Below are 124,969 nucleotides of genomic sequence, written 5' to 3'. Positions count from 1 at the left end.
GGGCTCAGTCTGCTCTTTGACTACACAGCACCAGAGAAGTAAACCAGAGCCGCCAGCTCCTGCCCATCCAGGCATCACCAGAGCTCAAGTCCTCTCTGAGGATCCCCAGTCAAGGCTCCTGGAGAGCCAGCCACCCCTTCCCCACACACACACGCACATTTCACCTGCAGCTGCCTTCCAAAAGCAGAAACAATTCCACGTTGGAAGCCAGGGGTCAGGCCTGGGGGCGTAACTTTGGTTCCTGCACACAGCACCCATGTGTGAGGGGGCCAGAATAAAACTGGGGTGGGCTGTTTGGTGGTGACCGTAACATGACCTGCAGCAAAGTGTGCTTTAACTAGTCCGGCACTTCTGAGCAGCCCTGTCTTTCTCAGCTCAATTCTTGTCCCTCAGAGAAACTGTCCCTTATGTGCAAACTTGTGGGCAAAGCACTGGGCGAATTACCTGCCCAGATGGAAGTGCACACGCTGCACTTTTCGGGCACAGTCCCCCCGTTCTAGACAGAAAGGATCCCTTTGTGTCAAAAGAGGGCGAAGCAGGGATTAACGTCCATTTCTCAGCAACTACTTGACAGTCACTTACGGGATATTTAGGCTGGCAAGAAGCTGAGATGCAGACCTAACCGTACAGACACTGTAGGTCACTTTTCGGTCTAAGTTTTCCTGCATTTCTTTTCCCTTTGAAGTTCCTCCAATTCTGTTGCTTCACCCACAGACCAAGGAGGGTGATAAAAAGAGGAAAAAGACTGGCATATCATATAGTTTTTAAAGAATATGATGACTGAGAATATAAAGAAAGTCCTAAAAAAATATGAAGAATAGGAAATCATCAAATTTTACAAGGCTTTGCCAAGGACAGCTTTAGTTCTGTGTACTGTATCCACATGGATAAATAACACACTCAAGTCTGGATACAGCTGCACATCTTTATATAGCAACATCCTATGAACGCCCATGCAAAAAAAATTACAAAATTAAATAGAAGCTGCATAGTGAAAGGCTCCACAGATAGGAGGTGCCGGGAATACAGCTGCACTAGCCACCCTATGTGTACCTCTTCCACACGAGCACTTGGCAGGCCAAATGAGGCAGAGGCCAAACACAAAAAAATGACCTCTGGTCAACAATAGGCACACATGAGGCAAAAGGGTTGTCACAATGAACCACAGTATGCTGAGAGCTCCTCACTTCTGCATGTTTGACTTTGCATCCTAAACCAGCTCTCTGCTGGCTTAGAATTCTTTCTGAGGGATTTCCTAATTTTTCAAAACAGGGAAGTCGGGAATGAAACCAAGTTCTGCCATATACCCCAGCGTCAGTTCCCACCACATGTACTCACTAGCGTTTGGGCTTTCAGTGCTGGGGGGCACACTGAGCTCCGAGCACGGCTAGCAAGGCTGTGGCAAGGCACTGCTGTGGCTTTGTCTTATCCCTAACCTGCCTTCCAGGTTCCAAGACTTCAGCTGGGTCAGACTTCAGAAACCCTAGATAGCTATAGATGCAGCTAAATGGCATCAGGCAGGGGCAGCACACTCAGTCTTTGCCTGTATGCCTGCAAGACAGTGCCTCCTCCTGCAAACAGATCCCACCTCTTAACTCCTTATAAGCCAAAACAGAGTGAGCACAGGATAAGAGCAGTAATCATCAAGAGAGTACCGGGATATGGGGAAAAAGACACGGGAGTGAGTGGAGTCATGCTTTTGCTAGTCCAGGGCACAAAACAGAAAAGCACCTCCCCGAAACTGTCTGAAAACCTGCTTCCCCCTCAGTGCGCGCACAGGAGGACGGCGATCCAGTCTCATAGAAGGAACAAGAATGTTTTCATGAGCTCCTCAGTTCTGAGTTCAGGATTCTGTCTTGACATATTACAGCCCACAGGCTGAACTCGTCCATTGTAGTCAACCAGGTAGTTAGCAGAGCCAATTCACTGCAGACCCCCTTACATCCCACCTACGGTTTTCCTGAAGCAGTCTTTGTGGATGCCCCTTGTTTACCACTGACTACATAAAGCTGCAGTCAGGAAAGAGAGATGGGGTCAGAGAGGGCAGGCAAGGCGCGGGGACCTTGCTATCTCTCCTAGGTTTACCAGAAGTTACACATTTTTTCATACCTTTCTCAAAAGCCCTTGATTCTGAAATCAGAAGAATAGAGGTTCTTAAAAAATGGCTTCAAACCCTTAATGATTGCCGAGAAAAGCTGGAAAACATGGGTTGGATGGAACCCACAAGGTGAAGAGACAACTGCCCGTCCCAAAACCTTACCGTGCAATCATTTTTGTATCTTGAACAGAATCCTTATCAGGAGCTGAGGCAATTCTCCAAAGCTGGCGAATGAGCCTGCCACACGTAATCCCAGGCAAAGGGCGCACACGCTCTCTCCCCCTTTCCCTCCACTCAGGCTCAGAAACACTGTTCGCCGCCTTTCACTTCCCCTTACGCTGGCTTTATTCTATACTTCAGGCAGAAGTCAGACAGCGCAAGGACCAACAAGCACAACCTTTAGAGTGGTCTTTCCCAGTGAGGACTAGATGTGGTCTTTCCCAGTGAGAACCACCATCACAGCTTGGGGAGCCGGCGTGGTATTTTTCCCAAGCCTGAGGTAGAGACCTTCTGTCTGGCCTATTGCAAAAATTACCCATGCAGCTTGCTAGTATCAGAAGATGGTAGAACACCACTAAGAAATGTCTGGATATGACAGCAACTAGCAATGGCTACAGGAGAAAGATGCTGCATGGAATGATTCAAGAGGCTTCTGTAGAAGAAAAAAGGGAGGAAGTTAATCCTGTATTGATTCAACTCCGCAGAGCACTCAGAGATCAGATTTGACGCTGTTTCTGCAACAACTGTGCCTGCTTCCCATGAGCAGTTTAAAACACAAGAGAGCGTGAGCACAAGATTGCTGCAGCCACTGCTGTCTACGTAGGCCCTGTTGCAGGGAAAGACACGGAGCCACCCCGGTCAGCTGAATTCTCCCTCGCTCCAGCCCTGTTTCCGCAGCAGGCCCTGGCTGCCCGAGCACAGCCTGCTCCCGCGATCGTTGAGCGGCCAGATCGTTGCCAACGAGACCACATGGAGACCCACGGTCCTAGCTTGGCATCTGCTTGGCTGAACTACATCCTCCAGCCGACACTTCCCAGGACTTCTCCCTAGGAGATCAAAGCAGCAATCTGGAGGGTTGCAATGGCTGCAGAGCAATTCCACAATGTGTCACTGCCGTCCAGGAGCAGGAAGTCACCTTAGCTTGTTTCAGTTGAAAGCTAGTTACAAATAGCACTGAGCACCCTGGCACTAGCACTGGGACAAGAATTGACCACAACTTAACGTAGCACAAATCTGGTGTCTGGGAAGTAGGATGGGTGACTGCCAGAGGACCTTTCCAACCTCACTCATTCGGCAATTCTGTGGTACACAAAGGGACAGCACATACTCACACAGAATCTCCAGACTGGAGGAAAGGTGATAAAGGAGAAGAAAAAACTGTGACTGATACAGATAACATACAAAATAATAATAATAAAAATTTCATTATTTCACACAAAAGAAGAATCAGAGGCAGCATATTTAAAAGAACTAAAACACCCCATATTCTTTCTACTCAACATAAAAATTAACTGTCGAATTCACTGCTATGGGATGTTGTGAACGCCAAGCCACACAGGAGTTTGATAAATTTGGGAAGGATAGGTCCATCACAGACTACTGAACATGATTGTTTGGGCCCAGTCTCCTTCTCTGGATGCCCTGAAAGCACAGTGTGATGAGAATGCTGGGAAGGGATGCTAAAGGGAAGGTGAGATGCAGAGAACTTTTCAAAAGACTGTTCCTGGCCATAGCATTTATCCTAAAACACCCTCCCTGTTGCCCTATGCATTACTGCATGACTGATCATGACTGGAAAACCACTAGCCACATGAATTGCAAAATATCCCTACCCCTGCCTGCCCACAAAACAGAGCAGAGGAGTGTCTAGCAAGACTCCAGGCAGCCCCAGGTTCAGGCTCCATCTGTAAGTCAGAGGGATCATTGATCTAATACCCTTTAGGTACACCCTGAAGGGTACCGTAAGCATCATCTGCCATCCCCGTGAAAGGAGGCTGCACTTGAGCGGATTAACTACTTTTACTGCCATAAATGTTTGTCCGTTCAAACTCATTTTCCTCACCACCTTCTCCACAGTAATATTGTATTCTTCAGACCCTAACTACATGTCGTGGCTCAGCCCCAGCCCCAGCTCAGCACAACGCAGCCGCTCGCTCACTCCCCCTGCCCCGGTGGGATGGGGGAGAGAATTGGAGGAGTGAGAGTGAGAAACACTCCTGGGCTGAGATAAGAACAGGTTAATAATTGACATAAAGTAAAATAGCAATGATAATAATAACAATATAATAATGATAATAATAATAACAATATCCAAAGCAAGTGATGCCCAATGCAATTGCTCCCCACCCGCCGACCGATGCCCAGCCAGTCCCCGAGCAGCGATCGCTGCTCCCCGGCCAACCCCCCCAGTTTCTATACTGCCCATGACGCCGTATGGTATGGAATGGCCCTTGGGGCAGTTGGGATCAACTGTTCTGGCTGTGCCCCCTCCCAGCTCCTTGTGCCCCTGGCAGAGCCTGGGAAGCTGAAAAGTCCTTGACTGGCATAAGCAGTGCTGAGCAACAACTAAACCATCAGCGTGTTATCGGCATTCTTCTCATCCTAAATCCAAACCACAGCACTGTGCCTGCTACTAGGGAGAAAATTAACTCTCTCCCAGCCGAAACCAGGACACTACAGCAGTGAACTGCAGCTGTACATACACACTGTCAGAGCCTCCAGACAGTGCTACCCCGTAACATCACAGTTCTCTTTCTTCCTTCCTCCTGCACCAACCTTTGCTGCTTGGACTCACGGAGCCCTATGCAGTATTTGTGATGAAGGTTCTTGAGGACAGTGGTCATGTTTCCTAGCAGACCAAAGTGCCTGTCTCACAGCTGGATAGACAGATGATCAAGGGTGTTGGCGATGACCTCTAAAGATACTGTTTTTTCAGCGTTTTCCTTTGTCCCCAACCATCACCTGCTGACCCCTCGCTGTATATGCCCAGGCAGCTCTGATCACTTTGAGGACCAACTTCTGCTGTTTGCTTTGGTGTCAAGAGCATGCTCACTAACACAATCAAAGGAGGACAAGGACATTCCTAAAGCAACCACAGTCTTGCCTACTTCAGACTGCTGAAGATTTTTATCAGAAGGGAACACAAAGCAACTTGAACCTGCTGCTCTGGAGAACAGCTCCTCCCAGCAGAACTGACTGAAGCCCCGATTCAGGAAATCTGCTGTCCAGTAACAACTCAGTTCTTCCTATGTGCCACCCTTTTCCCTTTCCCCTCAAAATACCAGGGAGGATTTAATCCCTATTGAACTCTAGGTCCAGAGCATTTGAAGTTATATTTAGCTCTTTAACTTGAGGGGGAGTGGCATGCTTACTAAATGGTCTTTGGAGTCAGCGGTGGTTGGTTTTGAAACATGTCTTGAATTCTGACAGTATGATTTAAAAGTCTGAGTTAACTGGAATTAGGCATCTCTGTCCTGTGCAGGGGCTTCCACTCATGATGTTCTAAGTTATGAAGCATTTGGCCTGTGATTGGTATCAAGCTTTTATGTGCTGTAGGTGTATGGTTGGTAGAAGGGGACCCTAGAGATCTGCTGTAGATGAAGAGAAACTCATCTTCTTCACCATTCGTGGTACTTCAGCAAGGACTCAGGACAGATCAAGGGGGAAATGGACTTAGTATTTTTACTTAACTCACCGCATTGTTTTTTTGTCCAACAGTGATTTTTCTCTTCTTTGGAGAAGTTGCTTGGGAAATACCTGGAACAGTAGATGTATCATATCTTGTTGCTGCTTGTTCCTATTGGATAAAATGGGGAAACGGAGGATGACAAAATTTCAGCAGACTTCCTCCTTTTGTTGTTGAAAAGCACCATATGCATATACTAGCCAACATGTAGCAGAAAAGAAACTTTTCAAGAACCTTATTTAATTATTTGGCACACAGCACCACATTTATCACCTTTTTTTTCCCTTGAAAACAGATTATTTGTACTATGACAATTCTCTGGTACCTCAATCACAGGCTGGCATTCTAACACGTGACACAAATGACAAACATACAGAGTCCCTGTTCCGAAGAGTTCAAAGGGTAAAGTATTTGTCAAGGGAGAACAAATAGATACTGACAGGGAAACCCTTAGGAAAATAATCACACAAATGCACAAGGCCATTATGTGCCGATTCCACGTACAGAGCTGCCCTCCAGAATAGAACCTCCTATAAGGAAGGAAGCACAGAAACAAATTCCTGACTCTGTCTGCAAGGTACTGCAGCTGTTTTAAGAGATTAAACGTGTAGCTGGAATCCTGCCCTGCTCCAGGTGATGATCAATGTTTGGTGAAGTTGCTGAGATTCTCTGTGTTAGGGGCAAAAGGCTTTTACATTCAAAGCGCAACTTCAGGCAGCTATTTTTAGGTAGAGTATTCTGGCTGACAATCTGTGAAGATAAAAGATGCTGCAGGCCCCACCTTAGCTGCTGTAAACTTCGCCTGCCTCAGCCTATCTGCATTCCTCTACTACTGCAGCGATAGGATCTCAGCAAGGAGCCCTCTCCTGAGTTGGGAACCTAATTAAGATGGTTCTGTTCTTTTTAGCATTTTCTTAATTATCTCACTGATGAGTTTTCAGAAGTGTCACAGCCCTTTAAGATCACTCTTCTTTCAGTTAGCCTCTTTTAAAAGCACACCACTAGTCTCCCAGGCAGCACTTTGGATGTTGCTGTGGCTTGCATTCAAACCCTTCCCCGCGTATTGAGAGTTGGTAACAGACATTTTGGTCCGCGTATCCACTAAGTTAGAGCAAACCTGGCAGTGGGGAATGGAACAACTCTCACCACGCCCAGAGGCTGATACCTGGCCGTGGTGATGCAGAGCCTGCAGCAGCAGCTGCTCACACCGTGCCATGGGGTACTGAAGGTTCTCGCACTTCAAGACAGTCTGACTTCAACCCTGTTCTAGCTTGGCAACTCTCAAAAAATAACCCCAACAAAAAGCCCTCCCCTATTCAGTCATTCTCTAAGAGGAAATGGGCTCAAGCTGTGCCAGGGGAGGTTTAGGCTGGAAATTAGGAAAAATTTCTTCATGGAAAGGGTGGTCAAGCGTTGGAACAGGCTGCCCAGAGAGGTGGTGGAGTCCCCATCCCTGGAAGCATTCAAAAAACGGGCAGAGGTGGCACTTGGGGACATGGTTTAGTCTAGTCTACCCTTGATTGGTTTAGTGTGGACTTGGTAGTGTAGGTTAATGGTTGGACTGGATGATCTTAAAGGTCTTTTCCAACCTCAATAATTCTATGACTCTATGATTCTAATGCTAGGGTTTGATAGTTTGTATGACAAGATTCTAAAAAAGAGGTCACCTTGTTCATGGCTCCTAAATGTGGTTATCATCAAGTTAGCCCACACAAACAGGTTTTTGTTTTTTTTTTTAAGCAAGCAGAGGCTATTAACAATGCAGCCTATTTGATCAAATAATGCTTTTTATAAACATTCCTTAAGTAGCAGTTACTGTTTATCAGCTCATTAACTCTAGAATCACGTTTCCAGGATCTTGTTTCCATAAACACTTACCTTTGTTCCTTGGCCCACAAAGCTAGAAAGCTGTTATAAATCGTTCCTATCTAGACATTTGCTTTTTCTTAAAATAGTTTCAACTACCTTAAGAACTGAGAAATGCACAAGAAGTTTAATTATCATTAGCATTGGCCCTGCTCACCCCTAGCTTGACAGCTTGTGATTAAGCATTGCAAAGATCTCAAGCAATTATTTGAAAAGCATTTCATATCAGCATGTGTAACCATGATTTGGTGCGAGGGCATCAGATAAAGACTGTGAATTGCCCTACTTGTCAGTTTATGGTACAAGCATTTTACTAGAACATAACTGTATGCTGTTATTTCATGGAAGTGATTTGCCATGACCATTTCAAATTCTAGTTATCTAAAGCAGCAGAATTACACTCTAGTCTAATCACTCAGCACATTAATTCTGAAAATCAAAGCCATTTTGAATTGCTGGAGGACATGCAACTGTTCTCAATTGGTATTTTGCTTTTAAAACCCGTAAGAGATGTTTCTGAAAATTGGTAATAAATAAAAGCTGACTCCAACAGTATCTTTGTTAGGTAACAATTCAAGCCAAGCACATTTTAATGGTCAAATCGAATCTGCTAAATTCATTGTAAACAGAAAATAACAAGCAAAACCCGAAAGACCCCAAACCACAATTAAGCATGGAAAAACCAGGGCACACTGGGGTGGCACCCACCACCTCGTACCTGTACTACTGGACAGTGCCAACGCTTTCTTTAATGAACGACTTAAAAAAATTAAACGTAAGCTATGAGCAACTGAACACAGCTTTCTGGCCCAGCACGGTTCATTCAGTCCCCAGCGCTGACTACGGGGAAGTAATACATGTACGTGCAAACACCCAGGACGCGTATCTGCTGAGATCCTGATGACTCTTACCTGTAACGCTGCTGATGTACTCACTGTAATTAACAAGTGATTAAAGTAGTGAAAACCTTAATCACAGGTCACCCTCTCTCTCCTTTGTGCTTGAATAACCTAAAAACTGTTGCGAGAATAAATGAAGGAATCACCCAGGAGCGCCCCGTACGATTAACTTCTATCTGTACCTTGACGTGTTTGATCGGAAAATTCAGGTGTCTCAATAAAACAACTATAATGAGTCCAAGGAAAAATGTATCAGCTTGAAGGAAGATGCAGCATCATCCTCACCTTACATAAACCATCTTACTGAGCACTGGAGATACGAAAAGCACGTCAAACTTAATTTTACTAGTTCTCAGGGTCCTTTTCATTTATTTACCGTGACACACAAACACAGTTTGCTTACTTGAAGACATACTTGTGACAGCACATCTGCAGGAAAGCCTTTGGAAGACTCCTGCCGCCCCCTGCCCCACTCCCCCGCCTCCTGCTCCCCGGAGCAGCCGGAACACTGGGCAGCCCGCCTGGCACTGCCGAGGGAGGCCGAGCGAGCGGGCATTGCCAGAACGCCTACCAAGGGAAACTTCAGCAGCGATCACACGCTCGCTGGAACTTTGCTTCCATCTAGCGTCTTGGCCCTTGCGAGCTCGCGGAGAACAACTCTGCACAGGCCAGAGCGAGCGGGGCAGCACCATAAAGCTCGCGACTAACCCAATTCTGCCTTCAAGCTGCAGGGTAAGCTTTGCTGGGTGAAATTCCTAGTTCTCCTATCCAAAGTGCTAATGATACAGGTGAGAGAGCAACTGAAGAGGGGGAGAGGGGAAGCTTCAAACGCACATTGCATTCTTCTAAGTGCACAAGTCAAAACTCGCAAGCGATTGTACGAAGAGAAGCTGACCAAAGCCAGCTAACGCACTCTGCTTTAACACGGACAGAGATCTCGCAAGTACATTCCATGTACCGCCTCTCGTCCAGATCAAAAGGCCAACAGGGAATCAGATTCCTAGGACCAAGGATCAGCGACACAGTTCACCACTCAAATGGAAGAAAAAAAATCCACACGCACAACTGACATCCAAAATGGCTCAACATAATTTATTTTTTATGTTAAAATGTACAGAGTTCTTTTGAAAGTACTTGCTAGAAAGGGGAAAAAAAAGTGATATTACATACAAGGAAAGGAAGGGAGACCATCCAGCCAGGAGCATATGACATGGAGAATTACAAAGGCATCTAGGCACCCCTTCCCCTTAGCTTACAAGTCACCATGAACAAAGTACAAAGAGGTTACAAAACAGGAAAAGCAAATATAAACAGACAGGAATAGACTCAGCTTCATTTGTACATGCGGCTTTTAGAGGCATCTGGAGCTCCTATTCACACACTCTAGAGATCTCTTTAAAGAGAATTTTTATCTTTCTTAAAATAGTTTTTAATATTCTACAACAAAGATAAAAAATTTTAAAGATGGAATGAAATGAAAAAGCTCTTATTTTTAAAAGGCATCAAAGTCACTAACAGTGAGATTTTTTTTAATTTCTTTTAGAAGATTACCCAAGTTATCTTGCTAAAAATACATTTTTTTTTTTTTTTTAAACAGAAGTGAAAAAATGGTAGGTACCAATATTACTGCGTTGGATAATTTCTTTTTATATATAGAAAAGAACATTTTTTTTCTACAATAGTTCTACAGTCACAAAGGCTTGTGGAAAAGGGAGCTGCCCAATTGATAAAAAAAACATACAAAACCAAACCAAACGTAATGGCAAACAAACTAAATTCACGGCCCTCATCTCAACAGCTTCTCCTCCTGTCGCAGACCCCTCCCCGCCCCGCCCGCGCCCGCCCAGCACCCAGGAAGCAGTGACACAGCTGAAGATCTAGGAAGGAGAGGGCAGCACAGTGCGCTTTCTACATGGGTTATTTGGAACTGGAATAGTATATACAGAGAAATGGGGTCCTACACAGCCTTGTACATGCTCGAAACTAAACAGAAATAAAAAGTGGAAGTCCTTTGAATCCTGCCTTTCACGGTTAGCAGTTATTGGAGTCAAGTCCATTTTAGTGCATCTGAAGAAACCCCAACTTTCTTTTAGACTCTTTTGGTTTAAAAACAAAAGAAATTAGTCTTATTAATGTGTGTGTATTTCTACTTCATATACATTAAAAAAACCCTTTACATTAAAGGGTGTCCCTTTTTGTATCGGGTGACATGCCAGCAGTGTAGCCAAAAAGAATGTAAATTGGATTATGCTGTAATAAACAGCAAAATCCTGCCGCCTTGCATCCTACTACGGCGTTCGGACTGTTTCACTCCTATAAAACAGGCCGATTCCCTTCTTTTCCCACACTAGATCAAAAGTGTGGCTATTCCTATAAAATGGATCTCGAACACAGTGGGAGAATGAGGGAAAACATCACTGACTCCCCGAGAGCGGCACATTCAGCAACTTCCTACCCCACACCAGGAACGGAAGAGTTGACAAGGACACCACAGGGCTCTCGTTGAGTCACTCACGTACACTTTATCTTCCAAGGTTACCTAAGTAAAGAGATTAAGGGGCAGACCACTGGGAACAGCTGCTTTTGAGCTCAGCCTGACCCGAAGGCTCAGAACCAAGACCCTCAGCATTTCCAAGTACGCACTAAAGCAGAGTTTGGGATCTCAGAGTTGCGGCTGGCTTGCAGTTCACCAGAAGAGCCTGCTACCATTTTCTTGTCCTACCAGACCACTGACCACCCCATCCTCCTCACGACTGCCTAAGGGATACAAACAGTTCTCTCTTGAGATGCTTCCAGTAGTTCAGTGACAGAACATGTGTGCATGCATGCACACGCGCGTGCACATGCATGTCTGGGTGGTGAATGGGATTATTTTAAAATTACATTATATTTTCAGCATGAAACATACAATTTCAATTAACTCATCTACAAAAACACCAATGTGAATAGTTTATTGTTTACACGTAACTCCAAATTTTACTGAGGGCGAGGGAGTCAGGGAAAATTAAAGATTAAAAATTTTTCCTGACTTGCAGAAATAAAGAGCTTCATTTATCCTCTGTGTCCCCTTCCAAGTCTCCCAGTAAGTGCCTCCTGCTAGAAGTAGGAAATGCTAGGTGGGGTTTAGAGGGAAGGGTTGTTATTCTTTGAGATGTCAAACATTTTGCATGACTGCAGCACTAGAAACTGCATACAGAGGGGCACAGGGGAAGGAGAAGGACATACATTTGTAAAAAAAAAAAAAATTTAGAAAGATGATTTCACTGTTACACATATTCTGTCCACATTGTCAGCAAAGTAAGGCTCTTTTTAAATTATGAAAAGATTTTGTGCATGTTTTCCCCTCTAAAAAACATCTGTAAATGATTTTAGCTGTAAAATGTTTCAGGATTGTGAAGAAAACAAAAACACAAAAAAAAATCCAAAAAATAAAGACCAGGCTTCCTAAAAAATAAAATAAACCAAAGAAAATCCCTCTAAATCTACAGCAATATTTTAACTGGAAAAAGGTCCATTTCTCTGGTTCGTCAGTATAAAAGGTTCCTTTATTTATATATATTTCAGTTTTTAGGATGCAAGTTCATCTTGCTCATCTTCTCATGTATGGTCCATTAAGAGACTGCTTGGGGACCCCAGCAGCGTTCATGTAGCTGTGATGGGAGGGGCCAGTGTACATCATGTTTCCATGAGGATTTGGCTGCATAGGCTGCTGGGTATAGGCCTGGCTCCCCATCATTCCCATCTGCATCTGCATAGGATACTGTGCTGTCTGGTTCATGTAGGCAGGGTTACTATGGTAACTGCTGTTCATCATAGGCTGTGTCATTCTGTAGCTGTTCATGGCATTCAGGGTGTTCATATTCATGGAATTAACATTGTAAGGGGTGGTTGGCATTAGGTTGACTCCCATGTTCATGCCCCGCTGAACAGCTAACGTACGAGGACCAGCCTGCATGGCAACTGCGGGTGGGCTGCGGCCGTAGAGCTGCTGCTGGTGTGCAGTTGCAGAGGGCAGCGGTGCTGATTTAGAGCGAATGGAAATATGCCCCTTGACCGGCATTTGCCCCTGCAACCTCTGTGTATGCGGAATACCGATATTGGTAGCAGACATATTACACTGAAGCAGAGGTGACGTGAGGTTCATGGTGGTGGACGCCAGGTTTGGCGGGGGTGTCATAGTGGCTTGTGCTTGTGCTGTGCCTGCTAACGGATGAGAGGGAGCTAGCTGAGCCAATCCTGTGTTAGACAGAGAAACGCTGGTTGCATAGGAAGTCACAGCAGGAGAATGGCTATAAGGCATGGCATGAGGGTCCATAATGGTGTTTGTCAGCTGCTGCAACTTGGCTAAACTGAATGTGGCTGATGGTTGTGAATAGCTCCCAGCACCAAAATCCCCTGGAATCCTCTCATAGATGCTTATGTTACCAGTGCTTCCCGATTCAGGTATTTCCATGATCATAGGTGCTGGGGTGAAGCTGTTGTTCATGCTACACTGAGACAGTGGAGGTTGCTGCTGGGGTGGAGGTGGGGGCTGTGGCTGCTGTGACTGAGGCTGTTGCTGTTGGGGCTGCGTTGTTGGTTGCTGGTTACTTGGAGGCCTTTCTACGACACAGCTCTGAGGTGACTTGATATTGCAGTTTGCTGCAGGCTGGACAGTGTTTTGCTGCATCATGCTGCAACTGCTGCCAATGTTTGCCATTTGCTGAGTGACCACACAACTGTTCTGAGTGAGGCTGCTAGAAGAGGACAGTCCTCCATATGAACAGCTGCTCTGGGAAGAGTTATTTCCACAAATGCTGCCTCCCATAGTGGAGTCGTAGCTGCTGGGGTTTTCATAATTCTCTGTAGTGCTCTCAATGCTGCCAAGGTCACTGAAGCCACTATCCACCACCTGCTGAGAGTGGTCCGATACTGAAGGCACATCCATCATGGGGCTGGTCTCCATGTTCTGCATAGAGGGTGCGGACAGGGATCCTTGTTCAGGACTTATCTGGGTGTAACTGCTCTCCAGAGCAGGTACATTTGGGCTGCTGACAGAACGTACAGACTGGCTAGGGTGGGACTGAACAGAGGATATTGGACTGTTGTGTTCTGAGGCCTGGCAATCTTCAACCATTGATATCTGAGGATCCTCCTCAGTCTGGGTGTAACTCTGCAAAGTCTGACAAGCTGCAAGAGTTTCTTCACAGTCCTGGTAAGCTACATCATGCTCATTGCTTTCCTCCTGTGTCAAGGACTGGACTGCTTGAACAGTTTCAAGATCTAGTTCACTATGAGGAATCTCTTCCTCTTCCTTTAATTCAATTAACCCTTCTTTATTACTTTGCTCTTCTTCATGATCATCTTCAGACCCAGGGACATGCTCTGAGCCCACCGATGTCTCATTGGAAGCCTGCTCTTCCTCAGAATCTGCCTCTGCTTCATCTTTTTCTTTTGCATCTTCTCTACTACTTGGTATGCTTGTTTCTAAAAAACATTCTTGCACCTGAGGCTCCTCCTTCACCCCTTCTCTAACAGGCTGTTCCTCCAATTCTTTTTTCTTCACAGACTCCAGATGACCGTCATCTTCGTCATCAGCATCATGATCTTCATTTTGATTTGTCACTACTGCAACTTCTTCTTCTTCCTCATGGTCATGCTCAGCTTCATCTAGTTCTTGCTGTTCTTCTTCTGATTGCCTTTGCTCTTCCAAAACCCGTGGCTTCTCCTCTACATCCTCTTCTATCTCAGGCTCTTTTACTTCTGGCACTGGACTGCTGTTGCTGTCCACAGGAGAAACTGCTCTTACTTCACTGCTGGCTATATCTTCCTCCTCTCCCTCTCCTACCTCTTCTGCTTCCATATTCACATCTTCCTCTTTCCTTTCCTCAGTAAGAGGCAGCTCTTCTTTCTGCTCAACACTTTCTTCTTTATCTGAAATTTTGGGCTTACGCCCTGGTTTTGAATTAGCTACCACTGCATCAACTCCTTCATCCTCAACTGATGGTGGCACCTTTTCCCGGTTCAGTTTAAAACCTGGTTTTCGACCAGGTCTTTTCTTCCAGTGGACTGGTTTTCGGCTTTTCCCTTTTGGCCATCCCTTCTTCTTTTTCATGGGTGTAGAAGTATCTGGTTCGAGTGAAGAATCCTTTGCTTCACATTTTCTCAGCATAGATAATGGTTTCAAAGTTGGGTTACCTGAAAACACAAATTGAAAGATACTGTTCAAACATCTTTTGTTTGACCTGAGCATTCACGGAAGCTTTCCCAAGCATTCCCATCATGTTTATCAACTTTGCGTTTCAATACTAGCTTAGAGATTTATTGCAAAGGGTAACAAAAAGGACCGAGGTCTACTCATTAGCAATCATGTTGCACATTACATTTTCAGAGAACACCAATGCTTTCAAGATTTTGCATGGCCAAAGCTCTGAGCCTTTAATACACAATTCAAATTAAACACTAGGCTATACGATAAAGTCCTGGAAAGACTCACCACCCTTTACAAATTTTATTTATACGATATGTTCACAAGTGAAAATGTTCCAGTGTAGGGGAAGACATGAAGTTGCAACAAAAGCACGTTTCCATTTAGATCTGTATTTTGTACATCTGCTGAAGAAAGGAATTATTTCCACTTTTTTCATGGCTTATGCTTTTAAATGCCAATAGAAATACACAGATTACTGAATTTGGCTAGATTTGTTTGTCCTTTTTTTTTTTTTTTTGTTTTAAATCTGAGAAATCATTAAAAAGAAGCTGAATTTCTCTCTCATCTGACTTCTATTTGATGAAAGTTTTGCATTTCAGTGACTTTCCAAACACTAGAATAGGTTTGGAGATTATACAGCCAGAAAGGAATGTGGTCATTTACTGAGAACTTACTGAATACTCTAAGGCATTACCTGAATTAATTTTGTTTTGAACCCGTTAATTAGGATAGTCAGTGACATTTTACAAAACTGTTGGTAAACTGCTGCAACAGTTAATCATTGACACTAGTTGATATTCACACTTTACTGTCTGAATTTCTGTCTTCAGACACTGAATTTACTTAATCTGCTTTTGTATTAGTTTTCCTTTTATCGGCTAGGCAGAAAATCTCTCTTACCAAATAACAGTGCTCACCGAAGTAATTTGTAAATTTATCAAATCACTCTTTTGCCTCTGCTTTCTTTGAATCTATCATTATAGAACATTTGTTCTAGTGTGTTAATCAGCCCATGACTGTTCTTTGAACTATTCCAGTTTATCAATACTCTTATCAAGTGTGAATAACTGAGTAAAGATGGTTGTAGTAGTTTCACCAAAGCTAAATAAAGAGATGACAGAATGTCTCTACTCCACTGGAGATTCCCCTGTTCATATATTTAAGGATCATCTGAACCTCTTTGGCTTTGAGCTAGAAAACCATGCTAGTTACTGGACATGACCTTCAAATACTCTCTCATAGACTTTGTCAGTGAATTGCCCTTCACTTCATTTACCAAATGCCCTCTTCTTCTGTCAGCTGCTACATTATTTTTTCATCTATCCATAAAACAGCAGTACAGACAGACACACGACCCAGACCAATCTCCCTTAGAATAGAGTAGTTCTGTTGAGAGTGATCTACAACGATCATCTAGTCCAACTGCTTTGCACCCCACTAACAACAAAGCTGCTTAATTACTCCTTGTTTGCAGCTTGATTTATTTAATATGTATTAGCTTGATTCTGTAACATTTCAGCTTAAGCAAATGGCTTTGATTAAATCAAATACCTCTCAAAACACTAAGTAGGTAACATCAATTGCCCTTATTAACCAAGTTGTAGTCTTGTAAAAATATATCATTGTCTGACAAATACATTTTTCACATACCTGTGTACATTTGTATTGAGCAAATAACCCTCCTTGGACTTTCTATTGCGTAATAAGCCACTCATCCTATTATTTAAATCAGGATGAATGTCACACTGATGGGCCTGTAATTAGGTTGGTCATCCCACTATATGGATATAAGATCAATTTCCTTCCAATATTCAGAGTACATTTATTCACATTTCTGCCCTTCCTACCATCTTAAAAAATTTTATTGATTTCACACTATAAGTTTCCCAAGAAGAGCTGTTTTAAGTCCACAGTTATGCAATGAAGGTAAAACTAAATAATGTGCTCATAGCAGTTCACAAACACTTCTTAAAACCTAATCATAGGTCAGCTGAGTTACTCTTGCCCCTCGCTCAGACAGGCATTTCCTCTAAATACCTCTGATGAGAAGCATTCTGAAAAACTTCTGGGTATTAAAAAATGAATTTAAAACAAATACTGAATTCAAAATTCAACAACTCCTTGAAGTCATCCATAAAACAAATATTTAGAATGTGAATAAAGGAAAGAAAGGATCTGCCACAGTCAGCATATCATTGGGCAGGAAGAAGGAAACACTACTTCTGTAGTATTTGTTCAAGCATTAACACTTAAGCCCTTAAAAAAAAAATCCACCTCTAAAAAAAAAAATATATATATTTAAAATAGCTATTTCTCTTCCCCTTCTTTCACATTTCCTATCTACTACAGAGGATTATATTTACCACCTCTTAGGTAAAGACCCTTTGCTTTTATCTGTACTGTCATGGATTTAATACTTTTAGGAATACAAAAAAATCCTCTAAATGGCCTTATGATGGCATGCTCCCCTTATAATAATGTAATATTAAAGGTGTCCAGTCTGGTCTCCCCAGTACAAGACAGACATGGAGCTACTGGAGAGAGCCCAGCAAAGGGCCACTAAGATGCCTAAGAATCTGGAGCGTCTCTCTGATGAGGAAAGGCTGAGAGCTGGGACTAAAGAGAAGGGTCGGAGAGGGATCTCATCAATGTGTACAAATATCTTAGAGGAGGGTGTAAAGAAGGTGGAGCCAGGCTTTTTTCAGCAGTGCCCAGTGCCAGGACCAGAAGCAATGGGCACAAACTGAAACACAGGAGGTTCCATCTGAGCATCAGGAAACACTACTTTACTGTGACAGAGCACTGGAACAGGCTGCCCAGAGAGGTTGTGGAGTCTCCCTCCTTGGAGATATTCAAAAGCCATCTGGACATGGTCCTGAGCAACTGGCTCTTGGTGGCCTTGCTTAAGCAGTGGGTCTGGACAAGAAGACCTCCAGAGGTCCTTTCCAACCCCAAGAGACTGTGATCCTATAATTTTTACCATATGCACTTGACACCGTCTTCACAAAAGAACATGGATTTGATGACCACTCAAGGTTTCACGTGCATCATGTTTTAGGATACTGAGAAACATACGTACATGCTCATTCAGTTGCACGTAGTTAAACATCAGTGTGCACGCAAGCTTGAACAGAAGATCCTTACAGTATTCGCATTCACAGTAAAACTTACAGGTAGAACTAGGAAAAGCAAAATAATACAGCCCAGCCTACTACAGAGCTCCATCTTCCCCCATGCAACACCAATTAAGTTGCACAGAATTGGCAGAATATAGAGACAATCTTTATTTGTTTTCTACACCACAGAACACACTCTGTCTTCCAGAATTCCTAACCCTTATTAAATACTGGCCTCAAATCACCACACCACACTGTCCATTCTCACTGGAGCTCTGACAGCAATCAGAACCAATTCAAATTCTCATCAGACACCAAATTTAAGAGACTGCAGTGTTACATTTCAGGGAAATCATAAAACACTTTCAATGCATCGCCTCAGCTAGAGATTAAGTTCTCAGGGAAAAAACATCTAACCCAAATGACCCTTAGTCAGAAAGTTTAAAAAAACCAAACAAACAAAAAGGAAATTACAAGCAGCTTTCTGTAGTGATGGGAAAACTTTGAAAAAATCTAAGCTTCCGATAAACATTCCTAACTCATAGTTATGATTAAAATAGTCTAAATCTGAACTATTAATGACTGCAATACTACCCTTCTGAATTGTCATAAGGCAGTGCTGCCCCATTCCACCCAGCTTAATTTTTTTATAAAAAAAAAAGGCCAGCTGTTTATGATGACTGATTATCCCTGTGGGCTACCATGTTTAGGTAACTGAAAGTACACTGTATTTTCTCTAAGATCATTCCAGTTTTACTATGTATATGTAAAGGCACCTGCATTAAAGGCATAAGGAGCCAACACATACTGGTTGCTGTCAGGAGCAGCAATACCCTAAAACAGCATGCTTACTACTTTATTACTTCAGAGGTTCTGACAAATTTGCATAAGTTTAGAAAAAAAAACAACAGAAGTGACACAAAGGAACGGAAAGCACTAAATTACAAGTGGAGAGCAAGAACGTAAAGTATGTATAAAGTAGGTGAGCAAGAAATTTATCATTGCAGTATATAACAGGTGTGAGTTAAAACAGTGGCTTTCCAAATACCATTTTTGATCCCTGGGCCCTCTGTGGACTATTTGCAGTCTGTGAAAGATCGTTAAGAATCACTGATGTATTTTACAAAGCAATATATGCGTGTGGAATCTCTAAAGGGATGTGCATTTCCACCAGAAAATATTCAGAAGAGCACAAATGAAAAAGACTGAAAACCCCTCATCTAACAGATCTTCTCCCAACTCTATAGGTGCTGGAGCACCATAAAAATATCTTTAATGCATAATCTGATCACAATAGAATTAAAACAATGGTATAAGCTGACTGTGCATATATTCCCACTAAGCAATCTTAATGCTGCATCAACACGTTTTTGTAATAAATTTACCTAGTTATATGCTGCTATAAGGATTTAAGGGTAACTGATGCTAAATGAATAGTATACATGGGTATAATCATATTGATGCTTTCAGTATTTAAGTCCTTTTAAAGAAAAATTCTCCTCTGCTAACCACAGGCTAGTTGAAAGCCATAAATTAATGAGTTCGGTCCAGTAATGACTTTTTATTGTGGGATAACGGCACCATACTTCTCTTTCACACAGTTCGTTGTTTTTATTTGGCTGACTGCCTTGCGCTATGTAGACCATCAACAGAACAGAACGTAGAGCAGTCATAATGAAGACTACTAATGGAGCGTCTGAATGACAGATGTTTCTTCTGAATTGTCAGCATGCTCTAAGTTCCAACCAAATAATTTTATTTTATGAACTGAAGGTTCAGAGAACTTCAAGGAGATATGACATGCAGGACATGCAATGTGATGAAGAACAGGATCTCAAAAGAGACAATTTATTATTTCTCTTTGTTACAGAAAACTGAGGGCTCTCCAATTAATTTCTGTTTTATTTCTGTAAGCGACCCTGCTGCATAGGTTTCTGCACAATCAGATACCAATTCCACTAGGAAAGCTGAATCAAAAGGATACCCTGTGATCAGGTCATTGCTAGTAAGATAGTTAAAAGCATGCACCACGTTTTCTATAAGACTTGGGAATGTTTGAGGCTGGTTTGACTGGTAATTTATGCCTAACCCTACATTTGGCTAGTAGTTACAAGACAAGGTAAGCAGCTTGTTCCGTAATGACCAGTATCATCTGACACTTACTGACACACTGTCTATATCAAACTTTCAACAGCATACCACCAAACATACCATTAGTGTCATCAGACTCCTCCTCATCTTTGGACTTCCTCTTAGAAGAGGGTCTATGCCTGAGTGTGTCTGGTGGGGCTAAGTGCCGAAAGAATCCACTGGGCAAAAGTTCATTCTCCTCCTCTTCGTCCTCCTCCTCCTCTTCCTCCTCCTCAATCTCAAATGTAGGCTCTAATCGGGGCATTGGTCGTTCAGAGTCTGAGTCCTCAAATGGTTCATCCAGCACTTCTGTGGTCTCCGAGATTGTTTCAGTGACAACACTGCTGTTGTGGTGCTTACGCTTGCGGACTCGCCTCTTCCGATGAAGAATTGGTTTCTGAAAGTGGAAGGTGGGAGAAGACATTTTATCACGTGCAGTAGAAATAACCCACTGATCAATAGAAAACATGAACAGCAGAGTTCAAAAGTCTAAGCAGGACCAGAGGGCTCCCTTCTGGAATCCAGACTTCACTAGAAATACTGACTGGCACCTGCCTTCAGTTAGACAGATGTCAAATACAATGCAAGATGACAGACTTCCATGAAGATTGCTAGATTGACATTTGTTTAATAGTATAAACCATTTAAACAGCTGAAGCTAACAGCCCATCCATAACAGCTGAAAGTTCAGAGACACTACAACATAGATGTGAATAGTTTAGAATAAGCTGCAAAGATGATATAGAAGAGAACTTTTTAGTGCGGCATCCCACAAAGAGAGGATTTTCTTGGTCACGTTGATAGAATTCACATCTCCGTGGTAAATAACTCCAAAGACTTTTTGCTGGGATTTTAGTTGTTTAGGTAGCATTTGTGTTTTGCAAGCTTCTTTTAAAAGCAGGACCATATCTGTTTCTATTTGGCATGACTGAGTAAAGCTTTAATAACCAAGGTGGAAAAATAAAAGCACAAGGCAGAAGTTAGAATTAAATTAAAAAAAACCAAACACCCAACCCAAACCCAAAACCCACCAAAAACCCCAACTACCTGTGATTCAACAAAAGCCACCACTACAAAAAGGTAGCAGAAAGTTCCCTCCAGAGTGAGTTCCGGAACACTGAGCAGATGCTACCTGTACGCTTAATACATACCTCATGAATTGCACAATCCCTCAGAAAGCACCAACGTACTGACAAAACAGACGGCATGATATAGACAGAGACAACAAGAAATAAGGCACATACCTTTCGTTTTAATGTTGGCTTGGTGAGAACAGGTGGAGAGCTTGATCGAGGACTCACAGGCTCATCATCTTCCTCTTCACTACTCTCACTAAAACACCTCAGAAGTGCCCTATCGCTATCACTGTAGCGTCGGGGTAATCTGTCGCAGTCCTCTGGGAATCTGCACTTCAGTGGCTCCGTATTCTTTTTCAACTGCCCTCTCCACCTTTCCATACCTTCGCTGTATCGCCGACGGGGAATTGCAGATTTTTCACCTTTGCCATACTGACCCTGGGAAACTGCAGATTTTTCCTCATCTTCAGCATATCGGCCTCTTGGGGCTGGAGATTTCTCCTCACATTCACCACATCTTCCTTGCAAGGCCGCTGACTTCTCCTCACAGTCACTGCACCGGCCTCGTGAGGCTGCCGATTTCTCCTCACATTCACTGCATCGCCCACTGGGAACTGCTGTTTTGTCCTCAATGGGCAATATTGGCTCCTTCTCACAAAAGGGCTCCCGAAGTTTTTTGCCCTTGCGGTTCCATCGACCTCTTCGTGATGGCTGACTGTTTGCAGGAAGACTATCCAGGGGAAAAATGTGCTTGTTTGGCCGTGCAGAATTGGCTGGAGCAACAATGTCTGGCTTTTTTTCACTCTCTGTAGGCGAGTAAGGCTCTTGCTCTTTCTTCTCCCATGACACAGATTTTACCATCTGATTTAAATAAAAACAAATAGATTTCACACTTCCTATTTAAGCATGCGTGTCTATCCTGAATTCAATTCCACAAAAGCTTTTGAGCAAGATGTCAGAAAAGTTTAACAAGAATGACTTCTAAGAATCTGAGAATAACAAAAGAATAGACCTTTACGAGATTCTAATAGAGCTAACCACTACTCCTTTCCTCCCAGGTGACCATGGACCTCAATTAGCTTCCTGACAAGTGACTTCAGTCAGCAGCAGCCATCCAGAGGCCTGCTGGAATGCAAACATCATCTTGCTACATTCAAACACAGTATTTGTATAATTTTCAAGAAAAAAGTGAGGCAAACTTGAAGCTATTTTGCCATTAAAATGCACAATTAGTTTAATGTAAATACAGTAACAGCGCATAATTTGCCTCAGTATTCTAGTCAGTAATCATCACCTGATGTGAAAGTGCAACCCTTCAAGGACAGCAGCCTAGATTTCAGAATCCTTCACTGCTCTGTGGGCAGCAGTTCTAAAGCTATTAGTGTTTTGCAAAAGTACACACCAAAAACCTTTGGTGAAAAACGTTAAAAGTTTTTGTTGACTCATTTCCATTTATGCTATTTGTCACTTACAGAAATACTGGGTCCTTCAAACCTAAATCCATTTCAATAATTTGATGAGAGACCAGGTTGCTTGAGAGCGGGAGGCAGGTTTTTTTGGGGTGGGGTGTTTGTTGCGGGGGGTGTGTGTGTGTGTGTTTGTTTGTTTGTTTTTAATACTACCCCCCCCAACACATACTGCAAAAATCATTAAGGGTAGAAAGAACCTTTTTACTCTTTTCAGAGATAATCTTTAATCTTTCTCTAGACTATGCCTCAATGTTTTCCCTGGTTTTAGTTTCTAATCTGAAACTATAAAGACACATAAACTAATCATGACTTCATTGCTTTTTACAATTATGCCAAATGCCCAAGCTTGGCATTTGAAGTCTCGTTAGTGTTGCCTGCAAAAGTACCGAGTGTAAACTATATGCCACACAGTAGTAACAGATTCACTCTTACACTGGTCTCTGGATCCTTTTCTTTCTGCTGTTGTTGCTCTTCATTTTCCCCATCCTCTGTCTCCTCTTCTTCATCTTCAGAGAGAACCGAGTTGGAGACTATAACAGGTGTCCAACGCAGACATTCTGCATCCACATCTATAGGTCGGACATTAGTTCTAAGCTTTGCCATGTGCTCCTGGATAAGTTTCTCCCGACGAATGATCACAAATCTAAACAGCAATAATACTCTGATCAACAACAGGCTACATACTGTAGATGTTGTCATGTGAAACAGATGTTAAGATATTACAGAAAAATCTGTGTACTCTCCATCAGTGCTGCCACAAATAACTTCAGAGAAGACAGAAAGCTCATTAAAATTGTACAATTTGCAGTACTGTCAGACTACCAGAGAAAGCATCTTAAAACTGAGAAAGTGCTGTTAAATTCTTTCCACTTCTTGTTAATGGTGAAGCCATTATCCTTCCATGGGTAAGTCAGCTGCAGAGTATCACTTTTATTATGTGTTAAGTGGAAAAGGGGTATGACATTTGGGGAACAGGCAACATAAGGTGAAAGATACTGAATGGTAATAAAAGGACTGCTTTAAAAAGTTACAGTCCCACTACCAGAGGGGATTTTATTCACAGGGCTTGAAGTATTATCACTGATTAAAGTATACTGTGAAACAAAGACATAAAACTGTTCTCAAATAACTTCCAAGTCTTCCAAATAAGTTCCAAGTTTAACACAAAACACAACACAATACAACCCCGCTCCAAAAACTGCTATGGTACGAAATCAAGAAAAATTCCCCGTATTTCACTTGACTTGTACACTCAGCTGGGCAAGCAGACTATTCTATATCCACACACCTCATTTCTCCCAGTGATCTATCCCACTGTTCAAGCATCCCCTGTTAATCCACACAGTTAATGGCATCTTTGAGTCACAGAGAAAAGGGGGGAAACAACTGTCCGTTCAGTGACTGTGAAAAGGAACAGATTTCCCTCTAGAGAAGGGAAATTGCTGTTCTTTACTCTGTTTTGAGAGTTAAGTTACACTGATTATACCGAGGGACCCCAAGAGAACATGGCCAAGAGACCAGCTTGCTTTCTCTCGCAGCTGCAAATTACTCAGAAGTTCCACAGCTGCAGAGCTACACAGCTGGAAATCTGATCCAGCTTTGGCACTGAACAATTCTTGCATCGCACGCGAGCGTCATAAATCTCTACAGCCAGTATTCGGACACTTAAGTCTTAAATAAAATCAAGCTTATTAGATGTGGCTTGTCTCCAAACACCATTAAATTTCATTCAAATACATCTGAAGCTATTTGGAAATACAACAGGACTCCTGTACTCACTGATCACCACGGAAGTCAAGCATTCGTAGGTGATGTAGAGTGGAAGTGATATCTTGAGGGCAGATTCCAGTCAGCTTACTCAATTTCTTGATGCTTAATTGCTTGTCATGTTGATGATAAAGGCACTCTAATATTACACTTTTCCAATAAGCCATATATGACAGGCGACCCAGGTCTGACAGGGGCTTCTCTGGTGATCCTGCTTGACCCTCACGCTTTGAAAGCAAATAGCCTAAAGATATACAAGAAAAAAAATTTCCAAAAATTAGCATACATAGCTTTCGTTTCCACCCCAACTTCTACAAAGGCATTTTTCTAGAAAGCAGCTGAATGCTGCCTACAAGATATAGATTACACTTTTGAAGGATACGATGAGTGGTCTGGCCAATTTTTTTTTTAATTATTATTTTTTCTTGTTGTTGTTTAAACTCCTGTTATTCAGTGATAGAGTATGAGATTTCTAAACTCCATTGCCATCAGACATTGGCTATGGGCAATGCCACGAGATGGCGGCATTTGCCTACCTAGAAACTATACTAAGCCTAAAGTACACAGTCCGCTGAGGATCTTCCAATTGCAAGAGCAACTTTGAAGAGGACAGAGGCAAAACGTATTTTAGCCATTTAAAACTAATATGGCAAACAATTTTCTTGAAAATTCTCTACTGTCAAACTTCAGGGACATACTTGACCGTACCAAGCTCTATCTGCAGCGACTTAATTTAAGACTGTGAGACACTGCACAGGTTCAAGAAAGACCGAGAGGTTATATCCTCCCCAGTATGACAAAGGGGGGAGGGAGGAACCAGCTGACAAATGTGTCTTCTCACTGCTGCTCTAATATAGCCCACTTCTGTTGATTTCTCAAGATACATCGAGTTCCGTTGTTTCACCAATATTTTCAGGAAAACAACAACTTATCTACACAAGGATATTTACCAGCAAAATCATTCTGATATAATTATATCAGTAGGGTTTTTCCTCTGGACATTAACTCCAAAATTAGCATGTCCACAGGGAGGGCTATATTAGATTGCACTCAGTGTAATAACAGAGATATAGTTGCAGTGGCAAGTTTCCCTGTGAACTTGCCGAGATCCATGTACGAATCTGAGAATTGTTTGAGTATTCAGAGCCTAGGTATGTCTGGTCTTGTTCCTCTCAAAGCTAAATTAAAACGTAACTATTACTACCTTTTGCTTAAGACACTCATTCACTTAATCAAGCTGCTGAAGGTTTCAACAGACAGTGCAGTTTTAGGGTTGGCTTTCTGTAGAAAGACCTATATGCACAAGGTAAGTTTCTGCTAAAAACACTATGCTGACACATGCCTATAGTTTCCACCGTAAGTTGCTTACACAGGAAACATGAGAATTAGGGGGAAAATGACCAATTTGTCATTAGAATTGAAGCCTTCCAACAATAAGAGTAAATTGTGAAGTTCAGATGATCTTGTGAGCTTTAGAATCCTTTGTCCTGAGATGTTTTTTAATTGGAAAGATATCCTCTTCCACAGTTAAGCCTTTCTTTAAAATACAAAGAGACAAAGACTAAAAAAAGTGAAGAAAAAGTTCCTTACTGAAGTCAATTAGGAACCTGCCATAGCCCTTACGCTGGTATTGTGGAAGAATCATTATACAGGAAACATTGTACTTCTGTTGGCAGTGTTTTTCCTGTTGGGAAAAAAGCACCAAATTAAAAAAAAAAAAAAAAAAAAAAAAAAAAAAAAAAAAAAAAAGACCAGTGAGAAGTAGTAGAAGTTGTTCTGTACAAGTCCCTAATTACTTTTATATCAAAAACTGAGACAGGAAGCCACAGTCAAAGTTTCTTAGGAACAACAATGTACGTGAGCCAAGGAAAGACTTTAAAAGAGAGAATAATATTAAAACTCTATTACCATCATTTCAGTTCAGAAAAACAAAAAGAATGAAACCTTGACATAACTACCACCTTCTGCTTAGATAAAATACAGTAAAGAACATTGGCTGCATAGCAGATAGGGTTCAAAGCATAAAGCTGAAGGCAGCTAAATTCACTGAAAAAGACTGCAGTATTTCACTGAATCTTTAAATGTTATAACGATAACATACTAAAATCCAATCTCAAATCTGCTGTTCTGATGACTGAAAGGAAAAGCTTCAGTTAAAGCTATTTAAAAATAAGTAAAACAATTACAGATAAAAATCTTAAGAAAAGGCCTATCTGAAATCTTGGCTCTGTTCTGTCAAAAAAAAAAAAAATTTGAAGTGAGGTGCAAAATTACCAAACATTTGGAAAACAATGTATTTACAGAAGGAAAGACGAGACAGAACTACTTGGTAACAATGTTTATCTCACAAACAGCACTACCCATCACCACCAAGACCAGGAAGTCATTTGAAGAGCTGGAGCTTTTTTAGCTACTAGCTGCAGTACAAGTTCCTTAGAGAATATACGCTATTCAGCATTATGAGGAAACTTGGTTTTATTAGTTGCTGGTCTCCGAATGTAACATAAATAAAAGCTGGTTGCAACGGATGTCTATACCTACATTACAAAATGTGTTATATAAAATGCAAGGGCCTAAATTACAACAATTTCAAGACTCTGAAGCAGCATTTCTCACCATAGCAAATATAGTTCCAAGCCTGAAGTACTCAAATACTTGCCTTGGAAAAGTAGCCAACAAGGTGACAGCCCTTGACATCATTCTGTGTCAGCACGTAGAAAAGAAATGGCTCCACGTCATAATAGAGAGTCTTATGGTCCAGGAAGAGTTTGGCTAACAAGCACAAATTCTGGCAGTAGATAGTACTGACATTGCCATCAACCTTACAGAAATGAGGAAAAGTTTTGTCACTCCATTTGCTGTCATGCAAGGACATGCTTCATCTGGGTATCCCTGTACATCTGAAACGTCTAACATGAGAGGAAGACTTCTCTGTCACAGGGAGCATCTCAAAGGACTTAAACTTCCCCAGCACAGAGGCCATGGCCAAGTCACTGTTACATTCATTAGCTTAAGAGAGAACTTAAAAATCATTTTAGGAAAATGAAAAAGCATTTCTACAAAGCGAGCCATGTTTTATGGATGAATAATCTATACATGAGGTCAGCTCCCACTGCTTGCTTGTAGTTCTTCACTCTTAGCAACTGAATGCTTCAAGAATGAAGATCTTTAGGGCTATGGAAAACTTACCACGAGTGGGTGCTAAAGACCCTACTTTACAGATAACAGTGAGTGCCTTAGTCTTCTAACTTACCTCAAAGACTGAAATATTGTTTTTTCTGTAAATTTCATTGGCTGGAGGATGAAACCAGCCACATTTTTTCATATGCTGTTGGAGAATAGTTCTGCTTTTCATATACTTTAGACAGAATTCACAAAGGTACAACTTGGGTAGCCTGTAATCAAAGATAAAGAAACATCAAAGACTTAAGATATAGACTTTTGTATAAAATTCCTCACTCCTGCAGACAGAGAACTTGATGAAAAAAAACTCAGTATATACTGACCTTGTGTATGCGCTAATCAGCCCAAAACCACCTTACCGTACTTAAAGTCATGGCACTTACTTATTCTGTAATGAATGCATATTAAAAAAAAATGTACTTAATGTCCTGCATAATTACTTTTAAATTATTAAGTTATGCCAGAATAAATATATGTATTGATTAAAATCCTACAAAAAAATAGCAAGAACCCCCCAGTTTTGCACTAGTGACACTAGGATGGGTTAGATAAATAGTTTCTGTTCTCTCCCTTCCCTCATAACGGACAGCTGTACGTACACCTGAACAATGGGCCACACCACCATCTATCTGCTTTCAAACCATTTTACATAATACATTGACATGAACAATTTAAATCACAACAACTGGGACGCTTGCATTCAACGCCATTTACATACCCTAGCTTTGGCAGCGATGCTATTTTCGGTTACCTTCAATGCCTTTAGCTGAGCTAGAATAATTCCTCATGACAGACCACATGCTCTTATTAAACGCTACAATAGAAAGTTTTATTTAATTTTCTCTCTATAGCTATGGCCCTTAGAAGTTATTCCTCTTTCTGAATCAAGTTAAAGTTCAGAGAGTTTGCAGTCTAGACAGTTTGCAAAGTTCTTAAGCAAGAGAACATCAAAACAACTATATGTGCATCACAGCAGAACAATCTTTCAGACGCCAAAATGTGTAACATTACACATTTCTTCTTTAGCTGTGTTGAACTACATACAGCATAAAAATAATACATCAAAGTAATTCCTGTGAAATTTCTATTTATTTTTCTCTTTCAACTCCCATAAATAGTATACAGTAATTTCTAATCAAATCATTTAATACACAGTTAACATCCTATTCCCTAAACAGATTTATTATTTATTATCATGAGGAGTGCTGCAGTTGATTCGCTGGAGGGAAGGGATGGCATCCAGAGGGACCTTGACAGGCTGGAGGACTGGGCCCATGTGAACCTTGTGAAGTTCAACAAGGTGAAGTGCAAGGTCCTGCACCTGGGTGGGGGCAATCCCCAGTATCAATACCAGCTGGGTGACGAATGGATTGAGAGCAGCCCTGTGGAGAACGACTTGGAGGTACTGGTGGATGAAGAATTGGACATGGGCCAGCAATGTGCGCTTGCAGCCCAGAAAGCCAATCATATCCTGGGCTGCATCCAAAGAAGTGTAGTCAGCAGGTTGAGGGAGGCGATTCTCTCCCTCTACTCCACTCTTGTGAGACCCCCACTTGGAATACTGCACCCAGCTCTGGGGTTCTCAGTACAAAACACGGACCTGTTAGAGTGAGTCTGGGGGACAGCCACAAAAATGACCCAAGGGCTGAAACACCTCTCCTGCAAGGAAAGGCCGAGAGAGAAAAGCCTGGAGAAGAGAAGGCTCCAGGGAGACCTTACTGTGGCTGTTCAATATATGAAGGGGGCTTAGAAGGAAGACCGAGAGAGACTTTTTACCAGGGCCTGCAGTGATGGGACAAGGGGCAATGGTTTTAAACTGAAAGAGGGTAGATTTAGACTGGACAGAAGGAAGGCATTTTTTATGGTAAGGGTAGTCAGACACTGGAACAGGTTGCCCCAAGAAACTGCAGATGCCCCATCATTGGAAGTGTTCAAAGTCAGGCTGGACAGGGTTATGATCGACCATGGCAGGGGGGTCAGACTAGATGGTCTTTAAAGGTCTGTTCCAGCCCAAACCATTCTACGATACCACACATAAAGAACCAATGTACTGAGCGTCAGATACTCTATGACTTACATGCTTAATAACAGCCCAGTACCAGGTCATTTAGCTGAGGCTGCTCCCTCCTCAGACCATGGAATATGTCAGTTCTTTGGGAATCCATCTAATCATATATTCCTGTGGCAGTTCGAATGCTCACAGCATATGCAGGTTGTTGCAGAGAGCTTATCAACTTTTTGACTCAGCCTAAAAAGACCTTAAGACATCTATTAACTACCATGAAAAGTATCTGGATTATGCGTACTTTGCTTCTGTCCTACATTTAAGATTTCTGTGCCTGCTGGAGTACAGCTTTCCCATAAGACTTTGTGTATGGGAAACATAAACTGTGAAGCAGAACAAAGGAGAAGAATGTTCAGTCATACCTTGAGTATTCTTGTGGATATGGGGAGGAGTACCAGGTCTGGATTTCATACTTGCCAAATTCGATGACAGAAGGGCATCGCACTTGTGGATCAGGAGGCCCAGTCACCCCTACTTTCTATGCAAGGGGGAAAAAAAAAGGTTTTGTGAGTTTTCAAGTGAAAGACTTCCAAGCTGAAATAAATTACAACATTCTTATCTACACAGCCCATCCTGCTTGAACTCACAGAGAATTAGGAAGATGCAGACGTTGCTTTCTGACACTAAAAACCAGTACCAGTCACACTTCAAGCAAGCATGTGATTCACAAAAAGGGAGAATTAGTAAGCATTGTCATTCATTATCACATACCTCCACTACCTTTCACACAGTTGCACGTTGTAGTTTTAAACATAAATCAGTACACAGCAAAATTTAATACCATCTTTTTTCAGTCCTGTTGCTATTGCCTTTCTTGTTATTTCAATAGCCAAGAACAGAAACACATAAACTGCTCCTGAGGTTAAGATCTAGAATATGCAAGTATTAACATAACACATCAGTATCTTCCCAGCTCTGAGACTGTATGTACTACTGTAAATGTAGTATCTACCAAAACAATATTCAGGGTACAGCTACCTGCTTATCATCACGAGTGCAGAAGATTTAAAGAAAAACCTCAAATTATTTATTAGAAGAAAAAAAAAGAAAATATTTTTAAGTTACTTATACATACAACCTTTATTTCCCCTGTCTCTCTTACAGTAACTGTATGTTTTATGGGAACTAAAAATAAGGAAAATAAATGCTCTGATTTCAAAGAAAACAAATGCTTTGCCAATTCATGAAGATTTTCTCTCAAAAGACTGTCACTCACACAATTAGAAATCCAAATATTCCCACTGGCCTTGCATTATCATATAGAATCATAGAATCACAGAATCGTTTAGGTTGGAAAAGACCTTTAAGATCATCCAGTCCAACCATTAACTTACACTACCAAGTCCACAGTAAACCAATCAAGCGTAGACCAGACTGAACCATGTCCCCAAGTGCCACGTCTGCCCGTTTTTTGAACACTTCCAGGGATGGGGACTCCACCACCTCTCCGGGCAGCCTGTTCCAACGCTTGACCACCCTTTCCGTGAACCACCTGGACTACAAAGCTATTAATAAATAAGACCATGTTTCATGCAGGAGGTCAGAAAATAATGGGAAGAGTATCATTGAATTACCTATAGGCAAATTTATGCTAGCAAAATGAAACAGCTATACCCAGGACAATGGTTTAGGGTTTGAAAAGCTAACATTCAAAATTAACATTTTTCTAAGTTTCCTAAGTGGAACTGGTATAGGCAGAAGTCACCTCAGAATCTAATCCTAGGCATACACATTTTAAGGAGCTCTATATAGATGAAAAAGGACAGTAACCTGCTATGAAAATATTTAATCCAAGAGCTCCAAATAGAGCCATCGGTAACTGATTCATGTTTCCTTCTATTCTTACTCAGAAGATAAACAGAATATTTCGGTAGTCAGCCAAATAAAGTCTTAGAGCTTACTACCTACATATGATCCACAACCACTTAATTAAATTTCTTTTTTCTCCCATCAGTTTATGGATTTATTCCTTAAGCTTCTCCTTTCATCTTCGGCTACCTACTCGGATAGAAACTAGGTAAGAGAGTCAATTTATCTTACTTAACTCAAAAGCTAGATTTAATAAGAACAAATTCCCTAGTATTTAAGAGAAAGAATTAAGACAATACTATTAAATAAGCACAATCTCGTGTGCTAAAAGCTTTTGCTGTTTGTGAGGATTCCACGAGGAAAGGAAAGCACAACCTCTGCATTTTTGGTAACTGATAGAAGGCTGCACGCAACACAAGAATTTCACTTCTTGGCAGAACAAATCACCAAAAGAGCAGTTTATGAAGGCAGGTCTTTATAGCTGTGATAATCTGTAGTTAAGCACTTCCTGCACTGTAGTTTCAAAGGAATCACTATTATTGTCCAGTACAATAGGTCAATAACAAACACAATTATCACAGGCATCTGACAAATCTTAAGGAAAACAGAGTAACATGCACCTGCAACAAAAAGTCCGGCACCGGTGCCTTTCCAGCAACAAACCCTTCGTCCAAATGAATGCCCAACACCAGGGTAGAGAGCCAGCTCCCACAGAACTGCTTACACATCGCAGTGTTTAGAAGAAAGCCTTCAATAGCAGACTACTGCTCCTGCCTCCATGCTAGCTGCAGACAGCTCTGAATGACTTTCTTCTTGAACATTTAATATGCAGTATCTTTTCCTCAGCTCACTCAAAAACCTTTGGTACGTCACACTCTTATTTCCATTTCTTTGGTGAGGCAGTTCGCTCGGTGTACACGCGCAGGGTCCCCGTAACAGCTGCATCACAACTCTGGTCAACCCCTTCCTCACCAGAACCAACCAACTAGCCACCTTAAATTTAAAGTATTTAATCTACTACGAGTATTTTCCCCACACAGGGTGGAGAGGAAACAAACAAAAAACCTCTCTCCGAAACTTGCTCCTTTTGCTAAGCAGATGTTTGGAGATTAATATTTTCTCTATTCTGGCTATATTTCCACAGATTTCATTTCAGATCTTCAGTTATTTTTCTAAAACATAATTACAGTCACAAGCCATAGTCTTATGTGTGATTTGCTCAATGATGCACACGTTGAGTTTTTTTAAAATCAATCCTGTAACAAAGTTAGCAAAGAATCCCATATTTTATCATTTTAACACTCCATATGTTTTACCAGCTATTTAACAGCTCTGTGTTCTGATAAAACTAAAGCCACAGCCCTCAAGGCTTTTCAGGTGCCCACCTCTTAGGCTCACTTTATATTATCACTCACTTTATATTATCCTTCAGCTCTCTTGAGGTCAGTTCCCCATTACTCTCAAGCAGCAGAAACCAAGCACATTAGCTTCTGTCCTGGTTTCGGCTGGGAGAGAGTTAATTTTCTCCCTAGTAGCTGGCACAGTGCTGTGTTTTGGATTTAGTAAGAGAATAATGTTGATAACATGCTGATGTTTTAGTTGTTGCTCAGCACTGCTTATGCCACTCAAGGACTTTTCAGCTTCCCATGCTCTGCCAGGGGCACAAGAAGCTGGGAGGGGGCACAGCCAGAAGAGTTGATCCCAACTGCCCCAAGGGCCATTCCATACCATACGGCATCATGGGCAGTACAGAAACTGGGGAGGGGGGTTGGCCGGGGAGCAGCGATCGCTGCTCGGGGACTGGCTGGGCATCGGTCGGCGGGTGGGGAGCAATTGCATTGGGCATCACTTGCTTTGGATATTGTTATTATTATAGTATCGTTACTGTTATCATTACTATTTTACTTTATTTCAGTTATTAAACTGTTCTTATCTCACCCCAGGAGTGTTTCTCACTCTCACTCCTCCGATTCTCTCCCCCATCCCATCGGGGGAGTGAGCGAGCGGCTGCGTGGTGCTGAGCTGCTGCCTGGGGCTGAACCACGACAGCTTCTATGACAGACTGACTCATCTGGAGTCTATATTTCTTGTTGGTTTTTGTTGTTGGGTTGGGGTGGGGTTTTGGGTTTGTTTAAATTTCTTTTACAGATTTGGTACTTACTGCCAGACACTGAAAATTTAACTTTACCTGCAGTGCTTGTTCCTGAATATCCCTAAACAACTCCATGTCTTTTTCAGTTAAGACATCCTGGCTCCCAAAAAAACGCTCCTCATTTTCCTGTTTTCCATCCCAGCCATCCTGATTGTCTGTAAATGAGAGAGAAAATTGTCTTCACCTACATTTACAAAGGAGTACTTGCTTTTTACTGCGGCGACAAACATCTTCTGGCTGTATTCGGACACTGTGCCAAGGTTTTTGATGGGATTTTCTGTACAGATTTGGTACCGCAAAGGAGGAACCAGTTCTGGATTTGTGACCAGGTCGGAAGTATTGTCATATATTTAACCAGGTCCCAAACTCACCACTTAGACATTCACACTATCATGAAGGCATTTGTAACAATGAGATGTTTTTGGATAAATGGCTTACCCCATGCCTGTTTCTCACAAACAAGGATCACAACTATTTAAATGCCGTACCTGGTGCAACCAAAACAAGGACACCTATGTTCATCACCCAAGAAACACCCCTTCCACAAAAAAAGGAAACAAAGCTCACAAAACACTTTACCTCACCCCCAAATCATTAAGATACATTATTGTTCTTCCAGCACCAGCCAGGCTAATGCACATAACTATTCTAAAGCTGTAAACCTTCTGTGTTATTGTGGAATATTTTCTACTGCTTGCTTAGGAACAATTCAAGCTATGAAACTATTCAACAACACTGGAAAGATCTGAATACAGAGATTAAATCAAAGTCCAGTCATAGATTAATGTCTTAAGCTAGAAAACAAGGAAAGCAGAACTGTGCTCAAAAGAAGGGATGCTCTCCAGCAAGAAGGTGCCAAACTGCATGAAGCAGGCTCCTCTATGGCTGAAAAAAATTAAGAAACATTTGCGTGCAAGCCTATACCACAGGCTGGAAACTCATGGGTCTGTCAGACTGGTTTTAATTATCTGTTTCCCACTTCATACTTCTACCTTGCTGTTCTTATTTTCATTAATCACCCCCTACATCGCTTCTTTCAAATGTGACATTATTTAGCACATTTCCTAGGGCTATCTGCAAGCCCCTCATTACCAAAGGGCATTTTACCTCACAGTAATCATTTAATCCCTCATCACACCTTGCCATCATATATAAAGAGGCAAAGGTCTCTAGGATCACTTTCTTTTTCCAACTGGTATTCTACCTCAAGGCACCAAAGATAACTGCATTTGAGCGTTAACTTTCAGCTCAAAGTTTCTAGCCTCTAACAATTCCAGTCACTTCAACATCCTAGCCTTTGAACATTTTCTTGATGTACAGGATACTTACATTCGCAGGGTGAAAAATCTTTACCTGTGGGCCATTCTGAAGTGCTAGATTTCCTGGTACCCTTTTTCCTGATCCTATACTGCTGAGAATAGTCTACCACTTCCCCTCGAGCTTTTCGTCCATCAGGGGAGGGAGTGAAGAATTTAGTAAGGCCATCTATAAGCCCTTTGGTTTTCTTGTTAAACTTCAAGGTGGTGCTGCCATCTCTGCAGAAGTCCAAGATGTCTGTCTGCTCCAGGTAGCCGCCTCCTGATGCTGCTGACTGGCTGGACAGAGCAATCTTACGCTTCCGGCCCCGACCAGGGCCGGTTCGAACTTTGCTGAAGGGGCCTTTTGATCTAAAGAATGAGAAGGGGAAAGATAAGGTCAGAAGATTTGGTAAGGTGGTTTGTTTTGGGTTGCAGAGTAGACTACCATCTTCCCTACTTATTTATCAGTCACACAGAAGCTAAACCTGAACTGAAGAATTTAATAATAAAGGAGTAGTCAAGAGCCTGTGTACCCTATAGGAGCCAGGATTCTAAACATCTCAGTAGAAGTACTCTACTATTTTTCTCCATGCTAAACATTATGGCAATTAATTTGAGTATAAACAACAGAGTTTCACCAAATTTAATACAGAATTTAATTTTAAAATTAGTTGTCAGAACGAATACATTGCACAGAAGTTTTCGATTTATGCAGTCATTAAACATTTACACTTGTCATTTGTTAAAGGTTTCGTACTGATAGGAAATTGTTATAAGAATTACACAGAAAGTTAATGCATGCACGACACACATTAGCTAAGAACCTATACCACTGATGGTCATCTTAGCAGAAAACAGTGTTGATCTCCAACCAGCTGCCATCTTTCAGGCTGGAAATTTTAAAACTCTATTGAGATTAACTGAGTATTTAACACTTCTCAGAGGGATTGCCCTAAACTGACTTGCTGTTTCAGGAAGCTGACTGTTTCTAGCTACAATCTTTGCAACTGCAGAGGATAGAAATAGGCTGCTTTTTCCTAAAAAGAACAACTAAGCATCTGTGCATAATTCTGTGGATATATTTTGGAAGTGAAATGATGGAACAAAGGCAAAAAATTTGTGAATAAATAATGAAATAAAAATTAAAAAGAGACAAAACAGCAATAGCAGATAGCTAGCTTTCCTTCTGTCTCTCTGAATTGTATCGGGAGTTCCTCTAAGCAAAGGTATCACACAGATTGAAAAAAAGTAGGCTGTTTGAGAGACACGTTCCCTCTACATTTTTATAAGCATTAAACTTTGTAAGGTTTTTCCCCAGAACGTCCTTTAGTGCTATTGGTTAGAATCAAGTGGTAGTTCAATTTTTTTTCTTTTTTTAAGCTGATCTGATGCCCAAAACAGAAGTTCTTGTGAGATGCTCCTTCATTGTTTTGTCCCCTGCACAGTCAATAGTGCTGCATCACAACAAGCACTGCACAGCAATCTTAACTCAAGGAAATTGCTCCAGCTGAACAGTTATCCAAAGAATTCCCGCCCACCCATCCAATTCCCTGATGACTGGCTGCCCCACAACAACCATGACAAGGCCACACAATCTGTCCCAACACAATAGAGTGCTCCACAAACGCAGAAACATGTGGAATGGAAGCAGAAAGGGGCCAAATATTTTCTGGCAGCAGTGTCAGATTAAATATACGTCAAACAACAACCTCACATGCTTTATTATAGATTACTTAGTTTCGCCAAACATCAGAAAGGGTTCTTGAGAAATGCAAAGCAAATGCTGGAAGAAGCAGCCATCCAGCAGAACGGACTTGACATGAACAGCAAGATTCATCTAGGACTATAAGGAGTAGTTCAAAACTAAATAGTAAGTTATTACAAAGGGTCAAAAACCTAGGCAAAAAGAAGCACTCTGATTAATTCTAGTCTTTCACAGCACTCTTCAGAAATTCTGTATTAAATAACAACGAAAAGCTCTTCACTGTAAAAGAAATCTTCTCACAGAGTAGACCAGACACTTCAGAAACCCCTACTGCCCTATAGAATCTCATGCCTTACTCCTCCTTATGGAGAGACTTACGTTGTATTTTGATTCTTTAATCTGTTTTTGGGACGTCCTATTGGGTTAGCATAGCGTCGTTTTATCTGCGCTGCCTTCTTGTGTAAAAGTTTTCTTCCTTTCTTCCGTGGCCGACATATTTGACATATCCACATACCTATAAGACACAAGTCCCCATCACTGAATGCAAGGGACATCTATATAGGACAAAAAGGAGAATTACAGGCCCCAGGCCTTCTGACAGAAAGGGTAGGAACAATACCAAAGGCCCCAATTATCACATATACATGTAAGAAAAATTATGTATATGTTCCAACAATCTAAACTCAAGTCCAGTTAATTTCCCCCACATCCCCCCCAGATATACTTCCCACAGCCACGCAGGAAGTCTCTTTAATTCGTAGGACATTATCAGAAAACCATAAAAAAGTAACACATTCTGTTTATGACTACACTACTTCCAACTATCTTCTACAGGAAAATTCTCTTCTAACTGCCAAGGAAGAATCTTCCATAGATAACCTGCTTTCTGATGGAAGAGACAAGTTTGGTTGTACTCCAGGATTCTCTACTGTTGAAATGGACAGGACTTCAAAAACTGAGAAGCCCATCTCCTTCTTTTGTACAAGGCTATTCATTCAAATGGAAGCTGATCATTTTAATCTGCAAGGATCACTTCTATTCCCTCAAACCTCAAGATTTTTTTCAAAACCCTTCACAGACAGTAAGGTACAGGAAGCAGGAGACAGTGGAAAATCCAGATGTGAAGCTCTGACCCTTCTCTAGTTTCTAATACCTGAAAAGCAATGCTGTAAAGAACAAGTTAAACGTAGCTAAAAGAGGACCAAATATGTGGAAGCACTTTCTACCCACTGATCTCTTCCAACACCATCTTAAGTCACCCTTTTCATCATACAGTCCTCACCTTTTGGCATCCTGGTAAGAGGGGGATCACAGCACTCCATGTGAAAGCCACGGTCACATGAGTCACAAAATAGCATGTTATCCTGTTGAAGACAGATAAAGTTAATCTCTCTTTAGATGTGCATCAGCATCAAGCCCTCCATTAATTTGTCACCATCTCGGAGAACACACACATAATTTTCAACTACAGAAATATCATGCTATTTCACAGGTCTCAGAAAGACTACCAGACTCAAACAAAAGCTGCAAATATTTGACTCCGGAATGATTTTATTTTGTAGTTTAACAGAACATCCACAAGACTGATATCCTCTTCATTCGGTCCATATTCCACTGTACTCACAGCATTTTTGCCCTGATCTCGACAGGAACTGCATGTTTTGCACTCAATACACTGCCATCGCAAGGCTTTCACTCGAACTGTCAACTCCGGAGAGAACTTCAAACAGGACGGATGACCTACAGGAAAAGGAGAAAATTATACCAGTAAAACCATTCCATTGCTGTTAATGCTCACAGATAGCTCACAGAGAGATTACTTTATCAATTACGTATTCCCATGCAGAATTTTGGTTATCCAGATCCTCCTATTTTTAGGTGCTTCTATTCTTATCTACCTATAACGCAAAACCAATACCCTAGATAGCAAGCGGCAGGACCACATACAAAAGAACACCAAGATAATTCTGCATAACTGAATTGAGAAACATGATAAAACTGGCCATCACTATCACATTTTAAAGAAACCTCAAGAAGCCAAATGAGCTATCTGTGTTAGGTTAACTTAACTGTCTCCCCTCTGGGAGCACGAGATTCAGCTGAACTCGCTCTATTATACGCCACAGATGCATGCTCCTCACATGTATGGGTCAAGAGTAGTCACTATACTAGACTCCTCTGTCTCAAGCGGCAAGGTTGTTATTAGATGCATACTCCTCATATGGACGGGTCAGTAGCAGGCACTATACCAAGCTGTTACCAGCAGCACTGTAAATGGTCACCTACCACTGTTGCCACAGTCAGCACAAGAGATGAGTTCTTCAGGTTTCTTCTCCCGATTTTGCTCTTTTGTACCAAGGCAGAAACTGCAGATTGGAATTGGTTCAGCAACCGGCTGCGAGGAAAACAGGCAACAAAAGCACTGAGTATATCAAGGGAGCAAATCATAATACACAAAATCACACAGACATTCATTTCACATGTAAACAGTATGTAATACACACCGTGTCTCACAGATTTTAGTTGGTTCTCACCACACAATACTGCATTAACTATAACCTGAATAGAAGTTAGAACTCCAAAGGCAAGAGACATAATCCCAGGTACAACGGAAAAGAGAATGGAATCCCAGGGCTAGGGGAAACTTGGAAAAACAAGCTGGGAAAGAGAGCTATAAATTAATACATAACTGAATGCAAAGTTAGAGAGAGTTGGTGCCTTAATTTGTCAACAAATAAATGAGCTACGAGGCGATGCAGTGATGGAAAAAGGGCACAGATGACCCCAGAACACAGTAGTCTTAGAAATTCCCACCAGCTATCCAGAAAGTAGTAGTGCAATCATCAAAAGCATTTGCAATACATTACCTGGAATAAAACTTACTATAGAACAACTGTACAACTATTAACACGGTTATGAAAAATGAAAAGAAAATTTTCTTGTAATAAGTTATGGGAGTATGCTGTTTAGCACTCAAAAGCAGCAGACGAAAAGGTTTGCTCTCTCTGAAAAAGTTCAGGGAGGTTAAATATTATGTAGGGAAAAAGATGTATTTAAGATGAGGTACAACACTAGCAAAATAACAGATAGATATTAACTAGCCAACAAGACATTTGGCCTGGAATAAGCAGGGGGTTTTGAAACCAAAGGACTGACATTCTACAGCAGCCTCCTCAAAGAAGTAACAAGTGCAATAACTGATTGTTTTAAAGTGGCACTTGATCAACTAATGAGAGGGAAAGGACAGCCTTATCTCCGGTAACATTATGTGCTGGATTTCATAATCTAGCAAATTCTTTCTAATCCAATTCCGCATTTTCCAAGACAAGTCTGTGATTCAGAGTTTTCAGAACAAAGATGTAAGCAAAATTTAATTTAAAAATATAATAAAAATATGCTAAAAATCACATTCAAAACAACTGGACACACGAAAAATGTTAGATTATGGTAAGTTTTGAGATACATTCTTTGTATAGCTGTCTCATGTTACAGTTAATGATTTTACACAGACCTTTTTCAGAGTGTATTATGCAGCTACATATGCACATACTGTTAATTACTGTATGGAAGCATATGCCAGAAGAACTTCAAGGAATCTTTACTCTGGCTAAGCCAAAGCAAAAGCTATATCCAGAACAGTTCCTTGCAGAAATCAGGTTGGTTTATATTAGAGTAGTATAGAAACTGGAAGTTTCAAGCTGTATCTTTACTTCGGTGTACAGATCCGGTACACTTCCAGACTGAGGTGTGTTCCTTAAAACGTCCACTGGATGGAAACAATCAGAACACCGTAGGAAATTTGCTATTTCAAAATAAAGTCACACAATGTAGAATGACTACTTGGAAATGAAAGCCTAACGTTCCTCATCCTGAACACCAGTATTTATCTTAGCCTTTGGGTAAATCCCAGACGATGTTGAAGTGTAAACTAATATGAAATCACCTGCCCATCAAACTATTTCAGTCTGAAACACATTCATACGTTTAGTTAATTGAAGGATTCCAGTTTCTGCTCCTTTTGAGAACGGGAGAAAACAAGACAACTGCAGATAGTTATGCCAAGCACACAAATCATTAATATCCAAGTGGAGGAGGAAACTAGCATCTTCACTTCCACAGGAAGTCAGAAGTATCTTCCCAGCCATAGTCACCATAGTAATGTTGGCTAAAATCAGCTGTTCAGGGATCCCCCATCCTCTTTTAACACAGAAAGGGGACTGACTGTACACAAATTGTTCGTGACTGGGATCTAGGTGCCAGACAGCTGCTTCCAGCCAGTGTGAGGTTTACTGGGGGAAAATCTGCATATTAAGGGTCTGTCAGGGCTTTAATTTCTTGGGAATCAAGACTTCAGGAATTACTTTTACCCTCTACCTTCTGAGAAACATTCACTTGTCTTCTTACCTTCAATCTCTTCTTCCCGAGGAACACTTACTACTTCTTGGAACAAGTTATTATTAACTAACCTTCATCTTTCCTGTACGAATAATAACTGGTTCTTTTTTTTTTTGCTATTTTATTCACATTTCAATACTACACAAAGTAGATAAGAAAATGCTCAGAGAAAATTCCTCGAGTAATGTCATCAAGCAGATCAGCATGAGAACTAAAGAATGCAGTGATTCCTGCCTAGGTGTCTGATGGTCCTCTCTCAAAGAAATGCAGTGTTCTTGATCCACCACAAAGTTGCAGTAAAGGGTTTAGAATCCTTTAGAATCCAATTTGGCATGTTCATGCATCCTTTATACTTGGTCATATATTAGCTCAGTCAGTCAAAAATTTAAAAAAAAAAAAAAAAAAAAATTTAAAAATTTACAAAACTATTTAGCTTCTTTTAAATAAAGCAAATTGTAACTTCCACAATATTACAAGTGCGGTTTTGCCAGAAATGGACTCAGTGAACATAATTTCACATCCCAGAATCATTAGTTTTCCTATCATTTCAGTCTGACGTTAAGACAAAGTTTCATAGAGAACCTCAACTACATTGTAGCAGTCTTTCAAACAGGAGATTAAACGGAACATTTATTCTTTCTAATAGTTAAACTTTAATGTCACTGAACATTTGACAGCATCAATTTCCCTGCATGTATGGCTAAATCTTACTTTCTGACACAAACAGTTCACTGATTTTTAATTCATAGTTAAGAGCCAATGTGACATTAAAGTTGCACTATCGAATGCTGAGGTTTACATCTGGTATTAAAAAAAAAGCAATGAAACAGAAGAAGGGTTAAGAACGACAACCAAGCTATGACAAAAACATTTATATTACTCCACACACTTCTGTTAGCTTTGACGTTACCAATTCAAAGCAGAAATAAATAAGTAAATGAAGACCGCCAGAAATACAAAAAGAAACTATGATCCAAAACCCCAGCACTTAACTTGCTCTGAATATAGAGTGATATCAATGATACTGTAAGAGAACAGAACAAGCACAAAATGGGTTTTTTCTTATTGCAAAAGGGACGATATACTTTCAGAACTGAAATCTGCACCAGATTTCAACCTAAATTGCTTACATATCTCAAGAAAACATTTATGGCTTTAGTGCAAAGGGCTGTAAAATGATGAGTTAATTCAGAGACCTGACATAAGCCTAAAATGCCTACTCTGCAAATCTGGATACATAGGATGGAACTGCTAAAGATAAGTACTCAGAAACACTGTCAACATATAGTCACAATTAAACAACCAGAAGAATTTCATTTTCCACTGTATACATAATCACCCTAGCACTTGGAGAAGGGCTGTACTCCAGCATCAAAAGACAAAGAAACCAGGCAAATCTTACTTGCGATCACAGAGTAAGAACTGATGTTTTTACCGTCCTTTACAGATTACATCCAGCATGCATTTGGTCTAACATCCGCAAGTGTAGTGAAATGGACTTAATTATGTGGTCACACCTTAGTAACTGTATTACTGAATTGCAATATAACCACAGATAAGACATTCAAACTTTTGGCACCACTTAAAGAACACATAAACATCATTTGGTAGTTATGTTTCTCTCTCTTTTCTTTTTTTTCTTTAAAGAAACGAAGGAGAATACCTTCACTACTTCTGAAGGGGTCATAACGCTACAGCCCCTGACAAAGCGATATAGTTTGAAAAAGTGAACCCCTCGCAAAGCATGAAGTATAAAAGGAGATTTCTTCCCTCTGGTCAACGTCACTGCAGACACCATGGAATGAGAGAAATCACGTGAAAGAAGACAAGAAGATTGCAAGATTTTTGCCAGCAGTGTTAGGTGTACATGAAAGATATAGTAAGAACAAATTATTATTAGGCAGCAAGACAGAAAAATAAAGAGAACAGAACAACCTACACGAAGGGGAAGGGAGGAATGAATGGCAAAAGGCTCCTTGGAGGGAGCAGATGATAAAATTGTTAATTATGCAAAAAAGGAATAAATGTTTCTTATCTATTTTTGCTTTATATGTTTAAATATTACAGACAAATACAAGAAGAATATCAAGTAGAAATTAGATTATCGAGACTATTATTAGGATTGTATGTCTAGCTCTAATAGTCACATAACAGTAGGATACGGAAATAATTTTCAAGGACAGACAATAAAATTATTTAAGAATAGATGACCTACAGAAATTAACATACTCAGGAATGACTGAGAAATTAATTGGACACTAAATGTAGAGTATTTATACATGGAAGAAATATAACTGTATCAACATATTAATATAGAGCAACCTTTCTGACAAAGCAATAGCAGATGAACTAATTCCTGACAGTTAGATAGGCACAGTGTTAAAATAAACTATTATTTTCTATATGCAAGTCAAATAATAAAGATAAAACAAGAGAAACCCATAGCCAACAGATGTATAGATAATAAGAAGTTCTTCTAAATGTATTATGGGTAGAGAATCCTAGGTACAGCTTTTCTTACAAAACATCACAGAATTATTACTGAAAACATAAGAAAGGCAGAAATATTCCACAGGTATTTGTTGTTTTGGGAAAAAGCTACTGAGGTATTCCTACCACGATGCCAGTGAGATGCCCTCCTTGGCAACCCGAAGTAGTTCCCATTTAAAAATCTCCCAAAGTTACAGTTCATATGCCAACAGCTGATGCTACTAACACTTCAAGCCTTTATGATGCTTCCTAAAGATCTCTGTTTATCTTCCTAAGAAACAACAATTAACACCTTAGATGATTGAATACATCCTTTCTGCCAATACCTTCTTACCTAGTGGGAAGCCTTGTGGCACTGAACACGGCAGTGTTCAATGTACACTTATTCAGTGTATATTTATTAATCAAAGAACAATAGGACAGTAAAAGGAATTAAAAAATTCACTGTTTAAATGCATAATAAAGAAATATTGTGCATTTAAACCTATTGTATACTTCAAGCAATATTATTTACTACACTACATGAAAATTCACCTGTTGGCGCAAACTTTCCTTTAAATTATGTTCTATGTTAGCCTCTACTATGATTACCATTTGATATAGTTTTGGATGACTTACACATGCCCACACATCTGAATCTCTTGCCCAGTACGTGCAATTCATTCCTACTAGAGCGGACATTTCACAAGTGACAGCAGACCTTTCTGGATACTGGTGATACTGTATCCACTGAAGGTATCAATCCCTTTGACATCAACTGGATATCCACATCTTGCTGTTCCCAATGCCGTGGTTAGTTTTTGTAGAAGTCATTTTAAAATATCAACTTGCTAAGCTGCACGCAGAGCACACTGGAACAGTTTTTGCAGAGCGGAATAAGACGGATGGCAATTTCACTCCTTTTGGCACAGAAAAGCCAGCAGCAATGAACAGTGAAATCACCCACAACGTTGTATACGACCATAAGTGACATGTCATTCGATGTAATTTCTGGAAGCAATCTGACCAAAGGTCTGACAGACATCCAAGCTCAGAAGAGACTGCAGACGGCTCTGCCCCTTCGAACAACATCTGGAACTACCACCTTTCTCCTGATGGCAAAGCCCACTAACACCATCGCACCCCAAAACCAGCACCAAGCAAACATCAATTCCACAGCGCAGGCTGCACTGTTAGCATCAGTGAATGCTGCTGGGACCTCCACTCGGACTTTTTGGTCTGAGAGACTACAGTATTTTTTTTCCCCATGAGGAAATGATACGCTTTGACCTGCTGTTTCTTTTTATCTGTCTCAAACCCATGACTTTTTCTTTCTTTCCTGTTTTTTTGGGCGGGTTTTTTGGGGGTTTGTTTTTTTTTTTTTGTGCAATCCCCTGTAAGAAACTGCCATGGTTCTTGGAAATCAAAACCTAGGAGTTAAACCACTTACATAATCTAACACACTTTAAAGAAGTCTAGTATATTACTGAGGCAGTTTGCCTTTGGGGGAAGGGAGGAAAAATAAACCCCAAACCCACAACCCTACCATACCAGATTTATGTAAGAGTATCTTTTATAAACATATCTTTATTCAATCACTGGGTTGCTGGCAGAATGAAAACTTCCTGAGCTGCAGTCCTACATTTTTTTAAAATATGTAAAACACCTGCTACTCTTCAAGCCTTTTAGCTGAATGTTTTACCACTACATCCTAATGAACGTGTCAGCTTCCTGCTCCTTCAATCTGCTCCCTCACCCTCCACGAGAAAGGCTAGTACAGGAAGAGACACAGCGGAAAAAAAATCCAGAACTTTAAGCAGAAGTCAAGTCCTTGTTTTGTGTTTTTGTTTTAAATAAGAAGTGCTCTACAAAGTTAATATTTTACAATATACAGTCAGCAACATGGCAATCTCAGACACACTCCCCGACAAAAGTCTGTCAGAGCATGAATTATGTAGCCTACTAACCAAGGAATTGTATTTTCCTTTGGAGCAAGAGCTCACTCCAGGCAGCAGCACCCCGAAGTGTACTAGCTCTTCTTCCTGGCCAGCAATGGCCTTATCAACCATGATGACAACAATAATCTCCACTTGTCTTTGCTTTGATTTACTTGGCTGTAAAAAGGAAACATTTCCCTTTCTCGAGTTGTGATGTTAGTGTTCCGTTTCAGCACGGCAGTTACACTGGAACTGAACAGCTCCAACGTTTTCATTGCCATTTCAGCTACCTTCACTCAGCTGTGTGCATGCACTACTACTGGATGTTACCTGGTATGAGTAAGGGAAGAATTATTTTTCTTTTATCTGTTTGACTTGAAGGGAAAACGTGAAGCAATTGTGCAATCCAGGGCAGCTGATCATTTTGCTGGAACGTTTTCAAATTTTATTATAATGTAACAACAACATGGCACTAAAGAGCAGTGAGCATGAAAAACCAGGTACAACCAAGTAAGCTTGTGCCTGATGTACTTCATCAGGCTGCCATCCTGCTTCACCGAGGATAAGCCTCAAAATTACTTTCCTAGCCCACGCACTTTCACTTGCAGGTTTTTCTTTTGCTCACGTCTACATTGCATTTGTATCTGCAAGTCACTTAATACCGTTAAACTGCACTTAACTATGTCTCTATTCACCTTGTACATGCGTCTATCCAACTTCACCTCCAAAATCCTCATGCAGCTGCAGCAAAGTATATGATATTAGCCAGAAGAAACCTAATCTGTAGGAAAATATGACTTACAAATAGAAGTTCATTCAAGTAATCAAGTAACCAAACTTCAGTGCTACTCCCATCCCTGCCAAACACCGTTGCACAAGGAGCCTGCTATGACTCTGTTTCACTAGTTGTAGTGTAATATACTCTGTTCTTGCATTAAAAAATCCCAGCACTACTACTGCCCCTGCAGACTTGTATACAAGTGATGGGGAATTTATTGTATTAGCAGTTCACATCTGAATTGTTTCAGATTAAATGATAGCTTCATATGATCACATACACTTTCCAGCTATGTGACTGAGGCAGTTACAAAACGCCTTTAAGACCGTAATAGCCGCATATTCCTTGTAAAACATTAGACAACCTGAACAGTTATATTTGCTATGGTTCTGCCTATCTCTTATTTTTCTATAGGTTATTGACTAGCAAAGCTTAGCAGTGAACTTCATTAGCTATCTTGCAACTTATTTTTTTCTTGAATGTAAATACTTCTCTGTGAACAGGAGGAAGAAAAAGTATGTACCGTTTCACTGAAAAAAAATTTCCCCAAACACAGCTGTCCTCATCTAACAGTGGCTATCCTACATAATTTGTGAAAGCAACCTTGGGAAAGCAAAGCTGGAACATTCATGCAACTTTTCAGGGAAGAAGTAAACTATTTCATGTACGCTCTGCAGGAAGTTCATGACCAATGTGCTTAATCAAAGAGAATTTTATAGAACCTCTGTACAGTCAACAGTCTGAGACAGTCTTTCTTAGCTCTTCTAGCCAGTATTTGTGCACACCCTGTTCATCCCCATAGTCCTTCAAATTTGGGTGTCCACATGAAAACACTATCTAGCTTTGGAAGAACCAGATCAAAGACTACCCTTCACAGCTTCAATGTTTCCTGTATTTACCACCTCTGACAAACTGCAAACACACACTTAACCACATTTAAAAAAAAAAAAAAATCAGCTACAGTTTGGGGGAATAAAGAATAAGATTCTACCAGAATTCAAGACGTTTGAGAGTACTGTATTAAATTGGAGTAACTTCGAATGTGGAGATCAGGCTACTCCTCCAAAGCCTCTGTGTGAGACTGTGTTATGCTAAGTACGGCGAGATTTCACTGCTGCTGTGTTTGTTCAGCAAAGAACATCCTGGCAAGTGAAAAACGCAAGCACACAATGAAAGACTCGTGAAAACAAGACTGGAAGCAGCCAGCTCAGTTTCATACTGCAAATTTTTGGCAGACGTTCAACTCCTTCTGCTGTTTTTCTCGCAAGCGCATCTATCTGTGTGATGTCACCAGATTCGGCGAGGGAGGGAGCCAGCACAAATCGAACTGCCTGTGCCTTCCAGCCTGCCAGCCTCCCAGCACATGCTGTTACTATACAAAGGATGTCTAGAAACCAAACATGCTCTACAGATGCACAGCCTGTACCCTCTCCTAAAGGCGACAACGGAGAAGTGCCTATGGAAAAAGTGTGTGTGGGGAATTTTAAAACCTCCGTTTTGGCCAATCCATCTGCTTTGTAGTCGTCTTAATTTAGAAGAAGTGAGGTAGGAGACTCCTCAAAACGCACACTCAACTCTGTAGCCGACGCTGTCCCAACGGTTGCTGTCAGTAACCCGAATGCACTTTACTTGCTGCAGACATTTTAATACCATCAGAGGCTCACCAGATACCAGGACTGTCTTTGCCTCATCATCACACATCGGCTTGTAGTAGTCATTGTGGCTGGAATCAAGTAGGTCTAGAATTAAAGCTAGTGTAAAAGAAACACGTATGTGCACCAATTTTTTTTTCTTGCTTTGCTCTTTAAGACATCCTGAATGTGAGCCCTCCAGAGAGAGAATCTACCACAACTAGTATTTACAAACCCATGCCCACTACAGCGCATTTGTTTCCTGGCTAGGAAGTTCTCATCCAGGAGCACTGATAGATGGCTTCTGAGAATTCATGCTAGGTAATGCGTTTTTGTGTGTCTGTTTTTAAACAAGTGACAACCCATTACTCCTCACTTCAAATAGCCCATGCTGCTGCAAAGGTCTGCCTCAAATGCTGAAGCTACTGGAAAGAGTAGATGAACCAGAAAAGCCAGAGGGGAAGTGCAACCTACACCACGTGAAGAAAATGATTTAAAACATGAAGAAACATGTTTCAGGGAGCAGGGCATCACAAAGCCTAGATTCCATGCCTTTTGGATCAGTGGCTGGGGAAGAAAATCGCTTCAGTTCTATGCCTCAATAAAATCAGAACTAATTAATTATCTATTACCAAAGTAATTTTACAAATAGTGGTTCTTTGTTGCATATAGGGAGAACACCATAATTTGGGAAATACTATTCAGTAATATGAACTTGTGGCAACAATGGGTTCAGGTTTTTTAACCTGGTGAACGACTCGCCCTTATTCTTCCTCTGAGTTACCAAATCACAATTCTCAACGTTCTCGCCAGACAGTATGGTGAAGAAAAAATATGAAGCAACTGAGAGTAAAAACAGAAATTCCTTAAAATACTCTTTGTGCTCAAGAAAACAATGCTAAATATATTTTAATAGACACATGAAAAACTATTACAATAAGACATGTAGGTATGTTTGCCTGTGTCGATGGATATTTTGTTTCCAATTCACTCAGTTGAGTCTGGCTTGAAAGAAAGAAGCATATTTATATGGCAGAATGATGGCCTAAAACATGAGGCTACATTAAAACAAGCGTAAGGAGGGTAAAAAAGTGTACAGAAGAACCGACAAGCACGAAATACATACCTCTTCCTAAGAGACATAAAAGGGTGATTTAAAAAGAAAAATCAAAGGACATTCAAAATAAGCCCTGCTGTGTGAGGAAGGACTATTACAATGGAGAGAACATCTGAAATGCTGCTACAAGAGTAAAGGGAAGTGTGAAGGTTAATGGCTTAGGTATTAGTGCAGTATATACAGGCTGAGTTCTGCGCAGTGGTTATGACATCTGGGAACCTAGGAAAAAAAGCAACGTGGATACTGCTTGGGGCTGACATGCAAACTGAAGAAATTGCCTTACTATTAGACATGCACATGATAAGAACTTTACAGAATGTCAACTGGAAATATTTAGACAGTCAATCGTTAAATAACCTTCCCAGAGCTAACAAGTCCTAATCAGAGGATTAAAACAATTCAAGATTTGTCCGTCACAATCAGAATCACATGCCAAGACTTCCTGCCTGCAAACTGGGGAGGGGGGGCGCGAGGGAAGGGAGGGTCAAATTTCTTTATTTGCGGTATAAAGAAACTCCCTTCATTTGACACCGATTCAGGATCCTGGCAGTTCACGTACTGAAGTTTTCTTTACCCAAAGCTGTAAGCTCTCTCCTTATACTTTGTCCCAGCTTCCTAATTTTCAAGAAAATAAAGGATGCTGTCTTAGGAGCAACAGATGATTATATCACTCAATTTTAGATGAAATAATTTTTCTACGAAGTCATAGACTTCCACAGCTGCAAAAGCAAAACACACCCCTCAAATCAACAGCAAACTAAAATCTTAACTCTTCTTGTTGGAAACAGTTTGCATTCCACGATACTTCGGTTTTCACAAAAAATAAGGAACTTCAGTATTGACTTCAATTTCTAAAAAATAACAAATTACTTTGGGGAAGAGACTTTTCTAAACACCTTAGTAATTTCTGTGCATGTAGGTAATTATTCCATCTTTAAATACTGTACACCACTTTACTTCAACATTAGCCGCATCCCTAAAAGAAGGGAAAGTACTTCAGTTAGAACACAAACACGAATGAACAAAAATATTTAACACAATGCATGGGCCACATAAACAGGATAACAGAGCAGGCACAAAAGGAACTATGAATGAGAATTTAGTGGATGTTAAAAACATCTGATACAAGGCTCCTACTTGTAGTTTACTCTGGATAGCCACACAAGTGCAACTATGGGAACAAATCCCACTCATTTTTTGAAGCTCTACCACCCTGAACATGAGATTGGAGAAAAAAAAGAAAATAAACACTCTGCATATAATTCTTCACTGTCAAAACCCACTGCTCAATGTAACACCCTTAACAGTAAGACTTAACAAAGTCCGGTGTTCTTGACCCACAGTCCTCATTCGGTGCTGTTCTCCTTGCCCGCACTCCACGCGGTCTGCACGCGCACAGATCACGGCCACGCGAGCAGCCTTGTACCGCAAGTGTGGCAAAACCCCAAAGAGGCGCAGATAAAACCTTTTCCAACCAGGTCTGCTCTGACAGACTGCCCACACAAAGGTACCCTGAATTTGCAAAGCCAGGTGAAGTCTGTGCTGAAGTAAGGCAGTCACTGTATTTTTACGGGTGTATATTTAAAAAAAAATAAAAATTGGTAGCAGCACAAAAGCAAGTGCATCTACTTTTTCCTGAGATAGCGCTAAAGATTTTGCATGTGTCTTAATGATTAGCAGCTTCTGAAGCTTAGTCATTGTAACACTGAGCAGCAGAATTACTTTCTTTCCTTCCACACATACCTTCAAGGAATTCACTATGAGTCCAGACAAGTTCAGAGATCCAGCACTCCAAACAAAACACCTCATTACTAAATATCCAGGATTGAGTCTCAAAGACTGTGGAGAAACCTAATGCCTGGGAGAGGCTGTATGTTGTTGACGAATTTTAAATTAAGTCAAACCTACACACACACATATCTAAAAGCCGTATCCATCACCAATTTTTCTGGACGTTTAAGATTAGATGGGACTGTTTAACAGTAATGGGGAGAAACGCATAGAAATGGTGATTTCCTTTATAATTCAGAACACTTTTAGTTTTCCACGTTACACATGGATAAGTGGAGACAAATGGTGACTCAGCTTGCTGATAAAGATTTAAAAGCAAAGATTCCAGAAAAGGAAGAGCTCCGTTCTCTTATTTTTAATAGCACTTGTGCAGTATTCAGCTACATACCAAGATAACGTTAGATTAATGGTTGGACTGGATGATCTTAAAGGCCTTTTCCAACCTAAACGATTCTATGATTCATCGAATCATGGAATGCTTTGGGTTGGAAGGGCCCTTCAGAGCCCACCCAGCCCAACCCCTGCAGTGCCAGGGACAGCTTTAACCAGACCAGGGTGCTCAGAGCCCCGTCCAACCTGACTGGGAATGTTTCCAGGGATGGGGCCTCCACCACTGCTCTGGGCAACCTGTGCCAGTGCCTCACCACCCTCATTGTAAAAAATTTCTTTCTAATGTCTAGTCTAAAAAAAAAAAAAAGATCCATAATTTGTTCTACACAATTTTCAGAAATACAGTGAACTGATGAGAGTATTGATAATTAAAACTTTTAGTAATTCATAGGTCTTCATAGAAATATGCTTGGAAGATTCACTATTTTCAACCCAGAATTCATCGTTCATGCATGGGTCCACAGACTGGTTGACCAGCCTTCAGAATTAACTCAAAACAAGCAGCTATATTCTCGGTGGGATTCTGTTTGCTGTGCAAGGGTCATTCTTCTTGGACACCCTTCTCCCTCCTTCCTTTTCAATCTCACTGCAAGTCCGGATTTACCACAATAGCAGTAAGAATGGAAAGACTGCCAGGTTCTTGGACAATGAAACAAGCAATGAGCTGCAACTTCTCACCCAATGCAGTATTAGTAGCTGTTCCAAAGAAAGGTGCTCACACAGTTAGAAAAAATTGGTAGGACAGAAAAATTAAGTCAGATTTACACAACAAATAAACAGAAAACCTAAATAGGTGGAACAAAGACTAACATGACTTATGACAACTCATTAGGATTAAATTTAGTTTGAAACCTTTTAACGAGGCAAGTAGGAATAAAACCTATCTACCCACACTTCACAGAGAAGAGAGGGCAAAGGACTCAGCAGTCTGTCGCACATAGGATTTGTTTACCAGATTTTCTGTTGATTGCATATTTGTTCTTATTTTAAGAACATGGAACCTATCTTTCAACTAAAATGACATTACTTCATTTAATATTTATACCTTTTTAACTGTTTTTCCCACCACCACTATGACTTAAGATAAAAATTGCTGGGAAACTAGGAGAAGGGCAGGGACGGAGTTATCTGCCCTCGTCCTCTCTGCTGTTTCTTCCCTTGCTACATTACAAAGCTAACATCGGAATCAAGCTGTTGTTTATTTAGCAACGTTCTCCATCATCAACCCTCCTCCCTGTCTGACTATACTTTAAAGTTCTGTAGTAAATAAGATTCCTTTATTAACCAAACTTCAGAGATGTGTCATTACGTATCTGTCAACAATCTCCAGGACAGAAAGGCCTACCCACAGCAATCCAGCCAACATATTGGACTATTCTCCTCCGTTTTAACCACCTGTCCTATGCTCAGCTTCTGCTGAAACTGTGTCAGAGAATGCTGTTAAACACTTCCTCCACAGTAGTACCATTGACACAGGTACTCATCACAACATCTGATGTCTTCCCACAGTCACAAACTTTGCCTTTAAGTTACCATTACTCCAAATACTGCCAGAACCCCTCTTGGTATCACTCTGCACCATTTCCCCCTAAATGCACCATCTCATAGCATCCATTCATAGCTGTCCATGGCAGTAACATTTCTGACATGCTTACATTTGCTCTATGACTAAGAGCTACTTCACCTGTTCACTAATGGAGGGAATCAAGTTCAAAGTAATGTTTTAGCACTTGAGTTTCCAGAGTACAGATGGAGGCCGTCTGTTATCAACCATGATTTTTTTTAGACTTTGAACTACAGCCTTCTCTTCCACAGAACCCGCTGGAAGAGAGCTATTCCTAATCCTCCTCCAGCTGGGAGCCAAAGCTTGAAGAGCACCCTCGGAGAGCAAGGGTGAGCTCTCAAAATGTAATTACAATGTTCTGGTTGCAGATCATTTATGTACTCCACCCAAAACAAACCAATCCACAAATAACTTCCTTACTAGCAATGGGACAGTCCTTTGCTTTAAGACATGGAATTAACAGCTATTAACCTAAAACATGCACAATGTAGCAATAGCTTTTGTATGCTTAACGGCCTTCAAAACAACTATGATACCCTCAAAGCACACAAACTTTCCAAAAAGATACAAGAAGCTTGGCTTCAAGCCATAAACATGAGTGCACACATTATTTGGAAGAGGGAGGGCATCCTTTAGGGATGCTGCATGTATAATAACCCACAGTTAAAGTGATTGATAAGTACCAACAGATAGAAAGAGCAATACAAAACTAGGAAACAGACATGCCATAAGGAGCACATGCAAGACAGCAACACAGGGAATCTGCTTTAGATATTCCTCCTATTTTTCAGCCACAGAAGTTTCCCTCATTTTTTTTCAGGAGGCACTTTCAGAATTTTGTTTTTATACTCTCAGCTGTACTGCAGGACAATATTAAGGTATTTACTTAAAGGTTGCTACAGCCATATCTAGTTTTAACTGACATAAAAGAGTTTCAAGGAGAGTGCAAATGAAGATCAATTCATACCATCTGTATTTTCCTTTTAATTGTGGAAAAAAGTCATACTATTATCCTGAAATAAAATTTTAAATGCTCTGTAAACGTCCAACATGTACACCAATTATTTCAGCTTCTCCTTCAGTTAGCTGGTGTGTTAACATTTTTTTTTTTAGTAATAGTAACAATTTTACAAAAATTCTTACAGCCTTTTAACCTGTGTTCTGTAACAAGTGGCAACAAAAGCAGAGCAAGCTGTCTTTATCTACAGTGCCTAGCCTTAAGACCTGCATCTTACTATAGTTTAGTTCCTCAAAACAAAGTACCAGGAAAGAGCTCTTTGCTCTTAATCAGTACTAAATATTACTGTATTGCAGTAGTCTTGTAGTAGTGCAGTAATTCTTGCATTGTAGTAGTACTATATTAACTATTAAACAGTACTTTTTAATTGTAGTCATATTGCAAAAAAATCATGCATAGACCACACAAATGGTAAATTCAACTCCTATCTGTTAAATGCATCATTACTATTTTGGTTGACAATGAGTGGATAAACAGAACATGCAGGGTAGTGAAACAACGTACTTCAGCATTCTGGGGATAACAGCTTTAGCATTTATCAAAAACTGCTGCATTAAAAAGGTAACACAGTTTGCCTGGACTTGTATACAAGTACTACATTCTGATCTCCCACATCTTCATTGGGTTTTGACTAAAGCTAATATTCAAGCTGTGGCTGGGTTCCTCCTTCTAGCTTGACCATCATACTACACAATTTTAAAATCATGCTAACTGATTCCAAAGGGAGATATATCCTGCAGTAAGTACTGCCATAATAAACAGTCATAATTTTTTGTAATCTCAAAACCATGAATGCATTTCTTTTGTAATGACTAAAAGACATGATTAAAATTTTCAGCATGTAGCTAATATACCATGACCTTTATTTGTTACATAGACAGCGTTCTCTTGTGCTGTCCATCTCATGAGTATTGTCTTATTTCACACTAACCAGCAACTTTCTAAAACAAGACACTTTTCAGGTACACTTTTGTACAGTGCCAACACAATATGACGTGAACTACCAGGCACCGCAGCCCTACAAATAAAGGCTACTGTACCAATGCGAATGTTCAGGAACACTACCCAGGGCTTCCCAGACCAACACACGTTCAGCGAGCTCTTCCGTTTCAACAAAACATGGGGGGGGGGTGGGTGGGTGTGTGGGCGGGGGTGTGTGTGTGGGGGCGGGGGGGGGTGGGTGCGGGTGGGGGTGGGTGGGTGGGCGGGTGGGGGTGTATCTTTCAAAGTTTCCAATCAAAAACAGACTCTTAAAGTATTGCAATCAGTAATCCTTTCCCCCAGCACTCTAAAGACGCAGCGCACAACTGCATCAGAAGTTTCTCACAATTAAATATATAATATGTATTTGATAGCCATACATAAGCATCAGATACTCGTTACTTTTTGGGCTTCAAATGCACACATAGAGTATTTCAAACTAAGTGCCTATAGGAGAGGGAAATCAGTCTTTCTTGTCTGGCAAATGCAACCCACCTTTTGTGCCAAAAAATAAGCAAAGAAATAAAGGTATTGGTACAGATAAAACAAAGGTATAGCAGGTTGCGTGGCCAACGCAATACCGTGCAGCCAAGGCCTCTGATGATGTGCCAGTTCACAACAGAGATGATTAAAGAGGCCACCACCCTGTGCTGCCCTCTCTGTCCCTTCATCGGAGATTCTCACTCCAGCAGCAGCTGAACTTCACAACACAGAACATTAACTTAAACCAACAATTTCATTTAATAGTAATAAACTGGGCTGCAAACCGCAGCAGTTGAGGAGCAAAACACCACTTGCTTTATCTTTGCAATGGCTGTGGTAACCTCTGGCAGAGATGCAAAATGTCAGTATGAATAAGATTAACTTTCTAAACCATCTCTACAGCACCTGCCCCAATCATGAACAACAACAACAAAAAAAACCCAAACCCAAAACCCAAAACCAAAAAAAACCCCACAAACCACCCAAAACTAAAAACCCAATCAAGTGCTGGTGAAATATCCCAAAAAATTTCATCAAGATACTCTCTAAGTTTTTTCTGCATACTCATGTCAAGCCTTTCTGTTCCCAAAGACATCTCAATAGCCAGTATATGTTAAAACAGTTATCGTTTATTCCGTTTAGCTTTTACAAAGATGACAAAAAATTCTGCCCTCAGCTACCTAAAGATACATGGCATTCATTTAAACGTAAGTTATGGTTTCCAAAGCAGCACTGAAGAATTTTTTCTCCCACCTCAGAAACAACATTTTTTAAAATAATAATTAGTAGGAAGTTTCAAGAAATAAAACTCTTCCTCTGAACAAATACAAGCATACAGCAATTTTTCCTCAAGAAAAAAAATACTTTAAAAAGCAAAAATCCTGTTTCAGTCTGCAAGTATACTAATTACACATGAAACAGAAGTGACAGGTACACTTTAAAGAAATCTTTCATGCGTATTTAATCAGCGCTTTACTGTAGAAATTACACTGTAACAGTGGGATTACTTACTTTAGAGTCTAGCTTGCACAGTACTGCTCATTCCCTACAGATGTCACTGATGGATGGTGGACTCGGTGCCGAACGTTCTTTGCTCCACGCTTATCACCTCTTTGGCTGACCTAACGTGGGAGGCCTGACATCTCCACTTCCTCACTTCCAGCTATGTTGAAGGGATAGTGCTTGGCTGATACTTACCCAAGAGGCAGCAGCTCAACTCTCTTCTCCTTCATTACAATTCCACTATGAACTCCCTTTACTTTTAGGTATTGCAACAATCGGCCACTGCCACCCCCTTCTTTCCTTCCACAACAGGGGGAGTATTGTGAATCTCACCAGTCTGTCACCTATCGCAGAAACACCACCAAAGCCAAGTCCAGTGTTTAGTCCAAAACATCACAAGGAACACAAAACCAGCTCTTAACTGCAATTCCCATTTTAGCTTCTAAACTACAGGAAACCTGAAAAGAAAGAAAAGGCTACTTCCCTAAAGCCTACACGAGTGAAGGCACACATAGCACTTAAAACTGAAATTAAAGATAACTCTTCTTTTGTCAGCCACTGTCACTAACAGATAAGCAAATTTCATCACTGAGCTCTGCCAATCAGTAGGATTTTTTTTCTGTTGCTTGTTTTCATCCAAGTAGCGTTTTAAGGCCAGGGATTTCAAAACCATAGTATCAGCAGCATGTCATTACTACCTGGTAAACCATGCTCATTTGCTAGGTTTTTTTGCCCTTGAACGCTAGAATGTGGTATTCACAGAACACTGAGATAAAAAGTAAGATCTGAAAAAAGCAAATAATACTAACTAAACAAAGCTTCTGTAGTGCTGCTTTATGTTTATTTGTTTAAAAAATGTAAGCCTTAACTTTCATAGACCTCCTGCAAGGTACTCGGTTTCATGATACACAGGAAAATATCCAGAACTGACTGTTCACTTCTAGGCATCTAAACAAAGTGACACTACTATCAAACAGGTTAGCACTTGCAGCCGAGTGGAAGCCACATTTGAACAAATGAAAGGAAGAAATACTACACCGTTAGGATTCATAAATTTGGATCCTATGATATATGGAGAGTTCTTAAATGGATGTTAAAGACCAAACGGCGCGAGGATAAAACATTAACAACAGCAAACAAGAGACAGGCCATTAGGGCTTCTCAGGTTTGGGAGGTTGAGCTTTTGTTCATGTTGTCGCCAAGGCCCTTCTAAGAATCAAGGGAAATACTGTCACAATACTCCCAAAGAATCTGTACTGAGTAATTCCATTAAAGAAAAAAAGGAAAAAAAAACCCACCCCAAACAAAAAAAACCCACCACCCCAAATCCCTCACCACTCTTAAGCACCCAATAAGTCAAGAAAATTACTACAGCATAGTAAGCCTTTTGCACCTGCCTAACTGGTTGAGATTCAACACAAAACAGGACTGTGAAGGAAGATTATCCTATAGTGTCTGCATTTAAAAAAAACCCCAAACCCAAAATACCAAACTGTCATAAAAACCCTGTAGAACTGATCTTTTGGCTTCCACTGACTTGCCCGTCAATTAATGCTGGCAGAATCTAGATAGATGTTTTAATATCATATTTTCAAAATGACTTAAGAAACTAGTATGAAACTCAGCATGGGTTACACAGCAGAGATGGCACATGAAGAGCAGAAATCTAGGATGTTGGTTTAAAACACACACACACACACACAAAAAATCTAAAGAATTTACTGAAGAAATCCCTTGCAAAATTTTTGCTTATAGCCACTGTGCGTTCCAATTTTACCAACAATCCTTTCAGTGTTCAAGCTGCTCAGACCTGAGCAGGTGGAAAGGAATTAGGGAGCGTATGTAATAGTCCAAAACACACATACATGTGTGCATGTGTTTATATTTATGCACACACAAGCACTTGATACACATATTTTTCCAGGGGTCAAAAGCCAAACCCCAGACCAAATTCAGTATTTATAGTAGCCCATATTATCACTCACCACTCTGATATATCCCATTTTAAGAAAACCCCAGGGAACACTTCATCTGATCAAGCTGATCCTGAGTTTCGGCATGTTACAAGACTGAATAGGCTGCAAAACATACTGTGTTAATAATAATATGCACAGCTAATATTTTCCACTGTTGCTACCACTCTCAATCTAGCTGCCTCATGTGCCAGGCTTGTTTACATCCAGTTTTCATACCATTTTACAGCTATGCTGATTTCATTACAGATATAGTTGGAGAAGTACATAGGAAACATTTGTAGACAGAACACTTGAAAAAAGGATAGAGGAGGCTGCTGGAGTGTTCAGCATAGGAGTATTTACCAGCCCACAACGCAACACTCTGACTAGTTAAGGATTGTGTCCACAGTAGAGCTCCCACAATTAAATTAGAACTTCAGAGAAACTTTACTGGTGATAAAGCAGCTGTGCAGATTTTTTTTTTTTTTCTTTTTTTAGGAAGAAGATTCCTACAGTAGTTGTAAGTCTTCAAACCTTAATAGATCATAAAGCAGCCCTCTCACCAGAGAGTGAACCGGACTTGAAGAAACATGAGCAGCACACACCCAAAGAACTCATCCCTGAAGATGGTATTTACAACAATAAAAAATTTCCAACACTGCTGAAAAATCCATCTATTATGGATAGAAAAAATAATTTTCACATTCTAGAAGTCCTGGAAACTAGTAGTGCAAAGATATGAATTACTGGAAAACTGATTTCAATAAACAGACTTCCATTTTACTCTGCTTCCATAGTAGCATAAGGACAGGAAAGATACTGACTGGGTATGAATTTCACTCCAACAACTTCATCTTGAGGTTAGAGTGGAGGGTCCAAGACCTTCGGCATGCAGAAGGTTGGAAGAAAGCATGGGAAAAAAGCATAAAAACACGAGAAAACAATAGAAAAATACTTTGGTCTGTATAATGAACTATATTTAAGAAGGGTGGAGGGAGGCACACAACAGAAGTCCATGAGTGTTCATTCCAGCATTTCCATGCTCTCTACATCCTCTGATTTCACTACTCTTTTCAACTGCTATATCCTATATACCTTTTCCTTCTATTTCACAACAAAACTGTTCTGGGACAGAAAGTGATCTTTTCCATTGTGAACAAAGAAAGCCTCTACGACAGCATTAGGTGGCAACTGCTAATCAGCGCTTCACTACGTTATCTGTATACAAATAAGAAGCCAAACTGGCAAAGAAAAATGTGAAAATAAGAGACAACCTCAAGTTTGCTTTGCAAATGCACCTCACCTTAAAGTGAGAAGGCTTACTTCCTATGTTTTGCTGACATAACTGTAGTAAGCCTGTTATCATACAGTCAATTCCACTGTACAGAAGCATTAAGTGGTAATTTACCACAGTAGTTCATTTGCAGTTTTCAGGTCCAAATTATGATCTACTAACACTTCCTCTGATCACACTTAGAAGTCTGGACACAGTAGGATCCTAAATGCAAATCAGTCCTTTCTAACTTACAAGATGCAAGTTAAACAAATCATCGACCTCAAATTGCAACTCTGTATTGACACGTTTCATCAGTCACAGGAAAATGCCCATGCAAACTGGGACTTACCTTATCCTTTTCATGGGGAAGGAGACACACGGGAGGGAGACAGGAAAGAGACTCAAAACTCTCCTTCCCATCAGCGTTAGTGGTTGCTTTAGTGTTGAGTTGGTACAGAGGTCCATCTTTAAGGAGCCTACCATGGCCAACAGCACGTTTGACAGCTAGTCGTAATTGCTGGTGAAAAATGGAGGCAGCACTACCTCCAAATAATGCAGACACATCTTTCTGACCTTTCAGAAAGCGCTCGATGTTCTTCAAGGATGAGCCACTAGACTCAGCCAAGCCCTCAATTGCCCGTTTGATAAGTTTATTCCAGTCCACGTTTGGTTTACCATCCAACTTGCCATGGTTCCGAGGCTTCGGAAGTGCTATTCTCCCAGGATTATCAGGATCCTTGTAGGAGTTGAGACCCTTGTTGGAGACTTTTAAAATAGTTCCATCTTTAACACTCAACTCTAACTGTTCCAGAACAGTTTTGCGGTCCAAACCGTGCGAAGACGACACTGCATTGCATATCCTCTCCTCTGAAGGACGCTGTTTTTGCTTCTTTACCTTTTTGATTGCCTCCAAAATCCACTCTGTATACAGCGGGTTGGCGAGTTTTACCATGGTGAAGAATTCTGTATATCCATAGAGTCGTTATCCTTTATCCCGATGCTGAACAAGTTTCACACGATGAGAAAACAGATTCTCGAATAATGGGAACCAGCTAACCATAGCATACACGTTTTCTGTTCTGAATTACTCCTCCTTTCTCAAACATTATTTGTTTTCACACTGAAGAGAAGAAAGCAAAACAATTAGAAATTTCCTCAGTCTTTCCACGAAATCCCATAACAGTTTCAGAGAAAGTTTTTCCACAAAGGTATAAAGATTTCAGCACATCTCACCTCAGCTTCTGGTCTGCACACTCACAATCAGAAGAACTGTAACATTAGGCCTGGAAGAAAACAAGAAGAGAGACATTTCCAAAGAACAGTTAGAAAAAATTTTTTTAAAAAAATCGCAGCCAACATTAATTCATTAAACACATAGCAGAGTTTTAATCCACTACTACAGTCCTGAAACACTGAAGTAATACTTCAGGTTTTATCCTCACTACTAATAAAAGCATGCTTTAACACTGAAATAACTCCACACAACCTAGAGAAAAAAGTGTGCCCTTTTTATTTCAGTCCATAAGTCAGTATAAATTCTATACCGAATTTTCTACCATTGCTGAGCACAACGTAAATTAACATTGGGGGAGACAGGATGGAGGGACACACGACCCACAACAAAAAAGCAGCAGCTCTCTTCATTTTTGCATGTGGAAAACACTGCCTGAAGCTTCAACAGAAAGCAGTAAGAATAGCCAAAAGTCTTGAGCAAGCAGCAAGAAACTTTCAGGGCTGTTCCAGGAGCGTAATCATAGGTCTGATTCCCTCCTGCTAAGAAAAGCTATAACAGTTGTTCCGTCAAGAAAAAAAGTGAAGAAACACAGCTGGAGATTGTAATTAAATGTTCCACTTTCAGAGACCATAGAAAAGAAGAATACAACGTTATAATCTTCAATATAGACGAGGCACACTGAAAACACTCGAGGACAAAGTAACAGGTGACCATGCACGATGAAGAAGGAACGCTTATGGCACTGCTACTTAAAGATGCAGATGGAAGGGTACGCGGCTCTACTTCACAGCCTCTAGTTGTCTTTAACAAAGACTTTTTCTAAGTGTGATAACAGTATCTCATGCTGAAGTTCTACTGCAAAAGTACATTAACCAAGAAGGATTTATAAACTGTTTATTACAAGGAACAGCGATTTTCTGCAAGGGAAGTTTTAATGACGAGCTAGCTGTCACCACAGTTCTCCCATTCCGCTTTCTAGTAAGTACTGAACACAGAACACATTTGCATACAGACTCAGACTCAGCTGCACAGCTCCATGCAGCCGGTGCTGGAAAGGTTCAGAACTACTGTGGAGAGCAGGAGGGACGCAGCGCTGCTAGAGCTCTTTTACCCCGCGAACAACAGACGTAAAGGGAACTACGGTCCCCGAGCCCCGCCTGCCCGGCAGAGCCAAGGGTGCTGCCGGGGTGCCCAGCCCGCCAGCACTCGGGGCCGAGGACGCAGCGCCCCGTCCCCAGCACGGCTCCGCGCGCAGGGCGTTACGTAACCGCCCGGCCAGGCCGGGGCGACACCGGGACGGTCCCGACGCCCGGTCGCTCCCTCGCTCGCTCTCTGCGTGACAAGCGGCCCTGCACCTGCTACCGCCCGTCCCCATCCCTGCCCCGGGCAGGCCCCGCACACGGCGCCCCGAGGGGCGCGCTGCCTCAGCCGAGGCACTCGCACCAGCGGAATCGGGCGAAACGGGGCGCAGGCCGCAGCCCCGACAGCCAGCTGGGCCCCGCGCCGTTCTTCGCCCCCGCCGAGCCGGGAAGTGCAGCCCGGCTCCTCGCACCGGTTCGGCCGGGCCCGCGCCCGAGCCCGCCCCGGCCGCGCTCTCTGGCGCCAGAGACCGAGCGGAGCTCAGCCCGCGACCCCCAGCCGGCACCGCCCGCCTCATCCGCGCCGCGCCGCGGCCGCCGCCTCCCCGGGGTGTAGGCCCGGCCGGCCCCAGGGGAGCGGGCGGCCGGGTCGGGGCCTGGCGCAGAGCGGCGGCGGGGCCGGAACAGGCCGCGAGCCTGGAGCGCCCAGCGGGCCTTCTCCTTCCCCCGGCCACGGAGCTCGCCAGCCGCCTGCCCCCGAGCTCTCCGGCGCCGGGCACCCGAGCCGGGCCGGTCCCGCCGGCGCTACTTACCGAGGCCTGCGAGAGACGGGAACCGAGAGGCAAAGGCCGGACGGCGGCGAAGCCCGAAACTGACACGGCGGCCATCTTGGGTCCGGAGCTCTGCGGCGGGGGGAGGGGGCGTGGGAGGGGAACAGCCCGCGGCGGGCGGGGGCGCGCGCGGGGAACAGCGCGGCGGGGCGGGAGCGGCCGCCGCCGGGAGGAGCCGCGGGGCCGGGGGCTGCGGCAGAACGGGCCCCTCCGGGGGCGCGCGGCGCTGCCGGGCGGGGCCGCTCCCGGGGCCGCCGGAGCGGCCGGAGCGGCCGGGCCGCTGCCCCCGGGCCGGCTGCCGAGGGCGGCCTGCGGCGCCATGTGGGAAGGGCGCGCGGGGCCGGGGCGGGAGCGGAGGCGCTCGGTGAAGGCTGGCTCGGAGCAGCGCCTGGGCGGGAGCGGCGAGAGCGGCTGCCGACGGGGACGGCTCCGGCTCGATGCGGCTGTGGGGAGCCCTCCGCGCTCCGAAACCGCCAGGCTGCCGCCGGGGGTACGGCTGCCGGCTGCTCGACCGCCGAGAACCAGCCGGGAACGGCTGGGCGGCTGAGGGCTTGGGCGATCGTGCTCCGGTAATTGGCGGTGATAACCCGTGAGGTGGGAAATCGGCGTCTCGGGCTTAATTCAGCTTGCGCTTGGAACAGCGGCTCTGGGCTTTGGAACAGCGGCTCTGGGCTTTGGAACAGCGGCTCTGGGCTTTTCTGACTTAAAGTGATGCAGAATTCTGAGCTAGCGATGCCGTTTCGCTGTGAGAGCGGGCATGCCTTGCCTGTACCTCTGAGTTGTGTGCATTTAAAGGCTGCTCTATTCTTGGGCATCTTTAGGAGGTAACTTGTGTAACTTTCTGGTATCTTTGATACGTTTTAGTTTGTAGAGTAAAATACACTGACAAAACAGTAGCTGTTCTCCACAGAGATAACGTGGGAGCTAGCTAGGTACTCCGGTGTTGGCCCCGCAGAGCTGTTTGTCACTGAAGTCAAAAGGGATCTGAGAATGCAGGTCCACCCTTGCCTAATTTATAGAACACTGTGGCTCTCTTCTGCCTTGCAGAGGTGCAACATTGGGCTTGCATGTGCTGAAAGTTGGCAGAAATGAGCAAATTCTCATTTTACAGCATTCTCTCCTAGGTTATAGGCGATTGAAAGAATCTCATTTTATTACCCATCCTGAATGGCTATGTGCTGCATGCAGTTCTCTGACCTTTTCTCACCTCTGGCTCAGTATACTAGTTGTGTGTACATGTTATAAAGCAGGCATTTTTCACCATTGCCTCAAAGGACAACTATTGTGTAAAGTTTCACATAAGCTTCCCTTTTCCGAAAAGCAAAAATAAAATGTTAAGAAATGTTATGGAGACAGAGTTGATAAAGCAAACTTGTGATGTTTTCTGAAGGGCTTTGTTTAGTGTCTTGAGGTGAGGAATTTCTCTTAAGCAAGAGGAACTCTCTTGATGTTTTAACAGAATAGGTCTTTCAGTGCGAGAATTAAAAGTTCTCAGTGAGTTACTTATTACTTGAAGCCAATGGAGTTGGAGCTGCTCTTGTACAAGGTACTGTACAAACAGTTCTCTTTCTGCCATGTAGGCTATAGAGGTCTGACGTTGTCTTGTCAGAGTTGGATTCTCCCTACAAATCAATCTCTTCTCCCACTTCTTCCTGAGTCTTCCAAATTTGGGTGGTTCTATGCTGCATGGCTTCCAGTGCCTTAAATTACAAGGCTGTGGTGCTATATTCAGAAAAGTTAATAGAGATGTAAATGTAATTTCTAGGTAAGGAAGTAAAGGATTCAGTGCATAACAGTGAAACGCAATTGCGTTCCTACAACACAGAGAATCAGTCTGTAGAATCTATTCGGTTTCAAAATTGGCAGTAGGTTACTATTAGTACCCTTGCAAAATTAATTATTTTTGTTGACTATTATAAATAAAAAAATGGTCTGTTGTCTTCTACTCTTTTTTATTTTCACAGCACAGGCTAACAGCTGAATCATCAGAATTCCTGCATATGGCAAACTACAGATGGTAAGGAATTGTTTTATCATAAAGACAGCGCGTGGTTTGGCAACACCATTTTGTAGCACTGCTCTTTGACTATGCTTAGGTTTCTCTGGGGGTTCATGTACTGTAACTGAAGTATAGTACCCTTCAGTGCACGGTTTTCAGGCTGTCAGTGAATTAACCAGCAAAACGAAATTCTGTTCTGGCAGCATCTTCTGCCATGTTGTCCTTTTAGGTTCCAGTTTATATACGCTCCAGAGCCACTGTAGAGACTTTCAGAACAAAACACAATCTTTGTGCTAATAGTTTGGAAGCAGCCAGGCAGCATTTCTGCAGCAGTAAACAGTGGTGTAACTGCAAATTGTTCTCTGCAGGTGCCAGCAAGATACTTGTCTGATTTTAAAGTAGAAATATATTTGCCCTTTCCCCTCAACAACCTTTTCCTCTGGTGTGCAGAAGTAATTAATTACCCTATGGTTGCTTTTGTATTGGCACCAATGTTCTTGATGGCTAAAGAAACTGAAGTAACCGTAAGAAAAATACAGAAGTGACAACATCCTGAAGTAGGTAAAATACTAACAATTTTGATGATGGTCAGTCAGAGGGAAATGGCAGTTTTTAAACAATGTATAATACAGTCAAAACTGAATGGTGTTTCATAAGACGGAAAAGAAATGGCTGTATTGAAAAGACATATCCCATGACTGTTGACTTTCAGATCTGTGTTAACACCAGAAAAGTCCTAGTTTCTCGGAGACCCAAACGTATAAAGGCTTTCTGTTGTTGGTCAATTTAACTGTGTGCTGCTTTCTGTTTGATACCTGATGACTCCCATCAATACAGTTTCCAAGAGCTTCATAGACTGATACAATAATCTTTACAATACCTTTGTGTTAAAAGTGATTACATTAAAATCATAAATAATTATTTTAAATTTAGAAGTGCCGTAATTAGATGACAAATTATTACCCCTTTGTTGCTCTCAACTGTGTAATTCATTACAGTAACTTGAATTAGACATTTAGAAAAACATTATTTGATGTTTAAAAAATGCATTTGATATAAATCATGACCGTAAAAGAGAAATTACTATATGGTCATTTCTCCTTCATCATTTTCTGCTATAGCAAAAAGCTCATCTAGTGCATGTTGAATTATCTGATACTTTAAATAAGGATGTATGCCTTAAAGATAATGTCAGAGTAAATAAACCGACCCCTGCCCCATTTTTTGGGAAAGATAACTACAACGTATCAATAGAAAATAAGATCTAACATAAACTCTGAACTGTGCAGTTTTGTGCATTGTGACTTAACCAGCCGGTTCAGCTTACTCGTCTTGCAGACTGGGCGATATCACTGCTAAAAAGATTTGCCCGCAATCACGAAGCGTAGTCGGGTGTAAAGACTCAGACCTGAGTCTTGTGGTGCTTATGCAGCAGCCCTAGCCAGCAGGCATCCCCTTCCTTCCCGTGTAATAAAGGCTGTATGCTTAGGCAGCCGATTTAACGGGGTGGAAAGGACGTCTCTTTTGTTGCTCTCGTATTTACGTTTGTTCCCAGCAGAGTAGGAAAATTGGAGAATTACTTGTAATGGCATCCGCCTGCCTCAGAAGTCCGGCGATCTGCTGTACGTACATGAAACACCTGTTCTAATTATGGAAAGGAATCACTTGGCATAGAGTTAGATGCATTTTGCATGGCAGTTGTCGCTTCCGCGCCAGCTGGATTGTGTTCCCAGCAGTGTTACTACTCTGCGCTGAACCTGCAAGTCAGACGGTGCAGAGCGGCCGGCTGGGAGCTTCTCACCGTGGAAGCCGGGTTACTGAACGCACCTCACGGGTATGCCGAGGCGCCTGCCCTCAGAAGCGCTGCCCTGAACAAAAATCAGACGCCGGCGCCGTCCGTGGGGCCGCCGTCGGGGCCGCCCCGCCTCTGCGGAAGCGGCGCCCGTTGCGTGGCGCGTGCAGGTCCGCCCCAGCAGGTCCCCGCGCGGGCGTGCCCCAGGGCGCCCCCTGCCGGGCCGCGGCGGGTGACGTGTGCTGGCGGGGAGGGGGCGGGGCTCGCTGCGCGCGCTCTGGGGCGGCCCGCCCCTTCCGGCAGCCTCAGCTGGTGGGGCGTCGCTGGGCGCGTGCCTGAGCTGGCGGGGAGGCCGGGCGGGGCCGCTGCCCCGATCGAAGCGCAGCGGCGGCGTGCCGCGCCGCTGCGTCATCACCCGCACGCCCGTCCTCGGCCTATCGGGCGTGGTTGTTAGTGGGTCACCCAATCGGAGTGCTCGCTGCCAAGCCCCGCCCGGAGGGGTCGGGGGAGTTTTTCGCCCTGCCAATCCGCGCGCCGGGGGGCGGAGCTTGTGGCCGCGAGGGGGCGGGGCGGGGGCGGGGCCCGCGAGGCGGCGCGGGCGCCAGGGGGAGGCTGTGCTCCGGCCCCGCTGCAGGACGGGCCTGTCCCGCGGCCCGCCCGCCGCAGCCATGATCCATAGCCTGTTCCTGATCAACGCCTCGGGGGACATCTTCCTGGAGAAGCACTGGAAGAGCGTCGTCAGCCGCTCCGTCTGCGACTACTTCTTCGAGGCGCAGGAGAGGGCCTCGGAGGCGGAGAACGTGCCGCCGGTGATCCCCACGCCGCACCACTATCTCCTCAGCGTCTACCGCCACAAGATCTTCTTTGTGGCCGTCATCCAGAGCGAGGTGCCGCCTCTCTTCGTCATCGAGTTCCTGCACCGCGTCGTCGATACCTTCCAGGTACGGCTCGCGCGGCCGGGCGGGGCCCCCGGTGTATGCCGGGGGGGGGGGGTCGGTGTGTGCCGGGGGGGGGGGGGTCGGTGTGTGCCGGGGGGCTCGGAACGGCAGAGCCCCGGGTCGCTGCCGTGTTGTAAAGGAGAACGGGGCGGGGCAGAGAAAAGGGAGCCCTTTAAGTTAGCAGCGATTAGTTTTCTGGTTTTCCTGTCTCTTAATTCTCACCCTGCACCTGCGAGGATCTGGAGCCGGTCTCGAGGGCGTGCGGCGGTTCAGGAGGCACCGCCGAGGATGGCGAGGGATTCAAGATCAGCCTGTCTCACGGGAGGGACCTTTCGGCAATCATGATTTATATTTCTGTTTTGCAGTCTTGTCTTTTCTAGGAGCTGTGAGCTAAGACCAAGCTGGCCTTGTTCTCACAATGAGTGTTTGCGATTCATAGCCATGTGCTTTAGTGACAGCCTACCTATGTGCGCACATCTGCTGATATTCCTTGCAAGCGTACTTGCTTCCTAAAGGGGCGAGTGACAGGAGTTGCCCCAGAGCAGCCATGTTCCCTCTGTGCTATGGCTGACATGACTGCCGGTCAGTTTAGGGAAATAGTGAAGATGTCTGTCTTCTGCCAGCCAACAGCAGGATTGTGTAGTCTGGATTTGAAACGTCTTGTGACCAGCATCCTGCCAGCGCACAGGAACTGTGGGTGCTTGGTCAAACAAGCATCATGTGAGCTTTCGCTTCCAGGCACCGAGCAGAATGTGAGCATAGGCTGAGTTATGTTGTACTGAGTTCAGGGAGTGGACTGGCCATTCAGGCCAAAACTGTACTGTGTCAGTCGCTTAGGTCTTTTTTTTTTTTTGTGAGGGGACGAGGCATGAGTGTGTCATCGCTGGCTTGGCTGTATGTTAAAATCTGACATGTCTGACAAAGAAATAGCGTTTGTAGTGCAGACTAGGAATTCTGTAGCATCACGGTTTATGTACACTCATGCTTTGTGCAGAATGCCTGATCTCTTTAATTGCTCTAAGTAACTAGAAGCTCAGGTTTGTGTTTGCATTTGTGTGCTCGCTTTCTCTCCAGAAAGAGGCATGAAGTCCCCATAGAATAAAACTATGAGTAAAGTAAATGTTCAGTTTTAAAAATTGCTGAATTATTGGGACTGCTTCCTATAACATATGCCGAATCCTGAAAGATCTCCACTTAGTTTTCTATACCTACACTGTGTTACAGATTTACAATTTGACTTGGTATATTTCTACTGCAAACTTTAATATTGCTAATTACTGTTTCGGAGTAGGAGCTGAAGAAACAGTACAGGAATCAAGTTGGGGAATAAACTGGTCTGTGGATCTTTTATGATTCACGGTCTAAGGTTCTGCTTTATACGCCTCTTAAATTATTAGGAAGGAGGGGTTTGTTACATGGATAGAATTCTTTTTCAGACTTTTCAGAATACTGGACTTCTGCTATTAGTCTAATACATCTTCGGATATGTAAGCAGTCTGTACACCCCAAGCACTATCAGAATGAAAAAACACAGGTAGTGTGTTGGAGAACTTTTCTGAAGTTTGTCTTATAAAACAAACATGGACTTAGGCAGAATATGTAGAGAGTTTGAAGCTGTGCTTCCCCAGTATTCCACATCAAAATAAATTCTAAAAAAGGTGTAAGATTTGAAGTTAATAATTGTATTATTGCCTATTTGTATGTGAGCATTATAATAAAAGTAAATTAAAAGCTTTGATGAGGAGAGGTTGAATTCCTCAAACAGCAGTGCTGCACAATTAAGATATCAGGAGTACTGCAGGTAAAGACTAGGGCAGCTGAGGAAGGGTATAAAATACTGGAGTCTAATGAAAGGCATCACTGTGTGCAAGTCAGTAGTAGCCGCAGAAGTAAGTTTTTCTTATTAATATTGCTGCTTAATCAGTTGCGATTGAGACACTTTCGAGTGCTAATGAAAAAAATCTCGTAGCTATCAAAGGAAATCCTGTTATATAGAAAGGAAATAAGAGCATACGATGATGCAGTAATTTGCCAGCTTGCTGGGGCAGTGGCAGAGGTATGCTCAGAGTTGTGCGTATCTGTTGGAATGGTCAGTCTGTCTGATGTGCCTGTACTAATACATGGAGTTTCAGTGTTGTTTCACCTCGTCCAAGAAGAGACTTGATTTATTGCTGTGTGAGAGGACACTGAACTGAATGATCACTATCTTTCTGAGACTGTTGAGTAATTATTTCTTTTGCACAGGATTATTTTGGTGTCTGTTCAGAGGTGATGATCAAGGACAATGTTGTGGTGGTTTATGAGGTGCTGGAGGAGATGCTGGACAATGGCTTTCCATTGGCAACGGAGTCTAATATTCTTAAGGAACTGATAAAACCTCCTACTATCCTGCGAACAGTTGTCAACACCATCACAGGTACAGGGAAACAAAAATTTGATAAACTGGGGAGGCCGTGTGGCAATATTCCTGCATAATTAAATTTGGACATGGCTGAAGAAAATTTATGTTGTCGCATACCGTTCTAAACCCTAGCATAGGTGTATTTAGGGAGTCCTGTGTTAGTGCTTTGCTTTGAGGTTCCTTCCAGTGCCAGCACCAGCTGCACTTTTTTTTTTTAACCAAAACAGACAGATTACATTTCCAGTTACAGCCATGACATGATGTCCTAGATGAGTTAATTTGGTGTGGATTTTTTGTTGGGGTGTCTTTTTGTTTTGTTTTTCAGTTACACTTCCCCCGGCCTTATTGTGGTACGTTTTAGCATTGGATGTAAGAGAGATGTAAATTGTAGCATGCAAACAGTGAGTCTGGAAGCGTAATTGCCCTCCTACAAAGAGACAGAGGTTCTTGGGGATTAATTACAATTAAGTTATATGAGGCCAAGGACCTCTTCTGGAGCCTTGTCTAACTTTTGTGGTTGTTGTGATTGCCTTTCTTTTACCAGGAAGCACTAATGTGGGTGACCAGCTTCCTACTGGACAGCTATCAGTGGTGCCTTGGAGACGTACTGGTGTAAAATATACCAACAATGAAGCATATTTTGATGTGATTGAGGAGATAGATGCAATCATTGACAAATCGGGTATGGAAGTTGCTTCTGGCTAAGATGAGGGTAACTTGTCCTAATAGTGCTTGAAGAGAGATTTGTTTTCAAAGAGGAGCTCCTTCATCTAAGTGTGGGAAGCTCTGTTCCTATTCTTACTCTGGAATGTTGCCAACTTGTAGGTGCTACTCAGTTAGAAATTTTAGGGAGGTACCAAGGTTTTCACTTGTCCTTGGTCCTGAGGTCTTCTAAGCAATTCTATATTGGGAAAATACAAGGCGAGTGAAAATTGTGGATAGCACTATCTCCTTGGTATTGCGCATCTTAGTCCTGTTAGAGTTGGGAGCTATTGTCATTAGCCATTAAATGGACATTGCTGGTGTCAGTGATTCTTATTTGTATGTATCTTCTATAGAACTCGTTGGGAATGAGAAAAATGTTGAGCGGGCAACATAACGAGCCATGACATTTCATAAAGATTATAACTTCCTCCCCATTGATAGTTCTTCCACACTGGGATTTTTTTGATCAGGTTCACATAACCTCCCATGTTTACTTTATTGTTGCAGGTTCCACAATTACTGCTGAAATCCAAGGGGTGATTGATGCTTGTGTCAAGCTGACTGGGATGCCAGACCTTACCCTCTCATTTATGGTAAAGTTCAAGGATGTATCCTTACTTACGTAGTTTGAAAAGGGTTTCCCAGCCCTGCTGCTAGGATCTCAGCCTCACAGATGGATTCGAGTAGATCAGAACCTGGGTATGCCAAACAAAAAGAGAAAGAGCTGACAATGGAAACTCATGGTGAACTTCAGCAACTTTGAGCCTAAAGGTTTTATTTTCAGATTCATTGTTAAAAGTACTGTTAGTGTGTGCTGTGATGAAGTTTCTGAGATACAGTCGTGCTTCAGGCAGATATCCTAAAGGGCCATCTTTTTTCTGAGTATGCATCAATGTAATTATTTGACATGACTGAATTTTCTAAAATACGGTAGAGGTTATTGAGTACTGCTATCTCACAGATGTAACAGCATGAAATAATTTCACATGTCTGAATGTAGATACTTTCAAGTGGGCAGAGTGTGTCGAATGGTAGGCCCTTCACGGATAGAAGACTGAGAAGAAGAGGAGGTTATTTTAAGTAGTACTGCCTCCACTAACCTTGTGATTTTCTTTTATTTCAGAACCCTCGGTTACTGGATGATGTCAGCTTTCATCCATGTGTGCGTTTTAAGCGCTGGGAGTCAGAGAGAATACTCTCCTTCATTCCACCTGATGGAAATTTTCGCTTGCTCTCCTACCATGTCAGTGCTCAGAAGTAGGTGATGAATGTAGTGCTGTGAATTATGAAATTTGGATCTTTCTGGCTGGCGGGGGGGAATCGCTTTTAAAGATCAGGTGGCTTGTTGGGCCAAATGAAGTAGAGGTGCACAGTACCTTGCACTTTTCCTTTTGTAAAACACGTTTTCTCCTTGTTTGGAGCAGTGATGCTGTCATTTCTTTTTGGTCAGCCAGCATTTTTCAAAGACTAGTAGCAGATGAACAAACTAGAGAAGGAAAGAATTAGGCAGTATGAAGTAATCAAGCTGTTGATTTCCTATGTTTATGAAAAAGTTTAGATAAAACAAGATAGTTTGGTAATCTTGTTGGGTTTTTGACATCTCTCTTAATAGAACTAGAAGTTCTTGTCCACTGTTTGCGCTCTTTTCTAGAAGCAGCTTACCAAGTATTAATCGGGGTTACAGATGCTAAAGCATTTTGTTAGACTTTGTCAGACTTATCTCAGTTAGGTGAAAAGGAGCAGGAAATCCAATCGAAAGCACAAACATGAAGTTCAAGTGTGCTGCACTGCCTGGAACTACTTACCAGCTTGGTCGTGACATGCAAAAACATTCCTCATCCTTTGCTCAAGTGTCCTGTTATATTCGATGTAGTTACCTGTCCTGTAGAGAGGTAGAAAACTAAGATATGGCAAGCTGGATTAAAAAAAGTGTAATTAAGACTTGAGAACAGGATTCTGACTTTGTTCTTAGATCAAACAAATGAGCGTAGGATTTCATTCTCTTTTAAGGAGATTGGTTTCCAGTGTTTTCAGTGTAGAAGGCAAGGACTGCATCAGGAAAAGCAAAGGTGAAGTCGAGAGATTGACAAGGACTTTCTGTTCATGTCTTTATTCTAGTCTTGTGGCAATTCCTGTCTACGTTAAACACAACATCAGTTTCCGTGATAGCAGCTCACTGGGACGTTTTGAGATCACAGTGGGGCCAAAGCAGACTATGGGGAAGACTGTAGAAGGAGTGATGGTCACCAGCCAGATGCCAAAAGGTGTCTTAAATATGACCCTCACACCCTCTCAGGGAACACATATCTTCGATCCAGTTACAAAGGTGAGAGGAAAGAGAGAGATTAGTTGTTTTTTTTTTTAACCTTCTTTGTCTTCCAGCAAATGAAGTTGAGCTGTTCATGCTTACATGAACATTTCCTTGAGCATTGCTTTTCTGACGGCAGTATCTTTTCTTGGGGTGAGAACTTTTTCTGGACAGTTGCATACTAGAAGTTGTCTTAATCCCCACAACAAATAGCTCAGTGTCTCAGTGGATTGTAGTTCTGGTTGCTTGGTGTGTGCAGAAAATCCAAAAACTGGTATTGTATGATGAGGCATTAGTCTGGTGGATGCTTTACAAACTTCTGCATATCTAGTTGTCGTGCCTAGTACCACACATTATACGTGGTCCTTTGCAAACACTGAGGATTTGGGTTGGTTAGTGGGTTTTGATTTGTTTTGGGGTATTCTGGTTTTGTTGTTCGGTTGTCAGTTCACTTTTTTTTTTTTTTCCTTATTGCAAACTTAAATTTGATGGTTTACTCACAGTAGAGCCTCAAGCAACACTGCTTCAGCCACTTGGAAAGGAGGCAATTCTGCATTATTTTTGTCACTGTTACACATAGGAAATGGGGCCTGTAGCACAAGTAGCGGAAATATAATTCATGGTAGGCTTTTGGGGAACCTCATGGAAAGAGAGAGGGAGAACAAAGGTCCGAGGCAGCTGCTCCTTAAGCCTGTACTGTGTCTGTCTAATATGAAAAGCAAGATACTAAGACCTTTTCCATAAAGCATCATTAAAAGCTGTCATTGGAAGGGGACTCTTCTTTAGAGGGTGTTACAGCATTTCTGTTTCACTGCTGCATTTTCTGTTCCTTGAAGTTGCTGTCATGGGATGTGGGGAAAATAAACCCCCAGAAGCTGCCAAGCCTGAAGGGGAATGTGAGCCTGCAAGCTGGGACATCAAAACCAGATGAAAACCCCACCATTAACCTGCAGTTTAAAATTCAGCAGCTGGCTATATCTGGTAAGTGACTGTCAGGTAAAGAAGTTGAATATTCTCTGCTGTGTTAGTGCGCTCTCTGCATGTAGCTGAAGTAGCTTGTCAGGCCTTCTGAAGTACATTCTATCTGAAACATGTTCTTCAAGTAAAATTGTGTGCTTAACTACAGATACATGGATTTCTTCTCTTATGCTCTGTGAAACGGCCTATCTACATTTCCTTGCATTTTGTGCTTACAGACCTATAAAGAACCTTAGGGTATAGATGTGTTTGTAAAGAATGATTCTGACAATTAGCACTTGTCAGCTTTTCTCCGTTCTGTTTACTACTCGCTAAAACTTTCCCTATAGTTTCTGCACCTCTAGTATGATCTTCTGTTCCTTTATCCTGAAGGCCTGTCTGCTTTATTTGTGGCAGCAGTCAGTCTTATGCTGTGTTTGTTTGCCTTTAGGACTGAAGGTGAATCGCTTGGACATGTATGGGGAGAAGTACAAGCCCTTCAAGGGGATAAAATACATGACTAAGGCTGGCAAGTTCCAAGTCCGAACCTAGAGGATCCTGATAGCGAGGAAGAGCACTTTCCTGTTTTCTCCTGTTCCTGGCTGTTGGATGCAGCCTCTTACCCCATCCATCTGTTTAGGGTTGCTCCCTTGCCTGTAGTAGCATGAGCAGGAGAGCCAGTGCTTAGGGTACTGGGGAGCAGGGAAAAGTAAGGCTGACCTGAAACCATCTCATCCCTAGCTGAGTCTGAAGTATTTGGAACAATGGCAGATGGGAGAGGCGTTCAGGTCCCTTGGGATTAGTGAGTCAGCTATGTAAGCTTGTATCACCTTCATTTTGCTGTCTTAAAGGAAATTCTAGGGATTTATTGCCTTTTGTGACTCCTCTTCCTTATATTTTGGTTGGCTTTTATCCCTTTGTAGATGATACAAAGTTGAATTTCCACAGACTTCAACTCCAGATGGTCCGGCATTTGCCCTTCTCCATCACTGGGTGTTAGGGTGGAGAGCTGTATAGTTCTTGGCAGCAGAGAGATCATCTAGCCGTTCTGCCTCAAAGGGACTGGAAGAAGTGGAAAGGTAGATTGTCCCACCCGGGATGGGAAGTTAAGAAGCCTGAGATTGGGGGTAGTGCCACAGAGGGAGGAAGGGAAGAAGTGGATTTTCTAGATATTTCATAAGCCATCTTGGTCATCAAGTATCTTGAATCTCTGGAGATAGACTGGAAACCCATCCAAATCTCAGTATGGTATCCTGTGAAAGGCTGACTGTAGCACATGTGATCTTGTAACTGATGGGTGGTGACATATGAATGTAATTCTGCTTCTCTTCTTATTTTGTCAGTATTTGAAGGTAGGGATTCTCCTAGCTTTTTTGGGGAGTCAGGGAAGAGACAGAGAGGCTGGAGAATTTTTGTGGAGACGTAGCGCTCTGATGGAAACTGAAGCTGTGGCTAAATGAAGATGGTCACTATCCTAGTAACTTGTTGGAACCTCTTTTTGTCTCTGCCTGCCTATTACAAATGAAGGTGATACTGCTGTTCTCCTGCTCACTGGTGTGTTTCTTCGAGGTAACTGTGTCCTGGTACCTTTGTAGTGTTTCTGGCTGTCCTACCTCATTCCAGTTCCTGTACCAATCAGCTGCTGTGCAGGCAAATTCAAGCCTACGCTGGATTTTTCACTGGGACCATCTTTTCTGCAGAAAGTGTTGCTGCATCTGCCCATTCCCGTCTGTGCTGCATCTCTGTGTACAGCATAAATATGAAGTGAGAGGCATCCACATTGTTGCATATTATCTGTAATGTGCTCTTTGGCCACTAGATGCCAATGTGTTTTCTCTGTGGCAACAGAACTTGTCCCCAAGCTGCTGTACATGTGACTACAGCATCTGTCAGGTGGCTGTGGAGTCCAGCATGTACAGTTCATCTTGTGAACAGAACAAGGTGACCCTAAACGAAGGATAACATACATTCTGGTTTGCATGTGATGGATACTTGCAGTGGATGAGTGGCAACTTGGTTGTGGAATTGCAAGTTCCAGTGCAACTGAGGAATGCCATAGCAGGTGGCCTTACTGCTGAGCATGTTCACTGCGAATATAACCTTCAGCAAGGGCATCAATAAAATTCATTTGTACGTCATCTGTGTCATTTCAGAGTGGTTTGTGTGGGCTTTACAAGAAATACAGTAGGTATTGAGGAGGAAGGTAAATTATGTCAGTTGGATTGTGGCTAGTGGGTGCCTTAGGGAGATAAATGTCTTTATGCAATTGGGTTTGTAAGCTTGGGACTAAGTCACTGTCTGAAAAGCTAAAATTAATTACTCCCTTGGTAATTTTTCTTGGTGTTTCCCAAAAGGAGTGCCTAGCTCTTCCTAGAACCTCAGTGAAACTGTCTTTAGGAATGCAGCTGGACCATTTTTGTTTACTAGGTAGGGTTTTGGGTAGCAGGCTAACGGCTGTGCTTTAATTATGAAGACAATGAAATACCTCTTCACCTTCCTGCTCCTAAAGGACTGATATTGTCCTTTGGCTTTGTAGCTTTGTTTTTTAAAGTATCTTTTCTTTCCTGCTGAAGTGATGCATGTTACTTGAGATCTTGAAAGGCTTCTTATCTGCATAAGGGTATCTGGCCCTTAAGACAAGCTTTCTGTATCAGTCTGAGATGGCTCCAAGTTCCTATGGAATGAAAGATGAAGCAGGGCAGAAGGGGGGAAACAGGGAGCAACATCAGTGAGATAACTTGGTAGATGATGATATAAGGAGTTTTGGGGGGGAAATGCGAGGTGTAGCTGCATACTTCAGTTACAGTAAATGCTGATGTTGACTCAGGTTCTGAAAGAACTTGAGTATGACAATATCAACTGCAAAGTGAGACGAAAGGTGAGGCAAGCAGATGGCAGTCAGTGTTGTCTTAGACCTTGTCTCAAGATGGTGCTACTGTGTGCTGGAAGAGGACAAGTAGGGGAAAAAACAGGATAAGAGGAGGAAAAGCTGATGTCATAGAGATGGAAGCCATCTTGGAGATTTTTTATCAGGGAGGGATGTAATGGGTAAATAAGCCAGAGAAAGGCAGTTAAGTGCAGTGAGCTAGATGGCAGCAACTTTTGAGAAATGAAACGCAAGAAATTAAAACAAGGCTGGAGAACATAAATTCTAGTTCTTGGACTGGGATTTGGTAAATCTCCCAGATTAAGGATCCATTACAAATGAGATATAAAGAAGCATTTGGAGAATTTTGTGTTGAATCTGGGCCCTTCTTCAAATCAGCTGCAGAGAAGACATCACAGAAGACAAACCAGGATGGAAGGAAGCAACCAGTGCAGAGATGGCAGCTAAGGCTTGGGTAGCTCTCCTGTCACCTTGGGTATTTCATGTAAGGATATTTTCAAGGATCTGGTAATGGCTGTGATGTAAAACTGTTCTCTGCAACTTATATTTTTGTAGGACGTATTTCTCTAAAAGATACCAGTATCAGGTGTGGTTCAGTTACATTTTATTGGTGGCTGTCAGATTGCATCGATCTCAAATAATGTTTTTAATAGACTGTTTGAATTGTGGAACAAAAGTTGTGTTCCTGAGGACACTTACCTGTGTTACTCATTGGAACAGTTCTGGGTGTTTTACAGGCTGCAAATATTTGTCAGGCTTGTGAATGCCGGGATAGCGAGGCACGGCAGCACTTGGAAATGGGTTTAGGGGACAAGAATGGAAATTAATTTGCCTTTTTCTCAAGGTTAATACTTAATAAAATACAGTTAACAACAAAAAATCACACCAAAAAACCTGAATTGTGACTCATTTTTAATAAACATCGTGGGTTTTTTTCCCCTTCCGCTGGCTGGAATATGGGACTCGTTGCTGAAGCTAACTGGACTTACGCCACCATTTCTCTGGGGGCATTAGAGAAGATCTCATTGAGGTCAATTTCTAAGCTGGTAGCTAGAAAGACATGGACCACTTGTAAAGTTGTCATTTACAAACCTTACTTGAGGAAGTAATGGGTGTCCTTACCAAATCTCTCTTCTGTACTTACTTACCTAAGTTTCTGTATTTGGCTAGAGGCTGTGCTAGTAGAACATCAGAGAGGCTCCTTAAAACTGTGAGAGTAAACATTTTGAGTTATAATGTTTTGAATTTCCCAAATACAACAGACTAGTTTTCTAGCTACAATGCCTGATTGAAACTAAAGCTAAACTCCTTTTGTAGCCTCAATATAATTTTTTCCTTTTGGAAAACGGTAGTCACACCTGCTTTCTCTTACTTTATAAAACAATTGGATGAGAGAGAACTCTCAAAGAGGCTTAACTCTTAGGACGTGCATAGATACCACTTAGTGTCACATGGTAACTGCAATGCAAGTAAATAATGCTTGATTACCAAGATTCTAGTTCACGCTGACTTGGTTATACCTGTCCTGTCTTCTGTTAAAGGACAAATGCAGCCTTGTGACATCTGACTTGATCTTCACTCGTGGATGTAAATCTAGCAGGCATCTAAAACTATCATTACACTTGTCCTTTGTTCTGTCGTGCTGCGATAAAGAGAGAGCTTTTGCTTCCATATCAGATAATAATGCATAAAAATTTTATAGTCAAAAAGCAATGTGTTGATTCTGTGGTAGATAAGGCTGGGGCTAAGATTTTTACCTATTCCATATTTATTTAAATATTTAGTTCCTACCAGGAGGACAAGCAAGTGGAAGAATAGAATGTCCTAACAAGCATGCCATCCTGGATTTTGCTCAGAGAGTTTAAGCTCCGACTCAGTTAATGAATCGGTTCCCAACTGAAAAAGCAAGTAGTATATTGATATGGAAATAAGCAGCCCATGCCTACAGCTCTGCTCTTCCTATTGGAGTCAAGCTGAAACCATCTTAAATAACCACTGTAAAATGGTATAAGGACAGAACTTAAGCCTGACTGGAATGTCTTCCAAATTTACAGCCAAATAAGGAGGAGGGAATTGAAGTTTTCAGGAAATTAAATCTGTCCCCTTTGCCTTCAGTTCACAGCCTTTCCTAAAACAACACAGCTGCTCATGGCATGCATGACATTCTCTCTTGGTTTATTCTCTTGGGCCAAAATTTATTTTTAATTGTACTCATGTGATTTGATGCAAGGAGAAGGCTTAGGAATGTGGGGGGAAAGGATTATTAGCTTCTGATAACCTATAATAAGGAAAGGAGAGTAATTTCAGAATGTGACCTTCCTACACACTGCAGTTTGTCTTCCTCTTGTACTGAAAGTCATAAGCATCTGGACCAACAGGAAGCCCTGTCAGTATCCTTAAAGCATCCAGAAGGAAGCTGTGAGGGCATAGCCACAAGACTGTGGACAGTTCATTTTTCTTTCTCAGGGTTTCATGTTGTCCTGAATCCAGTCAAGATAACGATTCACGTTTGTATAAACGCCAGGTAAGTCTTTGCGGCCACAGCCTATTCCCCAGCTGATGATTCCAATTAGATACATACGATCATCGTTCATACAGACCAGAGGCCCTCCAGAGTCACCCTATGGAGAAGTAGCAGGTTAGTAACAATCTCCTCTTCTGTTTGTTTGGTTTTGTGTTGGTTTTTCCCCCCGCTGGCTTTAGTGGTACACTAGTGTCTATGGAAATACCCTGTGTGGCACGGACACAAATCAAGAGCTCTTAGTAACAGCACTTTCACGTAAGCCAGTTTTGTGTTCCCGACTCGCTCAATGCTCCTCTCATGGGGACAGACTAACACTAAGGTGTCAAACTTATGCATGATACTCATTTATGAAATGTAGGTGAGACGTTGATAAGAACAAAAAAGAGGAATGAACAAAAAAGAGGAATGCTCTTATTCAAGCTATAAAGATCCAGGGTGTTTTATACTGCTCTGTGTAACAGTAAAGCAAAATTACTGAAGAGTTTTTTTAATGGAAAGGATGTGGATTGACTGCATGCCCTCCTTTTTCCTCATGTTATCATTCTCCACCATCTTTTGGCCTTTATTATTCTTTTCTCTACTTTTCAGTAGAGCAGCACCCCCTTCCTCTTTACAGGACCTCCTGCTGAGTGTTTTGCATGCTTCCATAAGAGAAAATATTAGGAAGTGCTGATGAGGTGGAGTTTCCTTGCTCAGTTTTGTGGCATTTCCTATATTTGGGATTTTCAGTCTGTATTGTTCTGGTTTGCTTGGTTAAGTGTGGCCTGCTGTCCCAGCTATGAGGGGCAAGGGAAGAAAAACGAAAGAGGGGCCAGCAGTTCTGTTGTGTTCAACAAAAGTCTACTAGAACTTCCATGTAGCCAAATGCAGTTTAAACTATTTTCTGAAGCTTTTTGTTTGGTTAGCTCAGACTATCAAGGACAGACCTAAAAAGAAAAAAGGAACAGAATTGGATTTACCTTGCAGGCATCATCAAGGTGCCTTGTGTCTCCTGCACATAACATATTGTCTGTAACTGTACGGTTGTCTAGATGCTGTGTTGTGCACCGACTGGCTGGAAACAGTCTGACATGGCCTTCCTTCAGGTGCTCTGAATAGAATGGAGAAACTGGAAGAAAAATGACAATATAAATATGTATATATGTCTATGTATATACGTGTGTATATAGTTTTTTAAAAATTGCAGTTCAGTTTCTGTAGTCTAGGTGAGAGTAAAAAGAAGTAGCTGGTGGTGGCTAAACTAGTATTTCCTTGCCAAAGGGTCTTTTTTTAACTCTTGGGGGTTCTGCTTTGCTAGTGAGAACAGCTTAAATCTAGTTGAAAGAGAATATTACTTCTTTAGCAAGCTTAAATGCTAAAGAGATTTTTATAGGCTCCAAATTAAAGACTGCTGGTTTCTTGGATGGATAAGTCATCTTTGCACAGTTACATCAATCAAAATTAAGTCACAGGAAGTGCCTATGAAAATCACTAACTGTATGAAACAGGATCCTGATTTTTGTTAGCGCAAGTCTAATACTAAAAAATCAGATGCCTTGTCGTACACAATATTGAGTAACTGGATAGGAATGTACACTTGCGTTATGTTGGAATGGAAGGGATTTTTGTTTGTTTGTTTCGGGTGTTGGTTTTCTTCTCCTGCACGGCTGCAATTGCACAAAGCTGAAAGTTGGTAGGATTGTTGTTTTCCAGCCTAGCTTTGAATTACAGTTGCAGCATCCTTTCCCTCTCAAAGACTTTATCCTGTACTCCCTGTAAGCAATGCTGAGGACTAGCTTTAAAAGCACTTTATGCCACACTTATATGTTAAATCTCCAAGTCTGTTCCAAAAACCCTATGGGTTCAAATCATGATTAGGTCTTGTTATGATGGATGCTTCACGGTCTCAGTCTCAAAGAGTTTACAAGTTAGTGGATAAAAAGAAATTAGGAGAAGTACCAGTAAAATAAGAGCTGGGTTTTTTTGTTTGCTTTAAATGTAGGTCAGCATGTGTGTACTTTCAGACAGGTTTTATTCCTGTTTGTTGTAGCTCACTTTAAAAAACGTTTAACCAGCCTTTTAATATTTATCTGGGATTGTTATTTCTTTAGCTTTTTTTTTTTTTTTGCTAATCACTGCACAGACAATGTACCTTTTAGAATAATGCAACTACCTGCAACTGTATAGTACATTAAATCTTGACAGAAATGGATTTCTGTCAGAATAACAATATCTAAATGTCCTCAGTACAGCAGAAAAGTGGCAGCCCTGATTGCAAATTTTCTGTCCTTCCTACCTTATCCATTGTGCCATTTTTTGTGTTTCTACTGTTGGAGAGTATCAAGGAAGATTCCACTAGCCCCTGCAGCTGACAGAACTCAGATGAATGAAATAACTTAGAGCAAAACTTGTTTTTGTGTATCTCCCACTTATGCATACATTTTGTAGTGCTGAGATAAGCCCATATAATAATTCAGGGGGTCACACATTAAGTGACACTAAAATCTTGAATTCTTTGAGCACAGGGGCCCCAAACTTTGGACATAGTATCTTCTACTTACATGTAGACATGTATCTTCTACTTACATTCTTCATGTCTGCCATAACCAGAGATCTCGCATTCAGTCCAGTCAGGCAGCTGCAATTCTGGTGTTGGGAGGCAGGCAGCACGGACAGTGTCTGTTTCAATAGCACACTCTTCTGCATCCGAGTGCAACTGCAACAGAGCTGAAGAGGGAAAAAAATCCCCACTTCATTAACCATAAACTTGAGCCAACCATGATCTTTCCAGTCACAAGGTCAGAAAAGTTCTTACCAATATCATTGTTGAAATTTTCTGAGTCAAATCTCTGATGCACAGTGTAGTTCTTCACTTGAAACTTTTGTTCATTTTCTTCGGGAGTTGCTCGGGAAGTCCTACCCAGCACAATCTTCAGCTGATTTGTACTAAAGCTGAAGAACAAAAGAGTCTTTCTTCCTTCCCGTGTTAACGGGAGTGGACCGCTCCCTTGAAGATGTGCTGTTGGAGCTTCTGCTTTTCTTATTTTAGCACTATTACTACTTCATTACCCAGGCAGTTTGATCTCAAGTGTCGTATTTGCCTTCCTTTTTGTGCCAATTGCTTACAGCCATCATGGCAAAGCTCCTCTGCCAGCCCCTGGCTGTTCTCAAGTTTCAGATGGCTCGGCATCTGTATTGACAAATTTGTTCTTCAGCTATTTGATACTCTGCTGTGGTACCTTAATGCCATGCTGCTAGTTTGCCCAATAAATGCCTGTCTGTAATGCTCAGCACAATTAACTCTATAATCTTTAGTGTACAATGACTTACTGGGATAAAGAGCTTTTTTTCAAGTCTTTTACCTTTCCACTAAGGCTATACTGGATGCTTCCATTTTCCAGATTTTTTCCCCCCAGACAGTACTGAATCCTCAACTTACCCTTCCTCAAAACAGTGAGCAGCTGACAAAACCCAGCAGGAACTGATCAGAATTCCTCCACAGAGGAAGTGCTCTCCAGGTGCCCGGCGATACTTCACGAAGATGGCAGCTTGCCATGGGTGAGCTGTAATGTCTGCATAGGAGCCACCTTTAATCCTGTACTGGTGTCCTCTGCGCTGCCGTAAGCCACAGGTGGCTGTGGATGACAAACCCAGAAATAGGCTTTTTGTTCAGGCACGCTTGCTTTGAGTTTGGGTTAAGAGCCTGTTAGTCATCTGTGCACGCTGAGGAAGCCTGGCATGAACTGGTTAGTATCTGACTCATTCCTGTTTCCTAGGAAACTTGTCTTCTGATTTGAGAAATACAGTAAGGAAACCCTGCCTTTTCTGTCCTCCATTTCCGCAGTCTTGTCTTCTGGCAGAGGAAAAGGCACTTCTGTGAGAGTGGAGCCACAGAATCTCTTTCTATTCCAAAAAGCTCCCCCGCCCCAGCTCTTATTTTAGTGTAAGAGGCTTAAGTTTAATACAAATTACATGCAGAACAGTAATGCCTCAAAGAAAGAGAAAAATCAGGAGTGCTAGGATCCTTACAGCAAGTAGGCACATTGCAGTACTCCCACGTGAGCTGATTTCCTTTCAGTACATGGCACCAGGGCTTGCTGTCATTGTCAGGATTCCTGCAGCACAGGAAAGAGAAGAGCTGTTTGTATTAGCAGATCTGCAGGGAGTTTGGGAGACCTAAAGGTGTGACTTTGACCCGAGTGTACTCTTTTTGATTTTTCTAGAGATACAGAGGGCCCTAGGTGCACGTGGAATTTGCATTTATGGAGTCTGTTGTCAGAGAAGCATAGACGGGTCAGGTGGAATAAAATGACTGTTGTCATTGAGCTTCATTCCCAGCAGTAATGTATTTCTTGTGCTTTAATAACCCATGCAAAAGACTAGAGCCCTGCCTTGAGAGTACCACAAGGAAGCTTGGTGGGATTTTTAAAATTGTATAATTGACTACGTACCGGCAGAAATTGTGACTACCAAGGCCCAGCTGGTAAGCATCCCTTCTCCAAGCAGTATATAACTTGTTCACAAGGATTCGAGAATTCCACCTCAAACAGGTAGCTCCAGAACTGGTAACACTGTGGCTGCCTCGGTAATCTCTGCCTCTTCCAGATTTGCAGTCGATGTTCCCAACTTCAATAAGAAGGGTACACGTTAACCGATGGATGTGAACCTGTCAGCTGTTCCTAACTGTGATTTCTGTCAAGGCATCTATATATTAGCTATACTTATCTCAGTGTCTCGGTGTCATAAATATTAAAAGCTTAAACATGACTTAATGTGAGAGTCTCAACTTTTCGGGCTACAGAAATAGCACAAGTCCACAGAGAACCCTTATATATGCAGTGAATCCGGGAAGCTTTAAAGTCCATTCCCTGTTCCCCTGCATGTACCTTTTGGACAGGAGGGCACACTGCAGTGTTCCCAGATGTACTTTCCCCCTTTATAGATATAGCACCAAGGTCTGGAATCCTCATCTGGGTTTCTGAAAGAGTTATGATATTATGCATCATTATAAAGCTATTGTTGTTAGTCCCATGTCTGCCATCTAGTTCGGTAACTTAATCATGCTCTGCACTAAAGACGTGGACTGAACCATCAGGTCATTTGGGTTCCTATTTTAATTATAAAATTGTGGAGTACGTGGAGGTGAGAATGAGACAGCCAGTAGCTAGCAGGAGTGGACAGCTTGTTTGTGCTGTTTAGTTCATGTGCAGGAAGCACTGTATTTTTAGACTTTTGAGCAGGATCTGGAGCTGCAGGAAGCTGGCTTACAAAGGGAGTTTTAGGCACTAGAAGGGTCAAGGGCAAGATTATGGGATGAGATGCATTTTGTAGTCTGTTGTAAGCAACCAGTCTAGAGAGACCTGAAGTTCAGATATGTCTACAGAAGTTGCAATTGCCGCTCACGGGCTGCGCTGTATTTGCGCCTGTGCAGAGTGTTCTCTGCTTGGTGTTAGACCGTTGCAAACAGCCGTTCCTTTGCTCCAGGCTCTTAGAATGGGCTGATTCTTGTGGCTCTGACCTGTGTGCCATCAGCCCCTCACCTGCAATAGTTGTGATTGCCCAGTCCCAGCTCAGCGGCATCCTCTCTTTGGCCGTTGTACGTCCGGTCCATCAGGCCATTGCTATTCCAATTTAAACATTCAGTTCCGCTCTCTGTCATGCTCCATGTACCCCTGTATGTTACTCCAGCATCTTTGTAGCACTTGACTTCAGTATCTGAACAAAAGGAAACACAATGTTACTATGAGGACAGCATCCCAAACTCTGCTTCCCCAGTCTCTGTTCTGTTTAAACTGGGCTCCCAGATGTCTTGTCGAGTAAACTGGTGAAAATGCCTTGCCAGGCAGGCTATAAGTATACACAAAGATCTTCAGCTCCAAAATGCAGAGTTTTATTAAGAGAACTGAGAACAACCCAGGTGTCCTTCTTAAAAGTTCTTTGCAGTATTAGCTTTAGAATAAAAAGAGGCAACAACAGAGAGCCTAGTATACAGCAGCAGCTTCTGGGTACCTCGTCCTTCTGCACCGCATGGCTAAGCCCAGTAGCACTGTTCACAGTAATTGAGATGGTATACTCACCTATTTCACACTGCTTCCCGGAGAAACCTTGGTGGCACTGGCAGATGAAGAGCTGCGGGGAATAATATGCCTGTGAACATTGGCCCCCGTTGTAGCATTTATTTCTAGTGCAGGCTGTGGAATAAGCAAAAACCAGGAAATACTGTTAGATATCGCAGAAGTAAGAAGCTGGCAATGTACACCCATCTTTCCTCTCCTGTCAGTCTCCTTGAGCCTGTTATATTTTTCCCTGCCTACCTGTTATCGTCATGTGCTTACAGCCTTCTCGTGTAGCACTTACATTCTTGCTTTGCTCCATTCTCTCCACATACACTATTATGAGCCTTCCTCAGCCTCTTGCTCACTCCCACTTAGTCCTGCCTGAGTCGATACATGTATTAGTATTTTCGTTTCTTTTCTATTCTATTTCAAGCAAATTTTTCTGTGTGATAACTCCTTCCCTGACAGTGGAGTTCTTCTTCAGGATGATTAGATGGACAATCTCTCATCCCCCACCACTTTCTCTTTTACTTTCTCTTTTTCCTCTTCATACTCACCTCTGACAGGCACAGTGTGGCAGCGACTCCGACCACTGTCACACCTACAGTATTCTATTCGGCTCCCTGAGAGCCTCAGCCAGGTCCCCCTGTGCTGGTAAATTTCTCCAGATGAATTATCTCTGCAAATGGCTGTAATTGGAGAAAGGAAATCCTCTTTTAGACATTCAGGGAAAAGACCTTGCTGAGCAAAAGAACTCCCTTCTCTTTCCAGGAGAAAAGTATCCATGATGGGAGCACCTGTCTAACGGGCTGCCCTTTTGCCTTCTCGGACCACAATTGTCCCATCTCTCTCACTGCTGTGTTGGTGGATGTACCGTTCCACTACTGACCGGCCTCTTTTTCTTTGAAGAAGAGCAGAAGGAGGGGAAAACTTTATTCTTTGAGTTGTGGATGGTATTAATGGTCTGGCATTTTGCCTTCTGAATCTCTCATCCAGATAACCGTGACAAACAGCTTTCAGGCTCTGTTCCCTCAGCATCGTCTGCTTTCCCCTCCTGCGTTCATAAAGCTCCAGGTAACACAGTTGTAGTTTGCCTGGCTTACCTCTAGATCTCGCTCCCCGTTTGAAACGCATGCGTAAGCCCTGCAAGCAAAGAAGGTTAATTCTGTGAGTAACCGCTCTCTTAAGAAAACCGAGAGAACAAGTGCCTCCAAAGAGCCAGTCCTCTTCTTGAGGTCTTGTAAATCAGGGGAGCTCTGAGCAACTGTCTGCCCTCCTTGTCAGACACTACAGTGAAAAGTGCCTTTAGTACCTCAGCACGGGTACCGAGAATGGTAAGTCATTGAGTTGCCACAGATTACCAGGTGATTGCTTGTCATCTGAGTGACGTGAACTTGGGATGTGCTGTACTTGCATCGTGTGTGAAGTGCTTTTGGGGCATTGCGAGTGCTAACTAAAGCTTGTCGGCTTTCTGCTATGTGAAGGAGGTTCAAGCAAATAATTTCCAAAGAAGTAAATGTGAACAAGCAGTTATTTTTGCTCATTGACATGCAGTTTCCCCATAAGCCTTTGTAGTTTGATTACCTTTGAGAGATATGTGTCATGCAGCCAATTAAATAAAGACGTTAGATAGAGGTTTAAGGAAAAAAACAATTTAGAAAGCTTCTTTGATCAGGCCACAAGAGAAAGAACAACATAAAAAGAAAGAGGAAGGCTGGGATAGCAATTTTTTGAGAAAGATACTAGAGATTTTAGAATTGTACAGGGTTTACTCAAGCTGTGCAATGTGAGGCTTAAAGTGAGGGCACACAGGAATCATCGATGTCCAGTTCTAAGTGAGAGTGATGGTGAAGGCAATGACAATAGAAGGAAAATTAAAGGGTGATCACAATAGAACTCTTACTAGCAGTGAAAGGTGACAGTGAACAGATACACTGAGAAGATCTGGAGAAGACTTCCTTACTGAAAGGAAAACCAGCCAGGATAACACATTACTGGAAATCCCAGCTTACAGGTAGACTGCTTTGTAAGGTTTTCCTTCCTCTGATTTCTAGTGATATAACCAGATTCTCCTTCTGTCTGATGCAGACAGCTGGAGTTGATGGTAAGGAAGTGCTGCTGAAAACACAGGAGGATGGCAAGAGCGTTACTTAATGCGTTGGTTCTTACCTGGCATTGAGCAGTCATGATTGCTCCCACCAGCAGGAGGAGACATGGGAGTTTCCCTTCCATTCTGAGTGTTTTCCACATCACCTTCAAATCTCAAGTTACCATAGAGACAAATGAAAAAGTAAGATGTTGAACAAAGGCATTTTACAATGTGAATGGAGTTCAAGGTCATAAGTTTAAATAAATGTTTTAAATTATGAAAATTATTTTTACATTAAAACACACTTTCTACTCTGCAGTCCTCAGCCATTTGGTCTGGCTGTCCTGGTGTCCCTGGACAGGGGAAACTGCCAGGCTGGACCCAGATGTGCTTTTACTTGATAAACTTAGAAACCTGACAAGGTGAAGCACACCTTCTGGTCTGGAGGAAACTCAGAGAGTGTTTCCTGGGGAATAACACTGGTAGAAGTAAATTCCAAGTCCTTTTTCCCAAGGCTGCCGGAAGCCAACAGTATCATTTGCATTATTAGAGAGACGGACTTGTCTAATGAAGGAGTGCAATGCTGATTGGAAAGTGTTAATTGAGATTCAGGTCACTGAGGCCTACCTAAGAGATCTCTTGCAGGGGCACAAAAATCTGCTGAAGTGTCAGTCTGTGATAATAGTGGTTTAAAAGGATTTGTATTTTCTACACAGAGTGCTTCTTTGTGTGAGAGTGAGGGCTTGTGTGGAGGACTTGTCAGCAAGGAGACTTTGGTTGATGATAGGTGGGGACAGCACTGCTATGTCTTTGATTTTCAATATTTCTACAGCTTCTCCCCAGCTGAGCTTTTAGTTTCTACTACTGTCATACGCTTTTGCTAAAAAGGGGGAGTACGGCAATTGGCTGGCAGGATAGCTTTTGGTCTGGTGTTCTCATTTATTCGTTGCAGCATTTCTTTCCTTGTGTCACTTCCATGCAGTCACAACTGCATCTTTTTTCCTCTAATCCCTTCAGCAGCTTTACGCTTCAGACAAAGCCCTCTTTCATCCCACATAAAGAGTTTCTGCTTCCTCCAGACTGATTCACACAGTCCATCTCCTACAGCAGTACTCTTGGGAGAGAACCTCCAGTGATCTCCTATGGGAGATCACTGGCTGGTATGGTGTGGCTGGGGTTAAGGATGAATCTGGATTTCTGCCTCCATTCATCTCATTTGCTTTGAAAATCAACTTCTCTTGTCACTCATCAGAGGTTAATTTCCTACCTGGTGAAATGGCTGCTCTGACCTGGCCACAGATAGCTACAGGACGGACGTTTGGGTACTGTCATCCATCTGTATTTCTTCCTACTGTAGCAGAATTTATTTCTGTCTGACCTTGAGCAGGCAAGTTTCTTGGCGGAAGTGTGAATTTAGATTTCTGTAGCCACTGACTGCAGTGAGATATGCTACCATCTTGTGCCCTGGTTTCCCCTCCCCCAGTTTCTTTCCTGACAAAGGAGAAAAAAATTATTTCTTTCACTGAAGCCAAGCACCTTGTGTAAGCACTGACTGGTTTAGGGCAGCTGCTGGGCAGAGAGAAAATTCTGAGCAGTGGGGGGCATGCTCCTAACGCAGCATAGTCTTGAGCATATACAAAATTTTACCGCTGAAATTAAGCAACATGGGTTTTTTCCCTTGCTGTGCTAAACGCCATTTCTAATCTCACCCTCGTAGCAGAAAAATATGCTGGGTGTGACAGACGAAGGCAGCGTAGGGCTCTCTGAGGTGGTCTGCTGCCTATGAAGGCAATGTGCTTTGTTGTGGGCTTCCAGCTCTTCTGTTAATCTCTGTAGGAAAAATCCCCGGGAAAATGTATTTTGCCCATTCTTTTATCTTAGTGACCTTGTAGTAACTGTAAAAGATCAGGCAAATGTATGTATGTAAAAGAACTCCAGTAAAGCCTGACCCTTGGCAGCATGAGTGTGGTAGCTAGCGGCTTTAAATGAGGATTTCTTGGTACACCAACAGGGCTCTCGGCTTGGGGGAGGGGGGCTGTTGTTCATGGCAAAACTTAAATTAGCAAGATGCATACAAATGGTTATACAGTGTCCGAAGTTTAGAAACTTAGTGCCTGTGGGACTTTTTGGAACCATGGCTTTAAATAGCAAGGTCTGATACATCTATTAAAAGCTGGGAAGGTATTATCGATTTTCACAGTTGAGTAATAACTTTTAATGACTGGAGTTGTCATTATTATGGAATCTGAACTCTTACAATAAGACAAATAACTTTATCACAGGTTTCCTGACTTGAATCCATAATTTTCTTCCTAAAAGTAATAGTTACTCCTGCATGCAGTAATAGTAGCTCTTTTTTACAACTGAACGAGACCTAAGTAATCACCACTGTGAACAGATTTAGCTTGATCCTCTGGACTGACCAAGACCGCTACAGCAGTCAGTCTGGATGGCCGAGATGATGAATCACGGGAGTATGATGTAAATGGGAGCTCTCCCTGCTTTGAATGAGTCCAGCATCAGAGGTCCATTTTCTCTCTTCCTTTAAAAATGTAATGCCTCCTATACAAACCAAGAGCTGGGAGTGAGGCAGAGTAGCAGGCGAGAAGATCTAATTTCATTCCCAATCTCTAGGATTGCTCTGCAGTTCCAAATCTTTGAAATAATATTCAGGTGCTGTCTCCCACACTATCAGCTTTTTATCATCTGCATTATATGATCCCTGAGCAAGTAGAAAGATAACCCAATTATTTGAGAAAACTGCCACTTCCAGAAATTAGGAGCTCAGATTCTGTTTATATAAAGCCAGAGAAGGCAGCTGGATAATAGCTGGTGAAATTGGAGTATGACAGATGAATGAGTCATAAATTGGGATTCAAGACTAAAAAAGGGAGAGAGCTTGTGGGTTTTGGGTTTTTTTTGTTTTTTTTTTTTTTAAAAGACTTGTTCAAAGAAAAAGCAAAAGGCACAAATATTGCAGTCTCTGAAGCAGAACTGCGAGTACAGCAGGATAGTTTAGGCTGTGGTTTCTCATCATTAGACTGCACAAAAACAAGACTTAAGTTGCAAGCCAGACTGAGAAGAGTCACAGGAACAGCTTCTGAGAACCTTAGTTACTCCAAGTCTAGTCTTTAGGTCACATCTTGATGATGAGATCCTTGTAATTCAGAGCATCTCTCAAGGACTTGTACTAGTATGCAGATTTTGTACTATACTTTTTATATACTTTCAAGCCCTCTCTCACCTCTTAGGAAGCATTTTGCATTATATAGCAAACTTTTTAAAAGCTATAAGGGTGATTTCCAAATAGGTGTTGACTTCAATTGAATCTGAACTTAATCAGGAGTGTTCCCAAAGCTGAAGCGGACGGTCTGAACTGCTACGCAGAGTCCTCTGGTTGCTGCCGTAACCCTGTGCTACACTGTCCTCACTCCCTGCAGCTGTAGCTCGTTACTGGAGCTATGCAGGCTTGTGTTCCGAATCCCACAGTGGCAAGGCTTTAACTTGCTAATTGGTAGTGCCACTGGTCATCTTTTTTGCTATCTGTGGAGAAAGCTTGAAGTTCTTACTGACAACTTTAAGAAATTAGATTCTGCTGGCTAAGACCTTGTTAAGGAAAGGTTAATTCAGTGAAACTACTTATCTGACTCGAACTGCTTTGTTAGAATTTCTCTCTGGGAAGCACCGTAAAGAACTGTTGAGTCCTTATTTCTGAGGTACCTGCTAAGATGCCCCAAAAACAAGGCAACACTGGTGAAATATGATTTTTTTTTTTTTGTGGGAGGCCAGTGTGGCAAAGCTGGCCTAACTAGTATCTTGGATGAAGTCCTAGCTGCCTGAAACTAACATGAATCTACACCTAGTTTTCAGGGGGGAGGGGGAAACATCTTTTTAATTTAAAAAAAAAAAAAAAAAAAAAAGGGCATTTCGGTCTTGGAGACTGACATGAACAGAGGAGTCCCGACTTAAAAAGCACCTGCATGGTTTAATCAAGTTTATGGTTATAATCAAGTCTGTCCCATACAGTCCGCTATACAAGCAGATTCTAGGCTTACACAGCACATGCTTATACTGCAGAATGTGGCAGATGGTCTCCCTAAAGTTGTCTTGCCAATGCCACATCCTTTCTTCCACTTATTTGTGCTGCCCCTGTTCAGGCTAGCTTATCTTAAAATGCTGCAGCCCTTCCCCCTCCTATCCCCCTCTCCATGGGGGGACGCTCATCCATCCATGGGTGGCTGCTGTCCCATTATGCATGGAAAACTGGTAACAGATGTTGCCAGATGTTTATTTCCAGTTTCAGGAAAGGTACAACTTAGGCCAGGCAACTGGAATGTTCTGAACGATAAGCCCTATCAAACTGAAACCATATGGCTGTTTGAAAAATACCATGTTTACAAGACTACAAGCAGAAACCTGCAAACAATGTGCTTTCTGGTAGGGCTCTCCTAAACAGTTTGTGCCTTCTGCTCTCACCCTTTGTTCTCTCTCTGATCAAAAAGACTCCAGCAATAAGCCAGAGGCCTAGATGTGGCGTTCTGACATTTTGATTCTACACTTTCAGGTACATTAGGCCATAAAGATATAGGATACCCTAAACTTATCTCTCTCTTTGCTGAAGCAGCAGCAGCAGGAATACTTTAAATCCCACATATTGATTTATCATTAATAACAGCCTTTCTAAGCAGTAGGAGTGTGAGTATTGTCTTACCAATGTGGAATAAGACCTAAAAAAGGGATGTATCTTCTCAAGGTCAAACAAAAAGTCATTAATAGAAATTAAAAGTAGCTCTCCCCGCCATATGCCTCCCAGTAACCTAGTATGTCCATTCCAGAATACTTTCTGAATCTATAGCACTGATAGCTTTCTTGCTGATGAACAGCCATCTTGAGCTACTTCAAGCAAAAGACGGCAGATCCTTGCTGCCTTTTCCTGCCTTATGGAGAAAGTGCTTCTGCATCCCTTTTCCAAACTGAGCAGGTGAGTCTCAGACTCATACTAGTTCTCTTTAAAATGTAACAGTGGACAGACCTCTGCTTTTGGGGAAAATAATTAAAAAACCAAACCAAAACAAAAAAGGAAGATTCTGTGGTCTTCAAAGGCATCGGAGGAAACGGATATTTCAAACTCTGGCTTCGTTTTGGGAATCGTTCCTAACATTTCCTGTGGTTTTGGCCGCATTTGAAAAGAAGCGTGTTTGGGGAGAACTGAAGACCCGCCCTCCGCCTCCTTGTCCCTCCATTATCCCGGTTGGGAGCCTGGCTGAAAGGCGCAGCCGGATCTCCCGGGAGGTACCCCTGCGCAGCCACCTCTGCGGCTCCCTCCTCACCATCAAGATACTTGTCCGTAACTCCTCCTTTAAATGCTTTTGCTAATGCTCTTTGTGCGGGGGACTCCTCCCTGCTAGCTGCTCAGAGCCCGAGGCTCTCAGCCCTTTCTCTGGAATAGCTGAAGCTTTCTTGAAACAACGGAAAGCTAGCAGCTTCACCCGGCGTTATCCCTTCAGCAGCTGCAAGGCAATAGCTCAGCTAACTGCCGTGGTGCTTCAGCGGGATTTATTAAATACTATTATTTAATAGCATTTAATGGCAATGGCATCGATGTTGAAAAGGGGCAATGCACTTTCTGAAGCAGGTGCAGAGCAGTACCTACCTTTTTGCTTCTTCTCTTCTGCAGTCTGCTGGCGCTTTCCCCTCTAGAGCCGCCCGGCTCGGTGTTCCCTGCGGCTCGGCTCTGCTCTCCCCGCACAGCTCCTGCCCTACTTAAAGCCCCACCGGAGGGGTGGAGACTGGAGAGGGCAGCGGGGCGGGCTGCCCCCGCCCCGAGCATCGCCGCGGCCGCGGACGGGGCGCCCGGTGTCGAGTGCCGGGGAGGGAGGGGAGGGGGTCTGTGGGGAAGGGGAGGGGTCTGTGGGGGAGGGGGAGAGGGGTTCTGTGCGGGACGGGGAGGGGAGGGGAGGGGTCTGTGCGGGACAGGGAGGAGAGGTCTGTGCGGGACAGGGAGGGGAGGGGAGGGGTCTGTGCAGGACAGGGAGAGGGGGTCTGTGCGGGACAGGAGGAGAGGGGGTCTGTGCGGGACAGGGAGGGGAGGGGGTCTGTGCGGGACAGGGAGGGGAGGGGTCTGTGCGGGACAGGGAGGGGAGGGGGTCTGTGCGGGACAGGGAGAGGGGGTCTGTGCGGGACAGGGAGGGGAGGGGGTCTGTGTGGGACAGGGAGAGGGGGTCTGTGCGGGACGGGAGGTGACCTTGCTCTCAAGTGAGTGGGGCCATGCTGGATTTTACAGCCAGTTTGTTCTCTCTTCCAGTCAGAGCAGATTCAGTCTTCAAAACAATTTTTCCCTATTGAACACCTTAAGCTTCAGTGACAGTGAGAATAGTACGTATCCCTCATGATAAACTGTCCCGTCATGCTTCTAGGAATGTGAATGCGCAGGTGTATTATTTCTAACGTGACCAGAGGTCTGCAGTCTGCACACCTAGTCCTAGCACTGAGAAACTCCTCTTTCAAGCAGGAGCGTAGTGTGCTGTGGTCGGAATGGCATCCATTGAGAATCTTGGGCAGAGGGACCCCGACCTGTGTGTGGACCAAAGCATGCCACGAACAGTGCCACTGGGAGAAGAAATGGTCAGAGGAGGTCTCAAGTTAAGTGGGGACAATGAACAGAACTTCTAAGGATCCTTAGATAGAAATAAGGAATAGTATCTTGAGGACCAAAGAGTTAAATGCTCATTGATACTGTCCCTCCTAGAAAACAAAGATCTACTCACCAGGGTGCGGTCATGACTTACTGCGTTATCAAAGTGTGGCAAACAAATCTGAACAGTTTTAGAGCTGAACTTAGGGCTGGGTTATGAAAACTGTCAGTGATGCAGTTGTTAGAGTAATGGATGTGTCCTAACCTTTAGGAACTCATTCGCTAGAAATCATGTTCCTGATACAATTTAGCGTAAGCACAGACATAAATAGTGTGTGAGACCTCCATCTTCAGGAAGCAGCTGCATAGAGTCCTTGGTTGGGAAGCATGGCAATGGCTATTTTGCATACTGGCAAAGATGAAACACTGGTTAATCTGAATGTTTAGCTCTTCTCTGTATGGAAATCTATGTCCAGATTATCACATGTGTTTCTCTGAGAGTCACAGTGCTGGTGGTAACATTACTGCCATAAATCTGACTGAAGGGCAGCTGCGTTTGGCTGTTTCCAGAAGGGACTCCCAGTTGTTGAGAAAAAGATGGTTGGACACTGCTGAGTGAGCAGGGGCTAATTTATATTATTTTTAAAGATAACAGCTACTTGCTACTGGACTTCTAGAGTAAAGATGCTAACAAAGTAATGGCCGTGGGGGAAGATTTCAGAAGTTATTATTTCCTGGCTTTTCACAGCTTACGGATGACTACAGCTGTATAGAGCGTGGGGTGGGTGCCATTTGCAGCGCTTAACATATTTTAGGGAAGCCAGCAGTAAGTGTCTTCTCTCTCAAGCACCATCTACTGGCTTACCTCGCAGCTGATCCTGTCTCAGGATAGAGTTTCGGCAGGACTGTTTAATTTTAGCAATGAAGTGTGTCATCATGGCATCCTACAGCAGTCCCGCATCGCCCTAACGGGGCACCTCCGTGCCTGGCGGCCTTTGCCGGTTCAGCGGCCGGGACGGCCGTGCTGCGGGTCTGGCTGCGCACCTGCCGCCTCGTGCCGCCGGCGTGTCTTTGCAGTGCTTCGCTGGGGTGGTGGGGTAGGGAACTGGGATAAATGGCACACGTCAGTGCGTTTAGCAGATTTCATAGAATCACAGAATCGTTTAGGTTGGAAAAGCCCTTTAAGATCATCCAGTCCAGCCATTAACCTACACTACCAAGCCCAAACTAAACCAATCAAGGGTAGACCAGACTGAACCATGTCCCCAAGTGCCACCTCTGCCCGTTTTTTGAACGCTTCCAGGGATGGGGACTCCCCCACCTCTCTGGGCAGCCTGTTCCAATGCTTGACCACCCTTTCCGTGAAGACATTTTTCCTAATTTCCAACCTAAACCTCCCCTGGCGCAGCTTGAGCCCATTTGACCAGCAGGGTCAGCTCAGTTGGTGAGAGCGTGGTGCTAATAACGCCAAGCTCCCAGGTTCAATCCCTGCTTACTGCGGGGGGGGTCGGGCTCGATGATCTCTCAAGGTCCCTTCCAACCCAAAGCATTCTATGATTCTATGATTTCCTCTCGTCCTATCGCTAACTCCGTGGGAGAAGAGCCCAACCCCCCCTCCTGTGGGGCAGCTGCAGGGAGCGATCGGGCTCCCCTCAGCCTGCTCTCCCCCGGCGGAGCACCCCCAGCTCACAGCAGCTGCGGGACGGGGCCGCAGCGCCGCTCCTTCACCAACGCCCCACGAGCTCCGCTCCCTGCACCCCGCGGCCCTGCCTGCAGGTGGGATGGCGGCCGTCACGATCGCCGCGACGCTGCTCTCCGGCGGACTGGGCTTGGCGACGGGGCCGGGAGCCCCCGCCCCGCGCGGCTCCTGGAAGGGCGGGCGCGCGCCCGGGCAGCGCGGCTCCTTTAAGGGCGGGCGGGCGCCCGCGCCGCGCGCTGCTCGCGCCGGAGCCGGAAACGGCGGCGGACGCGGCCCAGGCCCTGCGGAGCGCGAGCGCCGCGGCCCCGCCATGAGCCGGCCGCCCGCCCTGCAGGCGCAGACCTGCGGCCCCTGGGAGATGAAGGAGCGGCTCGGCACCGGCGGCTTCGGCAACGTCATCCGCTGGCACAACAAGGTAGGCAGCGGCCGGCGGCCGGGGCCCGGCGCGGCCGGGGCCCGCGCTCAGCCCGGCCCGCGCTGTGTCCGCAGGAGACCGGCGAGCAGGTGGCCATCAAGCAGTGCCGGCAGGAGCTGAGCCCGCGCAACCGCGACCGCTGGGCGCTGGAGATCCAGATCATGAAGAGGTGAGGCGGGCCGCGCTGCCGAGCTCCCGGCCGGAGCCCGCCGCCTGCCGGGGCGGGGCGGGGCGGGGGGGCGGGGGCCTTCCGGCGGGGCTAACGGCGGCGCTGAGGGAAATGGGGGGGGCGGGGGGGGGGCTGTCGGCCGCCTCTTCCGGGGGGAGCCCGACCCGCGGCGGGGGCGAGCGCACAGGGTACGCGCTGAAGAAAAGCTCGCGTTGTGTTTCGTCAGACTCTCGGCCTTAGATTTCCTTCTCCGGCGCTTCTGCCACTTCCTCCAGCCTTACAGCCCTTCAGCCAGCCCTCCCTCCAGCCCTTCAGCCAGCCCTCCAGCCTTACAACAATTCCACTGCATAGCTGCTCTTTTGCCTAGCTTAGTGTCTGTGCTGGGTTGTCCTTTGGGGTGTCAGATTGATTTTGGAGGATGGGACGGTCTGATCGCTCTTTGGGTCTTTCCTTGAGGGTGGCATCAGGCTGCACCACGCTCCTTCGCCAGGCGCGTTCCTGTAGCTGCCGGGCAGGTTTGTTCCGCGTGTGCATTGGAGGAATGCATTGACTGCACATGAAATGCAAGGAGGTGGGATGAAGTCCATGAAGGACTGATGAATTGCAGACTTTTAGAATTTACTAGTTCAGTTTCTAAAAGGATTACTGCCCTTGTAGGACTCTGCATGATGACCATGAGCATGTGAAATGGCATAGCGGTTGCAGAACAGTTGTCTTTCAGGTGTTACCCTGGTTCTGCTCATCATGTGTACTTGCCTCATTTCCACTCCTCAGGCTGAACCATCCCAATGTAGTGGCTGCCCGTGACGTCCCTGAAGGGATGCAGAAGCTTGCACCAAATGACTTGCCATTGCTGGCCATGGAGTATTGCCAAGGCGGAGACCTCCGCAAGGTGAGGTCCCTGGGATGGTGACCAAGGGCTGGATCAGCTCATCCTAGGCTTTCTGTTGAAGTTGCCCTGTAAAACCTCTGTTTTCACATCCTGATGCTTCCCAATTCTTGTCATGGCACCACCAGGTTTTGGTGGGTTGGTCTTTGATGCTATGTTAAACTTGTGAAGACTTAAGTGCTTTCTGAAACTTTTCCTATTTATTTGGCTGTAAGTGACACTGTGCGCAGTTTGCATGTAGAGAATGAGGGCATCTTTGAGGGATGTGCAACAGGATGTGAGTATGGCCAGGGTACATCTGTGGGCTGTGCCCTTTCTGAAAGCGATTAACTCCAATCTGTCGTAGGAAAAAATAACACACATTAATTCTAATCTTACTGTTTTTCTAACCTTTGCTGTAATCTGCCCATAGATAAACCCCAGAGCTTAGAGCTGGGATTTGAGCTGATACCGCCAGGCACAGGGGAAATAGCTATGAAGGATGGAGCAAGCAGGAAGAGAATGGGGATGACACTGACTTCTTTCACCCACTCTTTTCTCCTCCCATGCAGTTAGACCAAGGCCTGAAGCTGTAATTGCTGCTACCGGAGGTCACAATCCCATAGAGTTTTGTGTGCCTAGAGAATTTCATTGCTGCTGCTGGAACTTCTTGCATCTGTGAGACTTTGTGGGTCTGCGAGCCTCACTCAGGATACAGGAGGGAAAGACTATATTCTGTGTTGTTTTCTTGCAGTACCTGAATCAGCTGGAGAATTGCTGTGGCTTGCGGGAAGAAGCTATTCTCATCTTGTTATCTGATATTGGTGAGTGGTAGCAGTACCTTCAGTTGTCTAAACTATGGAAGCCCTTTCAGTGCTGAATCCACTCTAAGGATATGCAGCAGTGACCTTAATGACTCCATCTTAGACTGACCTCTCAACAGTATATGTGTTTCCCATCTTGCTCTGTCAACCTTCCCTGTGGGAGAGCCAACCGTTGATTTTAGTTTTTGAAAACGTGGAGATGGATTTTCTTGCCCAGCAAAAAAGCCACTTGGGATTTCCTGGAAGGTTCTGGGTAGCTGGACACCTGCCAAGTGACTCTGGTTTATGTTGCACATCAGTCTCCACCCTCAGCTTAACAGCTGATCATCAGGACTTCAGAGCATGTGTGATCAGTGGATTTCCATTAGCATTTGGGCAAACACTATAGAATTTTAGACAGTTCTAGTGCAAAGATTGCCAAGTGCTGTCTAGAGACTTTTGGGGTGGAGATTTTTGGTCAAGCTATGCTGTGATCTTACTGACTTGCAGCTGAGGCAAAACTGGACGGGTGCTAAGGCTTTAGAGAGAAGATATTTAAAAAGTGCATTTGAGGCAGATGTATGCTTAGAAAGTGAGCTTGTGGCAAGAGAATAAACATGCATTTGTCATTACTTCTATTGCAGGTGTGGCTGTTAGGCATTATCTCCCGTCCTTTGTGTCCCCAGAGCATTTGTGTTCTGCTGACTTATCCTTGTACTCCTTAGTGACCGAGAAATGATACTGAGTGCTGACCAGAGACAATGCCAGATCATGTTTAGAGTGAAGTTTGTGTTCACATGCTTGTGTGTATATGGGAAGAGGGACAGGCCCAAATTTTCAGTTGTATGATCTGAACTGTAGCTGATAAGAAATGTTTTCGACTATTGATATAACTTGTTCTTCTGATCACTTACAGTGCATGCCTAGTTGGTCTTTCTGGGGTTACTGTCCTTCAGGAGAAGGAAAGTTATACTGTTGGTAACTCCTGACAGTCTAGCTAGATCATTTTGCACTGAACAAGAGAGCTCTGTCTGCAAATGCAATGCTGTCAGAAGCGTCATGAAGTCTCAGAGAGCAGAAAATTGAGTCCCTTTGGCTCAGGCCTGAGTCATGACCGAAAAGCACAAACTGGAAATGCTGCCAAGTTTTGTTTTTCCTAGCACCATGAACTTTCTTTTTATCAACAAGAAGGGAGATATATTGAGGTATTACCTTGAGCAAGTGTGAGAAAATAGAGGGCATTTATTCTGCCTTTGTGTATTCTTAAGATGAGATTTTTGTCTTTTTAGTATAGATGGAATTCATCAGTCTGCCGGTTGTGGGGTCTCAGTGGCTCTGAGCAGAGAAAGTATGTGGCGTAGAAATTTCCTATGAAGAATTTTGCAGGTGAAACGGGGGGGAGAACACCTTGCGGACAGGACAGAACAGAGTGTTTGGCAGAACAGCTTTTGGATTCTAGGTTAAGACTGTTAAAGAAACAGATTGGTAAAGAAAAGCTGAGTACAGCCACTTGATCACCCAGCCAGGATATTAGCACTGATGAGTTATTCTATAGGCAATTAGGAAAAATTTCTGGATTGGTAGCCCTTGTCCTTATGGGAGATTTCAACTTCCCAGACATCATCTCGGAGTATCACACTGCTATGATGAGCAGGTCTTGGAAATTCTTGAAGTTTGTGGGAGGTAACTTCTTGTCAGAAGTACTCATCTGACTAGGAAAGATGCCCTCTTAGCCTTGCTGTTTGTGAATAGAGAAGAACTTGTGGGAGATGTGATGGTAGGTGGCTGTCTTGGCCACAGTGATCATGCAATGGTTCAGTTTAAAATTTTCAGTGTAATGAGGAAAAAAGGACAGCAGAGTCGCTACCCTGGACTTCAAGAGAGCAAACTTCAAGCTCTTCAGGGAGCTGTTTAGCAGAGTACCCTGGGAATCTGCATTTGAGATCCTAGGAGTCCATGAGTGCCGGTAAGTTTTTAAGAACCTCCTTTTAGAAGCATAGGAGCAGGCAATTCCAGTGCGTGGTAAGTCAAGCAAGCAGGGCAGAAGACCAGCTTGGCTGAATAGGGAGCTCCTCGTGGAGCTCCAGAGGAAAAAGAGATTATATGATCTCTGGAAGCAAGGTCATGCTTCACAGGAAGATTACAGAGCTGTGGTTCATATATGCAGGGAGAAGACATGAAAGGCCAAAGCTCAACTGGAGTTGAAACTGGCCAGTGTTGTGTCAGACAACAAGAAAGGCTTTTTAAAGTCCATTAATAGCAAGAGGAGGCCTAAAGAAAACATTGGACCAATGCTTGTTGAAGATGGTCGCCTGGCTAATAGGGATGAAGAAAAAAGCAGAGGCTTTCAATGCTTTTTTTGCCACAGTCTTTAATAATACTGATTGGGCTGCCCGGTCCCCTGAGTCAAGAGGATCACGAGTGTGGGAACAGTGGCTTTCCATTTGTGGACACTGATATTGTAAGGGACCAGCTGTATCAGCTGAATGTTCACAAGTCCACAGGGCCTGATGAGATTCATCCGAGAGTACTGAAGGAGCTAGCAGATGTTATGGGAGGACCCCTCTTGATCATCTGCCAAAGGTTGTGGGGAGGTGCCTGCTGACTGGAAGCTAGGCAGTTAGTGATAGGACAAGAGGAAATGGGCTCAAGCTGCGCCAGGGGAGGTTTAGATTGGGTATTAGGAAAAATTTCTTCACCGAAAGGGTAGTCAAGCATTGGAACAGGCTGCCCAGAGAGGTGGTGGAGTCACCATCCCTGGAAGTGTTCAAAAAATGGGTTGACGTGGCAACATGGGACATGGTTTAGTCTAGTCTACCCTTGATTGGTTTAGTGTGGACTTGGTGATGTTGGGTTAGTGGTTGGACTGGATGATCTTAAAGGTCTTTTCCAACCTAAACGATTCTATGATTCTATGATTAGGCAATGTTACTCCAATTTACAAGAAGGGCATGAAGGAAGACACAGAGAGCAAACTCTGTGTCCGGAAGTGTTTGATGTTGACTTTTCCTCTTGCACTTGGTGGTTCATTGTATGTTTGATTGTACAAGCTGACCCAAAAGCCATGCTTACACTAGGTAAAAATGAATCCTTACTGAGCTCATGCTAGGTACTGTTAGTTACACTCTCACAGGTTTGTTTATTTTTTCCTGTGTCTCAGCTTCTGCTCTCAGGTACCTTCACGAGAACAGGATTATCCACAGAGACTTGAAACCAGAGAACATTGTGCTGCAGCAAGGAGAGCAAAGGGTAAGCAGGAACCACGTGTCTCTGCCTGCACAGACAAGTAAGTGTAAGAGGAACATGCATGTGTGTCATGCAGTTACTGTGGACCCTCTGCAAGAGCACCCAACCCAGGATGACACTAGGTCAGATCTGTGTATCAGATGAACAGTATTCTGCATGCAGCTGAGATGAAAGGTTGTATTAGACTTCTGGTAACACCTGACATTTTGACTTTCAACTATGAAAGAAAGAACCAGACTGTACTGATTGACCCAAAGATCTGAATTAGTAGTAATGTCTCCAGCTCTGTGTATATCAAACCAATGACAACTTTACATACTTTGTGGTTTTAGGAATCTACAGGAGCCTCCCATTGCCACTTCTATCTCTTTGTGGCACCTTTCCTGCATACCTTTGAAGAGCTGAACCTTTTATTTCTCTGTTGTATGGTGTGCTTTTAACCGGACTTCTCTTTAGTGTTCTTATTCTCTGTTGTGTGTTTCAGTTAATACACAAAATCATTGACCTTGGTTATGCTAAGGAGTTGGATCAGGGTAGCCTATGCACATCCTTTGTTGGGACTCTACAGTACTTGGTAAGGAAGGAATTCAGCTGGAAGAGCAGCTACCACTTTGCAGTGGGATAGAGTTAACTGTTACCAGGCTATGAAGTAGTTGTTCTAGTATGGGATGCATTTGGGGTGCTGCAGCTAGCAAAGGTGGCTGGTTTTCTGCTGACACTGGGTTTTCATAGTGTCTGCTAGCTATGTCTGTTATAAATAAGAAGCAGGAATGCCGATAACATCTGCTGTTCACTCTGAGAGGATCTCAAAGCTTGTGAGAGGCAGAGCGTTCAGCACAGTCTTCAATCTGTTGTACAAACGTTAATGAGCTCTTAAGGGATAGAGGGAGCTAAGAGATGGGTGGCTTTGTCTCACATGTGTGTAAAATGTCTTAGGCTCCAGAGCTGCTAGAACAGCAGAAGTATACGGTGACAGTGGATTACTGGAGCTTTGGTACGCTGGCCTTTGAGTGCATTACAGGCTTCCGACCGTTCCTACCCAACTGGCAGCCAGTGCAATGGTGAGTGAGCTGGGGCCAGGTGATAAGAAAAGCGCATGCAATGCAACTGTCCTGTTTACAGGAAGTAGAAGTATGGTCCCTTGATTCTTAGGGTAATATCCCTATGATCCTTGCCCTTACGGAGACTGGCTTCCTTCACAGGAATTTGACCTACCTGAGCAAGTTCAGCATTCCTCATGCTTGCTCTTTGGGATTGGGGCTGACTCCTTCAGGGCAGGTGGCAGAAACCAGAGAGGCATCTGTATTACATGCGTCAAGAATAACTTTAAGAGCCTACTAACATGCAGGTTGGGAAAGGCAGGTGATTATTTCACCATTGTACTTGCTTGAATTCATTAGGCATACAAAAGTGCGGCAGAAGAGTGAGCTGGATATTGTTGTTTCAGAAGACTTATCTGGAGAAGTCAAATTTTCTAGCAGTTTACCCTGCCCAAATAACCTAAACAGGTGAGGACTAGAAATCTGTTACGCCACGCTAGGATAAACTGTATCTTCTGCAAAAGGACCAGTTTTATATTGTACGCATATACTATATAATATACATATAATATGCATTACTGTGTTAATCTGTGAGTAAATTGGGTGCCTGACACAAGCAATGCTTGTGTCCCTTGTCAGACTTGCGTAGTTGCGAATCTGTTTTGCCTTTTAAACACTGCATTTGTGATTGGGGGTGGGGAAGTCGTTTGTCAGTCCTCCTGCAGAGACCTGGCCATATGGTGACTGCAAATGCACTTTTGCCTCTTCTGATCCCCTTCTTGTTTTGGTCTTTCAGTGTTTTGGCTGGGAGGCTGGAGAAATGGCTGCAACTCATGTTAATGTGGCACCCACGGCAGAGAGGTACAGATCCTACGTATGGACCCAATGGGTGTTTCAAAGCTTTGGATGACATTTTGAACTTGAAGGTGAGCAATGGGTCGGTATTACTCTGAAGAGTTTTCCGGAGGGCAGTTGCCTGTAGCCCATGAGAGAAGAGGCTTGAGTCGTAGACGTAAGAGGAGGAGCAGCACAGAGTCTCTTTTAGCTGTCTCCCAACAGTTAGTGACAGGTGCTTTCCTCTTGCTTATTTGAGGACAAATACTCCCTGAGCTTGTTGGGAGTAGCAAGTAGCTTCTGTGTGTGCTTGGTTCCATATTCTGGTAGAGGATTCTGTGGCTGAAGCTGTTTAATTGCCATGTGGCCTCTCTTCCAGTTGATGGAGGACAAGGACTTTGGGGTAATGTTATGAAGTAGCTGCAGTGCTTTGAACGGTTTATTGGTGGCCAGTGTCTCAGTCCTGGGATCTCTGCTCAAACACGGCCGATGTTTCTTCAGCGCTTCTCATGTCACACTACTCTTCTTGTAGTTGCTTCATGTTTTGAACATGGTTACGGGAACTGTACACACCTACCCTGTGACAGAGGAGGAGACTCTGCAGACTGTGAAGGCCAGGATCCAGGCAGATACAGGAATCCCAGAGCAGGACCAGGAGCTACTGCAGGAAGCTGGACTTGCATTGTTTTCTCAGAAGTTGGCCACTAAGCATATAGCTGATAGCAAGGTGAGTCTGGATACTCCCTTCCTTGCTGTTGAGTGAAGCAGCAGGCACTGCTCTCACTTGGGGAGCGCAGCACTCCCTGTTGTTCTCGCAGGCTTTTGTCATAGTAACCACACAGAGCTAATGGCCCTTGCAGAACAGGCACCCTGTTGCCTTTGGTGTTAAGTCTTTGGCTGAGGGGGAACATTCTGTTTATGGTGTTACTGAGGCTTGCTTTTTCTGAGAGAACCTAGCTGGGTCTTTTGTCTTCTGCAGGTTAATGATACTGCAGCTGGAGACACAGACCTCCTCTTCCTCTTCGATAATCAGAAAGTTGCCTATGAGGCTCAAGTTGCCTTGCGTCCTCATCCAGAAAGCGTTGACTGCATCCGTAAGGACTTTCTCTAGCGTGAATGTGAGAGGTTGTCCGTGAATGTGAGAGGTTGTCCGTGTTGAGGGGGCTGCCTGTGTTCTGTGGTCTGTATCATGTGCAAAGAGAGAGCTTTTGCATATTGGGATTGAAGAAGCACTAAAACGGACCGGTGTGGCATTCGTTCAGTTTGTCAAAATAACTGAGGAAAGGAAGTGTTTGATTTTGATATACTGGGGAAGCTGCACAGGGGTTAGCCAACTATAGGCTTTGCAGGAGGTAAAATGCCCTTCAAAGCAGCAATGTTTTGGTCTGTTTTGTCATGTGACAATGCTACTTCTAGGCTTCATGCTGATACATATGTTTCCCTCCCCCCCTCTGTTTCCAGTTCAGGATCCAAAGAAGAATCTCCACTTTTTCCAGTTGCGGAAAGTGTGGGGTCAGATCTGGCACACAATCCGGATGCTGAAAGAGGACTGTAACCGGCTTCAGCAAGGGCAGCGAGCAGCCATGTACGGTGGCAGTTTCTCTAGAATACTTACCTCTGCCTTTGCTCCATGGTGAAAGGGAAAGGACAAGAATGGGCCCATGAGTGGAGCCGTTAACGATTAGTGAAAAGCTGAGAGTTCCATCCTCTGACACAACTGCTTTTGTGCTCACTGCTACACTCTGAAGTGTCTACTTTTGATATAAGTGGAGGTCTATGTTTTTAGTTTGGGAGGGTAATGGGACCTTCTTCTTGTCCATGCAGGATGAATCTGTTGCGTTACAACAGTACCCTCTCAAAGATGAAGAATTCTATGGCCTCCCTTTCCCAGCAGCTGAAAGCAAAGCTGGACTTCTTTAAAACAAGCATCCAAATCGATCTGGAGAAGTATAAAGAGCAGATTGAATTTGGAATTAGTGAGTATAGCATCGGGCAAACAGAGGTCTTTTTATGCCTCTTATCCCCACAAAGTATCTACCTTTTTCTGCATGAACCTGAGAAAAGCAATGACTCTTCTTTCATTCCTGTAGCTTCTGAGAAGCTGCTGTTTGCCTGGAAAGAGATGGAGCAAGCTGTGGAACTTTGTGGGCGGGTATGTTTCTAAATCTAACTGCTTATCCTAAAGAAAAAGAGGCTTGTTTTTCATTCCTTTTTTTTTTTCTTTTCTTTTCTTTTTTCTTCATTGTCATCCCTTCAATAGAAACTTCTTGCATCTGGGCTGCTTCCAGATGTCACATTGCCTTGGTTTGGGTGGCACCATTTTTGTCCATTGCCAGTACTTCGTGAAGCTTGTGTTTGTAAGGCTTAGGGGAGAAAGGGAGATCTTGGGCAATGCAAGAGATTTTGCAGCAGCTGCGCTCACTCGGATGTCCTGCTAACCCAATCCTGGAGCCAGGATAGCTGAAAAGAGGATATGGAACATAGGTTAAACTGAATAGGAAAGCGAACGATTAGGTGACTGAACACAAGAATTTTAAGCATCAGTCTTGAATTTTGAAAGGGCAACAATTTCCCATTCCTGGTGCACGTTCCACACCTGCTCCCAGTAAGGCATTCAGTCTTCCTACAGAAGACGGTGTAACCCCTTTAAGTAGGGCCAAGGACAGTCGCTCCCAGATGAGGAGCAAAAAGTCGATATCTTACTCTTTTCCAACACTTGGTTCTCCTCTGTTGGGAGGAAGCAGAGGGCAGAATGACTGTCTAGCAAGTGGCAGCTTCTGCATGTGAATGAGTTGAAGTGAAAAGCAGAATTTGGGGTGCCAGGAGTGGATGTAGTTGTGTGCTGAGGGAAAGGGGGAAAAGCGGTGGTGGGTAGGATGAGAAAAGAGATCTGGAATAGCCAAGGAAAAGGAAAGTCTGACCCTTTAATGGTTCTTTGTTGCAGGCTGAATTTTTTATTAAAAAAATCTTGGAAGCTGTTTTATCCCGGAGCACCAAGCTAATTTCCTTGAATTGAAATTACTCATATTATCATTTGTCTTTGTCCAGGGCTGCTGTTTGCATCTTGCTGACGTGAGTGTTTAGAAATGCGAATGAGAAAGGAAGAGCTGGTATGAATGGTAGTGTCTCTTAGCATATGAGACTGTCCCATTGCTTACGTTCTGCCCTGCTTTCAGGAGGATGATGTGGAACAGCTAGTGAAGAAGATGATGGCCCTGCAGACAGACATTGTGGACCTGCAGAGAAGCCCGCTAGGTCGTAAACAAGGAGGAACACTGGAGGATTTGTGAGTTGAACTACCTTGAACTTCAGATGCAGGAGTATTGCTAGCTAAGCTTATTTAACTGCAGGACAATGAAAGTGCTATCTCTTCAGCCTGAAGTATGGGGGACTGGGAGGACTTTGACACTAAAAGACAGTTTTTGACTCCTTACCTGTCATCAGTCTGAAATGGCAGACTGGTATATAAAAGATTTGAGTTCTGGAACTACTTGTTTGTAATTTAGGTTCTAGAGAAGTCCTTTGTGTTCTGTGCCTTTTTCTTCTAGAGAAGAACAAGCCAGAGAGCTGTACCGGAGATTGAGAGAGAAGCCAAGAGGTAAAAGACATTTTAGCTCACGGTCAGCTTGTTTTGTGTGGATAATAACTGTGGAGATGAAATAATGAGCACTGAGAAAACGTCCTCTGCATTCTAGGCCTGCCCATACGCTAGCTGCGCATGGACTCTACTGGACTCGCCTTTTCTTGGAGAGGGGAGTCAGGGAGTCGATTTTAAACTAGCCTAGCTTTGCTTTCTTGACACCTTCTGAGCTCCTCTTGAAACTCCTCTGGAGCTCTTCTCAGAGCAAGCTGTTGCTGCAAGCATATGCTGCTGCTTCTGCTGTTCCTTTGAGCAGCCCCTATACAGCCCCAAGGCATTAGACCCACTGTACCAACTCTGCTTTCCCATTCTCATCATTTTGAAGAAGGTGGCTAAAGTCCAGTGCAGTTCACCCCACTCAGACTTGCATGGCCTGAACTTGGGATGTTTCAAGACTGAAGAAGCAGTGGAAACAAGCCACTAAGAATCTCCCCGCTCTGTCCTGTAAGCCTACTTTTCTATGTAATACTCTGACTCTCATTCCAGATCAGAGGACAAGTGGTGACAGCCAAGAAATAGTACGACTGCTCCTACAAGCAATCCAGACCTTTGAAAAAAAAGTCCGAGTCATTTATGCTCAGCTCAGGTGAGCTTTGTAGAGTCAGCTTTTCTTGATGGTTGAGAGAAAGCATTTTCTCTTTTAGCAAGAGGTTTTGTTCTAGAGGTTTAAAAACCAGTGCGTATAGCTAATGAGATCTCGGAGTGTTACAGAAAATAAGAAACCTGAGAAATGTGCCCTTACTGCAGTTGCCCATGTGTGATCTGATTTTTTCTTTTAATAGTAAAACTGTAGTTTGCAAGCAGAAGGCACTGGAATTGTTCCCCAGAGTGGAGAAAGTGATGAATCTGATGAATGAAGACGAGGAAACAGTTGTTAGGCTTCAGGAGAAACGACAGAAAGAACTGTGGAACTTGCTGAAGATTGCTTGTGTAAGTTAAATAAAAACTCCAGTTTAACCTGAAAATACAGTTTGTAGCACAGGCTACTGAAATAATGAATAGTAAATTTAGTATGTCCTATGGTTCTTTTCTCTGCTATTTTGAATTAGTATTAAAACTGAGTTCCAGGCTGTCTCATACTGCTGGCTGCTGGAAATTAGTGGAAATAATTGCAATCTGAATGTCCTGTGTTTTCTTCAGAGTAAGGTACGTGGTCCTGTTACTGGCAGTCCAGAGAGCATGAACACATCACGTCTTGGTAGCCCTGGTCAGCTGCTGCTGCAGGTCCCTTCTGGAACTTACAATTTATCAGAATCTGTCAGGAAAAGGTGAGGCAAAGTCTGGAGTTCTGTAGCTGCTAATGCCAGCACTACAAAGTTGGGGCTCCTGCTTTGTGAAATGATACGCAGCCTTTCTCACATTTTACACTTTGTGTTCAGCTTCCATTGTTAGCAGTCTTTTCTACCTAGTAGCTGGACTTCCTGGGGCTTGTGAATCTTCTTTATGAAAAATGGGGAATAACGTATAGCTTCACTTCCCCCTGCCTCAGTAATAAAGGGTTTGTTTTTATCTGGAATGGTTGGGCTCACTTGAAGTACACTGCCAATAGGAATTGTTGGAGCACTGTCATGTAAGGTGATAGTAGCTGAGCTATATCGTAACGGAGACTGCTATAACCAAGCATGGCTTGCTTAAATGAATTGGGTCACCAGCTGGAATGACAGACCTTTGTTAGTATGTTGCTTAATCCTTTAGTTTATAGGCTGTTCTGCAACTTTCTCTCTAGCAACAGTGACTCCATGTAAGAAGAACCCAACTCCAACCTGGAATGTGCTTCCTTTCCCCTGTCCCAGTAAATCTGGGGATGTCACTGACTGCCCCAGTTGCAATATGAATTACTAGCTTATGAGCTGAGTGGTAAAGGTTAATATTCTTCAGTGCTCTGCAGCATACCTGCCAGAAATACTAATTAAATGTAGAGGCAGCATCTCTTTAAACAAAACTGCCATGGAAAATAATTGTGTAATAATTGTCCCTTTCAGCGAGGAGCTACTGCTGGAATCACAGAAACTCTGTAGCCAACTAGAAAATGTGATGCATGACACAATGAAGGATCAGGAGCAGAGCTTCATGGTAATGTCACTGATATTCTTCTATAAATGGACTGGGGAAGCTTATGGCTTCAAACTTGTGGTTGTGTAACTTTGCCACCAATAAGTAATATGGCTAATAGAAATGTGCATCTGACTCTTTTGGACAAGGGGAGAGTAGGAGTTGTGGGATACAGAAAGCACCCCCTCCCCAACTTGAACTGCTGACTGACGTGTTCCCTGCTTGCTGAGAAATGGAGCCACGCGCTGGGGACTTAAGTTGTGCCGAACAGCAACGGGGAAGGCGCTTGGCTATTGCACAAAGATACTGCAAAAGTGCACTCAATATTGGGATGGTCTTGTGGTGGCAATACATTGGTCAGCAGGGATGCTTATTTAATGAAGCAGAATATTGAAAAGAAAGTAAGATATTGGAGAAAATAAGTAGCTTAAGGGTTTTCTTTACAGCAGTCACATGGTTGATCATGAAACACTATTGACCCATTTGTTCACAGTAAAATTTTTAAATCACTTCCCCTTTATTCTGGCAAAATCTCAACTGTAAGCTAGCATTGAACTTTGCAGTTCTAACTGTTTATTCTTTAGGCTCTAGACTGGAGCTGGCTGCAGCTTCAGGTAGAAGAAACAAACAGTCCAGAACAAACCCAGATGTAAAATCACTTTGGTTGCCTCTGAAGACATGCTGCTTCAGGAAGCCAACTGTGAAAAGCTGCTGCCTCTGAGAAGGGAAGTTCAAGTGCCTCCTTCTACTGTCACCTACTGCTTATGTGATACACATGGCCTAGCTTTTAGTAGCCACCTCTCGGACACTTTTTTCATGGAGATACAGTAGGAAAAGCCTGTTCTAACTGCTTGGAAAAAGTTCTTAATCGTGCCTTAAGACAGCAGATAATCTCTGTCCTGATGTATCTCCCCTTAGGCATCACCTGTGGTTGTTTTGCTGCCTTTTAGGCTTTCCAGTGGACAGTGCATGCAATCAGCTTGCACAGTCACTGGTAGATGCCACCTTCCTAATATACTTGAACTGTGAAATTAATTTCTTAACTTTGCTGATTTGCACTTTTTTCCTTAAGTGTAACGGTTGTACTTACCTAATACTTGTTTCCTGTATGGGAACGAAATTATCTAAAACATGTAAACTTTTGGTTTGCTCTTTTTGATACCCTCAATAACATTTTAATGAAAAAGCTGCTTTTCAGTGTGTAGGTCTCTAAAACATGAGAGGTGTAAGGATGTTATCCCAGAGACCACAGAGAAGGAAATCTTCAGTGTATGCATACAGTTTAACAAAGCATTTGCAGATTATCTGTTAACCATGCTTAAAGTTGCACCAAAAAAAAAAAAAAGCACAGCCGGGTGGAGCATAGTTTTTTGTGAACCTTACTGAGACAAGACACACCAACACTATGTTCCAACTCTGACCAATTTATTTCATTCTGATGTAAACCCAAATTTCCACTACAGCACAGAGACCACCTTTTATAAGATTGTGAAGTACAGGACATGCAGGATGCAATACAATAACAGGGAGAGGTGGGATTTTCTTCTGATTTTTAGGAATATATTTAAAATACAGGAAACTGAAGTGAAATGTGGCACGAACATCACAACTTCCATGCATGCCTTCAAGTATCTTCCTTTGATGTGCTGGCACTCTCTACACTTCAGTGTTGCGTTAAAATGATTCTTTGGAAGAGTAGAAAGTTCACACGTCTTGACATTTCAGAGTAAGGTTAAGGCTGAAACACGCTGGGTACACTTTTCCTTTGTCTTCCAGAGCACCACCTGTTGTTTTACTTAAAGCTGCATTAAGCTTCCAGCTCAAATCCCAGCCCAACTTTGTGACCTCCAGCACTGAAATTCTTGCCATCGATCAGGCCTGAGAGGGTCAGCTTTACACCTAGGAAAGCAAGTAATGAGACCCTTCATACACCAATGTCCCTGTAAAATGCCCTCCCTCCAGTACCAGAGGCTCACTAATGCATCTTAGTTGCTACAGGAGCTGCTGTACATACACATCCTTTAATTCTATGAGCTTATCTAAGATTTCTAGTTAATTTGTTTGTCTATTCTGTTCTAGAGGTGACAGTAAAATAACCCACAGTGTAGTACTAATACTATTTGTTGCTACCAGTTGGACTTACGTACCAGGTCGGAGGACATGACTGTAACCAATTCCAATCAGGCTGGCATTATTCACTTTAGCCTACAGGAAAAAAAGAAATCGCAGTATTTATACACTGTGTATAAATATTGATAGAATTGTCCCATTACCCTGAGAAGGTGGCTTATGCATTAACTCTTTCAGCTACTTGTAGACTAGCCTCTAGTAGAGGTGTATTCCAGTCTTTTCCTTTTCTCCTCAAGAGTTTCCAGCTTAAGCTGTAACAGGATTAAGTAATAGTTCCAATCTTTCCCTCAAACTGTGACCCATTATGTCTACATAAAATGCCACCCTGTCCTGCATTGCCTCTTTATAGCCTTTAAAGGGCCAATCACTACGGTCCCTTAGCAGCCAATGAAGCCGGTCTTGTTCACAGATGCCTGTTCACAAATTGCTTAGTAGTGATTTTTTTTTTAAATGAGCAATAAACACATGAATATGCAAACCCATTTTTGCATTACTAAGTTTTGAGCTGTTTACAATAGTATTTCCCATCTTTAATTTTGGCTGAAGTGTCCTGGAACTAATTCTTGTTTTGAAGCATAACAAATGCTTGCTACTTCAGTGGTTAGTGTTAGTATGTACACAGTTACTTTTATTCACTGTCACTTCCCTGGGGACGTGTTTTGTCTCCTGAATCTCTCTCTCTCTTTCCCATCCACCCGCCTTTTTTTTTTTTTTTTGGCCCCTAACATATTTGGAGGCATCGGTTAACCACACTTATCTCAGGACCTCAGCTGACCTTCAAGGGTTAACTGGTTATTAGGAGAAGGCTGTAAAGCTCAGCTGAACTTCCATCATTTTACTATAGTACAGTTTTACATTATGCATTAGATAAGAATCAATAGGACGCTGCATCCTCTCATTACCTTCTGAAAACACATTTTGCATAGGCTCCAAGCACACTAGTGACTATTTCACCACGGACAAAGCAGTGTGTTAGATTTTTTTTTCCTCCATCATTTCACAAATATGACCTGCGAGGTCCCAATTTAAATTTGAACTACAACAGAAGCCACAGTTTGCCATCTACCATACTTTCTCAGTAACTATTTAAAGCAACTACTTTATACCACAAATTTTCAGTGTTGAAGGGAGCTTGAAACACTTGTTCCTGTAACAAAATTCTTACCACAATGGAAGTCTTCTCATCCAGTTGGTACTTAGCAGCAATACCAAAACGTGTGTTGTTACTGCCAGCTGTCCATGCAAGATTGACTGAGGTCTCAACCTTATTATTAACCTTCTGATAAATAGACCCACCAAACTCGGTGCCATCATTCCTGTTTGTAATAGATGCAAGTGTGTCAAGCCTTGCCTTGTTTATTAAATAGTAACTCTTTAGATTAACCCTTCCCCACAATCACTTGATCATTATCTCTTAAGGTGAAGCAAAGCTCCAGTACTTCCCTGGACCCATGCTCATCTACTTCCTAGCTGGAGCTGGCAGACTCCTGCTCATGTTATTTTTACCCAAAACATAAGTTTTGCTTGCAGAATGGAAGAAGACTTTCCAACAGCTGAGACCTATGGTTTGAGGTTCTAACAAAAAAAAAAACCAACCCAAAAAGATAACTTGCTTGCTTGTCTTAAGAAAGCAATAACACATAAAGGGACAAAGCCAGAAGGAGCCTTAAATCAGTTATGGGAACGATGAGACAGAAAACAATGTTACTACATTGCAGTTGTTGAAATACACCATCTTCAAAGAGTCTCAGAACCTCAGAATGCCAGGACTGGAGCTACATTGCTATGACAGCTGGGAACACTCAAGCACAATGCAACACACACACACCTCTCCTCCACCTCAGGCGTTCCTGAGCCAGAAGCCTTCTGTTGGGTGGGGGAGGCACAGTAGCTTAATTGAAGGCTCTTTTATCTAGTGCCAAAATAGAAGCTGAAACTTACAGATTTTAATTCCAAATAACATTATCAAGTGCCTTTACGCCACTATCTTATATACACAAAACCCAAAATTACCCTGAAACAAGGTCTCAGAAGACAGCCAAGTGTTGGAAAGTGGCCCCTGCTTTAGTTATACTGAAGATGAAAACACCGAATATAAATTACTTTGAAACAAATCAGAATCCCCTTCCATCCACCACATTTCACCTAACTCCGTTAATGCTCGCTATTCATCTAGTTTGGCTCCTCTGATAATGTTTTTCTAGTCTCAGGTAATACTTACACATTAGTGTGCAGCTGAAAGTCTCCTGCCTTATATCCCAAGGCAAAGTTGTTTTGTGAAAGCTTAGACTTGGCTGTGTCAAAAGCCATCTGGTAGCCAGCAAGCCAGCCTTCGTAACCCAACACTGCCCAGCCATAGATGGTTGGTCCAGAGAGATCAATGTCTATGTTGCAGCCTAGGTTTACATATTCTCTTTTGTAGGAGGTCTTCAACTTTCCACTCTTCTTCCTGCAGAGAGAAACAGGCCATTTTATCCCTGGTAGTATATAAGTATGTATTCTATGTAGTTTTATTCACATATGTATGTCCCTGAAGGCCAGTTAATTAAATAACTGTAATGCCTACTCAAAACTTAACAGCTGCTGAAAAGGACATGGGATAAGGGTAATACTGCTATTACATATATTTACGTCGTGCCACTTTTTCCTCCACCGTCTTAAGCCTTAAAATCCTCAAGAAGCAAAAAAGACAAAAGCATTTCTGCTTAATGCTCTAAAACCCATCAGGCTTCAAATTTTGTTTCTCCACAAGTGAGTGCAACACCTTATGGCATCACCAGTTACTTTCAGGAGCATCCATGACATCCCACACCGATAGCTGGCCTTTCTGTCCTTCAGTGACTTCTTGTCTGCTTGGTTCTCTCCACTGTTCCTTCAAGTGCAGTGCTTGCTTTCCTTGCTGCTTCACTGCTGGATACCAGTCTCCTCTATCAAAAATGAGTTTCTTCATCCTCCAGACATCATCCACTTAGCCTTTTTCTGTCCCGCTGGAGAAGCCTCTTCCTTTCTCTCCAGTGCATCTTTGTGCTTATTTTGCTATTAATTCAAACTTAACATAACTGAGACAAAATTTTATCACCTTAATCCTCTCCCCAACCTCCTTTCTCTCACTGAAGACACAGCAGAAAACCGTGCTGCCTGCCACTCATACTCAGGCCTGGGGTCTCATTTTTGACTTACGTTCTAATTCCTTACATCCAAGCACTATTTCAAACTCTGATTTTTCTGATGGGTGCTCCCCAACAATAGAGAAATACCAGTAATTATTTACAAAGCAGTCTCAAGCTTTGTGCATTATCCAGACATAAACACCCCTCCTTTGTTCTACTGCCTACCAAAAATAAATACATGATAATTGAGAAAGACAAAAAAGTGCTATTCCACTGCCTATCGTAATACCTATGCTGTTCTACCTCATTCAGTTGTGCACAGACATCTGCCCCAAAAGCATCAGGGGGAAAAAAAAAAAAATTTTGCTTTGTGTTCTTAAGGCAGAGTTGACAGCAGTAGGACTGTCAACACCATGACAAAGATGCTACAAGTTAAGTGGTTGTTGTGGTTTAACCCCAGTTGGCAAATAAGCACCACACAGCCGCTCGCTCACTGACACCCCATGGGATGGGGGAGAGAACTGGAAAAGAAAACCCCAAACCCTGTGGATTGAGATAAAGGCAGTTCAATAGGACAGCAGAGGAAGAAAAAAATAGTGATAATGTTGATAAAAAAAAATATACAAAGCAAGTGATGCACAATGTAATTGCTCACCACCTGCCGACCGATGCCCAGCCAGTTCCCGAGCAGCGATTGCTGCTCCCCGGCCAACCCCCCCCCCCCCCCCTCCCCAGTTTCTATACTGCCCATGATGCCGTATGGTATGGAATGGCCCTTGGGGCAGTTTGCATCAACTATCCTGGCTGTGCCCCCTCCCAGCTTCTTCTGCACCTGGGAGAGCATGGGAAGCTAAAAAGTCCTTGACTGGTGTCAGTACTACCTAGCAACAACAGTGTGTTATCAACATTATTCTCATACTACATCCAAAACACAGCACTGTACCAGCTACTAGGAAGAAAATTAACTCTATCCCAGCTGAAACCAGGACAGTGTTCCACGTAAGACCTAGCTGTTTAAGGGAAGTTGCAAAGATAAAATAGCTACTGCAAAACAACAAATCTGCCAATGGCCAAAGCTGAGAATAATTTTTAGCAGACCTTGTCCTTCTGAGCCTGGTATTATCCATTGCCATTCAAAATATTCTACAGTGCCTGCAGAATATTCTACAGTAAATTTTGAGCATTTACACAATGACCAGAATAAGCATTTCTAATTAAAAGTTATGGGAAATTCTAGCACTCCTTAGATAAAAGTAACAGAAAATATTTACCCTGTATTTGGTACAAATGTAGTGTCAAGAGCCACCTTCAATCCTTCAGCCAACTGCAAAGAAAAACAGAGATGCCTGCTCAGAACTCTGCTGAAACGTGATTTGTTCCACTACTATAGCTCTGCTTCCTGTCTAAAGAGAAGACAAAACACAACCATAATGTCTCCCACATGCTTTACAATGAAACCTGAAGATGCCGTTTGATGAGGGATTAAAATTTGGACTTTTTGTCCCCACAATGAGGCCCTATAATAGCACACGCTTTGTAGATACATAATTACAGGAAGATTTCAAATCTAGTGTTGACAAGAAAATTGAGAAACTATGTTAAAGAAAGAAAACTGTTCAGTTCATGTTTGCTTATTCCCTATAGTTCCAGCAATCCATATAGTAGCTCAAGAATCTCTCAGAATCTACAGGTATTCTTTTAAGACACAGTACCACTTCACAGGCCAAACTGCGTACCTGCCTCAGCTTTCGCACCCTTGCTTTGAGCTGGACAAGCATTTTCCATTTTAAAGCACAGGTAAAAGTCCAAAACCCTAACTACAAAAATTGATGGCAATACATGGCAGAGGGCACCACAGAACTTTTACTACCTTTGGCACCATTACCTTGCGCTTCAGGCATTAAGCGAAAAGCATAAAGCTATTACTTTGAAAAAGAATTGTGTGTTTTGAGAGCGCTGTATGCTAGCAACCCTTTGCGTAAGCAGTGCTAAGCTGCAAACACTAATCTTTCTCTTCAACCTTCCAAAATATATTCAATCTCAAGGCAGCCAAACTTAAGTCCTTATATATTAGGGCATTTAAAACTACAAGACCCCTCTTTTGTCTTCCCTGCATGACTACATCAGTGACAGTTCTACATAGCTAGAGCACATCTTTAAACAAGAACTCCTATTTGGAGTGGATAACAGCGATACTCATTCAGCCAGCTAGCTAATTGCACATGCCCGTAACTGCAATAACTATGTACCTTTGGATCATTACATAGCAGCACACTGCTGTGGGAATGCTTGCACTCCTACCCCTAAAATTCACGATGCTCTCTCTCAGTCTGTGCGTTCTGCAAATACACACAACTTCTTTCTTTTTTAGTACTCCAGATAGTTTTGTGCAACTTTCACTCTTCAATGTTTTCTGCTCAACTCAATCCTTTCCCATACCAGCTGCAGAAGCATTTTCAGAGTATCTACTTCCTCTTACCTGATCTTCCATGGAAACTTCTGTTCCCAATGTGTTGTCTGTGTTCCACTTCTGGGTGAATGTAAGGCCATAGTCTTTGATCTTACATTTGGTCTCTAGACTGCCTGAAGCCTTGCCCGTGTCTGTGTTGGAAGAACCAGTTGCAGTGAATTCCTGCCAAGAGCATAACATGAGTTTCAGCACTCTGATGTTTACATTCAGTTTTTCCACTTGTCAAGTGCCAACACTCCTACTTGCTACCCTTAGGCCTTTTCACAGAACCTTCAAAATCCTCCTCCTCTTCCCTATACCCACCAGAAAGAAATATTTTTGCATCACAAAATGCTACTCCTTTTGGCATCTCTGTTCTTGGTATTTCTTTTATTGAGGTGTGCTGATAGAGCACTGGAACTTGCTTAAGTTGGAAAAAGCACTATTACATAAAGACCTGACCACTTACTTTTCATCTGCATCATGATTTGATTACCTGCTCCCCCCTCTTAATTTTTACTGTACTTTTTTCCTAACTTATCCCACCAACCTCCCTGGCACCAAAAAAAAAAAAAAAAAAAATTCCACCATCTTGTTTCTGCTGCATCTTGACATCTCTCCATCAGGCTGGTCCATCACTGAGTGAAGTGTAACTGTGTAATTGAACTAACAACTTTGAATTTTGTATAATATGTATCTTGTAACATGCCGTCTTATGCTGCTTGGCCAGTCCCCGACACATCAGAGCTTCCTGTTATTTAGGGGACTTGAAGTCTCAATAAACATATCTCCTCCTGGAATAACTCAGAGGTAGCCTACTCAGTGTTTCATGCACAACAGAGTATAAAGCAATGAGTAAGCATATTTTTGCAGTAGTATGCTCAAGGTGTATGAGCTAGGTTTTCAGAAGCATCTGAGAACTGATCTCATTTCAGCTGTCCTCATCTCTCAAATATTTTCCTTGAAGGAAGATAATTAATCTGCCATTACATTTCCAAGTTACATCTCTTTGGAAGTTTAGATATTGAAAGATACAGTGCTTAAGACATGGCAGTATCCATTGCCAACACATCCAAGCTTCAGAACTCTGACTTTCCAGATCTGTCTCATTCCAGAACAGTATTCCTGGATGCTGCATACATTACTTTCACAATTCTGGACTTTGCAGGGTTTACAAAGACTGCCTTTAAATGGTTCTGAAGTGCCAGGGAAGTACAGCCAGGTAACATTCCTTACACACTCTCTGGGGGGGAAGACACTTACTTGAGCTAATGCACTACTACAGCAACACAGCAGTTTTATAACACATCTGTCCAGCTAACAAAAACACATGATGCGCACCAGGATGCGTTAGACTATCCTTTAATTGCTACGCAGTGTTCTACTGTGACTTCCACAAATTCAGTGTAAAGACATCTCAAACTTGCATCAGAATTCAGAAGTAACTTTCTTCTGATCTTAGGGCAGGTAACCAATTAAAAAGGCTTAATTTGTTTCTCGGACCAAGCTGAGGAAAGATTGTAAAATGCTTTTCTCACAGCCAAAGGAAAAAAAAAACCCTGCACTGTCATACGATCAAAAGCCAAAGGATTTTGCCACGTGTCAGAACTGGATCTGCTTCCGAAAGCAGAAGGCACGCACAGTCAGCATCTGCTGCCATCAATCTTTAACTGTCTAAACTAGAGACATCTCATCAAACCATCTGGTGTAGAAGCATTTCTTGAATTTTTTTTGTAGCTGAAAATCAAACTCATTCTGGCTCCATGTCATGCTCCACTCTGAATCAGCAGTCAAGCTCAGCTTCTCACTGACCATCTACTTTATGGTGGCTGGCATCTTCAGGAACGCCACGCACTCACTAGGCCAAACCACTTGCAATCTATGAAATAATTATAACCAATAGGCACTACCATTGTTGTTTTCCAAGTCCACAGGAAAAACACCCAAAGCATTTCTGTATCATAACAATCAGAGGTACTACTAGTACCCAAGTATGAATGAGACCTCACATTTTGTTCCTAACCTCGTCTCCATCCCCAAAACCCCATTTTGTTGCAGCAGAATGCTCACTAGAAACACTAACAAGCACAAAAGCTGAAGCAATAGACAACTGTATCAATACTGTATTTATCTTATTTTTCCCTCCTGCTGTTTTTACAGTGTTCTTATTGTGGATTGTTGGACAAAGAGTGCAAATGGCTTTACATAGATGGATCATACAGCAGGTTAAGAGCTATGGACACAGTGAAACTTTATGACGTGGATGGTAACATGACTAAAAACAATGGGACAGTTTATGAATGAGAGTATGCACCACAGAAAACCTCGCTAGACAAAGCAATAAAGAGCCAACATGCCAAAACAGTCACTATTCTTACCAGCTGGATAAACATCCAACACGAAAGTTGCATGGAAAAGGAAAAGCCCATTTTAGAACTTAATATGGTTGCTCATGTTCCGTCACATTCAGAAGACAGCATAATTAACCGTTAGCTTATTATTTCAAATTCAAAACTTCCAACCAGGAAAACTATGCATATCATGAGATGTCAGTAAGTGGCAGCAGTCATAGTATAGAGACCATGTAGTTCCTCGTACCCACATGCTCCTGGCGCACAATGCGAGTAATCCATCAAAAGTTCAATTGAGACAGAATACAGTAATACAAAAGGAATGACTTACACCATTTGCATGATAAGAATGCATGAGAAGGAGGGAGCTAAGGCAAATATGGTTATGAAGTAAGCTGAAAAGCAGCACAGCTCATCAACCAGAGCAGCATCAAGTGGTAGCACACACAGAACTGAGACTTAGTGTAAGAATAAGCTTATCTAGTAAACAATATACGTCTGTGGTTAAAGACCAAAATTATGAAATCTACTCCTGGTTTTGCCAGCCCTCCTGTGAAATCATGAGGAAGCTCTACCTCTCCATCATTGAAGAGGGCATCACAGTATTTTCTAGTTACCTGAAGTGCTAAAGCTTAATTAATGTCTATAAAATGCTCTCAAATTCTACATAAAGGGTACTGCAGGAGGACTATTTAGTTTTAGGTAAGTCTTGCATTGTAAGCACAGTGGAGATGAGTGAAAATGTGAAGTTAAGTTAGACTGTGGCTCTTATTTGCCCCTTGGCCTTTTGGATAAAAGGTCAGTCTGCACTCAAAATCCTATAAAAACCAACAACAGCAGAGAAACTCAGTTGCATTCATAAGCAGAAGTGAGAGCTATTTAGGGTGAAGAAACTCCTATGTTTGGGATGTGGCAATGGGAACCAGGAGGAAAGCCACATGTCCACAACAAAATGTGTGAAAATTCTTGCACACCGCAGGAAAAGAAGTACTTCAATGTCAGTTCCACACATCATTATAGAAATACCTCAGTCAGCTACAGGTTTTAAAATGAGACCTGAAAGAGAGAAGCAACACCTGCTAGCAAGTTATTACCACCAATCAGTTCAGCAATTTGTCCTTCCATTGCAATACTGGTGATGTTGAAAGCCCCCAATACTTACCACCCCACTGGAAGACTTAGTCTTCAACTCTAACTTGACCATTCCAAATCCTGAAAATAAAAGAGTACACGGCATCTGTTTCACCGCAGTATACAAGTGAGGCTTATTTCCAACACACCCGAAGTCCAGCAGGTAGGGTACACTGACCCGAAACAGCCTATTTCCAAGCTGCTGATCTTACTGAGGAATGAATGAAGGAATTTTGACAATTCAAAGTGGGTGGATTCATATAATTTATAGTCCTAACAGTCACCCATCATCAAGAATCTCCACCTTCTGTAGCTACCTGCAGTCTGGGACCAATCAATACAGTGCCCATTTCTTCTGATTTACGCAATTTACTTTTATATTTCTGATTGCAGGGCAGGAATTTTTCTTTTCCCCTTCTCAAAAAAAAAAAAAAGTTTCAACTTACTTCAACCAGTGCCGTATACAGAGATACTACTGCTTTCTTCCTCTTCTTTCTAATCTGCTACAAATCTAGGGAAATACCTGGCCCTTGCACAGAGTAGAAAAGCCTGAAACAACTGACACTAAAGCAGGGAACTTGAGTGGAATTTTAGCAAAGCCTGAACTGCAGCATGGCAGAGACCAGACCAGAATGCTTTTTATTTTTATGTAGCATGTGGATTTCGGATACAAATGCAATCTTTATTACAAACTCACAAAACCAGATAAAAAAAAGTCAACACTTTCAGTACTGCTCCCAGAAAAGGGACTAACATCAGAATTTCTCCATTTAAATTCTTTAGAGAGGAATGCAAATATTGTGAAATTATTTCCACTATAGCTATGACAATAGGCTATTCTGACTAACATAAAGATCATGCTACCTCAGGAACCTGTTTGTTGCCACATACGGTCTCCTAGAGCAATCTACGCAAGTTTGACTGATTTAATGCCTCTAAATACAAAACCTGGAAGCTAAAAAAATGCAGCATTCTTCAGAGACTGTTCTGGAGCGCATCTGAAGGTCAAACTCTTAACTTTCTCCTCTAACTCTTTGCCTATTGCAGCATTTTCATGACACATGTTGGAAGTTCAAATTCAGTAGGGACTAGACACACCGGGCCTCTGCTGAATTCCTACCACAAGCTATTTAGGGGATCTCTGGGTTACTAACGTTTTATAGTTGCTTTCAAGATGCCTAGGAAAAAATATGAAAGGTTATCAAACTACATTCACATTACTTACCATATCCCTTGTTGAATACATCCCTGGCAGACTTTCCCAAGTCACTGTATGATGGTGGGACAGCCATTGGATCTGAAACATATCGGAAGCTGTAAGAATCTTACGTTTAACAGCATAAATTATAAACTATATCCAAAACATTTATAAATGTCTATGACTAGTACCCTCTGCATACTTCACCAATACGGAACTGCAAGACCTTTGAAGAACCTTCATGAAAGTCATCCTTGTGTCATCGTTGCTTTGTCAGAAAGAAACAAACTTCAATTCAAAGAAGTTATGAAAGCACATCCATTCTTTGGAATCACAAAACCCCAGGAACAGTATTACATTCAACTGCATATGTAGGCCTTGCATTCTTACATTGCAAAAAGAGCTCACAGGAGCCTTACTGCTGTTCCGGTAAGGAGCAAACATTGCTTTCGTGACAGGACCCTTTCTGAAAGAGACCCCAAGTGGCAAAGCCACATCATCACTGAACAATCCCAGAGGAAAAGATATCTGACCTCCATGTGCACTTGTGACTTCTTAGAAAGTTTTTTCAGAGATTTGTAAAATATAAGAAGAGACCTCTGTACGCTGTCCAGTAGCCACCAGTGAGCATTTCTGCACTGTCTATACACAGCAGCAAAAACTACATTTTCTAATACAGGTAACTGTTACAACTACTTTGGAGGACAAAACTCAAAAGGATGGGCATCTTACATGACATATTTAATGATAGTTACCACAATTCAGGGATTTTGCATCAGAAAATCTGAATTAAAAGAAGTAGGAAAACTCTTCCCTGGTGGAAAATTAGTCTTCTCTTTCTAGAATAAGTTTGCATGAATGCAAAGGCACACCTGCTCCAGAAAAGAAAAGCTATCATGGAATTATTACTCTCCCTTTAATTGGTTTAGTGGTAGACTTGGTAGTGTTAGGTTAGTGGTTGGACTGGATGATCTTACAGGTCTTTTCCAACCTAAATGATTCTATGATGCTTTTGTTTGATTTTAAGGATAATGCTTTGCCACTTAATCCTTCCTACAGCTGATGCATTTGTTGGTAGTCTTCTCTGCAACACCTGACACCAGAAATCCCTGATCCCCCGTTTGTTACTTATACCATACTGAAAGACTAATCTAAAAAGTCGTAACGCAAGCAAAACATGTAAAATCCCTAAACTCATCAGTCATCACTTCTCTTCCACCATTTTAGTTACTTACCAGTGTAGCCAGTCCCTCTGTCACAAATGCAACAGTGTCTGTATTAAGCAATTAAGTCCTGTTTTCAGCTAGCTTAGCCATTTCCTAAAATGAAGCACTCAGCCAATTTATATCCCATAGTAGAGCAACACTCCATGTTCAGTGACTTAATAACTAACCTGCACTATGTATCTATCAATATGTAGACTTGATGATCCTTATGGGTCCCTTCCAACTTGAAATAGTCTAAGAATATTTCACACCGCATATACCTGTGGGTTTAGAGGCTCTAAAATAGCTGGACATGACTGCAGGTTCCTTATCTGAAGATTTGTACAGAAAACAGATAGTTCTCAAAATTACTATGTAAAAATGCCTTTTTACCTGTCAAACATGGAGGGAAAAAATTACAACCAGTGAATCGTTAAATTGACGAAAGAGAAACAGAATGGGTACATTTATGACAGCATGGTTTAGATTATTACAATACTTTTAGCAACACAGCTATGGAACAGAGCACATCTTTCTTTTAAAATGTTGGTTTTGCACACAAGTCTCCCAATTCAGAAGTTTCAACTGATACTTTAAATTTGGATTCTGGGGTTTTTTGATTTTGGGTTGGTTTTTTTTTTTTTTTTTTGGTTGGTTGGGTTTGGGGTTGGTTTAGTTTGGGTTTTTTAATAGGTTTTTCAGAATACTTCAACCTGTTGATTTCAAAAGCTTATTAAGCAAGTTTTTGGAGCAAGGCTGATGCTTGGACACTTTAACATAGTGATGTGCTACATATGCAGTAACTGCCTAACATGCTCTTGAACCTCAAACATTTTTTTCCAGCAAAAAGCAATACAAAAGATAACTCTCTGCCTAAGAATTCATACAACACACAAGCAGATTTAAAACAAAAAAAAACCCTGCCCTTCAGTCACAGCTGGCTTTCAGGGAACTGTCCAGCTGTTGAAAACATGACAGGAAGACTCCATAATCATATGGATTTGTAGCTGGCCTCCAAACTGCATCACCTTCAGTTGGAAGCTTGACAATGATCAGTGGTGAGCCACAACACATTTTGGGAGTTGGGACTGTCCTCTTCAGAGTTTTGAAGACATCAGGCTAACTTTCGAATTACACAGGGATGTTACATTGTACAAAAGCAAGAGCTTAGATAACACCCCCCCACCCCAGTTTCTGAAAACATGCCACACCCCTACCTCCTTCATGCTTTGCCAGCTGTCTCTCAAACCCATCTCCCTGCACAGCGGGGCGTGGGCTTTAGAAACACAAGTGACAATGGAGCTGACCACCGAGTAGTCTTGAGGCTCTCCTCACCAGCTTCACTGAAAACGCTTCAAGTACAGGAGAACTTCACCATTCTGTTCAGCACCTTCTCAACCTGAATCTCACCCTTTTGGCTAACACCCTGTTGTGTTTACACCTCATTTTCATAAGGCTATTGAGACATCTTGAATATTGCGAGCCTGTTCACCCTCCTAACACGTCTCCTCTCTTTACATGATACAGCTGTATCTTCTGTGTTCTACGTGTTTTAATGTGCATGTTAAATATTATGAGAGTATTTAAATAGTATTCTAACAAAAAAAAAAACCCAAAACCAAAACACATAAACTCTTTGCTAGTAACAATCAGCTCTGCTTGCAAGCCAGAATTGTTTAGAGGAGCTGAGCTCACAGTTCCACAACTATTAACACTAAATTTGAATTGGTCTCCATCAACCAGATGCGATGACAACAGCCGACAAAACGCAGCGTAAAGTGGGAAAAGAAACGTTAAGCCAGAGATCTAAGCTAAGCCACAGTACTCATTTTAAGCACCTTGTTGTTAAACAAAGCCTCCTTAACCTTGTGCTTTTTCCTTCCCACAACAATAAAATGTGTACAACAACCACAAGAGAAAACGTTATCAAGGAATAATAGGCTGGGGGCAACTGATGCTTGACGCTGCCATCTTCAGACGCACCGCATAGTGAGCCAACGCCTGTGTATAAACTGCAGAAAGGTTACCGCCAAATTGGAAATTTCAACGGAGAAACACACATAAGAATATCCAAATCGGCCTATGGTATAAGTGGGGAAAAAAGACCCCAAAACGAAACACCACCAAAACCGAAAACCTTGAAAAAAGGCACACAAGAAAGAAAAGCGAGAAGAACGCTCTGAGGTGCCAGCTTCGTTCTCGCGCACGGGCCGCGCGCGGGCCTCCTCCTCGCCCGTTACTGACGCGCGTTACGCAACGGATAACGGGGCGCGGCCGCCGGACCGCCCAGGCCCCGCTGCCCGGAGAGACGGCGGCGCCGTGCGAACGCTCGGTCGCTGCCGGCCCCGGAAGCTGCCGCCTCCCAGCCGAGGCACAGGAGCGCCGGCAGGACGCCCGCCCGCCCGCAGAGCGAGAGCCGGCCCGCGCCGCGGGGCCGTCACCTCGGCAGCGTCGCCGGGCCCCAGGACGCGGAAGCGCCGGCCGCAGCGAGCCCCCGGCGCCGCCTCAGGGCTGGGGCCCGGCCCCACCACGGCGAGGGGACTCGGGGGGCGCCCGCCTACGGCCCCGACGACGCCACCGGGCTCCGCCCGGGCAGCGCCGCGCACCCCGCCCTGCCGCGGCCCGGGCCCCCGCCGCTACCTGCCGGCCGCGCTGCCTCCGGGGAGAGGTCTCGGCGCCCCCGAGCGCGCATGCGCGGCGCCGCGCCTGCCGTGGCTCTGGCCCCTCCTGTCGGGATGGCGGGCGCCGCGCGGCCCCGCCCTGCGCGAGGCCAGGGCCACCCCCGCGAGCCGCCGGGGGAGGGGGCGGGGCCGCGGCTCCCGCTGCAGGCGGCCCCGCGGGGGGGTGGGGCAGGCCCCTCTGCCCGTGCGAGAAACGGCGGCGAAGCGGCCGGAGCCGCCTCTGGCCTGGGCGGCCAGCAGG

General features: G+C 43.0%; 5 protein-coding genes and 3 long non-coding RNA genes across 17 annotated transcripts; 4 read left to right on the top strand and 4 right to left on the bottom strand.

Annotated features, from left to right (window-relative positions):
- Positions 1-10,393: 10,393 nt before the first annotated feature.
- KAT6A (lysine acetyltransferase 6A) lies at positions 10,394-62,496 on the bottom strand. Of its 2 annotated transcripts, none has more exons than XM_075724164.1 (18): positions 62,421-62,496; positions 60,529-60,578; positions 59,645-60,415; positions 38,795-38,903; positions 38,133-38,248; positions 37,791-37,872; positions 36,887-37,022; positions 34,835-35,172; positions 33,542-33,660; positions 29,907-30,022; positions 27,550-27,691; positions 26,956-27,117; positions 25,887-25,980; positions 24,309-24,540; positions 22,962-23,172; positions 21,229-21,921; positions 20,066-20,381; positions 10,394-14,725 (listed from the first exon to the last, which is right to left on the bottom strand). In XM_075724164.1, exons 3-18 carry the CDS (start codon positions 60,245-60,247, stop codon positions 12,138-12,140), a joined length of 6,057 nt encoding a protein of 2,018 aa, XP_075580279.1. In that variant the 5' UTR covers positions 60,248-60,415; positions 60,529-60,578; positions 62,421-62,496; the 3' UTR covers positions 10,394-12,137. The 2 variants fall into 2 exon arrangements, with proteins under 2 accessions (XP_075580279.1, XP_075580280.1); XM_075724165.1 differs by having other exon boundaries at positions 34,859-35,172.
- An 898-nt stretch (positions 62,497-63,394) lies between these two features.
- Positions 63,395-65,399, top strand: LOC142595524 (uncharacterized). The gene is made up of 2 exons (XR_012831786.1): positions 63,395-64,455; positions 64,806-65,399. It is a non-coding gene; the product is annotated as an uncharacterized LOC142595524 (long non-coding RNA).
- A 1,477-nt stretch (positions 65,400-66,876) lies between these two features.
- Positions 66,877-75,676, top strand: AP3M2 (adaptor related protein complex 3 subunit mu 2). Of its 3 annotated transcripts, none has more exons than XM_075723960.1 (8): positions 66,877-67,170; positions 69,412-69,583; positions 70,113-70,250; positions 70,781-70,866; positions 71,397-71,530; positions 72,392-72,599; positions 73,418-73,562; positions 73,990-75,676. In XM_075723960.1, the coding sequence occupies exons 1-8, from the start codon at positions 66,898-66,900 to the stop codon at positions 74,088-74,090; spliced, it is 1,257 nt and encodes a 418-aa protein (XP_075580075.1). In that variant the 5' UTR covers positions 66,877-66,897; the 3' UTR covers positions 74,091-75,676. The 3 variants fall into 3 exon arrangements, with proteins under 3 accessions (XP_075580075.1, XP_075580074.1, XP_075580073.1); XM_075723959.1 differs by having other exon boundaries at positions 66,883-67,170; positions 69,412-69,421; XM_075723958.1 differs by lacking the exon at positions 66,877-67,170 and adding an exon at positions 67,653-67,919.
- On the bottom strand, positions 71,517-72,241 carry LOC142595525 (uncharacterized). The gene is made up of 3 exons (XR_012831787.1): positions 72,079-72,241; positions 71,650-71,759; positions 71,517-71,549 (listed from the first exon to the last, which is right to left on the bottom strand). It is a non-coding gene; the product is annotated as an uncharacterized LOC142595525 (long non-coding RNA).
- A 1,644-nt stretch (positions 75,677-77,320) lies between the features above and the next one.
- Positions 77,321-92,801, bottom strand: PLAT (plasminogen activator, tissue type). 2 transcript variants are annotated; one of them, XM_009477905.2, is made up of 14 exons: positions 92,727-92,801; positions 87,154-87,245; positions 86,088-86,127; positions 85,542-85,673; positions 85,006-85,119; positions 84,469-84,643; positions 83,815-83,906; positions 83,380-83,554; positions 82,958-83,043; positions 82,368-82,563; positions 81,744-81,880; positions 81,515-81,655; positions 79,909-80,057; positions 77,321-79,046 (listed from the first exon to the last, which is right to left on the bottom strand). In XM_009477905.2, the coding sequence occupies exons 2-14, from the start codon at positions 87,232-87,234 to the stop codon at positions 78,888-78,890; spliced, it is 1,677 nt and encodes a 558-aa protein (XP_009476180.1). In that variant the 5' UTR covers positions 87,235-87,245; positions 92,727-92,801; the 3' UTR covers positions 77,321-78,887. The 2 variants fall into 2 exon arrangements, with proteins under 2 accessions (XP_009476180.1, XP_075580072.1); XM_075723957.1 differs by lacking the exons at positions 86,088-86,127; positions 92,727-92,801 and having other exon boundaries at positions 87,154-87,187.
- Positions 92,802-93,320: 519 nt separating this feature from the next.
- LOC142595558 (uncharacterized) lies at positions 93,321-94,406 on the top strand. Its single transcript, XR_012831790.1, has 2 exons — positions 93,321-93,448; positions 93,585-94,406. It is a non-coding gene; the product is annotated as an uncharacterized LOC142595558 (long non-coding RNA).
- Positions 94,407-95,716: 1,310 nt separating this feature from the next.
- IKBKB (inhibitor of nuclear factor kappa B kinase subunit beta) lies at positions 95,717-109,832 on the top strand. Of its 2 annotated transcripts, XM_075723950.1 has the most exons (21): positions 95,717-95,821; positions 95,896-95,990; positions 96,765-96,882; positions 97,613-97,682; positions 100,822-100,910; positions 101,392-101,481; positions 101,844-101,968; positions 102,308-102,415; positions 102,744-102,873; positions 103,314-103,508; positions 103,761-103,875; positions 104,243-104,366; positions 104,606-104,757; positions 104,872-104,933; positions 105,958-106,067; positions 106,330-106,379; positions 106,908-107,007; positions 107,204-107,351; positions 107,562-107,689; positions 108,404-108,494; positions 109,058-109,832. In XM_075723950.1, the coding sequence occupies exons 1-21, from the start codon at positions 95,717-95,719 to the stop codon at positions 109,124-109,126; spliced, it is 2,274 nt and encodes a 757-aa protein (XP_075580065.1). In that variant the 3' UTR covers positions 109,127-109,832. The 2 variants fall into 2 exon arrangements, with proteins under 2 accessions (XP_075580065.1, XP_075580066.1); XM_075723951.1 differs by lacking the exons at positions 95,717-95,821; positions 95,896-95,990; positions 96,765-96,882; positions 97,613-97,682 and adding an exon at positions 98,724-99,627.
- Positions 109,833-109,876: 44 nt separating this feature from the next.
- Positions 109,877-124,739, bottom strand: VDAC3 (voltage dependent anion channel 3). 5 transcript variants are annotated; one of them, XM_009485551.2, is made up of 10 exons: positions 121,034-122,354; positions 120,870-120,941; positions 119,676-119,725; positions 118,541-118,543; positions 116,193-116,345; positions 114,985-115,037; positions 112,825-113,052; positions 111,769-111,919; positions 110,621-110,678; positions 109,877-110,372 (listed from the first exon to the last, which is right to left on the bottom strand). In XM_009485551.2, exons 1-10 carry the CDS (start codon positions 121,092-121,094, stop codon positions 110,281-110,283), a joined length of 921 nt encoding a protein of 306 aa, XP_009483826.2. In that variant the 5' UTR covers positions 121,095-122,354; the 3' UTR covers positions 109,877-110,280. The 5 variants fall into 5 exon arrangements, with proteins under 5 accessions (XP_009483826.2, XP_075580069.1, XP_075580068.1 ...); XM_075723954.1 differs by lacking the exons at positions 118,541-118,543; positions 121,034-122,354 and adding an exon at positions 124,688-124,739; XM_075723953.1 differs by lacking the exon at positions 118,541-118,543.
- Positions 124,740-124,969: the final 230 nt, after the last annotated feature.

Source organism: Pelecanus crispus, chromosome 21 (genome assembly GCF_030463565.1).
Source record: "Pelecanus crispus isolate bPelCri1 chromosome 21, bPelCri1.pri, whole genome shotgun sequence".
NCBI lineage: Eukaryota > Metazoa > Chordata > Aves > Pelecaniformes > Pelecanidae > Pelecanus > Pelecanus crispus.
This window is presented reverse-complemented; position numbering and strand designations above follow the sequence as displayed.

Bases quoted from the DNA above. Each gene is read 5' to 3' on its own strand.
- VDAC3 (XM_009485551.2), bottom strand. From the start codon at position 121,094: ATGACTTTCATGAAGGTTCTTCAAAGGTCTTGCAGTTCCGTATTGGTG. The intron at 120,942-121,033 runs GTACTAGTCATA...GATATGTTTCAG, and splicing joins ATTGGTGAAGTATGCAGAGG to ATCCAATGGCTGTCCCACCA. The intron at 119,726-120,869 runs GTAAGTAATGTG...TTTTATTTTCAG, and splicing joins TGTATTCAACAAGGGATATG to GATTTGGAATGGTCAAGTTA.
- KAT6A (XM_075724164.1), bottom strand. From the start codon at position 60,247: ATGGTAAAACTCGCCAACCCGCTGTATACAGAGTGGATTTTGGAGGCA. The intron at 30,023-33,541 runs GTAAAGTTAAAT...CCCCTTGCATAG, and splicing joins TTCAGGAACAAGCACTGCAG to AAAGTAGGGGTGACTGGGCC. The intron at 27,692-29,906 runs GTATGACTGAAC...CTTTGATTACAG, and splicing joins TATCCACAAGAATACTCAAG to GCTACCCAAGTTGTACCTTT.
- PLAT (XM_009477905.2), bottom strand. From the start codon at position 87,234: ATGTGGAAAACACTCAGAATGGAAGGGAAACTCCCATGTCTCCTCCTG. The intron at 86,128-87,153 runs GTAAGAACCAAC...CTTTGCTTGCAG, and splicing joins TCATGACTGCTCAATGCCAG to GGCTTACGCATGCGTTTCAA. The intron at 83,555-83,814 runs GTACATGCAGGG...TTCTTATTGAAG, and splicing joins TGTGCCCTCCTGTCCAAAAG to TTGGGAACATCGACTGCAAA.
- AP3M2 (XM_075723960.1), top strand. From the start codon at position 66,898: ATGATCCATAGCCTGTTCCTGATCAACGCCTCGGGGGACATCTTCCTG. The intron at 70,867-71,396 runs GTAAAGTTCAAG...CTTTTATTTCAG, and splicing joins ACCTTACCCTCTCATTTATG to AACCCTCGGTTACTGGATGA. The intron at 72,600-73,417 runs GTGAGAGGAAAG...TGTTCCTTGAAG, and splicing joins TCTTCGATCCAGTTACAAAG to TTGCTGTCATGGGATGTGGG.
- IKBKB (XM_075723950.1), top strand. From the start codon at position 95,717: ATGAGCCGGCCGCCCGCCCTGCAGGCGCAGACCTGCGGCCCCTGGGAG. The intron at 95,822-95,895 runs GTAGGCAGCGGC...CTGTGTCCGCAG, and splicing joins TCATCCGCTGGCACAACAAG to GAGACCGGCGAGCAGGTGGC. The intron at 106,380-106,907 runs GTAAAAGACATT...CTCTCATTCCAG, and splicing joins ATTGAGAGAGAAGCCAAGAG to ATCAGAGGACAAGTGGTGAC.